At 39.9% G+C, this 135,052-nt stretch overlaps 11 protein-coding genes and 1 pseudogene across 12 annotated transcripts; 3 read left to right on the top strand and 9 right to left on the bottom strand.

Annotated features, from left to right (window-relative positions):
* The first annotated feature begins 1,913 nt into the window (after nucleotides 1-1,913).
* Nucleotides 1,914-5,302, top strand: LOC102715826. The gene is made up of 3 exons (XM_006648727.1): nucleotides 1,914-1,922; nucleotides 4,825-4,927; nucleotides 5,070-5,302. Exons 1-3 carry the CDS (start codon nucleotides 1,914-1,916, stop codon nucleotides 5,300-5,302), a joined length of 345 nt encoding a protein of 114 aa, XP_006648790.1.
* A 2,603-nt stretch (nucleotides 5,303-7,905) lies between these two features.
* On the bottom strand, nucleotides 7,906-12,955 carry LOC102708309 (dentin sialophosphoprotein-like). Its single transcript, XM_006647364.3, has 4 exons — nucleotides 12,681-12,955; nucleotides 9,461-10,170; nucleotides 8,541-9,256; nucleotides 7,906-8,435 (listed from the first exon to the last, which is right to left on the bottom strand). Exons 2-4 carry the CDS (start codon nucleotides 10,049-10,051, stop codon nucleotides 8,321-8,323), a joined length of 1,422 nt encoding a protein of 473 aa, XP_006647427.1. The 5' UTR covers nucleotides 10,052-10,170; nucleotides 12,681-12,955; the 3' UTR covers nucleotides 7,906-8,320.
* Nucleotides 12,956-16,169: 3,214 nt separating this feature from the next.
* Nucleotides 16,170-19,407, bottom strand: LOC102708588. 2 transcript variants are annotated; one of them, XM_006647365.3, is made up of 4 exons: nucleotides 19,069-19,407; nucleotides 18,006-18,243; nucleotides 17,841-17,924; nucleotides 16,170-17,282 (listed from the first exon to the last, which is right to left on the bottom strand). In XM_006647365.3, exons 2-4 carry the CDS (start codon nucleotides 18,184-18,186, stop codon nucleotides 16,528-16,530), a joined length of 1,020 nt encoding a protein of 339 aa, XP_006647428.1. In that variant the 5' UTR covers nucleotides 18,187-18,243; nucleotides 19,069-19,407; the 3' UTR covers nucleotides 16,170-16,527. The 2 variants fall into 2 exon arrangements, with proteins under 2 accessions (XP_006647428.1, XP_015689620.1); XM_015834134.2 differs by having other exon boundaries at nucleotides 16,170-17,291; nucleotides 19,069-19,406.
* A 3,655-nt stretch (nucleotides 19,408-23,062) lies between these two features.
* Nucleotides 23,063-28,514, bottom strand: LOC107303534 (annotated as a pseudogene).
* A 1,399-nt stretch (nucleotides 28,515-29,913) lies between these two features.
* Nucleotides 29,914-31,132, top strand: LOC102708204 (putative nuclease HARBI1). The gene is made up of 2 exons (XM_006664296.3): nucleotides 29,914-30,173; nucleotides 30,270-31,132. Exons 1-2 carry the CDS (start codon nucleotides 29,952-29,954, stop codon nucleotides 31,005-31,007), a joined length of 960 nt encoding a protein of 319 aa, XP_006664359.3. The 5' UTR covers nucleotides 29,914-29,951; the 3' UTR covers nucleotides 31,008-31,132.
* A 2,857-nt stretch (nucleotides 31,133-33,989) lies between these two features.
* Nucleotides 33,990-36,919, bottom strand: LOC102716101. The gene is made up of 4 exons (XM_006648728.3): nucleotides 36,678-36,919; nucleotides 36,491-36,593; nucleotides 34,864-35,244; nucleotides 33,990-34,260 (listed from the first exon to the last, which is right to left on the bottom strand). Exons 1-4 carry the CDS (start codon nucleotides 36,773-36,775, stop codon nucleotides 34,132-34,134), a joined length of 711 nt encoding a protein of 236 aa, XP_006648791.1. The 5' UTR covers nucleotides 36,776-36,919; the 3' UTR covers nucleotides 33,990-34,131.
* Nucleotides 36,920-39,443: 2,524 nt separating this feature from the next.
* Nucleotides 39,444-41,003, bottom strand: LOC102716382. Its single transcript, XM_040521205.1, has 3 exons — nucleotides 40,842-41,003; nucleotides 40,471-40,549; nucleotides 39,444-40,359 (listed from the first exon to the last, which is right to left on the bottom strand). The coding sequence occupies exons 1-3, from the start codon at nucleotides 40,845-40,847 to the stop codon at nucleotides 39,722-39,724; spliced, it is 723 nt and encodes a 240-aa protein (XP_040377139.1). The 5' UTR covers nucleotides 40,848-41,003; the 3' UTR covers nucleotides 39,444-39,721.
* Nucleotides 41,004-50,168: 9,165 nt separating this feature from the next.
* Nucleotides 50,169-51,328, bottom strand: LOC102716659. The gene is made up of 3 exons (XM_040521307.1): nucleotides 51,182-51,328; nucleotides 50,990-51,068; nucleotides 50,169-50,895 (listed from the first exon to the last, which is right to left on the bottom strand). The coding sequence occupies exons 1-3, from the start codon at nucleotides 51,185-51,187 to the stop codon at nucleotides 50,486-50,488; spliced, it is 495 nt and encodes a 164-aa protein (XP_040377241.1). The 5' UTR covers nucleotides 51,188-51,328; the 3' UTR covers nucleotides 50,169-50,485.
* Nucleotides 51,329-54,507: 3,179 nt separating this feature from the next.
* LOC102708868 lies at nucleotides 54,508-55,707 on the bottom strand. Its single transcript, XM_040521236.1, has 2 exons — nucleotides 55,503-55,707; nucleotides 54,508-55,099 (listed from the first exon to the last, which is right to left on the bottom strand). The coding sequence occupies exons 1-2, from the start codon at nucleotides 55,588-55,590 to the stop codon at nucleotides 54,879-54,881; spliced, it is 309 nt and encodes a 102-aa protein (XP_040377170.1). The 5' UTR covers nucleotides 55,591-55,707; the 3' UTR covers nucleotides 54,508-54,878.
* A 23,631-nt stretch (nucleotides 55,708-79,338) lies between these two features.
* Nucleotides 79,339-80,279, top strand: LOC102709146 (heavy metal-associated isoprenylated plant protein 47-like). The gene is made up of 2 exons (XM_006647366.3): nucleotides 79,339-79,598; nucleotides 79,693-80,279. Exons 1-2 carry the CDS (start codon nucleotides 79,590-79,592, stop codon nucleotides 80,038-80,040), a joined length of 357 nt encoding a protein of 118 aa, XP_006647429.1. The 5' UTR covers nucleotides 79,339-79,589; the 3' UTR covers nucleotides 80,041-80,279.
* Nucleotides 80,280-84,244: 3,965 nt separating this feature from the next.
* LOC102716938 (heavy metal-associated isoprenylated plant protein 47-like) lies at nucleotides 84,245-85,093 on the bottom strand. The gene is made up of 2 exons (XM_040521234.1): nucleotides 84,917-85,093; nucleotides 84,245-84,829 (listed from the first exon to the last, which is right to left on the bottom strand). Exons 1-2 carry the CDS (start codon nucleotides 84,923-84,925, stop codon nucleotides 84,488-84,490), a joined length of 351 nt encoding a protein of 116 aa, XP_040377168.1. The 5' UTR covers nucleotides 84,926-85,093; the 3' UTR covers nucleotides 84,245-84,487.
* A 4,580-nt stretch (nucleotides 85,094-89,673) lies between these two features.
* LOC102717220 (heavy metal-associated isoprenylated plant protein 47-like) lies at nucleotides 89,674-90,569 on the bottom strand. The gene is made up of 2 exons (XM_015833627.2): nucleotides 90,354-90,569; nucleotides 89,674-90,235 (listed from the first exon to the last, which is right to left on the bottom strand). Exons 1-2 carry the CDS (start codon nucleotides 90,522-90,524, stop codon nucleotides 89,846-89,848), a joined length of 561 nt encoding a protein of 186 aa, XP_015689113.1. The 5' UTR covers nucleotides 90,525-90,569; the 3' UTR covers nucleotides 89,674-89,845.
* Nucleotides 90,570-135,052: the final 44,483 nt, after the last annotated feature.

Consider the following 135,052-nt stretch of genomic DNA (forward strand, 5'->3'; position numbering starts at 1 on the left):
ACGCCGGTCGTCGCCAGGCAGCACGCCGCGCCTCCTCCCGCTGCCATCCACATCGGCCGACGCCGGTGCTCGCCAGGGACGTCGCTGCGTCGAGACATTCTTTTGTGCAGATGAGTTCTTTTGCAGGAACGAGTTCAAAGTTCACTCTTTCTTGTACCATGAATACAGAAATCTCATGTATCATCAATGCAGAATTCAGGTATATCGAGCGATAGACTGAATTTCATCCTGATAGATGTTCAGTGTATATCAAGGGATCAACTGAATTTTTATCATTGTTCTGGATACTTCCTGTTCAATGTATATCAATTGATCGACTGAATTTTTTAACCTTTCGTTCTGGAAGCTTGCTGAAGGTTAAAATTCGTTCTGGGTATTTGTTGAATTCAAGTGTTACCTGAATCTTGTTGGCAATGTAGAGTTCATTAGGTAATGCATGTTCTTGCGCAATTTTGAACTATGATCCGCAGAAATTTTACTTGATGTAGATACAATTTGCACTGCACTGCATAAATTATGTTATGGTCCTGTGTACACTCTTTCACATCACAGTACGTTTCATCATAGGCTTGTCAAACGTTGATGCAAAATATGATTTACAGTTCAGTGTTAAAACAGATTCCAAAGGAAATAAAATCAACATTGCCTAAAAAAAAGGAAATTAAATCAACATATGTATTTCCTTCAAATTTTAAGAAGTGTCTAAGTGTATAAAGCCTACTGATAAATCTCCTGTAATAGGAAAATACACTGCAAAATATTGGTCAAGTAGAGGACAGAAAGAGCCAATATAGGTTGTTCAAATTTTAAATTATATAAAGACTTTCTTCAAATTAAAATTGATTTGACAATTCATTCACTTCACATCAGTAAACATTGTTCACAATATATCTTGTTGTAATGAAAAATATAGTAACCTTCCCATTCAACCATCACATGACTGAACTCGGGTTGAAATCATCCAACCAAACACCATCTTCTACATACAACATTTAGAGATACAACCAACCAAACAGTATCTCAGGTCATCCAGGACAAACTCATACAGATAACCAAACACAACCAATTGCATGACTCTATCTCCAGGCTGAGAGCAGCCATGCTAGAGGATACGGACCAGGCTGCGATTATACAGATAACTAAACACACCCATATATGCTGGCCAGCTGCTGCTTCTCATCCGAGCTGAGCTCCTGGGCCTTCTAAACGATGGCAAGAGGACACAGGTTAAGCTATACAAGGGGTGAATGAAGGCCTACGTTTGCCATGGCTGTTAACTCCTGGAACCTTTTCCTTATTAATGTTACGTTTCCAATGTAGGAATCCTGAAGAAAGTGGTTAGGAAACACAGTTCACTTAGTTTTAAGAAAAATCAGGAAACATTTCCAACAAGACATAATTCTCTCCCATCTTAAGCGGCTGTACCGGTTTTGGTTTGCAACATTGGGAAGAAAGGCAGCATTATTGCTGCAATCTTGGCCAATTATTTTAAGAATCATCCTCTTCGTCGTTCCAGGCTTGCAGCCATTCAGGGTTATCTTTAGGATGTTTAGAAGAAAAGGCCAACCGGTATATTTGAAAACGAAAAAAAATATGAATAGAACTTTTATATACGTGTTCATAGCGATCTAAAAGTTAAAGTCTGAAAATAAATTTTTGTGAAAAAACCTCAAAATTAAGTTTAAATTTTAGATTAAAAAATTTAAATTTTAGGTATAACCCAAAGCCAAAAGATGGCCCCGCATTTTTTTTTCAAAAACACGCATATGCAGGCATGTGCATACTCACCTATGAACACACGTATTTACATTCTACAATTACGAACATTTCTGATTGATAAAATAACTATGAATGCCTTGTTATTGATGGGTATATTGTTTATCACTTAAAGATAATTAAGACATGTTTGGTTCATGGGGAAGGTTAGATGGGATACAACTATTCAATTTTGTTGGATCTAATAATTTCATGGACAAGAATCGATAGGATGAAAATAGTAAATTATTAATCCATATCAAAATATATTATTTGTTACCAATCTTACCATAATTAATATATACTAACTATACAAAATCAAACTGATCTTAAAATGATAATCACTAATTAACAATAAAGCACACTTCATCCTCTATCATATTAGAGGAAAGTAAGGATATTCACACTCGTATGCGAACCAGACACCGAGAAAACCCTAACGGACTTACAAACCCATATCCATCCAACAAAATGCGCACTGTAAATGTCTTTTTGAAACACATGATTACAAAATCATAGGAACAGTGGGTACGTACGAATGAAATGTCATACACATTGAATTCTACATGATTTTAAAAGACATGAAAATTTCAAAACTATTGTTTGATTAGTATACAGGAATTTTGGATATAAGAAAGCTAAAACATGAGGTGAGACCTCGTACTTATTTTTCTCTAAAACCCTGTAGAATAACTCATTCCATAGGAGTTTCAAAGGAATTGGTAGGAGGGCTTCGTAGGATTATTTCCTATAAGAACCAAATCCTTTATAATTACTATGGTTTACGTTTGTTTTAAAGGGAGCCTGGCTGTATAGGTTGATCTTAGTTTTCGTGATCACCTGATGGGGTCAGATTAGCCAAGGCAAATAAATCCTGCATTTGTAACCTAGAAATGAAAGTTGCTTGATTTGTGCAATCAAATTCTGCTCTCACCACTTTGATGTCTGCAAACAGCACGGTTGCTACCAAAGCTGCCCATTTCCAGGCTGAAACCGTGTTGGAATTCGTTACCCAGCCGACTGCATGTTGTGCGATGCCTGGACGATGGATTTTTTTTCTAAAAATTTTCTGGGGCCGCGGGCCTTTGAACTCCCAGATCGATCTCGTCCCTGCCTGCCTTGGATCCTGGGTCCTTTTAACTGTGTCAGTGGCTACCGCAGAATCAATCGCTCTTCTACAACTTCCCTCTTGTTTATACACAAGCGGAGGAGAAAACCCCGTCTCCCTGTGCCGCGTCACGTGAGGACTCGCGCAAACGCCGCGCGGGCGCGTGGTTGCACCAGTCGCGCGCTCACACCGTCCCGTTTACTATCGCGGCTCGGCAGTGTATACGGTATACGTCGGGTTTTTTAATCATCCTTAAAAAATACCTTAAAGTACCACACATTTTACACTAAAAGGTATGGTATATAAAATACTTTTTCATTCAAGGAGAGTAAAAAAGTTCATATAATCCGTTCAATTTGACGGTTGGCTTAAGCTTTTTCTTTTGGCATGTAAAACGACAAACATTTGCTTATTCAAAGATTGACTGTTAATGACTTTTGTATTAAAATTGTTAAATAAAATATATCATTTAAGAGTTTGATAAATATATACTTAGAATATAAGCTGATTAGAATCAGAGCCGACTGAAGGCCTAGTCGAGAGGGTGACCACCTAGAGCCCCAGTCGAGAGGGGACTAGTAAATTTTATTTTTTTTTAAAAAAGTAGGCGATTAATCAACTTACAAAATTAATATATGATAATTATCTATTGGTTAAGATTTGTAGTCTATCATCTACTTGTTGGTTTCTTTGACGTAGCCAAATTTTAAATTTTAGATTTGATTTTAAGGTATTTTTATTGTAGTTTATTTTTGTAGTGTTGTCTTTTAAATTACTAAGAACACAAATAAAAATTTCAATCATATTTTTCTATTTGTTCATTTTTTCACATTTTCTTTGTTTTAGTTTTAGTTTAGTGTCAATATTATTTATCAAAGTTTAGAACTGATATTATATTTTAAGCTAACTCTTAAGAGTAAATACTTGGTCTATCATGTTAGTGATCTTTATTTGTATCATTTAGATGATATATAATTATACAATATACATTACAAGTAAAATATATTTAGTCTAAGAAGCATATCACCCATCTTTTTGCTTTTGATTATGCTTATAAGTCAAAATTTAAATTCTTAATCTTAAATTTAAAATTAATTTTGAATTTTTTTATCAAAGTTTATTTTTTATCATTGACTTTTAGATCACTAACAAATACATATATATTATTCATAAACTATTTTTTCTTGTAAATATGCTGTTTGGTTTTTCATTTAAAAACGAAAAGATGGGCCCTATGACACCACATTCGTCTATGCTCGAAACTATAGATTGATTAGGTCTCAGTGCAAAGTTTTATGGTATAATTACTAAGACTGTAAACTAGGTAATCGAGCCAGATGAGTTTTATAGGGATGAAACTTCTCTCTCATCTAATAAAACTCTCTCATTTAATGATCATGTCAAGTCAGTAATTTTACTGATATTACATCATATTTAATGTGAACGACACCTATAATCATGCGTTTAGAATGACTGGCTCGCTTCAAACAGCAAGAGGGAGCTCAACTCCCAAAGCCCGGCCACTACTGGATGGATCGGGGGCAGAAGGCACGCACAGTTGCAGAGACACACACGTGGTGCATCAGTGCGTGCCTACCAGTAGAACGTACAACTAGGACCGAGGCTGTGAAAAAACAAACCGCCTAGGGCTTGTTAAACAAGGGTAGAACACAGGAGTACGGCAGATCAGATGTTTTATACTATTAGTTGGATATAATAACAGCGTGTGTAAGAAATCTGAGCTCAGTTTTTTGAGCTAGCTAAGCCTTTGACCACACCTTGCTCTTAGCTTGACTGCACTGCACTACTGCAAGCAGCACAAGCATTGCCTTTCCTATAAAGATATATCTTACTGCTCGGATCTAGTTAACCCCTCCTCCGATCCGTCCACTGCTGTTAGTCGTTTTCTCCCTGTCACTGGCTGATCGATCAAGCTAATTAAACCTAGCTATACTAGTTAGTTCATCATGAGTTGTCCAAAGGCAGCTTCTTGCAACCTTCTCGTCGTCGTCTTGGTCATCTCCTTGCTCGCGCTTGACCGCCCCATTGCTCACGCGCGCCATTGTAAGTTCATGTTTCATCCATCTTTGCGCCATTGCCAGCAAGCAGCAGCTTTTTTTTTTTTCCTTCTTCTTTCTTCCTCCTGTGTGTTCAACCATGGCTGATTTATAATTTACCATCTCTCTTCTTTATTTTCTTTTCGCAGTGAAGAGCACGTCCATGTCGAGCCCTGATTCTTCTCCAGCGAAAGGATTGGAGGGAGATCCGAAGAAGAAGCTCGACGAGGAGAAGAACACCAAGAAGGTTCAGACCGTGCAAGCTGGGTCGTCGAGCTCCGTCGACCTAGCATCAGGAAGCCCTGGCGTCGATGAGCTCGCCAAGATAGTCGTGGTTGATCTCCGGGGGCCAACGCCTCACCCAAAGAAGCACAACTTATAAGTATAGATCATAGATGGATGGATATAATATAGCTGCTGCCTGCACTGCAGGTTTCTTTCTCGTTGTATCTATTTTTGATTTAGAGTAGCCTGCCTTTTTTGGAAGATAGGAGATCAGGAGTGACAAGACTCCTCCATAGATCATCGTAGCTTAGCTTAGCGTACTATCCAGCAGCACGTCGTTGAGAAATTGACCTCAATAAAGATGTCGTGTAGATCATCTTAATCTAGTTTTTTGTAGCCTGTATTTGACACTAGTGCGTGGTGTTTCAAATATCCATGGTTTAGGAAATTTTGACGGATTGAAGGGCATCCGACCCATGACGATCTCTTCAGTCCACATGTTAGACAGAGAGAGACGAGAGAGAGAGAGAGAGCTGGTAAGAGGGATCGAGCGAGCGGTAGCGCTGGCTGCCATTTTTGCCATCAACACAAAACTGGGTCCGCGGGGCATCAATGGGCTCACGTCAAAAAGCCCATGTAATGTGTCATATCCTCCAACTTTGCAAGTCTCGCATGAAGGAATAAGTCTACTTTAAGTCCCTCATCTTATCATCGAGTTCTAAAAGCATTCTTAAACCGCCAACCCAAAACCAGATATACCATATCCCTGATCTTGCAAAACCCATTTATATATGGTCTTTCAACAATATTGATGTATGGTTTCGTTGACATAGCGTCCTAGTCAGCAAAATAAAATTTTACATGTAAGTGGGTCCCACTTCCTACCCCTCCCCCTCTCTCTCCTCTCCTCCCAATGCACACATTTGGTTCAAGTATAGAACAAGGACCTAGGGATGGAGACTGCTCCACCTCCCTCCAAGCTTGGTCATGGCAGCTGCCACACCGCTCAAGTCGAGAGACCAGCAGGACGTCTTCTCTCATCTCTCTCTTTTGGAGTACTAAGGGGCTCAAGCGACAAAGATGGGGATGACAACACTTGTGAGGTCATCGGAGAGCTCCATCGATCGCTGCCTTGCTCCTCCTTCCGCGAGCTCCTCCACTGATCCACCTTCTTGACCTCGCCATGCCAATAACGGCTAGCGGTGGCCTCCCCAGTTCCTCATCACCGTTGTAGTCCTACCATGGAAGATCCGATGGTGGCTTTGAGCCCCATGGTAGTGCACTGCACTAGAAATTGTTTTTGCAGGTGGCCTAGAAAGTGGGTCACAAGCGGTTTACTTTTGGGCCGCCTGCAAAGTTCCTGCCCATTTTCGTAGGTTGCGTATCGTGTGCGCCACTTGTGAAGAAGATCTTTATAGATGGTGGATGGGGTGCGCCCCATGTGAAGATGTGTTTTCACAATCGACGATCCAACCGTTTGCGAAAATTCTCCATCTTTGTAGGCAATATGTCGCTATCGACTACCATTCCCATCTATAAAAATATGTTCTGACTGGCTGCGAAAACCTTTCCCTATATAGTGGTGGTGAAGCAAGGCGAGGTTAGGCAGGGGCCAACAACGTCCTAGGGAGGGAGTAGGTGACTTGGGGACTTGCCATCCCTTGGCAACCCGAGCCCCTCCATCTCACTACTGACCGCCACCTCTCTACCACCAACGAGACGAGAGGAATCAAAGGAGAGAGAGGGGGGGACTTGCTATCCCTTGCTGACTCGAGCCTCTCATCTCACCACTAACCACCACCACTCTACCACTGGGGAGATGAGAGAAATCAAAGGAAAGAGAGGGGACGTCTCCCACCTTGATGTTATTGTGGGTCTCCCATCCTGACAACACCACTTGCCCCTACCTCAAAGAGGAGTTGCCTCCTCCCAAGGGGCTTCGTCGGTTGCCTCCCTACTCCGGTGCCTTCTTAGCGTTAGGTTGTCGATTTGGGGCAGCATGGAGACTAAAGGGAGAGAGTGTAGAGAGAGGGAGGAGGATGGCATATGGGTCCAAGTGGTTTCTATATTTTAGGAGATATATTTGTGGGTCGCCTATCCATGGTGTTTGATTTATGTTTTTGTGGTTTAAGGATATTTTTAAACTTGATTACAAGATGAGTTTTGCAGACGAATCAGGATGGCAATGGTTAGGTTAAACCTATTTATCCATCGATCTAATCCAAAAATGTGCTCTAATAGATCTCTCTCGGGTCGTCAAAAAATAAATGGACCAAGCAAAGACCAAACAAACCATTAGAACCTATGCCTAAAGAGATCTTTTAATATCCTTAAAAAAATATCTCAAGTTACCATATTTTTTTATGTAAAAATTTAGTACTTCGAGGTACAATGTATATTGAGCTACCAGAATTTTACAGTAACATTTTTGGTACACTTTTTAAGAATGGTAAAAAACCCAGTTCGATCCACCAATAGACAGAAGTACAGAACATGACCACCCGGTCCACCCCGCACCTTGCCCCGGCGTTGTTTCTGTATGCGTTAGTGCAGTACCATGTCCATTTGGATACCCATGGATAACCTATCAATGCAATGTTGGTGGATTTTCACTTTTAAAGCATAGATGCATATGCTTAACCATTCCCATCCTGACAGATGAGAGATCGATCTAAAGTAGACTTTTTCCTCACGTGAGGAACATGCCAGCTCAAGTCAAAGCCCCATAGGGTAATTTCTCAGATTTCAAATAGACAAACAAGCCAAAAAACCAAGGTCAGTTCAGAGTTCAGCTGTGTGAAAGAAAAAAAAACATTCTCGAGATCAAACCATAAAGGTTAACATAAACTAATTTTTTTTTTACAGATAGCAATTCAATCCAATGATCCATCACCCGCTAGGCTACACACTATCTATACACCTCTTCGGCTCTTCACCTCTCTCCTCGCTCACAGTACAAGTTACAACTTACAAGCCATTGACAAATCCGACAAACCATCTTACCTGCTACAGTACCAACAAACGAAAAACAGAAGCAGGATATACATATACGGTGGGCAAATGACAGGGTTACAAATAGATTTCGGCCAATTTCAGCATCACACCAGAATTACAGATTCTTCAGGAGGGGGGGAAGGAGAAAGAAGGAATGTGTGGGGGCGAAGCGCAAGCAAGCTCAGAATTTCCAGCAGAGGAAGCTCTTGCCCTTCTTCCAGCCACGGTGTCGCATTGCTCGCCTCCGCTCGGCTTTCGCCATCCTCACCGGGCTGCTGCTCCAGTCCCACTGCAACCTGTCCATGTTCATCCACCACAGCAGAAGATTCCACCGGTCGTTCAGTTTTGAAACAAATGTTTTTCATGAACACAGGGAAAGTGGATTGAGTATGGATGCCTACACTGGAAATGCGAAGGACCGGGTGCTTGTGGTGCTACTATCTGATCGGATGGAGACGTTGCCAATATAACCAGAGGTAGATACTGGATTGCACATGATGCTAGGTCCAAAAGAACATTGCTCAAGAGGATACCCATTTCCAATCAGACATTTTCCCTTTGCATTATTATCAGGCACATCTAGTTCACCTGCATTCGCAGACTCCTTTTGCGCATCGGTAGAACTCTTGCTAATTTTGCGTTCATTTGTTGAGTCTGTGCAGTTCTCTTCATCTATCTTGTTGAAATCACAAGCATCAGTAGCGCCATCATTGTCAGAATTGTTATCGTTGTTCTGACTGTTTGCATCACTAGACTCTGCAACATGAGGTGATGAGGATGAGGCCACTGCATTTTCATCCTGTGCATCGGCTATCGGCTCGCTGGTGATGCTTTCGCAGTGATTGTTAGTCTTTTCAGATGGTTGGACTTCTGAAGAACTACTTGATGTGAGAGGATCAGGCCTGGCTTCTGCTGTTCCAACTTGGTTAAATTCTTTGGAGCCACTTAAACTCTGAGTAACCTCAACAGTGGAGATGGGTTTATCTAATTCTGTAGTTGCATCATGTCTGTCAGATATTGTTGCTGATGAACCATTGGTGTTACCATTACTCGATGCGTCGCTAGCAATAAATTCATCGGATGCAGTTGCAACATCATGAGAGTCATTTACGGAAACCTGCAATGAGTTAGCAAAACTTGTTTTCTCAGTCTAAAATCATTATATTAAACATCATAAACATATAATTCAAGTTTATTACCCAATATAGTAAGGCCAGGTAATATAAAAATAATGAAAATTTATCTATGCCTGGTGATAGTGGCAATGAGCAAAATATTTTGATGTATGTACAATCCCAGCAACTATGGGTTTGTGGTTTACCTGTTCAATAGCTTCTCCATGAACAGGGGGCATATGGTTTTCATCGATCGTAGCGATGGTTGTGCTTTGATGCTCGGTCTTCGATTCTTTTGCACTTTGAAGTTTAAGCCTTTCCTGCGATTCTTCTGCGCTTTCAAGCTTAAGTAACTCTTGCAAACTTATCTTCTTCTCACTGATATCACTAGCAAAGCTTGCATTACTCTTCTTGCCTTCAAGATCACATTGTTTCTCCGTGTCATCGTCAGCAGCTAACCCAACAGGTAGGAGAGCAGTTTCCTGTTTTAATTCATGTGCATATTTTCTACCATCACCTTTTCCCTCGTATCTTAGATCACAATTTGCGTCTATCATTAGGAAATCAAAATTTGGAGGTGACTTCTCATCTAACTTTTTTTCTTCTGGTTTCTTCCGATGAGGAAGTACTCCTTCATCGATGCAGACATCCTTGACAAAGTTGCCACCATAATCAGAAGTGACAACAGTATCTGGCAATTTTATCTCCAAAACATCCTTGTCATAAGAAACATCATCATGTACTACATGTCCGGTTATTTCTATCATATCTTGTGTTGGTTTTGAGGCTTCTACCATTTTCCTATCAAATTCCAGCCAATCACTTCTCGCGTGTACTTTCGTTTCTAGTTTCAGAGCAAAAGTAGCTTTCCAGCTAAATCAATCCGAAATATCACTCTCGTTAAATTATTCATCATCTGCATGTCAACACAAAAATATCAAAACTTACACAAGGCAAAGAAAAAAAAATCAGCATTTTCAAATAAATGTCATGCTAGCATACTGGGTCTATTTGGGGGAGCTTAAGATTTTAAGAAGCAGCCGGTAATGAAGCCAGATTCTTAGAATCTAGAAAAGTTGGATTCCCAGCTTCTGTCTTCTAGTTCATTTCCTAGATTATATAAATCTAGATTATCAGAAGTTGGGTGTTATTTGAGAGAGCTTTCGACTTTTGAAGATTCTGTTAGTAGCTGTAGCTATCAGAAGCTTCCTTAAACAGGTCCATGACAGAAGATCATTTGGCAATCCCTATAGAATGGAATGTTAATTCAACCTAATGAAGATCTCTAGCATCTTCCTTCTTCGTTTTGGTTGGCACATCACTTTAATCAGTTATAAGCATTAAATTTTCCTGTTGTGACTGCAAACTGCTATCTTCCTAAAATATATGATGGCCATGATAGGGACAATTCTCTCCATAGTCTGAACAAAGAAGCTGGTGGTAGTCTTGGTGGAACCAACATAAGCATAAGACCACGTCAAGACATTGATTTTTTTTCATTATGAGAATCATGCCTTCCCACTTAAACAAATCAATTTGGACAGGTAGAGCTGCAAACCTGATCCTTTTCTCACTATTAAGAAGGGCATGTCCCCTTCAGTGTCCACAAATTGCTGAAATTTTTTTTGACATTTCATTTGATTCGGATCAAGTTGAATTTCTGCATTACTACTAAAAGTAGTTTTAAGTTTTGTAAACAGGCTCCATCTATGGGGTCAACAGAGTAGGTTTTAGGTAGTGAATCATCAGCATTCACAACTACCGATGAAAATGCACTTGCTGGATATTAAATTTTCAAGTAGCAGCTGACTGCACAAATAGCTACTCAGCTCAGCAGTTGACTGCACCATTTCTTACAGTTTACAAGAACAAAGAGTATTCGAATCCTTACTAACCAAGCAAAGTTAACTAGTAGAAAGTAAAAAATTATCCTAAATTTTATCCCAGGCACAGTGATGCATTGACCGTGATAGAATATTAGTTGTTCTTACCGCTACTATTAAATTGCCACACGAGCAAAAGAATCAGGTATAAAGTAGGCAAGAGGTGCAACTGAAATATCGGTCACCTAGTTTCACGAAAGGAGTTATGTGTGGCCTGCGAAAGAGGCAATAAGATGGAAACAAAAACGATGACGAAACATGCAGTGACATAGGTTTTAATTACAGTACAACCAGAATGGATATTGTCAATATTACTAGCTACCAGAAATGCTGATTTTTTCTGTAAATTGCATGCCCTCTCTGTCATAACGTTAAGTCGTTAACAAACCCGATCAAAACAAAAAAAAAAGGGAAAAAAAGTTAACACGAAGTCTGGCAAACTGTCCTGACGACAAAACCAAAGCATCTCACGTCCTTTGCATGAGCTAGTACAAACCGCAAACATCAAGTCATCAACAGAAACACATACAAAACGCCTCGCAAAAAGACATACAAAATGAAGAAACGTACAGTTTAAGCATGTAGATTCAGAACCTGTTTTTTTTTTTTAGCCACCGACCTAATATTAGATTTTGTTTCCCTCGATCGAAATAGGTGTTTATGATTATAATTAATTATCCTATTCTCTCTCAAAATTAACATACATCCTCTATCATCTGTTTCAGACTTCAGAGGGACAAAACACAGACACTGCAATCTATAACCAAAAGAATTTCAAAAATATATATATATATTTTTTGTTAAGCATAAATCTGCCTATCTATTTTGCGTGATACGGAGTACGGAGATGCACCAAATCAACGGGTGCTGCTTGTGCTTCTCGTCCTACGCATACGGTACAGCAATACAGCACTGTCTCCTCCTCGTCAAGATCACTTAGAACAACTGAACAAGCCAGCAAGAACACATCGCATTACGCGGGAAATCAAAAACAAGAAGAGCTTGGAGAGATTTTGCTGTGTGCAGCAGGTCTACGGCCACAGATTCAAGAAGCTGGCAGAAAATTTAATGGGCTTTAACTACATGCAGCAGGCGTTGTCTGCAGCTAGGTGGCTCCCCCCACCCACGCACAGGCAGTAACTACGCCACAGGAAAGGGGAAAGCGTAACTAGCAAGCAGAGAAGATGCAGAAAAAAATAATAATTGTTGTTGTTTCAATCTTTGAGCAAAATTCAGATGAGATGCTCATGATCAAAAAGAGAGAAATTTTATTGAACCGTGTTTGCTTTGCTTCTTACTCTGTCCAAGCTCATATCAGTTTTTCTTTTCTTTTTCTATAAGAGTGAGAGTGAAAGAAGCATGGCCAAAGAAATCACAATGGGTGGTGAGAAAGAAGAAGAGAGTTCGTTCTTGCAAATCAACAACACCAAGAACTCACATAGGGTATTAAGTATTAACTTTGTTTATGGATAAAAAATAAAACAAGGAACTAAAACGAGGAGGGAAACGGACAGAAAGATCAGAGCAAGAGCCAAGAACTCACCTTTTGTTTGGATGAACTCGGCAAATTAACTCTCTTCTCCTCACTCCTCTTCCAGAATCGAAAGAAACGCCGAGAGGACAGAGTTTGCAAGAACCAGGAGGAAGGCAAGGTATATGAGAGAAGCAGGGGATCACAGACAGACAGAGAGGAAGCCCCAACGAACAAGGAATTCGGAACTGAAAGAGAGAAAAAAAATCTGAAGGGAAGCATGGACACTTAAATAAAAGGTATGTATGAGGGGGGCAGAGCTGTGCTGTGCAATAAATTCGATCGATGCTCGCCTCGCTCTCCCCCTCCCTGCGTCTGTGTGAGGAGGTGTTGTGTGTATTTACAGGCAGGTCCTTGGATTGCTTAGAACACAAGTTGCTGGGACAGATTTGTTACAGGTGTTTCAATTTCTGGTTTGGTCCTAGTGTGTATTATTTCTCATGAGTTCAGATCCCTTGTTGTTTGTTTTCACGACTTTTTATCACCCTTGAAAAAAATCTCTCAAGATACGAATTTTAATACAAATTTTTGGTACCTTAGGGTACGAAGTACCTCAAGATACCACGCTATTTTTTCAAGAAATGATAAAAAAAAACTCTTCTTTTCAGACTAAGTGTCCAATTTAGTTGGCTGAATATTTGGCACTACGAAGAAATCAAGAAAATTCTTCAGGTGTCAAAACCTTGTGACCTGAAATGCTTTTGGAATGAGATTCTGCAGTGCTATTGAAAATATAAACAAGAAGTTTCTGAACTTATTTGCTAATTTCTAAATTAAAAAAATGGTACTAAGACACCCGGAAACACTGGTTCAAGGTTGCAAATTGGACAATGTTCATAGTTTAGGCTGAATTTGGAGCACTTAAATATGGGAGCGTTTTCTCTTAGAAATATGTGTCAGGCTGTAGATTACATGATTGATGTTTATTTCTAGATTGTTCTTGAATGGCATATAATCCAATTAGTTTTGCCTTATTCATGGATTTTCATCTTGCAGTAGGCAGAAAATAAGATGATGTGACATACTACAATACATCATGAATGTATACTGGTAAAAATTTCATAGCACAGTAACTTTCTTGGGACTTTCAAGTGTATTACAATATGCAGAAACCAACTGACAAATATGTAATTCAGAGTTCACAAAATTAATGTTTCCGATAACATTTATTTTTGAATCAGAGGACGTATATTTAGAGGATGTCGCGTATATCGAATGAATATTCCATATTAAGTAAATGAAATTGCAGTATATCCAGTGAATGTCTGGTAATAACATATTATGAGCAGGGCATTATTGAGAAATGAAGAGAAGTCAAAGGTGAGAAGCATTAAATTGGGGAGGAAATGGCGAAATCAAACCAGCAGTAGAGGACAGCTCTCCCACATTTAAGTGCTACAAATTCCAAACCACCTCTACGGACCCAAAATTTATTGGACATACTGGTACCAACGAAGCTTTTCTGGAAGGGAAAAGAACGTTTAAAATTAAACAAAAAAAGGCACCAATTTGATTTATCTTCAATTTCCATAGTAAAATCTATAACCTTTTTTACCGTAAAGTTACCTCTTTTTTCCCTTTGAGATAAACTAATGACCTTTTTGACATGAAAATAACCCTTTTCTCCTTGGAACTAAACTAATGTGAATTGTGATGTCCTTTTCATCCTAGTTAAGAACGGCAAACAACAGATTGGGGCAGATGTACTGACCGTACTAAAATGAATGAGAAGTTTGTGTCACTTGATAAGATGTTTGCGTGCGAAATAATATACTGTTTACTACTACCTCCGTCCCATAATAATATTATTTTTTGATTTTTTTCCCTAATGCTTTGATCATTCGTCTTATTTAAAAAATTTATACAAAAACTTAAAAAGTTAGTCACATATAAAGTACTATTCATATTTTATCATCTAGTAATAATAAAAATATTAATCGCAAAAAATTCAAATAAGATGAATAGTCAAAACATTATATGTAAAAACTGAAAAATAATCTTATTTCGGGACGGAGGTAGTACAAAACAACATATCATACTACTGCTAAATAAATGAGATGTTTTTTCATCATGGTACAATGCAGTAAATGTGGTACTAGAAAAGTACATTTATTAGTTTCTCCAACAATCTGTTTTTGGATACATGTTTCTTTTTCAGTCTCCAAAATGTCTTGTTTTCTGTAACTTTATGTCGCTAAAACCTATCAAAATTGTAATACTTTGCTTTGAAAAAAGTATAACATAATAATATAGTAGTCTTTTATAGGTAATAATGATGTATACTAGATTTAGTATATTGTCCGAAATTTGGAATTTTTAACCACATGATGACTCACTGCAGTAGATGGAGGTAAATTGTAAATTATCTGAAATTTTATTGGAAGCAGTATTTATTTAAGGTGGGGAAAATAGAAATTCAACTTTACAAGTCCATTTCCAGTATTTAATTCAGTATGCACCTTAGCTTATTATTCTTTTCAAGGATTTTTCACACCCCAAATTCATGCGTACATCTAATTGACACCTATAATCTTCAGAGAAAAAGATTGGTCTTGGATTGATTCATCATATATGTGAACTTTTGTTTGATGAAAGTGCTAGATATAATCTCTGCAAAAGAAAAGAAAATCCGGTTTAATTAGTGAAATAGATACATCATTTAGCCATCCAACCAGTCTGTCTTCCGGTAGGCTTCATCCGATGCTGACCAACACTTGATGGCTCATAAGTTTCACGAATAGACTTCCCAACTAATCGAGACACTGAACCGAAATATGCACTGACGACCTGACAGGGATGGAGTCAATTCAGCAAAAATATGTTTAATTCAAATCAGCCAGGTCATATGATCCTTGTGTTTTCTTATATAACACAAATATATAATTATATAGTGCACGAATTTTTAAAATATTCTCATGGGACAAACACTAGAAAGATGGCCTGAGCTCACTAGATTTTGGTTCATGAGATAGTTCTCTCAGTGCCAGCATATTATTGTATTGCTAACTAGGTTCGATTTCCTCCCATAGATCTATTTTTTTAAAAAAATAGGTACATCTGAATTCTGCAACACGGCCGAATCTTCGTTTTGAAAGCAAACAAAAGAGGAGATAATCTTAAAGAATAGTTGGTTCCATGTGCGAGAGCCATTTGGCCAAACTTTGGTCAAGTAGAGTGCATGTTCTCATGTGCAAACAATTAATTCTTGCATTGATTGTGGAATGGCCAGAGAAAACTCTTGTATAGGGCTATGTCCATTTCAAAGGTGTAGTACTCTCCCTCCAGACGTAATTATATGTCGTTTAGGACAATCAAATTAGAAAGGGAACAAGCCAAATCATTTATCTGAAACGATAAATAAAATTGACTGAAGGTAGTAATATGTAGTTTCCATGGTACGAAGAAAAGAAATTTGGTGTTCAGTTTTTGCAAACCACAGGCAAAAGGCAAATGCCACATGACATTGGTTGAGCAGATGATCTAAATGTGGAGATGCCATCGTTGCATTCTGAATGAACCCTCAATAAGCCATGCGTAGTTTTGAAGAAAGAATAGCATTACAGAGCCGTGTCTGCAAACCGAAAACCTGTACAACACCTTGAGTATCAAAGATCTCCATTAATTGATCTACCCTAGGTCTAGCAACTCGGGAAAAAATGTTATCAGAAACCGAAAAGGAAGCAAATCAACCTAACATTACGATGACTGGAAAGAAAGACGCCAATCAACCTAACATTCTGAAAATTTTCCTAGGAGAATATTCAGCATTTGCTCACAGCTTTTTGCCTGCAACTTCCTGGTCAGTGGAGCAGGGATCCACCTTCTGATCCTTGCAGCAACGTAACATCATGTTTAGATCCTACAGGATGTTCGGCACTTGGGTTGAGAACTTCTCCTGCAATTCCTTTATCTTCGAAGAGAGCTCCACCTTCTGCTCCTTGTAGCTCTGAAGCAGGAAATCCTTTCCTTCGATAACTTCCTTTAGCTCACCGACTTCCCGCTTGAGCATCTCCACCCTTTCTACCTCTCCTTTCCTCTTCTCGAGACCAATAAAATGAAGCTCGGGGTCATCAATACTGCTGCTATCAGCATAGCCATTGGCATGCCCATTGGTGCCACCTGACTGCCAACGTCCAGCCAGCAAAGGTTTATCGTGAGAGAGTGCTTCTGCAACACAATGGTCTGCAATGATCTTCCTCAGATGCTGAATTTCTCGTTCAGATTCGAACAGATCCCGATTAGCAGCATCCAGCTGAGACTGTAAATTGGTGGAATGCGTCTCCTGGATGTTAAGAGAATTCTTAAGATCAGCAATCTGAGATTGCATCTCCATGATCATCTCATCACGTTTCTTGAGATGCTGCCTCAGTTTCTGTATCACCTCTCTCTTGCTATAGATATCAGATCCTGATTCTGAAACACAAGGAGAGCCAGAACTGTTCGAGTACTGAAATGGTTTTCGAGGATCCTCAAGTCGGTCAGGTGATGATATCCACATGACGCCATTATTCTCTTTGCTTGATTCTGGTCCTGGTATCTTCACAAGTGGAAGTGAGGGTTCAATTGGTTTTGATGCAGGACTTGCAGGTGTCTGCTTTACTCCTACTCCATTGCCTGAAAACCCTGAAATAATAATTAGGAATAAATACTTCCCATACTCAATAGAATAATGATCAAGTATGCTTTCATTTCATGGAACTAATGGCACCATGAGCTGTAATGCGAGGCAAGCCTGACGGTAGTCTGGGTCTCTACGGTGTAGAAGGTAGTGTGGTTAATACATGGGTGACACTGTTTAACTGTTTTTATGGCTTGATTTTTGGAAGTGTTGAAGTATGGAGCTTTTTTCCAACATTTAGTAAAACACGACACTGTTTAACTGTTTTTAAGCATTTGGATCATGCATTGATATTACAGGGAAGAAGGATACTCAACAAGTTCAAAGGGACAAAACCCAGTGTTACGAGTGATGCAGAAAGTATTATGCATACGCCTCTGTTCAGTGCAAAGGCCTAACATTTTTTTCCATGGAAGCTATACAGTTACAATGCTGCAAATTATTCTACATTATCATGTGATACTGGTGACAACCAATATAGACTGGCAAGTACAGCAGTACAGCACACAGTAATATAAAGGCAGTAGATCAGATTCAAGTTACAGAAGAAGCACCTGAATTGCAATGGTAGCAGCTCATGTGATCGCTAAATCGGTAGAGGCTTGAGTGTAACTCACATGTTCCTGGCCTTCTCTGGCCTGCAACTTTGCAAAGTCAGCAGCCAGTAAACAATACAGACAAGGACACCAAGTTTACAACTGCAAATGAAGGCATCAGACCTTTGGAAGTATTACTATTTCGCTGCTTCGCATCAAATAGTTGTTTCAGTTTGCACCCAAGTTTAACTGAGAGGGTGCTCAGCAAAACTCCTCCTGCAACAAGAACCCAGTTTGGTCCTCCTCCTTGGACATTATCTGTTTTTCTCGCCTTCTGTATGCTCCTGTTAGTCTTCGACTTCATCCCAACTTGACGAAACTAACAATTCTTCAACCAACTGTACAACGGTAGTAGCTTGACCTAGAAGACATGAATGAAAACTTGATAAGCACAACTCCCATATCAGCACACAATTTTCGGCTATAAAGACATGAAGTAAGAGTTCTACAAGATTTATGTTCCATAAAAAAGCACTGTTAAAATCAAAGCAGAACCAGATGACCTCAATATCCATGCGAAATGATGAAAAAAAAAAAACAGAACGAATCAGTAGATAACATAAAAAGAACTGGCTTCGGAAGATAACACTAACACAAGATAACACTAACACCTTCAAAATCAAAATACACAGGAATTAGCTTTATAAAAAGTGTACCAGGGAAATGGACAAAGTAACGATACGACACTTCCCCTAAAATGGCTTCACATTGACCCTAGGGGATTTATGGTGCAGTTTAGATTGCCTTCTCAACATCTACACCATCATACTATCTAGTAACAAAGTTTCAACTCTGACAAAGTGAAAAAAATATGGGTTCTCCTTTCTTCAGGAAACACGAGAACATATCAATATGGACTAGAGATTCGGTAGATGCAAACCATTCTTCGTGGTAGGACAGTTCATAGAATGCCCAAACTCCCAAGTCTGCGAATCTACAGGGTTTTTTCCTCCCGCGGCCACCAGCTGATTGGATTCAGCCGGCGCGGCGGCGTCCTGCTACTGCGACCGAAAAGGGATGGACAACGGGAGACACCGGAAATGCCCCGATGCCCCCCCTGGCCCCTCGGCCTCGGGGAGGGAGGGCGAGCTCGCCTCTCCAGCCCGACGAGGCAGTTACACCGATGAGCCGACGTCGAGGAACAATCGAAACAGGAGGGGCCCAAATCGAGGACACCGCATCATACCAGCGACGTAGTAGGAGGCCGTAGCCGGAGCCGTCGACGGTGGCGGCGCCGAGGGGACGTCAGGACGCCGCCTGCCTCCGCCTCACCTCGTGCTCCCCTCCCCTCCCCGCCCCGGCCGGCTCCTAGAAGGTGAATTCACGACCGTCGGGGATCGGAGGCGGCGAGCAGGGGGGGCATTGCCATCCCTAACCACGCTCCCGACGGCGGGGGGCTCCTCCTCCGGCGCCGCCGCGGCGAGAGATGCGAAGGAAGGGGGCAACGATAGTGTGTGTGTGGGAAGGCAGCAGATGCGTTTGGGGGAGTCGGAAAAAAAGGTAAATCCGTTTTTATCCACCACTCCTCCTCCTCCTCCTCCTCCTCTTCTTCTTCTTCACTTGTGCTTTTCTCTCTTTTTTTCACCTTTGGTTATTTTTCACTTTTACCTTTTCCTTTTTTGAGGCCCCTTCTTTTTTTTTGCCTTTGTTTACATTTTGCGAAATTCGTTTTAGGTTTTTTATATAGGGGTAAAGAATGTTCTGAGATAAATTTACTGTCACTATTGCTATGAATACGACGTTGGCGCCGGGAAGTGACGCTGACAGATAGTACGAATATAAGTATTTCTAGGCTTGATAGTAGGTTTTCTTTCAATCATTTAATGGTTAAATTTTTAATAGATTACATCGTTAACTTTTTTATATATGCTAGACAAATTATCTTATTAAAAATGATTACACGGTTTTTATTTGTTTTGTTGTGAATTGATTTATTATTAAATGTACTTTAAGCCTAACTTATATTTTTACATGTTAGCACAAAAATTTTATTTTGACAAATATCAATTATGGGCCAAAAAACCAATAGTGTTCTATGTTAAAAACCAGAGGAAGTATTTTATTTCCAGCAACCTAGTTTGTTGTAGAATCATTGGATTGGAAAAACCATGACAATCAACACAGGAAGGTTTATACGGTCATATCACGAATATTACGTACACGTAATTATGTTTTTAACAAAAAGAATAGTGAGACTAGGAATGTGCCACCGGTTTTCGTCTGTTTGATCGTGTGTTAGGGGGCGTATTCATGGATCTGTGAGTGTAATGTCGTGTGTAGTGATGCGGGCACTAATGCATGGACCATACTAATGCTTATATCTTAGAACATAGGGTTGTTTATTTTTGCTCTCGCAATGATATCTGGTCACAAATCCCAAGTTATATGATTATATCATGCGTCATTTTGGTGGTGTTTAGATAGAGAAAATTTTTAGAAGAAGTGTCACGTCAAATGTTTGACCGGACGTCGGAAGGGATTTTCAGACACGAATGAAAAATGAATTTCACGGCTAGTCTAGAAACCGCGAGACGAATCTTTTGAGACTAATTAATCCGTCATTAGCATGTGTTGGTTACTGTAGCACTTATGGCTAATCATGGACTAATTAGGCTTAAAAGATTCGTCTCAAGATTTCTTTTATAACTGTGCAATTAGTTTTTTGGGTCATCTATGTTTAATGCTTTATTTAGATGTCCAAAAATTTGATGTGATGTTTTTGGAGAAAAATTTTGGGAACTAAACAAGGCCTTTGTTTCCTTATCCTCTAAGCAGCACGTGATCAAGGAAAAGAAATTAGGGCCCTTTGAATCACAAGAATAAAAAAATGAAGTAATAGTAGAAACATATAATTCTGACAGAAATGCAAAATGTAAAACATAGAATTGCAAAACACAGGAAAAACGTAGGAATGACCGTTTGATTGGATCACATGAAAACATAGGAATTTGAGAGGGGATAAAGACTCAAAGGATTTTTCATGGGGTTCTACCTCCTATTAAATTTCCTCCAAAACTTATATAGGAAGAGACATTACATAGGAATTACATAAAATTTCATAGGGATCATTTCTTTGATTCAAAGGCGGATCATTTCTTTGATTCAAAGGCTTTGTAGAAAAATTTCTTATAGGAATAAAACCCTCTAAAATTCCTATAAATTACCTTTGAATCAAATGGGGCCTTAAAGTAATTTCATGCTAGGAAACATATCACTCATAACGTTCGTAAAGCCAAATGTAAGTGGCATTACTAAAATACTTTAAATAATTTAAGGTGTATATATAGAACTTATTTACTAGGCACTGGTTTTGCACTTTTCTTCCGATGCAAGATTATATGCATATATCTATATTCTTGCGGTGGGTATTCTCTAGTAGTATACCATTGTGTATGCAGTGACCATCATTAACCATATTATCTCTCTGTATACAAGACTTATTTTGCTTTGTTAGGAGATAATGATTTGATCAATTATTGTTTTACTAATATATCATTTCTGTGAGATAAAGTTCTAATCATAACATATACATTTGAATATGAATTTAGTAACATCAAATTTATGTTTTTAAAGTTGTATTCTAAAGTAATCTTTAGTGAAAGCCTTATTATAACAAAGCAAAATACATTTGAGGGAGTAGATCTGGATCCAGGTCAACCTTTTAGAAGAGCCCTCGACACAACCTTTTAAAACACGCGCAATCGGGTAGTATTATTTAGAAACAAACTTCTATAACTTTAACTATAAATAAATAAACGAGTGCAAATTCTATGTAATATAATGGTACAAGCGACTTTGACTAGAACACTATCATCATTAAGATTCCGTTGCCAACCCACCATTAGGTGTGATAAAATGAGCAATATATTTAATCTTACGAGATGGACAGAACACTAATACCGATACCATTTCAGGGAATACATACTCGTCGGTGATATTTCCTAAGTTTACATACTTCTAAAATATTTTTGTTTAAAACATGGAGACAATATTTATATATTAATATTAAAAGTACTATAATAAAATCATATATCTATTGACATTTCTCTATATATTATAATAGAAAATAATGCCCCAAATTTTTTTTGAGCGACGTGTTCTTGTCTAAAACAATAGAAAATTTCAAACCGGAGATAGTGTGGTGTAAAACTGTCATCTTTACCAGTGACAAAGTAAAACTCCACATTTGATCACTAATTAGGGTTATTCGTTTTGAAGAAAAAACAAATAATTAAATTACTATAGATTGGATTCCTTTAAAAGACATTCAGTTCGTAGAAATGAAGTAGAAGAAAACCAAAGGATTTTTTCCTATTTCTACCAGTTATGTAAATAAAACAGAAATTTTTTCATCCACTCAAACATCTTAGAAAAAATTCATATAAATTAATGCTACCATATATTCATACTTTTTAATTTTTCTATTATTATGAGTTAAAATTCCTTTAAATCCAATAGGCCCTCTACATCGAGCCAACAAATACTCCAGAGCCATTTATCTCCAAGTCAGTCGTACAGGATTTCAACAGTGGAGTTGGGGAGGTCCACATTTAACCATGGAGGATTGGAGGCAGGGAACCAAAGGCATTTACTACTGGTAGGAGCAGGTACGGTATCATGCTATAAGCCAGCTATAAACATATTTAAAGAGAGAAAAGAGAAGAACAGTGAGCTATTAATTTATAATCAGTTATAGTACGGACTCCAAGACACGATGTGTATATGATACGTGGGGTCATGTATTAATGCTTTATAGATAACTGTTATATGAATTGACTATTAAATTGACTATATATGAATTGGAGCTAGTAGTTGGCTATATTAGGGGTGTTTGGTTGGTAGGATATGCCTGCATGGGAGATGACCGTCGAGGTTTTTGATGCGTTTGGTTCGTGGGCGAAACTAGATATGGTGGCCCAGAAAGGGAATATTCCACGAAGATGCTGGATAGGTGTATCCGGCCAAATTGACCGGATTAGCTCATCCACCTTCGCGAACCATGATCATTAGTGATTGTTTAATGATAATTAGCTTGTTTTAACATTAATTAGTAATTACCAAGTTTAAATTAGTGTTAATTAATGATGATAGATATATTTAATTGATAATTTATATTAATTATGATAAAATCTATTATGATTAATTTATATTATTATTTATTAGTAATTCAGTATGTCCATCTCATACATCCTCGGCCATCCAACCAAACAAAAAATTGGATCATCCCATCGATCTAACCAAACATAAAACTAGATCACCATATCACTAAAAATATGAATGACCCTGTTCCATCCCACCTTGACCACCATCCAAACACACCCTTATTAAACTTGCTCCTACTGTACTGTATACAGTACGTGTACCTTGCTTCCGGATTGGTAGCCCGTGCCGACGGCCGATTTGCTCGACCCCCACGTGGGCCCGCGCTGACAGCGACCGTTGTTTGTTCTCCTTGGGAGCTTGGGCCGACGACGACCGGCCGCTTTGGCCGGCCCTGCTGGCGGCCTGACGTGACGTGGACAGGCAAAGTCTCCAGGAGGCTGCCACGTGGGCAGGCGGATCCTGGGGCCCAGCTGCCAGAGACGTGTAGTAGGCTCTGGCCATACATAAAAAGCCCATGCCCGTGACAGCCTGTCGGACGGCGACGGTGAGAGGCGCCTGCCTGCCTTGGAGCCTTTCGAATCTTGGCCGTCCGTTGATAGATTCCATCCTTTTCTTTTCCAAGATGGTGACCTGGCACCATCCAGTTGGACCATTCGGCACATGAATGCATCCAGATGGAATGCACAGTGGAGCTTGAGCATATGACAGAATAACATATACCAATGCTACATACTAAGATAGTGTTTAGATTGAGAAAATTTTTAGAAAAAGTGTCACGTCAAAAGTTTGACCGATGTCGGATACGGATGAAAAAACAAATTTCACGGCTAGCCTAAAAACCACGAGACAAATCTTTTGAGCCTAATTAATCCATCATTAGCACATGTTGGTTACTGTAGCACTTATGACTAATTATGGACTAATTAAGCTTAAAAGATTCGTCTCAATATTTCTTCCATAACTGTGCAATTAGTTTTTTGGTTCATTTATGTTTAATGTTTTATTTAGGTGTCTAAAAATTCGATGTGATGTTTTTGGAAAAAATTTTGAAAACTAAACAAGGCCTAACTCCGTCACATAATAATATCATTTTTCGATTTCTGTGCCTAATGATTTGACCATTTGTCTTATTTGAAAAATTTATAAAAAACTTAAAAAAATTAGTCACGTATAAAGTACTATTTATATTTTATCATCTAGTAACAATAAAAATATTAATCGCAAAAAAATTTCAAATAAGACAAAGAGTCAAAACACTGTATCTAAGAACTGAAAAATAAACAGTACCATATATGCTTTTGATTTGTGGGTCTTTAACCCAAGAAATTGAGAGTTTACGTCGAGAGTTATTGTTTGGTATTTTCAGAGGAGGGGGAAATCAAATGGTTTATTTATAATTTGTAAATAAAAAATCATAAATAAACTATATATACGTGTTCTTGACGATTTAAAAACAAAGTTTGAAAAATAAACTACGATGAAAAAACCCTAAAATAACTCTCAATTTAAAGTCAGAAATTTAAAGACATCAAATCAAGAGATGAAACAATTATATTAGTATACCATCATTAGCATCCGGTTGTTAACTTCTGATATTGCTCGCTGTGAAGTATTTGAGTGAAATACTATAACATGCCTCTTCCAAAAGAACAGAAAATCTCTCGAGGCCAACTGATACCGTGTCATCAAGTCACCTACAAATTGTGCACGCAGTACAAAACTGAGTTAAATTCATAATATCTTATTATACTGCCGGAGTAAACAAGTTAGCGGCAGACCAGATTAGTCCATTCTCCTGCAACATTTGTTCAGCCAGTTACAGACAAATCTACCTATGTTGCACTTGGAATTAGAACAAAAGAATCATAATGCAAAAGTTGAATGAGGCTTACCTTCCTATGTTGATGATTTATCTAAACTGTTTGCTGCGGGTAAAGTGAATTTCCAAGTCTTTCGGCCCTTCCGCATACATACTTCACTAGGCAGCAAAACTTGCCACTCGAAAAAAAATAAAATCACTCGTTGGCTCAACTACCAACATCAGAAGTGCCAAACGGAAACTCAGAAGATCAGCAACAAAAATATGGAATCAAACTTGGCCACCTCTTGGAGCCTGACATAGCGCCATAGCGGCATGAGACTTTTGGCTCCTAGAAATCTGTACACACTGTCAATATCAACCATGTTGGAACTTGTCAATATGTCAGCCAATTATAGTAGATTTTTTAAAAGATAATATAATTTAAATGAAAAAATAGTAAAAAACAAGGATATCAAGAATTGCAAAAAATAGGCCCTATCGAACTGGGCCAGGTCGACAAAGGTCCTGTCAGCATATGTCTATTCGACAAACGGGACAGCCTAGTTCAATATATACCTCTTGAGGTGAAGAAACAACTCGTTGATCCACCAACGTAGCCTATCAAAACTAGGGGTGTTTGACAGGGTCTACAATCATATCAGTTTGATAGGATCTTGTTGTTCGTCCTGTGTTCGATAGGGGCACTGTTGACCACGTAAAGTTCAACAGTGTCTTTCTCATGTCCTCACCTAATATATATCTTTGCAAATTTTCATTAAATAGTATGTTTTTATAAAAAAGTTATAGTTAAGGCACACACAATCTGGATTCAAATGTTTTATGCTCTTGTAAATCTTAAGAAATATGACAATCGCTGTTGTAAAAAGAAAAGGAACACACTACTCTACGATCTTGGTGATATCCTTTCACTGTTAAGCTTCAAACTCAAGTTATCTTTCGAGTACACCACTATGCCACTACAGCTTTATCAAAAGGGATGTTTCTGCTCAGAAAATCTATACACTAGACATGAAAGTAAGTCGGAAGAATGGCCTAGAGAACTCAACACAAACACATATATATAAAAACAAAGGATCTTTTTCTAGGAATTACAGAATTCATAAATTCCTCATCCATTTTTCACAGTTCTGTGCAGCTAATGTCCTGCCAATTTAATGATAAATTTATTAATGCTTTCTCTAAACACCTCATATATAAGTCATTGTTTGGTTCCCTTGATAGCCCAAGCAACTGACCATTTAATCTTGTCAGTTACAGCAAGTTGTTTGGTATAGCTCAAGAATCTTGCTTTGCCAGGAAAATAGTTCACATGGGTAAAGTCACACTCTATGGACTTGTGCATATCCAGGTACAATTTAACAAAAATGAATTTTCAACACATTGGATCAAACCATTAGATATGTGTCCACCATCGTCCAGATTTCTTCTATTTTCTTAGTTCAAGAGCTACAAATCCTCAGGGGGTGCCATACATTATTAGGTGAACACATTGAAGACTAGAGAACTTAGTATTAATTTAGTATGTAAAAGTTAAGGTTAGGAGCAATTTTATAGTCCTTGAGTAGGTAGCGAGAGGTACCAAATTTTATACTAAAATTTGGTACCTTCTAGTACCTTCTCAAAAACTGTAAAATTACTCTAAGGTTAGTATTGATTAGGTGGTATTAGAAATTTTATAATTGTGCACTTTGGTCAAAGCTTTATGGAAAGGACCACATGTCTATGATAAGAGTAACACAGAAGCAATAATACCAAGAACCAGTGTTGTACCTTCAAGAGAGCAAATGGAGTATGGACTCATTTTGTGTGCGAGAGTATGCTGGATGATCTATATATACACCTTGTGCTTGAACAAGCACCTAATGAGATGACAGTTTGCACAGCTGATTAGACTTTGCTTCGAGTGATGAATGAGATTGGTACAGCATATTATTCCTTGGCAGGTAATTCCTCAGTCAGCATTGCATAGGTTTGATGACTTGGTCTGCAGTGCAGTTCATATGTTCTAACGTGATAATCATGTCACGGCATATATCTGAGTGACCTTTTTTAATTAGGACATCAATAATCACTTTCCAAACAATTTCATCCGGATTATAATCTTTTCATCTAGAATCCATGAATATTTCTTTAGCCTTGTCTGTTTGTCCTTCACAAATAAGACCAGAAAGCAGATGCTGATATGTCATCAAGTGCGGCATAAAACCATGCCGAATCATAGAGCAAAGCAACATCCATGCATCTGAATACCTTTTGGATTTGCAAAAAACAAGTAATGAGAGCAGTGTATTCGTTTTCGTTCAGATATTAGCCATCTTCTTTCATACGAGAAACCAATGGTGTCACCTCTTCCGCTCTACCACCTTCAGAAAACCCCTCCAGAATGGCAGAATAAACTCCTGAATTAGGATCAAACAACCCAAAGACATCAGTAAGCTCTATGGCATCCCATACACCAACTGGGGCCAAATGCTGCACATCCTCCGCTAATCTCCTCCGTAGAAGATGTCTAAGCAAGATAAAATAATTAAACTGGTTTGGCACAGAAGCAACACCTGTCATCTGTTTCAAGATTTGAGACTGCATTATCTGTCTGTCCAATACTTGCATATCCATCCAGCAAAGTATAACATGCCATTGCATCTATAGTGAGCCCCTCTTTGCTCATCTCGATCAAGACATTTTCTGCTTCATTTAGTCTTCCTTCAATGCAGTAAGCACGCATAGACGTAGTATAAGTGACTACATCAGGATTGCAACCCAATGAAACCATCCGGCCCCATATTCTTGTGGCCAGTCCGTAGTTTCTCTCCTTGAAAAGCTTGTCAATCACAATTGTATAGTTAACTGTTGAGGGCTTCACATCCTTTTGTAGCATCTAGTCTATAAAGGACAGACCTTCCTGTGACCCCTTCATCTTGCATAGGTGTTCAATAAATGAACTGTATGTGTAAGTATCAGGTGTGCAACCTGCAGAGACCATATTTTCCAAAAATTTCCATGCAATATCAACTTTACCAGCCTTGCATAACCCCATCTATCAACGGATTGAATGGCACGGTATTAGGTTTTATTATACCTCTAGTTTCTATACCATCAAAAAGGGAGCAAGCCTGACCAGTTGTTCATCCATCCTTGCAGAGAGCATCAATCAACGGATTATGTGCACTGATCAGCAACTAAGCCCCTCCTCCCCCTTGCCCAGACTTACACAACTCCTCCATGAAAATTGCATACATGTGCGTGTCTGGCTGCTTCGTCTCCCTGAAGAACTCCAGTACTGCCTCGTCAATCCTTCCTCGTGCCACGAAGCCCCTCAATTAGCGCCGTGTAAGAGAGACCACGTCCTGGCGTGAACCCTCTCGCCGGCATTTCGTCGAACAGGTGGCGGGGGACGTCGACCGGGCTGGAGTGACAGTACCCAACGATCAGGGAGTTGAATGTGTAGGCGTCAGGGGGGGCGCCAGCCGGAGCGGACCATGACATGAGGCTGAGACACCGCAGGGCGCGGGCGAGGTCGGCGCGGCGGCAGAGGGCGCGAATGACGGCATTGTAGGGGTCGGACCAGACGGGGCGTCCGGTGCATGTGGGCGAAGAGGCGCAGGATGAGCGGCGAGGCGGACGGGGGAGCCCATGGGAGATGCTCCTGCGTACGCCCGAGTCGGGGGACGCCGTGGCGGCGGCGGCGGCGTGCTCACTTCTCGGCTTGCTCGTTTCCCAGGCGCCGCGCTGGCCGGGTTGACGCTGCCCCTGCTTTGAGATTCGTGCTCGTGGTCAGCACCAGCGCCAAGCGGGCAGCGATTTTCAGTTTGGAATTTTGACAGAAATAGTTATCTTTGCTGTTCTCGCCGTAGATATACCTTTTTTTTTTGAATTTTGAATTGCTTAGATTCTCTTTTCAAATCAGATGGCCTTGAAATCATTAGGCAAATGAAAATCATCGCAAAAATAGGGCCTGCTTGGAAGCCTCGTTTTTGGCCCAATCCGGGTGTAAAATACAGGCCCGCGAAAACTTTCCGAGGTAGATTTAAAGTGGTGCTTGGATGGGCCGTATCCTTTTTATTTTTCGGTGGTATTGAGTCCAATCCGTCGGAATAATTGTGTGGTCTAGGGAGGCCATGTTTTTTTTTCCGGTATTTGTCGGGCTCACCCTCTCGTGCGTGCGTGCTCCAGCCTCCAGGCAGAACGATCGATTCCTCCAGCCTCCAGCGTCGCCGCCGCCGGTGCCTGCTCCGCTCCCTGCCGACGTCGCCTGCTCCGCTCGCCGTTGAAGCCATCGTCCACAACCTGCACTGGTAAGCCCCCCTCCCCCTCTCCCTCTCCCTCTCCCTCCTTCTTCAATCACCGCCAGCTAACCCTAGCTCGATTTGGCAGAGTTGATTTGTGTGCACAACCTAGCTTGATCTGTAGTACCAACGAGTTGTGGATCTGCATCTAGGTAGCTCGATTTTAATGCCACCATCACATTAGTCTAGGTGAGCCATTGTGCTGCCCCCTCCTCTCTCTGTGTTTATCTCTCTCTTTGTATGTGTGTCTGATGATTTGTTCATCTTTGGCTGAGATGATAATTTTCTAAGTTCATAAGTTAATTTTCTGGTATAATACTTAAAATTGAGGCAATTTAATTTTCTTTTGATTGAACTACTGTTTAGTAGTAATTTGCTTATATTTACTACTTGCTCAATTCACTTTGAGTGCAAAATTTGTGTTTATAATCTTGTAATTTGTCATGCAATTATAGTGAAAAAAATTGTTGTTACATTCTACAAGGTGTGAAAGTATATGTTGTGATTGAACTGTATGGTTTAAACCATAATAGCACTGCATGATACAATTATTGTACCAACATATTGCAGTTCTGTCCTAGACCTACACTAGATTGGTTCTTACTGATGGACATGGAGCTTGAAGAAGAAGATGACGGGATGATGTTGCTCATCTTTCCAGCACTTTATTTAGCATCTACTAAACCAAACAAAATCCCATGCCATACATCCAAACTTAGCGGTGCAGAGTATATTTCAAAGCTTCTAAATGGCCACCCAAGACGCTGCTGCAATAACCTTAGGATGGAATCTCATATTTTTCAATCGCTTTCAGACCATCTTAGGTCAAAAAACCTTCTCCAAAGTACAAGAGGTGTTATGGTAGAAGAGCAACTAGGCATGTTTATGTATATGCTATCAAGGAATGCTAGTTTTGGAGCCTTAACAGATAGATTCCAGCATAGTCCTAAGACTGTACACAGGCATCTTACATCTTGTTTTTCTGCAATGAGATCATTGACCTATGATATTATCAAGCCCCCATCAACTCAATGCCATTGGAAGATATCATCAAATCCAAAATTTTGGCCTTACTTTGAGGTATATCTAATATACGATAGTATATTATAATTTAACACTTCTCTACCCTATCCTTACATACCTCACTAGGTAATGGCGTATGTTGTTTCATTGCAGAACTGTATAGGAGTAATAGATGGAACACATGTTCCTATCACAATTTCTAGCTGTGAGGCTGCACCATATCGGAATAGGAAAGGTTCACTTTCTCAAAATGTGATGCTAGCTTGTGACTTTGATCTGAATTTTGTCTATATCTCTACTGGTTGGGAAGGGTCTGCATCTGATGCCGGGGTATTGCATTCTGCCATTAAATATGGATTTAAGGTACCGGAAGGAAAGTTTTATCTGGTTGATGGTGGCTATGCAAATACACCATATTTTGTCGCGCCGTATCGAGGAGTTCGGTATCATCTTAAAGAACAAGGGCGAAAAAACTGTCGGCCAAAGGATTACAAGGAATTATTTAATCTTCGTCATGCCCTATTACGCAACCACATAGAGCGTGCTATTGGAGTCCTGAAGATGCGATTTCCAATCCTAAAAGTGGCAACATTTTATCCAATCGAGACCCAAGTAATTATTCCAGCTGCTGCAGCGGTCCTCCACAACATAATCAGGAGCCATAAAGGTGATGAGGAGTGGTTAAGTCATCAAAAAAAGTATATCCCTCCGAAGAAATATGTCCCGTTACCTGAAGGAGATGATACATATAGAGATGATGTTGCACCAATGAATAGCCAAAGAAACTTAGGAAATGAGTTGAGGGACAATATTGCAAAGAAGATGTGGGCTGACTACCAAAGAATTAGAGAGCGTAGGGTGCAAAGAAGGGTGCATAGAAGATCTTCTTGATTTGTGGTAACACTTTTATATGTCAAAGTGTAATTTATTTTTTCTCTCATGTTGAACCCACTATTATTGTAATGAACTATTTGAATATTCTGAATTGTTTGAATGTTTTGGTGCTGAATCATTTAAGGCCATGATATCTTGAACAAAATTGCTCTTGCTTCAACATTTCTTGTGATTTGTTTTAGATTAGATGGCTCTAAGGGCAAAGTGGACATCAAAATATGAGAAGGCATTAGTGGATATACTTATGGAGTATAACGTCTCCCACTATCGAGGTCAAAATGGATGGTGTACAGAGGGGTGGAATAAAATAGTGAGAGAGTTCAACAAGTTATTTCCAGAAGCTAAGTTTACCAAGTCTCAAATTCAGGATAAAGAGACCCAATTGAAAAAAGACTTCAAAGCAATTAAATCAATTAAAAGTCGTAGTGGCTTTTCTTGGGACCATAATGCATTGATGATTAAAACCACACCTGAAAAATGGGAGGAGGTCATTGAGGTAAGGTTGTACTTATTTGAATTCAGATTTATATTGCACATCAGAATCCTGACCCATTCAATGAATTTTGTAGGAAGATCCAAAGTTGAAGAGGTATGAGAACAAAAGTTTCCCATTGTTCGAGTCATTGGATCACTTGTATGAAGGTAAGGTATCTTCTAATTATTAAAATCTGTTTGTATACTATATATAAGCTAAATTAGTAATAGTTGAATGCTTGAATTATATGCTAATATTTTGGTTTTAAGTTAATTCTGTCGTAATATTACTAATTTGGTGTCCTAATAGGTCAATGTGCTGAAGGAAAGCATTGCTTTACCTCAAGTAATCCCAGCCATGGTGACCTTAGGGGCAAAGGCAAAACACCGGCAAACACCATAGCTAGGAAGCGCTCATGGGATGGATGTGTTAGTGAGGAAGCTCAGGGAACTGGATGGCGTAGCTTAGAGGTTACTCGTGAACAAGATGAAGAGGAATACACTGTCCACTCAGTCCAAAGGCAAGAGGACATTGGTCGTAGTTTTGGGAATATGGCTAGACAAAGTGGAGATGACGACCTGTCAGATGAAGGCGAACCTGATATAGAACATCAGCAAGAACGTGGTGAACAAGCAAAGGCAAGACGTGATGCTCTTGGATCGCACAAAAGGAAATCCAATAAACAAGGGGCTCCTATACCACGTGTTGAAGAGACAATGTCAGCTTTTCTTGATCTGAAAAGAGAACAAGTTAGATCCCAGAAACAAGCATCAAAGGAAGGAAAGGAATTCTCGATTGCATGTTGCTTTGAAGTGTTGCATTCTATGGAAGATTTATCTGATGATATCAAGGTCATGGCATCCGATGTTTTCAAAGATCCATTGAACCGAGAAATGTTCATCCGTTATGAGCCTAGACTGCGTAGCTTATGGTTGAAGAAAGAGGTGAACAAACTTGGGTCTTTGGGCACTTCAATGTCGAGTTCCCATATTTGAGCTCACAAGATTTTATTTCAGGTATGAAACTTAAAATCTAGGCAATTAAGTTCTTTTTGTTCAACTGCTATTTAGGGTAATATTGTTTATGTTTTAGGACTCGTTCAATTCACTTTTAGTGCTAGTTACTGATTTGGAATGGTTTGATGTCTCCCTGATCTTAGTGTAGCAATTTATGTCTAAAATGTTATTGTGTGTGCTGATTACATTTGGTTCAGATATGCCTTTGTGATTGTGACATTGCTTGGTAATTAGTTCCTGTTAGATTAACTTCCGTTATGAATGCATCTTTTGATTCAAAATACTATTTTAACTTTGGAGTTGATCATAGCCTGCAAGTTGATCAGTTAGTATCCTTTGAATGTACATTAATTTTAGTACTATTATATGTTATACAGAATTGCTGACTTCTTTTATCTTCTCATATATAGATGGATGATGAGTCGGCAGCAGCAGTAGTTGTATTCAAAATCATGTTTGCCAGCAATCACTACTCAAGCATATGACACTGAATGCAAGCATTTGGGACTTTAGGACATTCAAAGTGTTAGGAGTATTTCACAATGTTGGTGTGGTACTGTAGTGTGTTAGGAGTATTTCACAAAGTTGGTGTCTTTTCTGAAATAGACGTTGATGCCTTGTGTAATCTGTAATCAAGTTGATGTATTCTTCTTTTTCTTGAAATGGAGTTTTTGGTGCTGTTTTGGTCATGTTAGATGTGGATGAGGGGTCAAATATTTTTGTTAAAACTTGTTTTGAAATTTCTAAATCACTTGTGTACTGCATATGCTTGGTATGCATAAGCAGCTATGGGTTGGAGTCTCGTCTTGTTTTTTACTTCAGAATTCTTCTTCTTTAGAGCTCTGAAGTAACTGTCACTGTAAATATAGTCTCCAATTGTGTATATAGTCTCCAATTGTGTTTTGGTGTGTTGCCATATAATGAAAATGACAGCCGACTTGTTTAATACTGAAAAACTGAATTTTTGTTTCAGGCTATAATGTTGCCCTCTAATATGCTTCAATGAGTACAGCAACGTCACTCCTTGCTTGGGGAAGAAAGAAATTCCAGTCATTTACCCAAACAACATGTTTCTCCCCCTTGTATTATTATACAACCGGAAAATATTTTCAAGGGTATTCTTGGTGACCTAAAAATTACAAGGGCAAGGTGTTTACAAGGGTAAAGATATACAATGCTCCCAAGCAGGCCCATACTTGCATTACGTTATGGTATGAAAATCAGCGCAAGAACACATAAACCTCGTTCTCTCTTGCATTCTAGCATCACCTTTTCAAAATTGTCACCAAACAATATAAATATGAAAACATTCAGTCCAGAATGTCCAAACGTAATGATAACAGTGATATCTGCAGTAGATCATCAACCAAGCAAGACAAAGAACAAACCTTTGGAAAATGACCTAGGATTGCCAGAGGTGATTGGTTAGCGGTTTCTTTTGATAAAAATTATAGGATCTTTGCTAGAGTGACGGAAGTAATTAATCTGGAAGTAAACAGAAGCAAACTGAGCATCATATCCCCACACCCTTTGAAAGACCAGATCTAACGTTCCGGTACACTGCACTAATCCAACATGGAAGGGCTACAGTGAAAAAGTCAACGGGTGCTGCCGGCGTGCCAGAATTTTGTCAACGGTACAGTTCACGCCATGGTTCCTGAAAGACCGGTGATTTTTCGATCCCTTTCTCAAGAACAGTTTCTTTGCTGAACTCCAAGTTGATGTGCCTAGCCAAGTGATCTCCGACACACTGCAGCACCTGAAGCACAGAATGGACTGGGTGAGCCAACAAATGCAAGTGGAAAAACTGCAGATATTTTCCTAAGATAGTGGCAACTTGTATGGAAGCCCCACAGAATTACCAAAAGACTAGTTCCTTGCCTCCTTCATAGTTGCTCAAAACTAAAACTGTGTTTTTTTTTCTATATAGTTTTTACCGTTCGCTATAGCTTGCTGAACATTGCAGACTTACAACATGAAACTACTGAAAGTTTGTATTTTCTCCAACGTCATATTGGTACACATACAATTATTTGGAAACATCTGGTATGTGGATTTCCGTTTGGGAAGAGGAGAGCATAGAATAACTTTCCCTATTATTGGATACATCTTTTATAGTTCAATCTCGGATCCAACTTAATAGTTTCAAATACCAAGTCTATAGGCTAACCTTTTCTCAATTGCTATTTACCATTAAACTGGCTTCAAGTTTAGCATTAAAACTGTAGTAGTTTCCTATTCTGCATCACATATCTTTCATTTAAAACAAGGAAGAGAAACAAGAAAATCAGGACATTGTCCATACTCGAAGAACTATAAAGCACAAAATTCAAGCGGAACTTATCAGTTAGCGAATATGTACCTCAAGGTCCGAATCTGTAGAGCTTTTGCCTTGGTGCTGCTCACCAGACGCACCAACAAGAACTGTTGGTATATTCAACACACGAACCATTTCCAGCAAGCATAGTATTGGTTCACTTCGTATTTGTAAAGATTGAGGAGGTTTAGTAGTTCCATCAACTAACATCTCAGTAAACTCAGTTGTTGCCCCTATTTCAGTACAATGGAGTGTAGCTAACTGTCCTGTTTTTGCTCCATGGTAATAGTTTGATGATCTTGTGATAGACGGAACAATGAGAACTGGCTGAGTGGATGGAGTTTCTGAAGAAATCAATGCTAAAATTTCATTCATAGCACATGCTGCAACGGGAGGCTTATAGTCCGGCAGAATGAAAAAGGACACCTGAACAAAAGTTAACAGAACTTAAATCCAGCTTCGATTGGTATAGGGAAAAAATATATATAGCCAGTCCTTTGGTATAAATTGGCCATCAAAGTATTGTAAAACTGTATTGAGACTCAAAGAGAGAATGCATGTGACAACAGTTCCATGATTCATGGGCTACAACCTCACAAATGTTTAATCTGTAGACTGCAAAAGCTTCCTATCAGGTGGCAGCTGATCAGAAGTTAAGCACTAAGGCATGAAAAACTAACATTTGCTAGCAGAAGTAAGAAACATGAAATCAATAGATATAGAGCATAAATCAAACCATCTAAAATTAGTATGACAAATAGTCAACCACGAGCACTGGATTGCCTCAGGTTGTTCCATCATAATGAGGTATTTTAATCATCTATAGAATATGAAATTTAAATGCTGGACAAATGCAACAAGATAATCTAATGTGTTACATTCATGAAAACAGAAGTCTACTCTATGTTTGCTAAACTATACAATATCACATATGCATCAGAACAGGAAGTAAAGAGATCTTCAGGGACAAAAAAAAATAAGACCAGTACACATGAATGCCATGCCTATATTTATAGAAGCCAGGGAAAGATGCAAAGGTAATAAGTTCACAGCATTGCAGCAACCCAAATAGAGACAAACACAACTTAGACTTACGATATAAAATGAGATCACAAGTGTTCAAACTGAACCATGGTGAATTGATGCTAATCAGTTCCAAACACTCAGATACAAATCAACGTTCATACTAAAACCATAATTTCTCTCTTTCTCAACAACATAATTTCTGTGCCTCCAAAACAAAATCACCAGTTTGGTTTATTGGCATACTCTTATCAAACACCAAGACAAGATTTACTAAGTGTATAAACCAGACTGCTAGAGTAAGTTCTAGTGTTCATGCGTTGCAGAGAAAAACGTGATAGAAATTTATTTTTCCATTTGCACGCAAATGTTTTCATTGCCTGCCCTGACATTGCTCCAAATTTTCTAACTAGTACAATTATAGGGCACAATGTTAAAGTACAGTGCAAAATCCTAGCATGACAGCCCCTAAATTACTTTGTAGTTATTCCAGGAATCGTGTGGTTCTTCAACCAGAAAGAAAAGAAAAGGGCTTCCCGTTTAATAGTTCAAGCAGCTAATCGTTGATTCACACCACGCGAATCGGATCTATCAGATGGCCTAAAAGCCACACAGAGAAAGAAAAAAGGAAAAAAAAAAAGATGCTTACCTGAGGAGTGCCACTGGAATCGGAGAAGTTCACGAGCTCACCGGACGCCTTCTCCCCGTCGAGGCCGTATTTGGCGAGGGGGAGCTCCAGGGTCGCGGACTCCCTGCAGCAACAAACATCCAGTGACCAGCGTGAGGAGCTGGGTTTCGGTCCTTTTGGGGAGAAAAGGTTAGGGTTTTAGGGGTACCTCGTGAGCCCCGGCGTTGGCCGGAGAGCGTCGGCGAGGGCGGCGCCGTAGCCGGCGGCGTCGCGGACGATGACGAGGACCTTGGGTGCCACCCGCATGGCCGCTGGTCGCCGCCGCCGCCGCGGATGATCGGAGAGAGAAGGGGAAAGAGAGGATTTTTAGCGCTTTGAGCACGCGACGGGTCGAGCCAACGATGGTACAAGTTCAACTCCCTGCAAAGAGGATTGAGATCATGTATTGCAACTGCACAATAAGAACCGCAAGCAAACTGACTCCTCCATATTTTGATCCAACGGTTCGTATACACGATCATAATATATAAAAAATTATTTGTTGCAACAGTAAAATTTGATGCTACAGTGAATCATTAATCTGAACCGTTGATTTTTTATCTGATGGTACTAGTACAACTGCTTAAGTTGCAGCAACTGCACCGAACCTTGATCCCTGCAAAGAAGTTCACTACACAAGGACTTGTTTAGTTTACAAAAGTTTTTAAAAAACATCACGTCAAATCCTTGGACACACATTTGAAATATTAAACGTAGTCTAATTACAAAATAAATTTCAGATTCCGCATGAAAACCGCGAGACGAATCTTTTGAGTCTAATTAATCCGTCATTAGCACATGTTGGTTACTGTAGCACTTATGGCTAATCACGTCCTAATTAGGCTCAAAAGATTCGTCTCACGATTTCCCCCATAATTATGTAATTAGTTTTAATATTCATGTATATTTAGTGCTTTATTAGATATCCAAAAATTCAATGTGATGTTTTTGGGAAAAAAAATTTAGGAACTAAATAGGGTCCAAGTTTAGAACTTACAAATAAAATAATATTTGAATTCATATTTGTGTTTTATTTGTATCCGTGCGTGATAAAATTTGGATTCTTAATTGTTTTTTCATTCGTACTGTTGTGTCGTACTCAGTCTTCTACTTCCAATCTATATTTAACTACGATAAATAAAATAACAAAAACTCAAATAAAAAGATAGGCGTAATTGGTTATGTAGCGTCTTTGAATGATGAATTTTTATATATAATATTTTTTTAAAAAATGCACCGTTTAGCTGTTTGGAAAACATACATACAAAAGCCAAGGAAACATGCAAATATGAGAATAATTTGGGTAAAATAAAACATCATATTATTTTTCTCATACACCCCAAGACATTTATCGCTTGTTTTATAAACTCTAATATAATAATCGCTTTTTTAAAGTTGAGGTCTTCGTGAGACATAAAAAATTAAGATCTAATAGCTTTATATTGATCGTACATGTGATAGTTTTTAGAGTTGTAGTTAGCTATGCTATTTATCTCGCTACGGATGGCTATAAATAGCTTAGTCTCTAATGCTCTCCGTTGCTCTCATCATTTTGCCTCTGCTTATACTTATAAGTTATAAGTCAAAATTGTAATGTTTAACCTTAAATTTGGAGTAGATTTTTAAGATTTTCTCATCATAGTTTATTTTTTAGCCTTGGATTTTAGATCACTAAGATCATGTATATAAAGTTTCATTCATAACATATTTTTCATTTGCAAATATGTCACTTGTTTTTTCCCAAACAATTCCCTAAATCTTCGTCATGTGTTTAATTCTCTTCCACCTCAGCGTTTGTGCATGCCCTTACAAAAACAGATCCAATTAAAAGTGGCATGAATCCCAGCAAACATGCTGTCCAAGTTTGATCTAGAGAGAATATATCAAGGAGATTCGAGTGTGTGGTCTCTCACTAATAATCGCTACTGTTTTTCATCCGGTGACATGAGCATGAATGATCGATACAGCTATCCTGTTTGTCAACAAAACAGCCCAATTTCCCCGGTGGTCCATCTCACTGTGTTGAAAAAATAATGAACGTTTGAAACCGCCCTAATAACATTTTTGCGTTTAATTGACTCCTGGAGCAAACAGACAACAGTCCTTGACTTGACTTCGTTCATGGACCAGCAGTTGGCACTTAGCCGCTGACCGCTGTGCCTAATAAGGATTTATTTAGAGTTCTATCTTTTTTTAAAAAAACCAAGATGCATGCATGGTAGTGTAAAAGTTCAGAGAAATCCATTACTGGATGGTTTGTGCTAGATTTGACATGGAGCCTAATTGTCACCCAATTATTTATCTAGGGTGGTTTTTGTTTTGTACCTCACTACTGGCAATTAACATTTGAAAAATCCCCATTAGGAAATTAGTAATGGGGCCTGAAGTGATCGAGACTCAAAATCTCAAAAGTTTGCAAGTGCAGAAAGTGCATAAAAACATTTGAAGTCCAGGCAAAGAAACAATTAACTATCCCTTTTGCGTCTGGCATCATCAGCTCTAGGGGTTGAAATATTCAGAAATGGAGGCGTGACGATGACGATCGAACGATCGATTGTTATGTTTAATCGAGGTTTTCTTAAAAGCAAAATGTTTAATCAGGTCGAGTGAGTGAGGATTGCCTTGCCGTGATACTTCAATATCTATCTTCTCTGTACTGACGGCGACTCGCTACAAGAAATTTGTTGTTTAATTAAGCTTATGAAACTGCAATTTGGCTAGCTTCCATCAACTAATCCAAACAATTAACAGTGTGCGTATCCAGTTTACTGTCCTTTTACAGTTCCCATGCTCCTTTGATCGGTTAATAGTGTTTTACTTTCTAACCAAGATAAAAATAGCTCTCCATTTCAATCTTTAAAAGTTATCAAATGCTACCAATATTCTTTAAAAGTATATTTTTAGACCACTCGAAAAGAAAGAGGAAAATGCTGGGCTAATTAACCTCTCTGACAAAATGTATCCAAGCAGTAACAGAGTTTTACATATACAATTTTACAATATACAGACACATGGTTATGATTAGTGCCTGCAGCAACAGTGAAAAATGTTAACAAACCTTCAAAAATGGGGGAAAAAGGAACAAGAGGGGGAAAAAAGTAGAAAATAAAGCACAAGCAAAGCTACATAATGTATATACATACACATGTGTACTTAGCAGCAGTAATTAAGTTACTTTATGATAAGAGCAGGAGTGCAGCTGGGTGCTAGAGATTAGAGAATGCAGCAGAAGTTTCTGCCGCTGCCATGGCGGCGGGAGCGGGGCACCGCCTTGAGGCTGGCGACGTTGCCGTTGCCGTTGCCGTTGCCGGCGCCGGCACCGGTGGTGGTGGTGGTGGTGGTTGTGCCGGTGGTGGTGGTCTTCTTCTTGGAGGAGGAGTGGTTCATGGGGTGGTAGTCGTGCTTCTCCACCAGCGGCGAGTAGTTGGCCGGGTGGCTGAGCGCCACCGCGCGGGAGTAGGAGCTCCCGCCGTAGCCGCCGTGCGCGGCCGCCATCATCGGCGACGGGTGGAACTGGAACGCGTACGGGCTGGGCGGCGGCGCCCCGCCGTACTGGTGGTACTGCCACTGCTGGTGGTGGTGGTACGGCGACGGCGGCTGGTGGTGGTGCAGGTACGGGGACGACCGCGCCGCCGCCATCGCCCTGGCGGCCGCCTCCTTGGTCGCCGGGATGAACCCGCCGGGGAACGCCGCCGCCGCCGCCTCGAACGAGTCGACGGTCCTCAGCTCCACGATCTCCGCCAAGCCCACCTTCTTCTTGATGTTCTTGGTCAGCTTGCTGGTGTCCACCCCCTCGCCAATCACCAGCAGCAGGTTCTTCTCGCCGCCGGCCAGCGTCACCGACTGCACCCCTGCTCGCCCCCGAATCAGCCATGAATAATTAAACACCATGGATACAAAAGAAACGATTTTTGTGTTCGAGATGAAATTGAGCATAATCGCGTAGTTAATTTGGTGATTACCGGTGACAGTGGCTGCCACTTTCATGGCCTTCTTCTGGCATTTGTCGCTTTTCACAGAAATCCTGATAATGATCTCCTTCTGAAATTTTTTTCAGAACACATGGATTAGAATCATCTCTCATATTCAAACAGTACTGTAAAGCAAGCCCAAAGCAAATATATACGTAGAAAAGTACGTCAAATTCAGACGAAACTTGCAGAGAACACATCAATCAATCAAACTTTGCAATTTACGTACAGATCAACACAGCGATTCAAGTGCAACTTGTAGAAAATTAAGCACACCAAATTCGGATTCAAGCTAGCTCGTAGAACAAACATGCAAGTACGACAGATAATCATGAGAGAAAAGAAGAAGCAAGCGTGTTTACCTTCATGGTTTAACTTGCTAGCTGAGCTCCAATGGAGTGCTCTCTCTATGGGGGATTAACAACCGTGTTTGCGTGCTTCACTCTCTTATTAAGTACTGTGGTCTTCTTCAGTGGTTTGTACCTGCCAATCCGTGACACAATATCTTGTTTAAGTTGGTGTACTGCTTGCATTGGTAGCCAAGCAAACAACACACACACACGATAAATAAAACCTTGGGAATAATGTATTTAAGTGTTGACTTTGACCCAAAAGACTTTGGCACTTTGCTCGGTTAGCTTGGATGTACTTATCTCGAGGAGAGGATTATTATTTTATTATACTGGGTAAGTTTCATTGTGTTGGCCCTAAGACAATCCATAAACAAATTAAAGGGCCCATCTAATCAAAAATATCGTACTGATATCAGCCAAACATGCTAGTATTTGGTTGCTGGCAGGACAGGAGCATACGCCATCCACTCTACGAGTTCACGTGCCTTTACTTCTTGATTTTTTTTTTGAAACCAACCTTCTTGATTTTTTTTTTTGAAACCAACCTTTACTTCTTGATTTTTTTTTTGAAACCAACCTTTACTTCTTGATTTTTTTTTGAAACCAACCTTTACTTCTTGATTTTCGTAGTATTGTTTTGTCACTTGTAATTATTTTAGCAAAGAGCTCTTTTAGAGTGCTACATCTTACTTCTCGAGAGGTAAAAGCTAAGAATCAATCTTATCCATTGAATTATAATTTATTTATATATTTTCAGGTCTTAATAAATAAATCATAGGAGAAAAAGGACCATAATTACTCTTTCCAAATTCCAATCATGCATGGAATGTGCAAATAAATATTACACTTTTAAAAATAAATAAATGGTTTTCTAATTACATATTTGATATATAAGAAATAACATTAAATTTTGTTTTGAATTCCAAAATATTTGAATTTGACATAATCAAATAAGTGAATATAGTATAAACATTGGTATTATATGGTAAATCTAAATTATACAAATTTGAACACATTTTAAATTCTCATTCATGATTTATAGATAGATATGATTTTCAATATTTAATATGTTTCCTCATAGTCATCCTAATTTGAGAAAATGACAAGAAAATTTTCCTAAACTATATATAATTCAAAATTTCAAAGTAGACATTGATTACAAACATAATAAAGTTTAAATTATAATTTGGATGCTGAATTTTTAATTCAGAATGAAACATTTTTTTTGTATTTAGGTATTTTGAATTTATTACTTAAATAAAGAAACTATTGTTGCATTCCATATTATAATACCCAAACCTTCCTATGATAGATTTTAAATAACCATAAGTGATATCTTACGACCTATGTGGTAACAGCACAATGAGCCATTGGATCAAGAGGCAATGGATGGTGGACAATAACTTTGGTATAGTCCTTTAGAAAAAAAAAAAGGTTTGCCAATAATTTTTTTTCATGTAGGCGAACTAAGCGTAGCTTAACTATATAGGTCATTTATGGTGTGGAACTTGCTAGAGGTGTGCTGAAAAAACCGAACTAAAAAGACCAGAGTCAAAAGTTCGGTCTCAGTAAATTTTATTCGTCAATCTAGTTTGCCTTTGTTAACAAGATGGATCGAAATTTGGCACAATGGGCCCGATAAGCCCAATATATAACAATATAAAGCAGTAAACCCTAAAGGTACTATATGAGAAATTCACACCTACAGCACACATTCGTTGACTCCACCTCTAGCCCAGTGCACACCACTTGTGCCTTGAGCCCATCTTACCACCATCTTTCTTCTAGCCCAACACAGCTACCTCCACCTCTATTCCTTCATGGTCGCTATCCACACTGGTAGCTCATCGATATGCATCCTCTCCTCCAATCCACCCGGTTGTCGTCTCCTCCCATCCAGGGGCGGAACCAGGCGTGGGACAGGCATGGGACAGCTTAGGCTGGAGCCCTACGGCTGACAAAAATGTATTGGAAAATTACTATATTTTAGTTAAAATTTATCTAAAAGAGTTATATTTTATTGTTAAGCCCTATGTTTCATAAATTTTTGATTCTGCTCCTGCTCCCACCCATCACTGCTTTCCATCGGAGATGCTGGTGGCGGGGGCCATTAGATCTCAAGCAGTGGTAGAGGTGGGTGTGACCATGTAGATCCATCAGTGGTAGAGAAAGAAGCCATACTCCATATCCACTGGAGACATGGAGGACGTGAGCTTCCAAGCTCTAGATAAGTCGCTAGCTTTAAACCAGTTACGACTGTCGACTCTGACACACCTCTCACGTGTGTCATTGGACTCGATCAATGGTTCATTGTGTGGTTCTATATTATATTATTTTTGTTTTTGTGTGTTCATAAGGCCATATATAAGGGGGAATTTATTCGAGCATGTTTTCATGGGATGAATTTGTATATGTATATATGCGCTCATAGGTTGGTACTATATTTTTTAAAAAATATTTTTATCTTGTACCATAGAAACTGTGCTCTGATTAGTTGAGGAAGGGTTGATAAGCCAAAAAAAATAAAGTAAAAAATAATTTTATGCTTAAAACTATTATTATATTTGTATTGTTATTGTTTTAAAGTTTTAGCCTGCAAAATAGACTATAATTAAAAGAACCATAATATCAACCCAGAGAATGAAGTATCGAATTTTAATTTTGGGTTGCGGTTAGTAATTAATATGCCTACAAACAACTTGAGAGGCTAGACAATTAACTATAACATCTCTTACTTCCAAATGCATCTCAAAATCTTGCGCATGGTTTCCATGGTCACGCTAGGATCTCAATTTCCTTATGCGAATATGCCACACCGTAAACTAGCCTTAAAGATCGATAGTCCGTGTGACATAAATTAGTACTGTTCCCTCTGTTTTATATTATAAATTTTTTGATTTTACCTAAATTTATTTATGTGCTAATAAATCTAGACACATATATAAAACATCTATATTGATACATGGATAAATCTAGACAAACCAAAAGTTCTATAATATAAAACAGGGGAACAATAAACAATAACAAATGTAAGGGATTATTTGCCTACCGGCTTTAAAGTATATACAGGTTTACTAGCTCAATACCTGTGCTTTGCAAAGGATAAAACATACTGTGTTATTCCTAGAATAAATAGAAAAATATTTTTTATAAAATATATGACCATCATTTTTATATAGAAAATATCCATATCAATTTGATTTTACGTGGATATTCATCTAGATTTGATTGTTTTTAATATTACGAAATTAAGGGAGTAAATTGTAAAAATATATTGAAAGTATGTCACTATCACCATGATAGAGGCTTTTATAGTAGTAAAGAAAATGGACCAAACTTGGGCCATTGGCCCATTTGCTAGCTACCACTATCGCAAGTTGTGTAGCAAATTCTGAGTGTTGCACGCACGCATGACCATATGACATACACGATTAATCGATCCCTGGGATGGCAAATGTATAAACCGTAAAAAAAAACGATGCGATAATTTTATACCGATGAATACGTATAGCTTTATATAATTATTGACTACTTTATTATGATTTAGATTATTATAAAATAAATTTAAGTATAATTTATAATTTTTATATTTAAATAAAATTTTTAATAAGACAAATGATTAAATATAAATAAAAAATTAATGACGTCAGAAAAAACAGATGGAGGGAGGGAGTAGGTATCCTCTTCCGTAGCTTAATTGCTAGTACACTTGTGCTTGCATTACCTATGTTTTCTCTCCCGGTACAAATCCTTCCTAGGTAGTTTTATGTGATTACTAATAAATAACACATATATAAAATATATCTACCAGTCTGACTACGATACGACATTCCATGCTAACGGGACGCATTATAACACATAACTAGGCCATAAGTTCAAAAGCTGGTTTGAAAAAAATAATAACAAAAAAAACAAAGGCTCCGCTCGTCACCGTGCTGTGCTCCACCGCGTGTGGCCGCCGTGGGCGTTCCGTGCTTCACTTGATACCTCGCCGCGCCACCGAAGACACCGCCTGGTCTCGCGCGCCTCCAAGAGCGAGCGACCATTCTCGACGAGTAGAAAACCACTTGCTCCTCCGTTTTATAGCGTAAGATGTTTGATTTTTTATAATGTTTGATCATTTATATTATTTAAAAAATTATAAAAATTATCATTTATTTTGTTTGTGACTTACTTTATTATCAAAAGAACTTTAAGCATCACTTATCGTTTTTTATATTTGTACTAAATTTTTAAATAAGACGAATAGTTAAGTGTTGCAATAAAAAAAGTCAAATATCTTACATTATGAAACAGAGGCAGTAGTAATCAACCTCACCATCGCTATATGGGAAACACACAACTTAGTTTCGTGCGCGCTCAACCTCACCAGCGGAGTTGTCATGCAATACGCCGATGTACACACTGCATACTAAAAACACACTAGGTGATATGCAGTACCATATGATAACAAGTGCATCTAAGGGTTGCCGATCGGTCCATCAATCAACTTTGTCCGTAGAAAAAGGGAAGAAGGGCAAGCGCTCGCCGACGCGGATGCCTAGGCGTGGGTGAGAGGGCCTGTTGTGGAGGGCAGCGTCGGTGGCAGGTCCCACTGGTAGGGCCCCCGGGACCAAATGGTGGTGTGCGGAAGCCTGAGCACTAATAGGTTGAGCTCGACCACGAGGGAGAGCATGCCGGTAGTGCACGAGAGGTAACATCGGGAGAGTGGACGGTGGTGGGGAGGTACGAGTGGGAGGAGGGAGAAGGGTGGCGATGGTGGCGGGGAAGGATGGCAGTGGTAAGAGAGATGTCTTATAGACAACAGTTCTTTTTTATGCGTATGTCAAAAGCATCCACATAATGACTCGAAATAAATGTTATCTCACACAGAATATATGTACCAAAATATCTTAAGTGGTCATTATTTCATTTTTTATAAAAAAGGGCAAAACAAAGTATTTGTAAACAAAAATAATTTATAAACAAATTTTTATATAGGTGCTCTTAGCGATCTATTAGTAAAAATTGAAAAAAATAAAATACGATAAAAGAAACCCCATAATCAACTTTAAATTTAAAGTGAAAAGTTTAAATTTTACTCCACCCGTTTTACGATGTAAGACTTTCTAGCCTAGCAACAAAAGAAGACACGGTTATTAGTATTTTTTTTTGCAAGCAGACGGTTAAATATATGGATCAGGGGGACGGCACACGCGTTCGTACGTACGTGCTCCGCCTGCCATCGATCGGCGCCACCGGCCACCACGGCTTCAATTCCCGACAACCATCGATCGGTGGCGATCTGCCAAGCGACGTCGGAGAGGGTGATCGATCGACCGGCTAGAGAGATCGATATATACTCTATGATTAAAAAGGAAAAACCTACAAGAGAAAACTAACAAATCACGTGGCAATCGACAACTGAAGCAGCTGGGTGCAAATTCCCTGCAATTCGTGCCACGCGCGCGTGTGACTAACTAGCTAACGTGTCGTAGTTACGCTACTCCATGTCTCCATCGATCCCTCCGACTCAAAATGTTGCTATCTAGAACGATTATTTTGGGAGATAGTGTTGTTGTTCGACGAGATATGATCTTCAGTTTTATGATTTTGTCGTTTCGATAAGGGTATGAACAAACATTTAAACTTTAATATTAATAAAATTTAAACATTTACTTTCGAAACACTACGATAATACATATAAATGAGTGATGAGGATTAAATGGTTAATTCGCTCCATGCCACTGTAAATATGACTATTCAGAAAAATACCCTTACAATTTAAGTATTTGGATGGGTGTCACCACTATTTTTTCAAATTAGATTCACGTCACTGCCGTGACTTTTTCCATCCATTTACCTTTTTCCTTCCGTTTTCTTCCCTCTCCTCCTTATCCGTCGGACGTGGAGATGAAGACGACGATGAAGCTAGGAGGACAACGACAGCGAGCGACAGGGAGGGCAGCGACAGCGAGCAGCGGGGCGGGGCGGGGTGGGAGGTTGGCGGTGGAGGTCAGCGGCGAGTGTGCAGGATGAGCGAAGGCTGTTGGCGGGCCGGACTGGGCATGCGAGGCGGGGCTGAGGTCGGCGACAACGATGTACTCCCGGATGGTGACTCTCGAATGGTGGCGACGACCGACTTCCGGCCAGATCTGGATGGTGGAAGCAGCGACAGTGGTGGCCTGGCCAGGCGGCGGCCAGACGACGACTTCGATGGCGGTCGGAAGTAGGGGAGATGACGGAGTGGATAAAAAAAGTCACAGCAGCGATATGGATCTAATTTGAGAAAATAGGAATTGTAATGACATTTCTCTGAATAGTCATATTTACAGTGGCATGAGACTAATTAACTCTTAATAAAAAGTATTTATTAATTGTTTCATATATTTTAATAGAAAATTATGGCTAAAGATAGATTCGTAAAACCGTGTTGTTGTCTATTTGGGTATCCTTACGTTCCGCACTATGATCGTGCTGGTCAGCTGGTGACATGCTTCATGTGTCGTCGATGTTGAGTGATTCGATGATCTAATGTTTTCTTTGTTTCTAAATTATTTATATTTATATTTATGAGTATGACGTGTAGGCTATTACCCTCTGCGCGTTACTAAAAATCTCAATTTACAGAGAGTGTGGTGGACATTAGGGGGGGTTTGACGCGCACGCGTTGCAAACTTGCAATTGGTGCCGGTGGGCGCTCCACACTGCTCGACACCTGTAGTCTTCGTAGTCGTCGTCGCCGGCGTGGCGCGCGCGTCACGGAAACACACGTCGTACCGACGCAACCGGCCGGCAAACACGCACGTACGTGCTATATCTCGATCCACTAGTTTATCATCTGAAAATTTTAAATTTGTTTATATAGCGCGCGGCCGGGCAGAGAAAAGGATCACCCAAAAATTGATTAAACTGTAACGCGTGTTGGTTAACCCCTCTCGTCACGTTGCTTGGCGTTGCCAATGCGCCATCGTCGTCCTCGGTGAAGAGATTGGTGGAGGTCAACTTTTTTGCTTTTCCAGAAAAAAAAAGAGTCAAACACGATATTTACAAACATAATTTAATTTATGAATATATATATTTATATATATATATATAACTAAGGCTGAAAAATAAACTATATAAAAATAGCCTGAAATTAACTCTAAATTTAAAGTTAAAAATTTAAATTTTGGTTTATAAATATAAGCAAAAGTGAAATTATTGGGTGTAGCTAGCACACAAACCTGCTCGAGTATTAATCGCTCTGGATGTGAGATGTGGTAACTATGCAGATTAAGGCGTAAGAAATTTAATCAATATCCAAGATATTGATTATATATTGATTTCAAAGTAGAGATACTAGAGAGTTAACTATAGAGAACATTTACTGTGCTTGTATTAAAAAATAAAAGATGTGACGGTCCTAAATAAAACGTGAGTATTATAATCAGTACAATTAGTTAATGTACGGCCGGCAATAAGGTTTTTAAAATCAGATAACATATAAATATTCCAATAAAGAAAAGGACAAAAATATTCCTAAATTATACTACTCAGTACCACGTCGATATTAGTGACTCACCAAAAGTCATTTGTGTGATACTGATATTATTTACGAGGTTTTCTGTATATTTACATTTTTCCCCAATGACACAGTAAAACTTCTTCATAAATTCTCTTTTGCATCATTTTCAAGTTCATTTGAAATTTATATTTTATTTGCAAGAACATGAACTGTTAAAATATCAGCCAATGTTTGCATCAACTTGTCATTTACATATATCCCAAAAATTCGTGAACTCTAGATAAATTTCTAGTAGTATTTCTTCACATAAGACATGTAGCTAGAATACTTTGTTTAATACTTTAGAGGGTAAAGTAAATACATAAGCTACGTTACTCATATAACGTTTTACATTTTAGCCTTTTTTAATAACTTATTTTAAATATAAGCCTTTAAAAAATTTAATTTCAGAAACAATTTTGTCTTAAACCTAGAGTTAACATCTCAGCGCCAACAACATCTGCTTCGACACCATCATCCCTTGACCATTGATATGAAGGGGGTCAGCGCAAAAGAGATTAGTGACAAGAAGCTATTTATAAATAACTTATTTTATAAATATGATAATTACTTTTTAATCCTTCTACGGGTCTATTCATAAAATAATTTATTTAAAATTAGGTCCTTCGGCATCAATATCTTTTGGCACTGATCCCTCCACGTCAGCAGCCAATGTGAATTGGCTAGAAAGGGCAGCACGATGTCAGCGCTAGAGTTGCTGGCGCCAAGATGTTGATCTTTGGCACCAATTACCATGATACCGAGAAGAGGATCTATTTCTCTACTATGTTTTTGAAAGGATCTATTTCTAAATTTCTTGCAAATGGTCAAAATGTGAAAAAAAAAGTCGTCTATTTGTGGACAAGATGTACTAGTAGGTGACAGGGTATCCCTTTTCATTTTAGTCTTGTTTAGTTTACAAATTTTTTTTACAAAAACATCATATCAAATATTTAGACACATATTTAGAGTATTAAATGTAGTCTAATTATAAAACAAATTTCAGATTCCGCCTAGAAATCGGCGAGACGAATATTTTGAGTCTAATTAATCTATCATTAGCACATGTTATTTACTGTAGCATTAATGGCTAATCATGTCCTCATAGGCTCAAAAGATTCATTTCACTATTTCCTCCAAAACTGTATAATTAGTTTTATTGTTCATGTATATTTAATGTTTTATTTAGATATTTAAAGATTCGATACGATGTTTTTATCCATTAAGTGTCAAATTTCTCTCCCTGGATTTTGCACGCCTGCTCTGCCCTCTGCCGTTGTCCATTTGTGGAGCTGGAGCCTAGGCGAAAAGAGGCAATTTCCCTCTACTCTCCGTCGATGTCTTCGTCTAACTAACCCATCAAATTATGAAACTTGTCGTTTTGTGTGACTACGAAAAGCTCTAGAATGAACTGAATTAGCCAAGACGACAAAGGTGCAAACACCTGTACCATTAATTCTCTATTTTTGCCATTGGTCAAACGTTTGATTTTTTACTATAAAACACGCGCGCAATGTATAAGAAGGCTGGAGGGAGGATGTGTATAGACATTTTAACTTGCGTACACATTTTTAGATTATCGTCTAATAGCAGCGACTGGATTCGATCAATGGAATTAAAATTTTCAAACATCTCTACGCGGACCCTTAATTCTCGTCTCATGATTGTGATGCTAATTTACCGATCACACGACTTGTTCTGTCGCGTGAAAGCATCTACCTTGCCTTCACTTTACGTTATGCAAATTAAGGAGATTCATATTCCATAGTGGAGTAATTTCCAAAAGAAAAAAGGAAAGATGATCCAGTCAATCATACCCAATTTAAGAAATCTGAAAAGAACCCATCAGCTGCAATGCAAACTGAAATCAAATCAATCAAACGAAGGGGCTGACAAAAACTATAGCCCCCCTGTCGATCATAGTCTCGTAGATAGCTTCACACAATATTGGAGCACACTGTGGAGTGTGTTTACATGCAAGGACGATGAACAAACTAACAAATCGAAGTGGAAGCACAAATTCCCCAGTTATTAGCAGCTCGATCACGAACGAACTGCTCAAACCTCGCCGAATTAATGAGAAGAAGAAGAAAAATCACAAATCAAACCACTAAATAGTCACTAATTGCTACATGATGGAGCAGCCGCTGGGGTCGTCGCTGCTGGTCGGGTAGTACTCGTGCTGCACCACCGTGGTGGCGTACGGCGACGGGTAGTAGCCGTCGTACGGATGCTGCGCCGCCGCCGGCTGCTGCTGGTGGTAGTACGGCGAGTAGCTGCCGCTGTAGTAGTGGCCGCCGCCGCTGCGGCCACCGGAGGAGGAGAGCTGAGAGTAGCAGTATCCGGTGCCGGCGCGGCCGCTGGTGGTGGCGCCGGCGCCGGCGGAGCCACGGTAGTCGTGCAGCGTGCGGAGCTCGACGATGTCGGCGTGGCCAACCTTCCGCCGGAGCCGGCTGGTGAGGTGGTTGGAGTCGACGCCGGAGCCGACCACCCGCAGCAGGTTCCGGCCCTCCCCGGCCAGCGTCACCGACTCCACACCTGCTCGATCCATACACATCTCAGAATCCACCATTGTGACGATGCTCAAGTAATTGCTCTGAGAAGAAAGGCGAGCGCTTTTCGCAGTACTTACCGTCGATCGCCGCCGCGACCTTCATGGCCTTGCTGTGCCCCTTCTCCGAGCTCGCCTGCATTCTGATCAACATCTCCGTCTGCAAATCAAATCAAATCAACTCATCTCCATCATCGATCACCAAGAACTCGTACCCGATTAACCATATCCATCCTGCAGAATTAACGCACGCGTGCGTGCACATATACTCACTCTCATGGCGCCGCGGTTTCTCTCGTGCCGATCGAATCAACAGCAAGCTGGAGCAAAGCGTTCGAAGCCGATCGAAGAGGCGATCGAATTGGTTTCTTTGTCAGACTGTCAGAGCATCACAGCTCGATCGCCGGCTTTTATACCGAAAATCATGCGTGCGCGCAGATGCTAGCTCGCTCCGGCCGACCACTTTCATGGCAATTTACCGGGGCATCGTTTTCGACAGATTCTTTGCCACGAAGCAGCGGGAATACGAACCAATAATCGATGAACACGGCGGGGCCGAAATTTTTATGGCTCCTATGGATGGATGGGGTTGACTGTGAGAGGAAGACTCCACGTAATTTGATGCATACAGGTGAGTGAGTGATTGATTGATCGGGGCATCTGAGATTGATCTCGGCCGTTGGATGCTGGAGAAGTCGGTGTATCGCGGTATGAAGAAAAAAAAAAGAGGATTTAGGAGATTCGAGTTTTAATAATTTGGTGAGCTGAAAGTGAGCTCGAGTGCAGGTGAAAAAAAAATTGGTTAAGAAATGGAGATCGATCGGCTCGAATAATACAGTGGAGGTTGGAGTTGGTTGACGTACGATGCAATAATTTGTTTCTGTAGTCAATCCAACTTCATCAGCTAAGCTAAGCTCTTGCATTTCGGCATTTAATTTTGTTTCTCTTATTAATTTCAGGAACAAATTTATATTGATCTCCATGTGTTTTTTTTTCTCTTACAAACGAGGAGAGTTTTATAACGCGCAAGTGATGCAGGATATGATATCGGATGTTTCCGCGATGCATGCAGCGCCTCAAATTGAGACGCAAACCGTTTACTTTTTTTTTTTGTCTGAATCCGTTCCTGGTTTTGCATATTCAGTTTACTAATAAACTCGTGCTACCAATTAATTAATTTGCTGTAATTTCAGTGAATGCTGCTTTCGTATCTTTCATTCACTGAATTGAACAAGGAAACATCCTACCGAATAAAACCAAAATTCCTCGAGAATAATCAACCGACATTCGTGACCGATGCTCCTACCTTAACGTGGATCAAGGTTTGTTGGGACCTTTTCTCTTTCTTGAGGGAGGAAAAAAAAGGGAATATAGAATCCTCTAAGATTTCCACATGCTTTGCCTCTCGGATCTTTCTTAAGAAAACTATGTGTCGTTCGGTATGGAACAAACAAACTTCAGGAAGAAAGAATAAATCAACAGGTTTGGAAGATACAGTTGCAGTTTGCTTTACTATTTTTAATAGTAAAGCAGGCCTCTCTTGAGTCTTCTTATCAAAAAAGAAAAAAAAAACGATATAGTTGTCTTAGGCCACGTTCTTTTGAGGGATGATAAGTTAACTTACTCAGCGCGAAAAACATAATAATAGATTAGTATATAATTAGTTTATTATTAAAAATATATAATAGATTAATATAATTTTTTAAAACAATTTTTTTATATTTTTTTACAAAATATATACAATTTAGTAGTTCGGAAAACGTACACACGAAAAACGAGAGATTAGTTAACTTACCATATGAGTCGAACGCGGCCTTAGTGCAATGGGTTACAGAAGTGCCTAGGGATTTGATTTGGCCCATTAATTGGTGAATTTTTGAGAGAACGGCCTTTACAACAATCATGGTCCAATAGCCTGTGCAGAACTGTGGACCGAAGCGAGCAACATGTATGAGAACGTTGCTATTATTTTTATTTTACCTCTTTTTAAAAAGGGAAGGCCTTATAGTTACTCACATTGACTAGTTTTGCAGAGCACTTTACCTAATTTGTTTCCAGGTCAACCCTTGAAGATCTTTTTAAAACTAGCGCCCTTGTCTTTTCGGTTCCGCTCATACATGTAAGCTAAAATTTGAATTTTTGACCTTACATAATTTAGAGCTAATTTTGGATTTTTTATCGAAGTTTATTTTTTATATTGGCTTTTAGACCACTTAGAACACATATATAAAAAAATTATTCATATATTATTTTTCGTTTGTAAATATACGTTTGATTTTTTGCATGTAAAACCAAACAATCATCCTGGGACACTTTTCTCGTGTCAATACTACTGCTATATTGCTTTAGCTCTAATTAGTGTCATGCATATGCAATGTTTTGCTTCTTTCTAATACTCTATATCGACGCACAAGCCTTCTGAATGATCGACTGAGGCCGTGTTCGGTAGGAGCGTAACTTATTCATATTCTCATCTTTTTTCATAGGCACGCTTTCTAAACTGCTAAATAGCATATGTTTTTTTGAAAATTTTCTATAGAAAAGTTGCTTTAAAAATCATATTAATCTATTTTATAATTTTCATAACAAATAATTAGTTAATCATATACTAATCTATTACTATGTTTTTTTATGCTGAATAACTAACCCTCATATTGCTTATGGCGAACGTGGCCTGAATATATAAAACCAAGAACAATTTGTTGCCACAGTAATTTGGCCTAATCAAATGAAAATATATATTAGCCAAATTATAACACAAAAACAGTTCAGCCAAGAGTACACAGTTTCGGGCTAGGAGGCAAACGCAACTGCAAGAGTGCCAGGCAACATTGGAAAAAATTGTCGTGGTTGTTAGTATACATTTTATTTCTTGACAAAAAACAAATTTATAACTGATGGCGCAAACATGCATGATACAAGCCCGTTGGTAAGATCTCAACCATCGGGTCACTTTCTTTCTGACGTCTTTGAAGGAGACCATTTAGTTGAGTCTCATAGTGGTGGACGCCTATTGGCAGCCACCCTAAAATGGGGAGATTGCGCCACCGAGGGGTGGTCGTCATTGCCCAGGGAAGGTGGATGCTAAGGGAGATGTGAGATGACCTATGAAGATGGTGAGCGCGCTCGGAGAGGCCGCTACAGAACGGAGGCCGCCCACTGTCGAGGGCATGCCGTGGATGGGAGGTTGTCACCGTTGAGGAAAGTAGACGCCGAGGGAGACACGAGACACCCAGTGGAGATGACGAGCGCCCTCGGCGAGGTCGCCTCCTAGGAGAGGATATACTCTCTCACGTACAGTAGAAATATACGTGAGAAATGATATACTGTATTCGTACCTAAATATTTAACGCCGTTGACTTTTTTATACATGTTTAACTATTTATCTTATTTAAAAAATTTACATAAGTATTTATTATTTTTATATCATTTCATTTATTGTTAATTGTACTTTTATGTATATATATATGTATATATATATATCTTTACATATTTTTTTAAAAAATGAATAAAACAAACGGTCAAACATGTGTCTAAAAATCAACGACGTCAACTATTCAGGACGAACAGAGTACCGTAGAAATGATACACGTAGATTCTTTTTTGAAAATTATGCGGAGACCACTCTCTCATCACACATATTCAAGTTACAACTTACATGATACATGTAGCTTTGGAAGAGCTCACAGACGTACGGACCGTACTAACGATCCGTACACACATGCCTTCCTTTATTTAATTTATTGAACAATACTGTAACACCTAGCTTCGTGCACGTATTTTCGTAGGATCGAAGTATTAATCTCGCAGATTAATACTTTCATCATGGTACAGTATACGTACGTATGTACAAAAGTACATACGTCTATATATTTAATTAATTAGCTAGGTGCATGAGTTTATTCTGACATATATATGTATGCTGCACACCTGCAGACGGAGCGAGCTCTCGATCGAACGGCCGGCCGGCTTACATGGAGCAGCACTTGTGGCAGTCGCCGGACCAGTCGTCGCAGCACGACGAGCCGTCGTGGCCGTCGCAGTAGTGCTTGCACTCGCCGCCGGACCAGTCGCAGCACCCCTTGCCTTTGCACACGTCGTACCCGCCACCGCCGTAGTGGTCCGGAGACGGCGGAGGGTCTTCGTGGTCCGGCGACGGCGGCGGGTCGTCACCGCCGCCGTGATCGTCGTCTGCACGGAAGATCGATGACGAATTTGATACACTCCCATTACATATATAGTATTTGCATACCGGAAGGTTGTGCAATTAATCAATTAATTAATAGTAACATACTACCTCCATCCCATAATAATTCTATTTTTCGTTTTTCCGTGTCCAACGTTTGATCATTCATCTTACTTAAAAAATTTGTAAAAAAACTTAAAAAAATTAGCCACGTATAAAGTACTACTCATATTTTATTATCTAGTAACAATAAAAATATTAACCGTAAAATTTTTTTAAATAAAACGAATGGTCAAACGTTAGACACGGAAACACGAAAAATAAGGTTATTATGGGACATTAGTAGTAGTAATTGTGTATAATATATATATGCGCGAGAAAAATTAACCAAAAGTTACATATACTCACGAGTTTCTTCAGCGGAGGCGACGTGGACGAAAGCAGCAGCGAGAAGGAGAGCGAACACCAGTAAAGAAGCCTTGGACGCCGACGCCATGGATGAATGCTAGAGCTCGAGTGCGTTGTGATGAGGAGAGCTACGCGTGCAGACGAAGCGTATTTATAGGCAGGATGCAGCAGCATACGAGATCTTAGGGTTCTAGCAAGTTGACGAGAGATCTCACTACGCCAGTATTATGTTAAGAGACCGATTCAAGGTGAAAGAAGATATATATGTTTAAGCTGACGAGAGACGACTAATTAGTCTCCGGACTTGTTGCTAGTTGATTACTTAAAGCATTATGCAAATTGAGCTTTACGGTGGCTGGCCAGGCCACCAATGTCAACAACAAACCCATCATGACATAATGCCATATGTAGCAAGTATATGTCATTTTGAAAGCAAAGTTGGAGGAAGAGCCAAAGCCCCATATGCGGCTGTTTTTGATCTAGGGATTTTCTTTGTAGTGCCTTATCGTATCGGATGTTTGACGTTAATTAAGAGTATTAAATATAGACTGATAACAAAACTAATTATATAAATAAATGCTATTCTAGTAGACAAATTTTTTAAGCATAAGTAAGCCACGATTAACAAATGTTTACCGTAGCATCACATTCGCTAATCATGGACTAATTAGGCTCAATAGATTCGTCTCGTAAAATAGTCCAGAGTATGAGATGAATTTTATTAATAATCTATATTTAATACTTCTAATTATAGTCAACCATTCGATATGATAGAGACTTAAAAAAATCCTAATGGAAACAAGCAGGCTCTATGTCTATTCTCGAAGCAAGCATGCAAACGTCAGTGGTAGATGAGTTTGCCAACTTGTCATCACGGCGAGCTAGGATCGATCTCGCCCGATCCCGTTAGGTGAGCTCGGGAAAATAGCTCGCTCGCTCGCCAGAGCTGGTCGCCGGCGACGGCGAGGATACGACCGGGTCGTCTGCGACGGGGTCCGGCCGGCACATTAGTTTTGGGGGCGACGGGCTTGTGGCCCAACAGTCTGGGGTCCGGCCCGTCCAGCCAGCCCATGACCGAAACAGGTCCAGCCCATTGGACTTGTCTCGGCCCATTTGGGATCGTATTAATTACGAATAAGTCCACTTGAGGTTCGTCCAGTCTGTTTTTTGTCCTTGGACCGTAAAACCGGATACAACCGGTCTCTGAACTATCAAAACCGGCGCAAAAAGATTCCTCGAGGGTTTTGTAGGTGGTTTTAGCTGACTTGGCGTCTATATGGCTAGTTTGACTAGTCTCTATCCCATATAGCATTGACATGGCACTTACGTGCCAATTATATATCAGAAAAACATTGAATTCACTTGTCAGCTACACAAATATGATTTAAAAATAGCAGACCCACATGGACCCACAATCAGCCACCCAAAAGAAATAAATATGGTGGGACCCACGTGGACTCCGCATGTCATTCCTACTAGCCATATAATTGCCACGTAAGCGTCATATCAATGCTACATGGGACGGAGACCTAGTCAAAAGCGTCAAATCAGCCAAAACCGCCGAGGAACCTCTTGTGCGCCAGTTTTGATAGTTCAGTGACCAGTTACATCCGGTTTTGCGGTCCAAGGGCAAAAAGCACATTGGACGATAATTTAAGGGACCTCAAGTAGACTTATTCCTATTAATTATGTGATTCTGCCTTGTGAAAATCTTCTCTATGGGCTTGCCTCCCCGTTGCACCATCAAATAAAATTAAGAATGTATTCATTGTCACAGCACAAATAAAGCTTTACCACTAAATTATTACACCCCCTCCAAAATAAGTGATTATTTTGACTAAAAATTTTATATCAAAATAAATGATTACTTTGAAACTGATATATTATAAGAAAATAAACTGAGTACATGCATAACACATATTTCTATCACCAGAAAGATAATTAAATAAACTAAAACAAAGAGATCATTTATGTGAGTACCAATTTATCTAAAATCGGTCGAAATAGTCACTTATTTTGGGACAAAAGAAACTAATATGAATATGTGCAGATAAAAGCACCGGTCTATAATTCAGTAATTAAGGCTGTAAGAGCTAGCCATTATTTAATTTGTAATACACCATATATTAATACGTATCGACCAGCCGGCCTCGATAGATCGACCTACGCATGGCGACAGCAGCAGAGGCCGGACCAGTCGCGGAGCAACCCTCGCCGTACAGTAGACTGCTACGGTCAGTACGGCGGGGGCGGCGGCCAGCCGTGTCCGCCTCCGTAGCCCGGCGAGGGCGGCGGGTCGTAGTGGTCCGGCGACGGCGGAGGGTCGTAGTGGCCTCCGCCGTCGTCCGGTGGATCGTCGTCACCGTCGTCGTCTGCAAGCATATGGGAAGCAACGGGTAGCTTTTACACAGATGCATGTGCGTGCCTAAAGTTCACCAAACCTACTTGCACAATTCATCAAATATATATGCGTGCGTGTGCGAGAAAAATGAACTACTCATAATTAACAATGAAGTATAATTGTGTTCTTACCCTTTACTTCTATATTTACGATCAAAACGATATAAAAACATATTCCAAATAAATACAAAAAACACAAGCAAGCAGGGTAAATATGTAGTACTCGGTTCGTTTTTTTTCTATTCAATGCCATTGACTTCTAAAACTATGTTGCCTTTCAAAAAAAATTATATAATTATTAATGGTTTTGTTTACATTTGATTTGTTACTGAAAGAACTTTAAGAGTAACTTATAATTTTACATACTTATTACTAAACAAACGGCCAAGCATAAATATAAAAATCAAATATAGATTCACTGCAACCAGCCAATTAAAACTGGAATGTTTGGGGCACATGAGTAAAAACACATTCACACGTCATGCATTTGTCCATGGCCACTAATTGAACATCGCCAAACCGGCGATCAAGCATACAACACATGGTTTTAAAAAAAAAACTAGGCCAAAGTCGCAATCCCTTAATTAAAAACAGCGTAAAATCATAAACGAAATTGTCTCTTAAGAATACATTGTAAATTATTTCTTGGACACAAATTAATGAAATTAAACTAGATTAATTGTACGCATAAGCTAGCCGATGCAGTATATGTGTGCTTACGAGTTTCTCCGGCGGAGGCGATGTGGATGAAAGCAGCAGCGAGCAGGAGAACGAAAACAAAGCAACGCCTTGGACGACGACGACGACGCCATATGTGTTTATGTATGCTAGCTCAGCCTAAATAAGTAGTAATAATCTTTTGTTGTCACGACATATATAATTAGGTTCTGTCTATTGGACAGGTGACTGATTTTTTAGAATGTGTCAGTCGATTCATTATGGACTATGATATGCATCTAACGTCATCCACCATGCGTGTGTTGATCGCTGGTCAAACTGTGAACACGACCCGCACGCCCCATATTTTGGATATTTGAGCTTTAGTGTTTTGGACTACAACTATCCTATTTAGGCTTTCCAATATAGACCAAAGGTATGGGTATTAAATTTCAATACAGACTAATGACTGCGTTAACATATTTGGATCTGTTACTGGGTTGGTTTTCTGTTAGGCTTGGTACTGGATTTTTTTTCTCAAATTTAGATCTATTTTCGGCCAGTCTGTATGTGTGCTATAAAATTCTTTTGTATTTTTTATACCTTTGGGATTAATGTGTCAGGTCATGTTTATACGAGAAGTTGCACTTCATATGTACTGAAGTTGCACTTAATTTATAGTAAAAGTTGTACTTTTCCATATTATGCAACTTTAGTGTAAACTCTTTGCAAATTTAGTATATGAATTGTGCAAGGTCAAACAAAATACTTCTAAAACCAATTATTGCACTTAGTTTATATCAAAGTCGTTTATACTAAAGTTGCTTATTTCCATATCTTACGACTTATGCTAGCTAAACTATGTGCAAGTTTAGTATAGATATTAAACAAGTTTAGGTAACCCATGGCTAAGAATGAAAGCCAATAAATAGCAAAATTTAGATCAAATTTTGAGAGAGCAAACAAATCTTAGATCAAATTTTGAGGGATAAAAAAAAAAAGACAATGCAACATCATCAAAAAACAGGGGAAAAAAGAGATCGAATAAGATAGTTTTGTTAAAGTTTTTGCTAAAAGAAGAAACAACATATTTCTGATTTACTCTTAGTTTAATTATGCTAGTATTTTGAAAACAAAAATTATCATTTTTTTCACTGTATGACGATGATGATTTCTTTACCAACGAGGCAACAAACCCACGTACAACCACGTACAGTCGCGTACAGCCGCGTGTACGCCCAACTAGCCCGACTTACAGCCACGTATACGCTCCTGCCGACCAAATACAAAAAACAAACGCACCAATCATCTTATAGTTTTCATCCTGCGGCTGCAAAATCGACTGATGCATAACAAAAATGTCAGGCGACTGCAAAATAGCAAAATTAAGATATATTGCTTCTATCTCGAGTTAATGGTCCTCGAGGGTGATGAGCTACAATGGATCGATATATGCCTGGATATATAGGCAGGATGCAGGAGGGCATACACATGATCAGATTCTAGTGTAGTACTTTGAGCTGGTGACGCACCGGATGCTTAATTTTGTGAGCATCTTGACGCCATACCATATGTATATATATTGATCGACTGACCGATTCAAGGTAAAGAAATACTCCCTCCGCTTATTTGATTGGACGACATAGACTTTTATATATATATATATATATATATATATATATATATATATGACTATTCGTCTTATTTATTTAATTTTTTGTGTAAATACATAATATTATAGGCCATCCTTGAAATTATGAGTAATAAATCAAATCATAATAAATTAATTAATAATCATATAATTTTTTTAAATAAGACGAGTGATCAAACATATATAAAAAAATCAACGGCCTGAAATAAATAAAAAAATGGACACACTAACCGCTCATAACTACATGTAACCTTCATACAAGTACGCACGGCGTCGATAGCTCAGTCGATTGCATAAGAAGAACGCACGCATATCATTGGCCATGTGTACGTACATATATTTGGCCGGTGGCCAGTGTCGTTTACCCATGATCACAACAAGTACGTACATCTGTCCTGTGTATGTGTGACACTACGAAAGCAAGGCTCTCGATCTTTTCGATTATAGTTATGATTATAAGCTAAAATTTAAATTTGATTTTGAGATTCTTTTACATTAAAGTTTATTTTCCGCACTTTGTGTTTAGACGCTAAGAACACGCATATAAAAAAATTAACCAAAAGTTATTATTTATAGTTAATAAGCCATTTTTCTTATATTTAATTTCAGCAAAACATGGAGGAGGCTGAAAGCTGATTGAAATTAAAGCACCGTTTTTTCTGCCTCTTTTAAAATAACACATAACATATTTGTCACCCGCTATCTATGATACGTGCGTCCTTATGTGTCTATAACATGTGGGTCCAATAATAAATACGTTAGTGCCAGTGGTAAAAAGTTAATTCCTGTGACCTTGGAGAAAAGAGACTTGGACCGAGTTGTCCCTCCTCGCTCCTGGGTACGGGTACGACGGGGCCCGCTTAGGCCCTCCCATTTTGGGTGCATGGGCCGCGAAGGTCTAATGGGCTGGGCGGTGACCCAAGAGGAGGCGTCTCTCGCGACGTGATGGGCCTCGTAAGGCCTCATTTCCGGCCGATTGCTCGTGGGTTGTGATGGCCGAGGGAACTTTCAAGACAGCGAGTAGTAGTGTTGTTGGCAAATTGGGGACTACGCAACAGGGGCTTGTATCATGGACGAGTCTTTCTCTGCTCGCTCTAACGCCGCTCTTCGGCGTGTACGGTCGCTGCTGCTCCATGCTCCTTTGTGTAGGAATGGTAATTGGATTCATGGGTCCGGGGTTCTAACGGGTTTTGTACCTAATGGAGATGGGTATGGCTAAAAATTTACACCCATAGGTTTACGGATATAGGGACCCATGAAGCTATGGGTTGGGTATGGATTTTAGATTTAATCTATGGGTGTTCATTGGGCCCCAAAAATTTAGCGACACCTTCAAATATTCAGCATGGACCATGCTTATTATCTAATATTATAAGCCGAGAGCACGAGACTATCGTTGATGTATGATTGGTTGTTTGTATCGATATGATTGGATGACTGAACGATATAGAATGTGATGAGCTTAGTTTTACTTGCTGTTGTACTTTTTTCATTTTCTTGTTGCTATATTAATCAATCGACTATGTTTATTTGTTTGTTGCTTGCAATTAAATATTAAAAAACCTTAATATACTCATTGAGATGTTTTGATTAAGATATTTTTTGTTTGACATGGTTTCACCTAGTGGGTATCCACTAGGTTTCGGGTACTCAATGGGTACGGATACGTGTTTAGCTTTGTACCATAAATATTTATAGATACGAATTTAGCTTATAGTCACAGGTTTTGTAACGAGTAGATTTTTACAAAACCCGTCCCAAGCCCAACTCATTGCCATCCCTACTCTCCTTTGATACCAGTGCTCTCCCCAACGAGAGTTCTGCAGCCAGACCGCATACTTTTTGAAAGAAAACAAGGAGAAACACATATAATGGTCACTGTGCAGTGCTCACCAAAAAATGAAAGAAATATTCTCCTTCCTCCTGCCAATTTTTCTTGGAGATTAATACAATAATATTAAACGATTGATGGTTGAAGGGTTCAGTTGAAAATTAGATGAAAAAATAAAATAAGATAGCGTTATGAGAAAAACATATTTCAATGCTACAAGTAGATATAATATATTCCATCCATTTCATACTTTGAATTTGTCGTAAGTCAAACTTTTTCGAGTTTAACTAATTTTATAGAAAAAAATATTAATGTATCTCTAATACTGTATTAGTTTCAATCCACCATTGAAATGTATTTTATAGTATACTTAGGCCGCGTTCGCCGGTGGGGGTTGTAAGTTAACTTACCTAGTGCTGAAAGCGTAGCAATAAATTAGTACATGATTAATTAATTATTAATTATTAAAAAAATATAAAATAGATTTATATGATTTTTAAACAACAGCTTTTCTATAGAAAATTTTGCAAAAATACACCGTTTAGTAGTTCGGGAAGCTTGTGCACGGAAAATGAGGTGGTTAAGTTAAAAGACGGTCTTATTTTATATTGGAAATATTGCTATATTTTTTGTAAAGTTGGTCCACTTGGAGATATTTAATTTTGAATAAATCAAAAGTGGCCTATAATATAAAACGGAGGGCATCGGAAGAATGTATCAATATGTCTTGGCTGGTTTTTTTAATAGGGTTAATTAGATCAATGTCATTGTAAATTTGTCGAAATGAAAACATATCACTACTATTCATGATATCAGTTGTGTGTCACTGAAATTTTACAAAATTAGAATTGCTCTACTTTTGTCTACGTTAGGATGTCCTTCCATTTCCATCCCTTGCCCTCCGTCTAAGGATAAAAACGGATCGAATATGGTCGAAAATCATCTCTATCATATTCGTTTTCATATTTTTTCGAAATCGAAATCAGAATCGGAAACTCGGATATAAAAACGGAATCGAATATTATCGAATACAAATACGGAGTGAATACGGATCGAAACGAATACGGTGACGAATATTAATCGGAACATAAAAACCTCTTAAACTAAGCTTCACGTATCATTAAAGAAATATAACTTGTTATTTTTTAATATATGTATATAACTTATCAATATTTTTAAATATAAGTAATTACTAATACCATAAAAAGAAATATCTGTTGCGGTTGTATGGTTGTGGATGCCTAGACTACTTGAAGCCAGTTAATCAGAACTAGTTAAGGTCAACACTAGTTTGACCGTTGGGATGGGCTTCTTTAGGTCGAGCTGATTTAGGTCGAGCTGATTTGATTGAATGGTTAATGCATAGGTCCGGATATCCGGGAAAAAAATCCGGATACTATTCGACGGATATCCGAATCCGACGGATATCACCCGTACCGTATTCGTTTCCGTATCCGAAAAAAAATATCCGAATCCGAAAATTTCCGTAACTATCCGACCGAAGTTATCTGAATCCGAAAAACGATCAGGTCGGGTGAAAATTATCCGAATCACTTCCAACCCTACCTCCGTCTCATCAGTTGCACAAGCGCATTCATGGATTTGGATTTTCGCCAGGCACTCATGGTCGAGCCGTTGTCTTTCACTTGTAAGTTAAGCTCGAGGGAAAATTAAAGATGGAAGAGAGGAGGAAGAATATTGAAAGGATAGAGATGGATGGAAAAAGTGCCCGTTCAAACTCAAATTAATTGGAGTTAATTACTACGTAGAAGTAATCAGTATACGTATACACTAATACACCCTATATTCCTATTGGGTGGACTTTCATACACCACAGGAGTTTGACTTCATCTCGAGCGTGACACATCGACTCTCGGTCATTTTCGTTGACATATATACTACGATGGATATGTCCGCGGATATAATTTTATCAAGCAATTTTATGGTCTTTGAGTAGGTATTGACAGGTACCAAGATACTACAAGATACCAAATTTTACATTAAATCTCATGGTACCTTGTTAAAGATTGTAATTGCTTAATTTTATTACTTAACATCGTTAACTTTTAGATTTATGTTTGATAATTCGTCTTATTAATTTATGTACAAATATATATATATATATATATATATATATGAAATAATAAGGCATGCTTAATTTCATTTGGTAGTAAATTAAATATTAACAAAATTAATAATTACGTATATTATTTGAATAAAACGAAATGTAAAATATAACACCGTGAAAGAAAAAAAAGACGAGGGAGTAATAAGTAATCTAATGTCAGGTCCTTGCGAGTTGCGACGACCAGCTCAACTGCTCAATCGTATCCAGGCAAGATCGAAATGACGCGATCTGTCTCAGTCAGTCAGGGTAAATGTTAATCCATTAGAAGTAATTAATTGGTTAAACATGTGGATCAGTATATTTACGATATCTCAAGTTTGCCTTTGCTCTATAGAAGTTTCATTTGACAACTTCGTCTGGCCATGTTAGTTTGTGGTAGTTTGTGACTTAGTTAACCGTTGCGAAAAACGTAGTAACGAATTAACATAAGATTAATTAATTATTAGCTATAAAAACTTGAAAAATGGATTAATATAATTTTTTAAATCAACTTTTCTATATAATTTTTTTTGCAAAGAATACACTGTTTAACAGTTTAGAAAGCGTGCTTGCAAAAAAAATGTGTTATTTAGTTGGACAAACAAATGGGGCCTCTATATTCTGACTATGTCGCTATAAGTCGGGAAGAGCGTTAAACTACTTTAAAAATAATAATCTTTCTAGGTGAAGGGGATTTTGCAATGTAAGCGGGTTAAATTTTGGGCCACCAATAATAAGTTTGGTTCAAATAGAGCTTTTCTTACCAGCAATGCTTTTAAAGTTGTATGTAAAAATATTTTTCAAAATTTAGAGCTGAGTAAAGACGGGAAAATAATAGAAGATTAGGAGAATGACAGGGAGGACAAGGCGACACAAGAAGACAATGCTGGAGATAGCTAACAATATGGCTAGCAATGGTGAGGAGAGGAGGCTCTCCCATGAGACTGTTGCTAGCAATGATGGTTGGACTTTTGTTGTCGATGGCATGGTTGAAGATGGTCGGTTACTACTAGAGTTTGCTCAATATTCACCCTCACATTCTAGTCGTCACCCATAACATCAGCGTCCTTCAGCAAGCTACTACGCCACAGATTGATAGGGGTGAGGGAATTGAGATCGTTTGCCTTTAAAGGTACAATGTCTTTGCCACCGACCATGTGGGTCTAGGAGTTCATCAGCCATATATTAGTGACAATGTCACATGCCATTGAAGGTAAAGGATCATAATCCAATTTGGAGATGAGATAGAGTTGATGAGGAAGTTCAGTGTGATCTATCGCCATTTGTGCAGCGATGAAGCTAGCTCAAGGCTCAAAAGCCCTAGATCAAACTACGTACAACGTACACCACCCTACCACTAGGTGACCATCATGAACGCCTCGCACCCACCGTCGTGGTTGCAACTGCCACTATGGATGCTAGCCCCATGTCGTCGCTGAGGTTATGATCCGGCCATGGGGAGGGTTAATCTAGATGGACGTGAGCTGCATCCCGTTAGCTGGCTCGACCAGATGGGATGGTGTTTCCACTATCCTTGCATGTTGTTGGCCTCTTGGCAGAATCCTCAGGTGTCAACTGAGGGAATGAACAATGGAGACGGCTCAAAATGAGTAGTCAAAAATGCCATCTAGGATGAAGCCATTCATCTAAAAACTATCCGTCACACAATGCAAACATTTTCAATGGTGGCTTCAAGTTTCTTTTCAGCCCTTGCCATTTTTTTATTTTAGTCATCATACTTATCAATTTATACATAGATCCAAAATTTTACAGTAAACCCTCCTAAATCCACAAGTTAATATAAAATCTCTCCAAAAATCACTCTATCTCCCCTTTGCCCTCCCTCTCTCCCCAGAATTTATCTCCTCAAAAGTTTTCACCCTTTCTTCACTGATAACCTCTGGCGGGACTGACGAGGCCAGCATGCCCTAAGGGCAAGTATAACGCCTGTCTTTAAACCGTCTGCATGCTACGAAATTTGCAAAAAATAAACCCGCCCCATCTTACAGACAACCATAGCGTCTCTTCGCGAAGAGACAGCAGGGGTGCGTGCTCCAATGTCAAACAAAAACCACTAGCACTGTTGTACATCGCGTCTCGTCTATTCGCTAGTACCATTGATTAACTTGATTTATGTGTTAAAGGATAAATTAAATGTTTTGCAGATAAACAAATAGACAAGTCATTATACAAGCTGTCTATTTAGTTGTCTGTGTGTGTCAAATAGACAACAACCGTCTACACTGTTGTACTTGTCCTAAGGCGGATTGAGGCAAGCTCCCTTCTTTCCCCTCTCTTCCACCGCCATCGTCTCTTTGGTACTCCCCTACGATGAGGAGTCGATCCAGTGGCGGGACTAACGAGGAGCAGCTGTAGTCGGTGAGGCCGGTGACCTCCCTCCTTTCCCCTCCCCCACCAAGCTCTCGCTAGGTCCAGCCTTGGGCTTGCGGGATCTAGCTAGGGCGGCTCAATTGGAAGCTTCACCGGCGAGGACATCATATATTGATTGCCGCAACTCCTCCAACGTGGATCAGGATTGAGCGACGATGGGTTGACAGGGCTCTGGGCTTCGAGGATCAGGGAGGCAAGCTCGGCGGAGCTCCCAGGTGGTGCTGCTCGTGGCAGCGGGGACCGGTAAGGCTTCGGGTGGTGCATCGAGAGCTTCTTTCCAAGGCTTGCTAGGGATGAGCCACACATATTTTCCATTTCTATCACGAGGCAATCGAGTCTTGCAGAAGGTATGTGAAACCTACAGAAGCCACTCGATTATTTCCTTTCTTCTCTACCTCTGCTAGAATCCGATGCGTGACATTGTGACCACTTGCCAGAATGGAGCATTGTTCATGCCCTGAGACAGTGGTAGTATTAGAGCGATGGCAGAGTTCTTTGCTGCCGGAGTCGCTCCTCTCGAGTGACACTGCGTGATAGAGTCATAGAGATATGACTATTGAAACATCTTAATTAGTACTCTCCTTTTCCGAAAAATATATGTATTGAAAATATATTGGAACGGACGGTGTATAACCTTTGGCGCAGTTCAACATCCAATCTGAAAATAATACGATACTCCTCCATTAATGGACGACATCGCACACAGTATACAATACCACCTGGCATCCATGTGTACACACGCGGTACACACACATGAAAATCCTTTTATTGATCAACCAAACAACTCGATCGGGACTAATTAATCTACACAAACCAATAAGATTTATCTTACGCGTATGTATGTACGCATATATCAACGTAAATGGCTATATATTATACGTACGTACGTTTGCATATATATGTGATATCCATTAATTCCATCGTCTTTTTGTGAGTACATGCAGTTTTGTGCGTGCAGGGGCTAGCTAGGAGCAGCACTGCTTGCACTCGCCGCGCCAGTGGCAGCACGCGCCGTCGGAGCCGTCGCCGCAGTAACGCTTGCACTCGCCGCGCCAGTGGCAGCAGCCGTGACAGTTGCAGGGCCCACACCGCTGGCCGCCGCCGTCGTGCTTGTCGGACTCTTGCAGAGATGCACGCACGGCGATCGATCAGACCGGGCAATTCATCAAGCGTGCGTGGGCCAGCTATATATTAATTAATGAAACTATTAACGCATGCATGCATATGCTCACGAGGATGTTCATCGGCGGAGGCGAGGTCGATGAAACTGGCGGCGAGAAGGAGAAAGACCATAGCAAGTAAAGCCTTGGACGACGCCATGGATACTTCTCCGATCAACCAGCTAATTACTGGTACTATATCTTTGGTAGATTTAATTAGCCTTCGCTGTAAAACTTGGGAGTGTTTAATGCAGGGACTAAACCGGCCGGCCGGACTATTTATAGGTAGAACGACAGGGGCTTAATTATCAGCCGGGTAGGTCGAGTCAGGGGGAGCTTTTAATTAATTACGATTTAATTAGATGAGTTTCACCGAGTACATCCTGAACAAATATTATGCTGACTACTTAGCATTCCTATGTAATATCATCCGTCAGCTGCAAGCATATGATTCGTGAGCTTACTGTATTCAAATGTATAACACAAATCGACCTGCAAAAAGTCGACTTGACTGTGTCAACCAATAGTGTTAATTCATTATAATATATTTAGTTATAATTACAAATGTTTTTCATATGCACATTTTCAAAATTATATCTGTATCTAACCCAACCTAATATGTTTTCCATATTTCTTTCTATTTCTACAATTTAATAGTTCTGGATTTTTACACCGATAACTAAAAATCACTTGCATGATTCGATCTTTTCTATAATATTACGCACACACCACTGCACACCCATGCCACACTCACGCAATCGTGAAATGTGCCTTCATTGAATAATGATTGCAAATATGAAAGACTGAAAGTAATAAATATGGTACTCGATTTAAGGTTTCCTGCTGGGCCCTCACATTTGGCCCGTGAACAAAAGAGACGCCTATGTGTTATATATGGGTTCTTTTTGGCCAATTGTGATAATTTGTCTGCGAGTATGACCCATTAGTTACGTCGATATATATTCATAGAGAAATTTTATAGTTATTGAGCTATACCAGGAGGTGCCAAAATTTCAGTGTAAAATTTTGGTACCTCTCAGTACTTACCAAATTTTACACCGTAGTACTTGTCAGTACCTACTCAAGTACCGTAAAATTGCTTATATTTATGTACATCCTACTGTCAATTGTCATGTGGCTATATCCGATCGTATACATCTCAGCAATGGACTCGATCGATCTGCAGCATGCATCTCCTCTCTCGATGTCATCGATATCTCATTGATCAACACGCTATGTGTGTGTATGTATATCTCGTGTAAGAAAACGCGATCATCTGATGTTGATCTGGTCATTTGCGACCAGCTCAACTGTATCTAGGTTAAAGATCGATCTGACGCGATCTCTCGACCTCTGCGGCCATCGGTCGGGACAAAACATTCAGACGAGAGCGAGAGATCGAGTAGATAATTAATCATTCAGAATAATACTCATCTATAGATGTTGCAACGACGGGTAGAGTTTTAATTTCTGTCTTTTAGGGATGGAAGAAACAGTCCTAGATTGAGTGGATCGGTAGAAGACAAATCGTAAACGCATGTACTTTTTTTGCTCCGATCAAGAAGTTTAGACAACTTAGTTAAGCAGAAACTTTTCTAGGTTGAGGGGGTGAAGCTATATATATATATATATACTATCGTTTAGAAGGAAAGAAATAGTCCTACGTGGTGGCCGGCGTAGAGTCTAAACTGTAAAGTATATATGTACATTTGTCTTGCTCTTGAGATATTCAGACAAATTAATTAACTTGCTCCATATTACTTGACTATGTCAATTATCATGCTTGTTTATTCTTTCTTTTACTTGGGACGCATCATTATTTCATACTTCATAACATTCAAATTATTTGCCAAATACATGCGAACGTAGCAGATTTTGATGGTTGAAATTTACTCCCAGGCACAAATCATAAATATTTGACGTTAAGAAAACTATCTTATTAAAATTTTAAAAAATGGATCATCAACTTTTATATTAGAAAATTGGATTTTCCCACGCATTTGCGTGGAGCTAATATTTGAAAGTAGAATGGATCCAATATATAACTTTTAGATTCTATTTCAATATATCCAAATTCTACTTTATATAGAATAGATTTTAAATGTCTTTGCCTATATCAAGCTAAGTGTCTTTGCCTATATCAAATTTTACATTTTTTTTCTCAAAATCACATTGCTTTTATGCATTTGAATGTTTACATTAGTGATACTCAAAGATATAACAATGGCACCTACGTATTGGATGATGTCTGTCCAACACTTAGTTTGGCACCTATAAAACCGATATACCTAGGTATTAGGTCGGTACCTATGTAAGGGCTGATACCCGTCTGTGTCAAATGTGACATCTATATGTATCATATATGGCGCATATAGATTTTAGCCCCGATACTCAAATACCAGGTCCGAAGCCTAAATACTAGGTCTAGGATTTAGGATCTAGTGATACCTCTGTACCAGGCCTGATACCCAAATAAATGATATTGGTACCAAGTTTGACACACCGATAATGAATCATATATAGAGGATGCAACATCCATGCGATATCGAGGATGTATTGTGATGAAGTCACGAAGAATTAATTGCTAGCATGGATTTTATGGCCATATAGAAAAACATCATCTATATTAAATGTAGCATTTGTTTTGCTATTACTATTTTTTTTGTAGATGATGCTTATGGCCATCTATAGCTTAGACTAATACGTGTATCAAAGAGAGAATAAGTGGATGTATATTGTCCATTGGCTATTGTGGAGTGTGGACCAACAGAGTTGTTCCATATATACAACTCTGACGACAATGGTTGCATGTGGAGCGTTGGCAGTAGGTAGCTAGCGAGTGGTACATATATATCTCAGTGATAAAATTGCCATATGTAGTTAATTATAACCTTTATTATAGGCACCAGCACACATTACAAGACATATTACGTGTGATACAATACTAAGAACACTGAGGCACAGGCTGTGGCATATACGTAGCCCTTAGATAGAGCATACATAGGCCTATCTAGCCATACGTGTGTACATGCACGCGTGTACACAGTACACACAGACGCAATCCTTTATTGACCAAGCAAGTAACAAACATTAATATAGACACACACTACAGGGATGTGGTAGTTGTCATAGGTGCATTTGTCATCCATCCAACGTGTTGATCAGCAGCACCTGTGGCAGTCGCCGTGCCACTCGCAGCACGAGCCCTCATGACCGTGGCAGTAACGCCTGCACTGGCCGGAGTAGCGGCAGCAGCCGCCACCGCCGCAGTGCCCGCCGCCGCCGCCACCGCCGCCGCCGTGCCCGCCGCCGCCACCGCCGCCGTTGTCTGCATGCGCATGGGATCGGATATTTAAGTTGATTTACACGTAAAATTCAATTAACGAATAATGCATGAATTCGATGCAGATTTATACACATCCATTTATATATGCAAGCTCGTGCCAAAAAAAAATAGAGAATGAAAACGCCTTAACATATGCATGCTTCAGATATAGCATTAATTAATTAGCAGATGAACTGATCAGCAATGCATGCAGGTAGGTAGAAGCTTAAACTATCGAACACAACCGTACTGGAGATCGATTAATTCGACGTTCCAATACACACATATAACAGTTCGTTGATCGATGTAAAAACTAAATTATGATAATATGCAGTAGAGTAGTGTGCAGTGCTCACGGCCGCCGTCGGCAGAGGCGACGTCGGCGAAGGCAGCAGCCACCAGCAGGAGGGTGAGCACGACGAAAGCCTTGGACGCCATTAGCTTGTGCAAACTAAGCAAGCAAGCTAGTATAAGTTAGCTGATCACTCGAGCTCACTTCGATCACTTGCTGTATGCTTAATTCTGTAGTGTGCAGAAAAGCATGCGAGAGCTAGAGCTATTTATAGGCAGAAATTGGCTTATGATCCAAGGCATGTTTGAGTAATTTTGGACGCATCGATATATCCCGTTGACGTTATCGTACATACCGGTTCATAGGTGAAGAAAGTATTAAGTTGACTGCACGTAGCATTCACGCGACATTATTTATTTACTGTGATTAATCTCAGTCAGCTTCTATAGATAAGAACGCGCGCACGCCGTATATATCTACGTGATCACTGTATCTATATTGTAATTAAAACTTGATATGCAGCAAAATAGATATGTCATTATGTGTGTTATAAAAGACAAGTTGACATGTGATGAACAGGCCAGGCACACGCATATGAGCACACACTATGTGAACCAAGTCAGCAGAGATATCCTGTTAATTGGAAGATTTTGCTATGCACTACTATATACCACTACTAACCGCCACTATTGTTGTATTTTTTTTACTTTTTTAATTAAAAGTTTCCATACTAAATGGGAATAGTTTTATAGGTTGTGTTTGTGGTTGATTGTTCAACTTTGTCATGCCAAAAAAAAATATCACGCCACAAGTTCTTAAACGAATGTTTGGTTCGTCCATGTGTAACCGTGGCATTTCATATTTTAGCTTTTGTTTATACTTGCAAGCCAAAATTTAAATTTTTAACGTTAAATTTAGAGTAGATTTTAAGGTTTTTTATTATAGTTTATTTTTCAACTTTAGTTTTTAAATTGCTAATAACACATGTATATAAGTTTTATTTATAAATTATTTTTTATACAATATATAGTTGAAAAAAAGCCAAACATTCACCCATTGACTTTTGCCCCATCTATCATAGTTTTTATTTTATATATTCTTTTACCAACCCCAGCTAGCATAGCGTATCTGGCAAGTAAATTGTTAGCGACACCTTGCTGTCTAGAAACGTCGATGATATTAGGCACATTATTAAATTGCGGCGTCGAAGCCAAATTAAAACAGTGATGTTTCCACACGTTTGTCTTGCTCTCGCGAGAAATTTGGACAAATTACATTGTTGCTTGTTATGTATTAGTGATTACTCCGTATTTGACTACGTCAATCATGCTTCTTTATGTCGTACTTGGCATACGTCATTGTTTTCCGGTGTTCATCTGTACCTAGAGAAAAACTGGATAGTCGTTATTAGTTACTCAAACGGTAAAACGTTTTGGCTATACTAGATCACTTATTGATCAATACATATTTAATACATATTGTTATTTATATATATATATATATATATAATTTATTAGTATTTATACGAACGTAGCTAATAACAGAAAATCTTATATCGTAAAAAACAGAGGCTTTATCCCAGCCAGTTGACATTATCATATTTCGTTTCAACCGATTCAATGGTGAAGAAATGTTAATTAAGGTTTGACTACAGAATGTTAACTGGTGCAATATGAGCCGTAAGGTTTAAGCTAACTTACGGCATATATATATATATATATATATATATATATATATATATATATATATATATATATATATATATATATATATATATATATATATATATATATATATATATATATATATTTGTATATAGATATATATATATACATATATATGTATATATGTATATGTATATATACATATATGTATATACATATGTGTACATATATATATATAGATATGTGTATATATATATATATATATATATATATATATATATATATATATATATATATATATATATATATATGTATATGTATGTATGTGTGTGTATATATATATACACAGAGAGAGAGACAGACATGACTGATCTACGAAGTAAACGACACAAATGGACTGCACAAATGCTAATGAATTACAACATATTCGGTAAAAATAGTACCCATTGCATATGTTATAAAAGAAAAATTCTTGTAGGAATAGGCCAGACAGCGTATACACACGCCACACGGGTGCGCAATGCAACCGAGTCACCGAAGCTAGGTTTCCAATAGGCAGTAGGAATCCTACCACAACCTGGCACCATGCACCTATATATGTCATCACGTTCGTTCTTGCTTTTAGATGAAAGATAAAATATTTTCTAATTTTTGTGATGGTTATTTAACACTATAAATGATAAAATGACCTAACGTAACGTTGAAATTCTACTTAAAAAAGTAAAATGATAAACTTATATATTTTTTTAAAAACAAGAAACCGTGGATGTAAAGCTGAGAAAAAGCTGAAAAAACAAACACAAACTTAGTAAAACCCAAAGAAATCCTATGTAAAAGTTCGATGAAATTCAGGAGTTGACATTAGGTTTGATCATGTCGTAGTTAATTTGAGAATTCTTTTTAATTTGAAGTTTCTTATCTTGAACGGGAAGAGTTTCACCTCAGTTGAAAGTTTCCACTCCTGAATAGGAGGACTTGTACTCTTAGATAAAAAAATTTGCAATATCCAATAGAAAGTTTGCAGACAGTTGGCTAGCCCACCTCCCCCAAACAATTGTGAAGATAGGTTTCTTCGCAAGTGAACCGTCAACTGCCTACTTAGTGGAATAGTGGTTGTTCATGAGAATCAAATGTGAGACATCATATTCGTACACACACTTACTTATCACCATACTATCATGCACTTGTTGTTTGAAAGCAAGATGCTATTCTTTTAACTTCACATACTCTAATTTTGTAATGCTTATTTGTTTCTCGAAATCTATATTTTCAGATATATGGAAAGATAGGCAATTACAAAGTTGTAGATTAGTTGAGCACAGTAACTTTTGTATAGAGCACATCTTTGTTGCAATTCGTTTCAAATATAAATATGAGATTTTATAAAAATAAATTTGATATGTTACAATGAAAATTTTGGCCTCTAAATAATCTCATGGAGTGACCACACGTAGTCAGGCTCTCATGCCTGCCTAGCATCTCTGGCTGCAAAGATCATTTTTATGCTAATGAATGCTTCTAATATATAGTCAAATCAAAAAATTTGTCCATTTGAGTTGAAAGTTTTAAGTTACAAATCAAAAGCCTAGAGTCCCAATTTGAAATATTTTCAAAGCACCTTGGAAGTTTATAATCCACAATTAAAATTTATTTAATTTTAACTGTATCGAACGGTTTTTAATACAGCGCGATCACATTGTCTATGTGGCATGTGAACACTGTATTCAACTATATATAACGCAAACCGATCTGCAAAGTAAACTTGAACATAGCCATTATAATGTTATAATTCACTACTCCATGGTATTTAGTAAAAATACCATATTATATACAACAGATTCACGGGAACAATCAAGAAACATGAACGCGTGCGCGATGTGAACTGTCACAGCAACCATTTCTTGTTGAAGTTTCATGCCACAAGTTAACCATACTATTGGTAAACTGGTAAGGCTTGGATTGACACAGGCCACATACATACGTGCGTACGTATGATACACTTATAATTAATAAAGATATTCCATGTTTCAATAAATCCAGAATTTGAAATCATAAAAAGTGAGAAGCACTTAGTTTGGAATATATTTATAATACAAGCAATTTTATAGTCCTTGAGAATGTACCAAGAGGTACTAAAATTTTAATGTAAAATTTAGTACCTACACTAAAATTTTGTTATCTCATAGTACCTACTTAAGTACCGTAAAATTGCTAGTTGTACTCGCTTTAGATTCTCAGAATTTGTAGGGGCTCAAAATTTCTGGAGGAATTAATCAACCGGTATTCGAGGTCGCAATTTGTTAGGCCCATTTTTAGTCCATTCTCTGACAAACGCAACGCTCCAATTAGGCCCAGTCGGTATTGGATCACACAAGCAGTAGCATCCGTCCAGCTTGCAAATTGGGCGAATCAAAGTTTTGGGTCGCTACCGCCGGCAGGGTAGAATTCATCTCGGCCCATTAATATGGATCTTTCAATTAAAAAATTGGCTTACACTAATGTGGCCGAACTTTTCTCACCACCTGTGCGTCCTCCTCTCGTGCTCCTCCATCCAAGCCATCAGACAGTTTAAACAGATATTTGGACTGTGTACTTTTGCTCTTCCTAAATTCGACCCAAAATCGCCTTCCTTTCTCCCAGAAGCCGGTTCCCGCCCCTAGTCTGTTTCGCTCAACAATTAACTAAACTTTGACCTTTGAATAAAAAAACACAAACTTTAGCGGTTCGAGACGGAGAAAAAAAACAACCGGAACCCATAAAAGCGTACGTGAAGCCGATAGGTAGGTCGTGGTGACCGGCATCAGCGAAGCCCGCCGTGTCGTCGTAAATTTCCAAGCTAGTACGTACTCTCGACTAGGCCTACCAATGGATTTGGATCTAATCAAAATTTACTCTAATCCATCTTTTTACTATCTAGTCTATCAAACCAATCCATCTCATTATATTTCATTAGGATCCAATCTAAACCAACTCAACTTTAATTTTAGTCCAACCCGCACCAAACCATTTAGTTAAAATGGATCCAACCCACTCTACTCTACTGGAATGGATGCGTCCATTTGGTATGTATAAACTCGGACCTAAAATTTTAAAACTCGTGTTCACACTATAAAAATTTATCAAATTTGACTAAAATTTGGTGGGATGATTTATTATGTGTAAGAGCAACTTTGTGTAAATTTTGATCAATTTCTACATGTGTGTCCCACGTATGTCTATTCTCTTATCCATTAGCTACCCAATTAAATGCTCCATTTGTCCTCCACGGGTTAAATCCATTTAAAACCTAAAATCACCTAACCAAAACCAGTCCATACACATCCATCTGTCTCTGTAACTTAATCCAATCGAATCCATTTGAAATAACGATCCATTTACACCCAACCAAAGACAATCCAAATTAAAATCTAACTCATTTAATCTATTTCCATCTAAACCATTAGCAGGCCTACTCTTGATTGATTCGTACTTGGATGGGACGATGCATTAGTGGTGGGTTGGTTGACATGGAAACCCCGCGGGTCGTCGCGCTCGTTCGTGTCGTGAGGATCCGCTCCTGATCGAACTCATCATCTCCCCGGCCGCGCCGCGCCCGCTGGATCTACGGCCGGCCGCGGGTTCTACGTGACCACGCGCACACTTCTCGGTCCATCTACGGCCGGCCGCCGATATTTTTGGAGAGATGGCCCGAACGCGGTCTAACTAGCCGAAGATAAGTTTTGATTAACTTGTGACCACGCGCACTCCTCGACCCTCCTTCCTCCCGAAGACTTTGATTTCAAGGACCTAAATCCCTGCGAGCACCAACATACCGAGTAGAGGTTGTCAGCTCTCTCTCTTTCTCGTTGATTCAGAAGAGCAAGTTTAACAGTATAGACAAGTACTAACCCCAATTCATCTATAATCAATCTAATAGTCAATTCATACAATAGATACCTATCAAACATTAATATATGGTCTCATATGTCATACATTGCTTTAGATGCCGTGTATAGCTGGCTATAAATTAGTAGCACACATCTCTTTTTTTCTCCTTGTAGCCTGCTATTGTACTTGCTCGAAACGCATCAGGCCGAGTGGTTAACAGTGTCTTGTTTACTTTAATCCGTCGATGTGCGCCATAAGATCTGCGATAATCAGTTACTTATTACGAGGCCCTGTTTAGTTCACAAAACTTTTCCCCCAAAAACATCTCGTGGATTCAGAAACGCATCCGGCCGCATGTATCGGATCCACAGTTAACAGTGTCTTGTTTACTTTAATCCGTTAATGTGCACCATGATATCTGTGATAATCAATTACTTATTATGAGACCCTGTTTAGTTCATAAAACCTTTCCTCCCAAAACATCTCGTGGATTCAGAAACACATCCGGTCGCGTGTATCGGATCTACAGTTAACAGTGTCTTGTTTACTTTAATCTGTTAATGTGCGCCATGAGATCTGCGATAATCAATTACTTATTACGAGACCCTGGTTAGTTCATAAAACCTTTCCTCCAAAAATATCTTGTGGATTCAGAAACACATCCGGCCGCGTGTATCGGATTCACAGTTAACAGTGTCTTGTTCACTTTAATCCGTCGATGTGCGCCGTGATATATGTGATAATCAGTTCCTTTATTATGAGAGCAGTGCGAACGTGACATCTCAGCATTCCTATCATTGACCACCAAGTCGTCACGCGATTGGCTTTATGTGCAGAAGGGAAAAAAAAAAGGTGTCCGTGTTTGTGTTTGTTTTTACTAATTAATCATCCCAGGACCATGTGCACTGAGACAAAAACAAAAACAAAAACAAAAAAGTAAAAACAACTTGATCGGCATCGTCCGTTGGCGGCGAGGAACCTTCAGGTGAGCCAGATAATCGCCACCAACCTCAGATAATCGTCAGATAATTGTGATCCAAGGAAGATAGAGGAGAAAGACATCACAATCAGACGAACAAACGTTAGCACCTACGGAGTAGTAGTATTTATTTTCTCCAAGGTGACATCAGCGAAGAAGACGTCATAAGCGCACACACTGACACACATATGGTCAGCCCAATTACGTGAAATCAATGTCTAGTTAACTAGAGCAAGTACAATCAGTGAGATAAAACGGCTCATAAAAATTATCCAATCATATTTATGCAGCAAATACTAATGATATAATATATGCTTATGTATATCTATTATATTAGTTTTTTTTGTTAACTCGTGCTAATACGAAAAGATTTTGAACCTGCTAGGTTGGTAGCTCTTCTGTTGATCCTGCTCTGGAAGCAGTACTAGGGTGTTTAGGGGTTGTTTAGATGAGGCTAAACTTTTTAGCCCAATGTCACATTGGATGTTTGGACACTAATTTAAAGTATTAAATATAGACTAATAAAAAAACTAATTTCATAAATGAGAGCTAATCCCCGAGACGAATTTTTTGAGCCTAATTAATCCATAATTAGAGCATGTTTACTATAGCATTACATAGGCTAATCATGGATTAGTTAGGCTCAATAGATTCGTCTCGCGAATTAGTCCAAGATTATGGATGGGTTTTTTTAATAGTCTATGTTTACTCTTTATAATATGTGTCCAAACATTTGATGGGACAATAGGCTAAAGTTTAGCTTTTTTCCCAAACACCCCCTTAGTTTCCAAATATTTTTTAAGGGAGTGTCATGTCAGACGTTTGACTGGATGTCGAAAGGGGTTTTCGGACACGAATAAAAAAAATTCATAGCTCGTCTGGAAAATCTTTTGAGCCTAATTAATTTATCGTTAGTACATGTGAGTTACTGTAGCATGTATGGCTAATCATGTGCTAATTAGGCTTAAAATATTCGTCTCACGATTTTCCCTCTAACTATGCAATTATTTTTTATTTTTATTTGTATTTAATGCTTCACTTAAATATTTAAAAATTTGAGGTGATGTTTTTTAGAAAAGGATTTTGGGAACTAAACATGAAAGCAAGGAGGCAAGATATATCGTAATTCAAGTAGAAGGGGGATTACTTGCCTGAGGTGGTTTTTCATCCTCTGTAGCCAGTTTCAATTCCAAATCATTTGCCGACATGCGGACTCACTTCTGTTTTATGGGATGAAAGCCCTTATCCATTTACGTGCGTGATTGAATCAAAAGTACAAGTCACGTCAGAGCTTGTGGTAGTGGTAGAAGATTGGGCCATTCCAAACCTTCGAGGAGAAGGGAGTAAAGGAGAATAAGCTTGGTCGCCAAGCTGGTCACGGATTAATTAATCTACTGATTTCTAGCTAAAATAATCCATCAACCACATGCATACCATTAGCTGACTTCAGTATCAGTCAGCTGCACTGCGCTCAAAACACACACGGTTTCTTCCCGCGTCTGCACCACTCAGGCAAGCGACCAGATGGGATTAGTCCCAGGACCAGAGCCAAGAAGAAGTCGTAAACAAAAATAAACACATCGATCGATACAAAACGTCTCTGAATTTTTCAGCACCCCAGCTCCTATATAAAGTGTTAGCTCTGGTCTCTCTTCTCCCTCATCCACAGCACTCGAGCCTGCCTCCCAAGTGAAGAACAAGTGCCTGATTAGTCGTACGTAGTAGCCTCGCATTCCAATCCTCCCAAATTAAAGGAAGCAGCCATGGCGAAGGTACATGATTCCTATCACTGTTGATATGTTCTGATCGCTGTGAGGTTTCGACGTACGATGACTGAATTTGCTTTGGTTTTGGTTTGGATTGCAGCAAAAGATCGTGATCAATGTGCCGATGGCCAGCGACAAGTGCCGGTCGAAGGCGATGGCGCTGGTGGCGTCGACGGGCGGGGTGGACTCGGTGGCGCTGGCCGGCGACGGCAAGGACCAGGTGGTGGTGGTCGGCGACGTGGACTCCATCAAGCTCATCACCGCGCTGCGCAAGAAGGTCGGCCACGCCACGCTGGTCACCGTCGGCGAGGCCAAGAAGGAGGAGAAGAAGCCGGAGCCCGCCGCCGCCGCCGCCGTCGTCGAGTACCCGTACCCGTGGAGCTGCTACACCTACGCGCCGCCGCCGCCCGTCGTCTACTCCGGCACGTCCTCGCCGTGGTGGTGCTGAATTATGCAGTAGTATAGATAAACCAATCTGGTCCGTTGGATCGAACCGATCAAACGAAATGGACGGTCTGTATTCATTTTTGTGGGCTTCCGTACAGTATGTGTCGTTCATGTGGCGGTTTTGGGCTGCTCTGTTCGATCACCTCGCTGAGATCATCATGTTCTGTTTTTCTGTTTTCCCTTGCTGCTGATTTAATTAATTAATGCATGGAAGATTTTTGGCTTGCGAATCTCAAACTTTTCATGACTTCCATTGATTCAGTGATTAGGGGGTGTGATTTTGCTTTTTTTTATTTAAACAACGTATTTATAAACAAAAAATAATAATTTATGAACATACTTGCCTGATCATATATGCCCTATGACAATTACTGTCAGCTTGGAATGTTTTATTCGACTAACCGTGACGTCTCTGCGCTACTGTGTTTGTGTGCTCTGCTTTCGTGAAGACATGTTTTTCCGTCCTTTGGAAAAACAAATTTCTAGAAATAATTCTGAACATAGTTTATGTCCAGACCAAACCCAGAAATTGATATTTCCTGGGATAGAAGTTTCGCTCTAGGAAGGTTTACTTTAGCGCCGGATATGTTACAGTTACTGAATTAAAATTATTGTATGATTTCATCCAATTTTCATACAGTACTGTTTACCAATGCAACGACAATTATCAGCCTTACTATTGGGGTATACTAAGAGCAAGTATAGTAACACACGGTCAACTAGCGAAATAAACAGCCACGTCATCAGAAACCAACGTGGAGGAGGGAGAGATCAGGAGAGAAGGAAACGGGCTACTCACGAGTCGCTAGCTCACAGTGGCGTAACCGAGGCAAAACGCCCATTCTCAACCGATTGAGTCAATGGCCTTCTCCACCCGTGAATCCCCTGCTCCCTTCCTTCCATGCTCCAATCTCTCTTCTCATTGATATGCAGCCACAAATATATCCTTTCCACATGCAGACATTAATTGTTTAGATATTTTAATTAGACAATCTATTAGCCAGCCAGCTTACAGCCAACCCATTATTTGGGTAAGCTTTTAGAATATGGCTGAGTGACATGGCAGTAGCTTCTAGCCTACGCTATTATCCTTGCTCTAAGGCCACGTTCGGTTGATGGGATAAAAGTTAATTTATTCAGCGCGAAAAACGTAGTAATAGATTAGTACATAATTAATTAATAATTATTATTAAAAAGTAAAATAGATTAATATGATTTTTTAAAACAACTTTTCTACAGAAATTTTTTTGCAAAAAATAACCGTTTAGCGGTTCAGGAAGCGTGCGCGCGGAAAACGAGGGGTTAAGTTAACTTGTGGGTGCTACCAAACGCAACCTAAGTTAGCAACACATCTCTTGCAATAAGGTAAACCCTACTTATAAACATAAATATAGGTATCGGCGAAAAGGGACCTAGGTCGTCCCTGTCTTAGGAGAAGTCGAATTATGGCCCACCCTATCGGTTGAAAGAGCACGGGCCTTGGACGAGTCAAGTTCCTAGTGCCTTGACATCTTCCCAGTTCCACATGCTCCTCCAAATAAGGAGAATGTAGAGACCTACAAGATCTACATCTTCCAGGTACTGAAATAGGTGTACCCTGACATTGGCATTTCCTCCACACGAGATGCCGATGTCGGGGCTCCATCACATTAGCCTGCCTCTAGGAGGTGGCAGCCTCTGCGGGTGTTTGCATGACCATGTCTGCCCCCAGGATGAGGGTCGCATGACAAGTCTTCCCTAGTTACCTGACGTCCGTCACTTTGCCAAGCTGTAAGGCAATGGATAAGACTCTCTAATAGGACGTGGGTTCATCAAGACATGTGTCAACCACCCCAGAGCTTACCTATCTCGGGACTCTGCTCCACCACCACACGGGGACCATGAGTTGACAAAGCGGTGGTAGATACCGGTGTTATTGTCCTCCTTGGCTGGAGGGACAACGACAAGACTAGATCTAGCTTTTTCCGATGAGATAACTGGGACTGTAGGGTCTCGTTGGACTATAAAAAGTCACCATGCAAAAGGGAGGAAGAGACCGAAGAGAAAAAAGATACACTAATATTCTGTATTCACAATAGTTCTATAGTCAAAACACTAGAGTAGGGTATTATACCTCCAGAAGACCTAAACTGTATAATTTCTGGAAGAGCATTCTCTCTAGACTGAATGCATCAAAGTTTAGTCATCCGACAGCATCTGAACCCACTTTTGAGAAAAACTTTAGGCCTTTGCTAAGAATGCACTCAGGCAACCTTCAGTCACACCTGCGCTCACCTGCTCCCTGCTTAAACCTCAAAATGGGGGGGGGGGGGAGAGGCCTATGCTTCCCCGTTGCGAGAGTTTATATCCTCCACAGTCAGGCTAAATGAACGATACTATGTTGTGCTACAATTAATGGTGCATTTGTTTGCGGACGAATGCAATGAAAACTCACTTATTTCCTAGGGTGTTTCCGTGAGCATGTGAAATAGTGTGTTTTTTATAAAAAAATGTATAGAAAAAATTTCTTAAAAATCATATTAACATATTCTGCAAGCTTAAAATAATTAATGCTTTATTAAGTCTAAGTTAATGGCTTATATTGTTTTGCGTATCATTATTGTTTTCCTTTTTCTTTTTCTTTTTCCTTTCTTTATGTCCCGAACTCATCCTAAACCATGACTAGGCTATCACGAGCTTCATGGGCTAACTTACCAGGTAATTTTGGGATCCATCTGATATTCATACTTTGGCACTTCAAATATTGCAGAAGCTGATATAGAAGCGGTGTGAAGCCCCATAGTCTAGTAGTGCTGTCTGAAAGAGATGATGTGGCTGAGCTGGAGAGAGAGACAGAAAGACGCAGATGGAGTGGCCGGAGTACCGAAAGTTCAGCTTGCAGGTACCAATCTAATTATCTAAATGTACAGTGTAACCATAATAACCTTATTTTTAATTTTTAATAGAGTATTTTTTCTATTATTAAGGAGATACCTTAAGGAATGGGAAAATGCTCTTTTTATTATGTTTGTAAGGCAAAATTTGAATTTACAAATTTTTAAGGGCCTTTTGTTTTAGTTTATTTTTTAGCGTTTACGTTTAGATCACTAAAAATACATATATAAACGTTTTATTTATAAATTATTTTTTATTGAAAATATATCATTTTTTTTCAAGAAAATGACAAACCATCGCAAAACGGCTTGAGAAGCAGAGCATCGGGCCTTGCTCTTCTCCTACCTATGATGGTGTCCGCCGTCCAATCTTGAGGAGGGGTCATCAGAAAAAACCAGATACAGTGCAGTGCATCAGACAGAAACGGTTCGCGCGACTAGTCTTAGCTCCTAGTCACCTCACCTCGACTTTTCTTGTTCGATCGTGAGCTCGAAGAATAAGGCCACGTTCAGATGGGAATTTTTTTTTAAGTAAGTCACGTATTAAAGGTTTGACTCAATATCGGTTCGAGTTTTTGGAAGCTCAGCTGAAAACCGTGAGACGAATTTTTTAGCCTAATCAAGTCGTCATTAGCATATTTTGGTTATTGTAGCACTTATAGCTAATTATGGACTAATTAGGCTCAAAAGATTCGTCTCAAGATTTCTACCATAACTGTGCAATTAGATTTTTGATTCATCTATGTTTAATGCTCCATTTAAATGTAAAAATTCGATGCGATGTTTTTAGAAAATTTTTTTAAAACTAAATAAGACATAATTATGGCGTAAGCAATCCGGTCAGAGACGGTGCTGGTCCGGCGAGACAGCGACGTATCTGTCCAATCACTCCATGGAGAAGATCGCAACACCAACGACGACGAAGACCCGTGATCGATCTCCGCCGTGCACGCCGGTGAACCGGTCGTCTCGGATTAATCCGACTGGGTCAGTCTCACCATGGTTAAAACCGTTTCTTTGAACCTTTTTTTTTCTTTCTGTTTTGGCCATGTTCTGTTTGAACAACTGAACTTGATGCAGGAGAACATGATTTTACGATCTCTATCTTTCGCTTTTGCTTATACTTATAGGCTAAATTTTAAACTTTTAAACTTAAATATGAAATTGATTTTGAGGTTTTTTCATCGGAATTTATTTTCCAGCATTGAATTTTAGATCGCTAACAGTACGTATAAAAATTTTATTCACAACTTATTTTTCTTTTGCTAATAGGTCGGTTGCATAAAAAAGCGAAACAATCACGCCCCCTAATCACTGAATCAATGGAACAGTCACGAAAAGTTTGAGATTTGCAAATCAAAAATCTTCCATGAATTAATTAATTAAATCGCCAGAAAGTGTAAAAAGGGACAAAACACGCTGATCTCAGCGAGGTGATCGGACAGAACAGCCGAAAACCACCACACGGACGACACATACTGTACGGTAGCCCACAAAAATGAATACGGACCGTCCATTTCGTTTGATCGGTTCGATCCAACGGACCAGATTGGTTTATCTACCCTACTACATAATTCAGAACCACCACGACGAGGACGTGCCGGAGTAGACGACGGGCGGCGGCGGCGCGTAGGTGTAGCAGCTCCACGGGTACGGGTACTCGACGACGGTGGCGGCGGGCTCCGGCTTCTTCTCCTCCTTCTTGGCCTCGCCGACGGTGACCAGCGTGGCGTGGCCGACCTTCTTGCGCAGCGCGGTGATGAGCTTGATGGAGTCCACCTCGCCGACCACCACCACCTGGTCCTTGCCGTCGCCGGCCAGCGCCACCGAGTCCACCCCTCCCGTCGACGCCACCAGCGCCATCGCCTTCGACCGGCACTTGTCGCACGACATCGGCACATTGATCACGATCTTTTGCTGCAATCCAAACCAAATTCAGTCATCGTACGTCGAAACCTCACAGCGATCAAAACATATCAACAAAACAATAGGAAAATCTTGTACCTTGGCCATGGCTGCTTCCTTAATTTGGGAGGACTGAAATGCGAGACTAATCAGACACTTGTTCTTCACTTGGGAGGCTACCTCGAGACTCGAGTGTTGTGGATGAGGGAGAAGAGAGTCCAGAGATGACACTTTATATAGAAGCTGGGGTGCTGAAAAATTCAGAGATGTGTTGTATCGATCGATGTGTTTCATTACGTGGAGCAATTGGGATTTCACATTTTTGTTTATGACTTCTTCTTGGCTCGTCCTGGGACTGGTCGCTTGCCTGAATGATGCGGACGCGGCAAGAAACCGTGTGTGTTTTGATCGCAGTGCAGCTGACTGATACTGAAGTCAGCTGCCGGTATGCATGTGGTTGATGGATTATTTTAGCTAGAAATCAGTAGATTAATCCGTGACCAGCTTGGTGGCCAAGCTTATTCTCCTTCCTCCCTTCTCCTCGAAGGTTTGGTGTGATGAGCACTAGTACTGCTTTCCTAGCAGGATCAGAAGAGCTATCTACTATATTTAAGATCTTTTTATGTTATTAAGCGGTATATACACATACACGTATGTGAAATCAATATATGTTCTATCTGTCCATCTTAAAGTATTTGTCGCACAAATATAACATAATAATTTTACAAGTTGTTTACCTGTACTTGCTCTAATTAATTAGACATTGATTTCACGTAATTGGGATAACCATATGTATGTCAGTGTGTGCGCTTATGACGTCTTCTTCGCTGATGTCACCTTGGAGAAGTAGAGATTAAATACTAGAGGTGTCAAAGTTTGTTCGTCTGATTGTGATATTTTTCTCCCGTATGTTGGCTCAGAATTATCTGTATGCAGTTAATGGTAAACACTCTGTTCAATGACAGCGATTTAAAAACATATGTTGGAAAAATAAACTATGATAAGATAAAACTTAAAATCAATTCCAAATCTAAAGTTTAATATTTAAATTTTAACTTATAAATATAGATAGAAGCGAAAAAATAATGCCGCTAAGCGCTAATCGAATGGATCCACCACGTTCAGTGACAGCGATTTGTAGCACCACAACGACGACGTCGTCCAGTCGTCTCCGGCGTGCACGCCGGCGAAGGGACTGCTCGGCTAGCTCGGCGAGATTAAGCCGACCGGGCATGAGCGCGTGAATATAACACACTTTTGGACTTATTTTTGATAACGCGTCACAGAACCGTTTGTCTGAACTTCTTTTTTGTTTGAACGTCGATGAAAGATTATATATGAATCTGTTGAACTTTCATCAGCTCACCTGAAGGTTCGTCGCCGCCAACGGACGATGCCGATCAAGTTGTTTCTTTTTTTGTTTTTGTTTTTGTCTCGGTGCACATGGCCCTGGGACGATTATAATTACACAGACCGCTTTTTTTTTTCCCTTCTGCACGTAAAGCCAATCGCGTGACGACTTGGTGGTCAATGATAGGAATGCTGAGATGTGACGTTCGTTACGTTAAATGTTTGATCAGATGTTGGAAGAGTTTTTTGGACACGAATGATAAAACGAATTTCACGGCTAGCTTAGAAACCGCGAGACGAATTTTTTGAGCCTAATTAATTCGTTATTAGCACATGTTAGTTACTGTAGCACTTATGGTTAATCGTGGACTAATTAGGCTCAAAAGATCCGTCTCAATATTTCTTACATAACTATGCAATTAGTTTTTTGGTTCATCTATATTTAATGCTTTATTTAGATGATGTTTCTCAATCCACGAGAGAGAGCTGACAACCTCTACTCGGTATATATGTTGGTGGTCGCAGGGATTTAGGTCCCATTCGATTCATCCGTTATGTTATGGATTTTCGCCAGTGTCGTGAAAGACGGTATACGGATATATCGTTAAACGATTAGTCGGAATATAGATGGTTAACGGATTTTATAGGTTTACATATGTTTTTTATTTAATGGTTATAGTTGATGGATATTATATAATTTTAACCAATTATATTTGTATTTTTCTATAAGTATGTCATAAAAACATCATTATTTGCTTAAAGAATACAAATAACGACGGATTAAAACAACAATGGCTTATCCATAGAAGCGAGCTTTACTGTGCTATATAATAGTTTAATAAACACACTTTAAGGTTAATTAGACCGATTAGACTAAATATAACCAATTAATTGTGTCATTTAGTTGTATAGTTGTACTGAAATTTACTAGTACTTCGACTCGGCGATACGATACGGAAGGTCACCGTTTCCGTATAGACGGCCGACTAAACGGTTGATATGGCTAACTTTCACAACACTAATTTTTGTGTGCTCGAATTTTTGAACTGCTAGAGGATATGTTTTGTTTCAAAATATTTTATATAAAAGTTTTTTTTATTATCGTTCGAAGTCAAATTTTAACCTTTTTAAATAATAAATTCAGTCGTTCGTATCTCAAAATGCGAGACAATTCAAAAAAAATCATAATATTCTTCGGAACAAAAGAACACCGCATTAACAAGAGATCGATTGAACCAAGGAATAGAAATAAAAAAGAGTTGAATTAATTCTAATATTTAAATTTAAATTCAGGATAGGATACAGAATACGAGAGACAAAACTTAAAAGGTGCGTATCTATACTCTATACTACTCTAAAAGAAGGTATTAGTGTTGATAGGCAATATGCCATCCACCAACTACCAACTACTATTTTATTTATATATATATTTCAAAATAGTATTATATGTTGGTTCTGCGTTTCATTTCCAAAATATAAGTTGCGAACAATACTAACATACGTATAATTCGTATAATTCTCTCGTCACGACTAACGCGGCAGAGGAACCCATTTGTCTGAACTCTGAAGTAGTCTGAACCTGTTGAGCGATCTTTTGTCTGAAGTCGATGCAATGTTGCATCTGATTAGCAACTTGTATGTCGTCGCCTCGCCTGAAGGAGCTGCAGATTCCAATACTACAGTCAGTGCACATGGGAGGATCAATATACAACACAAATTAATCTTCACTTCAACTGCAGCACTTTCAGGGCAAGGATTTGGAATGCTGGGATGTGACGTTGGGAGGAATGTACCAAAAACGAATGGGCTCCAAATTGATGGCTAATCGAAATGTAGATGCAGATCATCGTCTCGCACCGCACAACGATCGTAGAAACGGTAAAATCAATTCAGTGGTCATTAAGTGCAGCCATGAGATCGATTCAAGGAATCAATACTCCATTATCCGTTGAAAGATCAAAGAAGATCGGAGATGTGATGTGATGTATGTGAATTGATTTGCTCTTCGTCGTTACTGCAGAAATCGGAGGAAAATCAAAGAAGAATGCAGGTGGGGGCGTTGCTGCTAACACAGGTGGCAAATGAAGTATTTGGAGTAAGCAAAGGATGGAGGTTCAATATACCAAGAATACAATGAAAAAGGAAAAGACATAGGTGATGACAGATAATGTTTTGGGATGGTTATGTGAGGTCTTACCATAACAGCTTTTGCATTGTAAGAAAGATCCAAGAGACCTTTAGTTTTTAGGGCATTTAACTTTTTGCCACTCTTAAGTTTATGACATATGGGCTCTCATATGTCTATTATATCTAGATCCAGTGACAAATTTATTATGACCAAATGTAAGAGTTGCAAAAATTTAATTATTCCTTAGTTTTTTTTCCTCCTTTGCAATGCCAGTTGGTAGGATGGCACCAAATGGTTTGCAGGAGTTGTTAAACGCTGTTTATTTTCGTTGTGGCTTTTATGTAAAGTACTGTTACAATTCCAGTAATGGAAAAGGGAGAGGGCCTCAACCATTTCTAGTTTCAAAAAAAAAATCCTTTGAGAGAAAGAAGGTATTAAATGGTGACAGGGAATCTATCATTAGGCCCATTATATTGTACATTTTGTAAATTACTGTGAAAATCTTATATTAAGAAATCTAAATAGATAGCCACATATGGAATCAAGTTAAGGTGAATATTTTTTCCGTAGGAAAAATGCGGGTAACACATTTAATGTGCAAACTATTTTATTTATTTTAATCAATATTGTGTTATTTTTTTAATCCGTAATAAAGCACAATCATTGAGCTGGTATAGAGAAAAAGTCTAAGTGGAAAATGAGTTTTTTTCTTTAAAAAATACATGGAAGGCATACACATATGACCATTTTGTACAACAACTGCATGTTAAAAGAAAAACAGAGACGAAAACTCTGTATTTATATTAGAATTTGCTTGTGTACAAAATTTGTAAAACACCAGAATTCAAACCATGCTAGCAGACTACACACAAAAATTTGCAAGACGACCTAGCTCCACAAATCATATCATCTATTCAAAAAAAATCATAATCACCATGATAAAAAAAAAGCTTCTTTTCGTGTTTTATGGCACTAATCTGCAGTACATAAAACTGTTGGAAGGATCCTCAATCCCACTTTATATCGAAATTTTTTTATTAAATAAACTTTTTTATCAAGTAATTTTATTTAAACCACCAGACATTTTTTTTCAAAACTGAAACTTTTGGCCACGCCAGTGTTGGTGGCGTGGCAAGATAACGCTACCATGCAACCTGGTCAGCATGGCATGGCGTGGCAAGATAGTCAGCATGGCATGGCGTGGCAATCTTGCCACGCCAATGTCAGTAGGTGGCATGGCGTGGCAAGCCGTTTCGTTACGCCAATGTTGATGGCGTGACCAAGGTTTATACGGTGAAAGTATTTTCCCCGAAAGTTTAGTAATAATATTATTTATTAAAAAGGTTTAAAAATAAAAAAAATACGGAACGTTGTATCGTACACAAAACTCAATGCTATTACTATACACCATAGCAACTACCGATTTCTCTGCACCTCCGTTCCAAAATACAAGCATTCTCGTATATCCTTCAAATATATCAAGACAGAAGAATATCTAGACAAAATTTGAAAAGCGTGCAGAGATGGTGCCATCCATGGCCGGCGGTGCTCTACATGATGGTGCAGGTGCTGTCCGGGCTCCGGTTGCAGCCGCAGGGGCAGCCGTACACCGGTTGGTGGTGGTGGTGGTACATGTTGGGGTAGTAGTAGTACACCGGCGGCGGCGCCGGCGGCTCGTCCTTCTTCTTCTCCTCCTCCTTCTTCTTCTCCTCCTTCTTCTCCTCCTTCTTCTCGGCGACCTCCACCAGCTCCGCCGACCCCACCTTCTTCCGCAGCGCGCTCGTCAGCTTCACGGAGTCCACGTCGCCCACCACCACCACCTGGCTCTTGTCGTCGCCGGCCAGCTCCACCGACACCACGCCCACCGTCGCCGCCACCAGCGCCATCACCTTGCTCCGGCACTTGCCGCTCGCCATCGGCACCTTGATCACGATCTTCTTCTGCAAAACAACAACAATTCATCGATGGTTCAGTCCAAAGAACTGCTGCAACGATCGATGGCGATATGATACGACGACAAGTACTACAAAAAAAGAGGAATAGCTGCAGGCCGCATACCGCCATTGCTGCTGCTGCTGCTTCTTGGAGAACACTATCGAATGAGCTTGGAACGACGAGGAGTTTAGGCCACTGATTTGTGTTTGGACAGAGCAAGAAAGAGAAGCTGGGGAAGCAGCTAAGCTTGATCTGGAGCAGAGTGGCCTCCCCTGAGATGATATATATATACATACAGCTTAACCACTCATCAACCCTTGCCCATGATTTGTTAAAGACTTGGTTTTCTCCGGTCTCCAGGAAGGGACGACTTGGCTTCGTGTCTTGACTACTAAATACTAGTCAGCTTGTGCATAATTTGCTCCTGGTTAGAGTTGGGTATCCGGCTTGGCAACCAAGCAGCTGCCAATTTATACGGGATTACGGTGATTGTTTAGCTTTATAGGGTATTTACAAATGAAAAATAAAAAAATAATTATGAAAAAAACATTTATATACGTATTTCTAGCTATCTAAAAGTCAAAACTGGAAAATAAATTTTAGTCAAAATAACATAAAATCAACTCAAAATTTAAGATTAAAAATTTAAATTTTAGGTTATAGTATAACCATAAGAAATAAGAAAAAGATGAGGTTGACAAATTGTTCCAAAAGGGTCGGGAAAAATATATCGTCAGCAAGACTACTGTGTGTGTTCTGGATAAATAATTTCCGCCGCAGTTAATTCTCTTTCAACGTACTACTACTAACTGTGCTTAGTTCTGTACCTTAATTCGTATTCTGAATTGACCTTGATTAGTTTTACTAGTTGTATGTCAGCTTCGATGAAGCACTTAGCAAGGTCGTGCATGTGGTTCATGCTATTTTAGATAAGGTTAAGATCAAAATTTTAAAACTTTAACTTAGGTAAATTTTAAAGTATTTAGTGTGAAAGTTATAGGACAATACATATATATTAGTTTTAAAAAGACATTAATAAAATCAAATATTTTTTTATTTTTTTTTGTACTATAACTAGGCTTTGGAGACTACTAGGTCGTTGTCCAAAATATCAAACTGAAAGGATTAGTTACTGATCAGAATGAAAATACTAATACTACTGCTGACACCTTTCGATGACCAACACAGTACACTTAGCCTTCGGTAGTGATAAAGATGTTGAGGTAGACGTCTTGGCTCTGAGAAGTTTCTGGCCTTACCAATGATAGAGATCAAAGACCAATTTGAAGACTGACCTAAATAAATTTTGGGGCAAACAGATGTTTCATGATCGATACAAAAGGTTTATATGGCAAACCTACAAAGGGATTTTGCACTCTTACAGTGAACGGGACTACAAAACAACGAAGATGAACAAACTAAAGTTAGAAGAAAGTGTAAATATATATATAATAAATTGTGTGTTAGATTTTAGGGGTTTAATTGAGTCGACCATGTTAGGAAAACAGCCAGGCTCTAATACCACATATTATTAAGAAATAGCAGTATAACGTAGGCATGAATTTTTTATATGAAAATCTTTGCGGGAAAATCCACGAACGCCAACCGGCAACGACTATTATGAGGAGATGATTAACACACATAAGAATAACAATAATTGTCACATCCTTCGTATAAAAAAATCTAAGAGTCATAATAAGAAAAGACTATATGTCTTATTAGAAAACTAGTCCTAATAAAACAGACTGAAAACATATTATAAAACCAATAATATAATCCGAATCCGAATCCATTGCGTATTAAATTTCGGAACATATATCTAACATACCATAACCCTTATAGAGTGTTGATCTTGTGTAACTAGCGTCTCCCCACTTTTTATTAGGTTTAGAGATCAATTAGTGCTTAAACATCGTGCCACCAAGAAAAAAGGACACAAGGAAAAAAAACTAAATTGGACTCGGAGTTAGATTCGTCGATCATCAGACCGCAATAGGTCCGTCGTCGGTCCGGTCAAAGCTAGCGCCGCATACACTACAGTTGGTCTAATTGGCCTTGCGCTCAAAGGCTCCAAATTTAGCAACCTCGAACCAAATTCAAACCAGCACCGATCGAATTTGGTCATAAATATATCTTGTACTATCTTGGTAACACGAATTTCAAATGATGGTCCAACGATGTCGACCTGGCCAGGCCATCAGTTTGGACTGAAGAGGGAACTGAAGGAACAGCCGTGATGACTAATCGTCGAACGAAACCATCCACACTCAGCAGAATACTGACAAGATTAATTAACAGCCTCAGACGTTAGCTGATCACGCAAGAGAACCGCAGGAGGTACGTAGATTTATATGATGCTAATAAATATATATATATATATTATAGTCGATGAATAAAGCTAAGAAAGGTTTATAATATGCTACAGAATTCCCCGGCCAAGCGAAAGTGATATGTGTTAGAAAAACATGGCCTTGCAGAGATCGATCAAATCGATCGACGATGAGTGAGTGAGTACGGTGGTGAAAGCGAGTGGCGCATGTTCAGCGAGGTTGGGCGGAGACGAGGACGAAGACTTGACCTGATCACTGCGTCTGCGCTGACCGAGTGATGAGTGGTTCTTGCCGTTTCTGCCGTCTTTCCTGCATGCGTGCCAAACTGCCACCCGATCCCCACGGCTCCTACGACCCGATCCCCTGAGGCTGGCCAAGTATCTTGCGTGTAGAGATATGGGTACAGCCACGACGAAAATATATCTATAGTGAACTTAATACTATTAAGCCCGTGCTCTCGGTCTGTCTATAAGTTAACTTATGTCCCTTATTTTCCACGCACACTTTCCGAACTGCTAAACGGTTTATTTTTTACAAAAAATTTCTGTACGAAAGTTGTTTTAAAAAACATATTAATCTATTTTGTATTTTTAATAATTAACAATTAATTAATCATGTCTAATCTATTATTACGTTTTTCGTATTACATAAGTTAACTTATCCCCCGTACCTCGTACACGGCCTAAGTTCTAATTTGGATATAAGAACCACATATATAAAATAAAATAAAGCTATAATGCACTAACTTATAAATCATCATGCGAATGGCACTCCATATAAATCACAATACTTATAAATCATCTTTTACGTGGCGTACAACGCAAAGTATGGTGAGGGTCTGTCGGTGGCCAGGTCCATACCTCGTCATATTGGTGGCTCTGCCACTGGGTACAGATTGACCTGCTAGTAATGTGTAGATGGCTCTAGTTCAATTAAATAAGGATTTTTTAAGTAACTCTAATGCCGCGTTCATTAGTTGGTGGGAGGTGGGTTAGTTATCCGGCGCAAAAAACGTAGTAATAGATTAGTACATGATTAATTAATTATAAATTATTTAAAAATATATAATAGATTAATCTAATTTTTTAAAAAACAACTTTCCTATAAAAAATTTTCGTAAAAAATACATCGTGTAGCAGTTCGGGAAGCGTGCGCGCGGAAAAAGAGAGGAGTTAGATACTCCCTCCGTCCAAAAAAACGAATTCTCCGGTTTCCGTGTCCAACGTTTGACCATCCGTCTTATTTGAAAAAATTTTAGAAAATTAGAAAAAAATAGTCACACATAAAGTACTATTCATGATTTATCATCTAATAAAAACAAAAATATCAATAAAAAAAGGACGAAGCGAGTATCTTATTGCATGTGTCGGCCTTGGTAGAATTGAGTCATTAAAGTTGATCGGAACGACTAGATATATTATACTATCCCTGTTAGACGATGTATCCGAACGGTGTTTTTGAAAAAAAAAACTTACATGGTAAGCAGTTGATTTTTTTCGAAATGGGTCAAGCCTTCTTATATTTTGTTCAATTTTTTTTCGAAATAAATTTACAGGGAGCTGATTTCAAGGCCGTTGGCTATTTTCTGATCGCCATGAATTGCAATATGAAGTTAGAAGAGTTAAAAGGTTACATAGCAAAATCCTGGCTTGCTGAAAACGATAGTGCTGGCTACCGGAGTGTTTGCCTGTTGGAGGCTATGGAGTCATCACCCGAATTTGCTGCATCCAAGTGACAGGGTAGAATTAGCTGCAAAATGGTTTTCGTAGTGGTCGAGCCAGCTGAACTTTGTGGATCTACTTTTGCCCCAAGTTTGTTCCATGTCTGAATACAACATGAGTGTGCCGTATTGATTTCAACTGCTGTCATTTCATTTGATTTTTAATCAGTGATAAAAGGTTGCATAATTTTCCACCATTAGCATTAATCACCTTGTTGTCTTTCTCATTCTACTAAGGGAATGTTTGTCTCTATGGGGCTAAAGTTTAGCCTCCAGTCACATCGAATGTTTAGACACTTGATTTTTAATCAGTGATAAAAGGTTGCATAATTTTCCACCATTAGCATTAATCACCTTATTGTCTTTCTCATTCTACTAAGGGAATGTTTGTCTCTATGGGGCTAAAGTTTAGCCTCCAGTCACATCGAATGTTTGGACACTTATTATAAATAGTAAACGTGGTCTATTAATGAAACCCGTCCATAATCTTGGACTAATTCGCGAGACGAATCTAATGAGCCTAATTAATCTATAATTAGCCTATGTGATGCTACAGTAAACATTTGCTAATTATAGATTAATTAGACTTAAAAAATTCGTTTCGTGAATTAGCACTCATTTATAAAATTGGTTTTTTATTAGTCTAGTGTTTAATACTTTTTTAAACTAGTTTCTAAACATTCACGTGACATGCACCCTCTGAGACGAGACAAGTGCTAGTTGCGTTTTTCTTCCCCTGTTCTACCGAGACAAGACAAGACAGGACAAGCGCTCTGCCTGAAGTATAACTTCTTTTTTCTTTTTCTGAAGACGCAAAGTACGTATAACTTTTTTTTCACTTCATAACCAAAAAAAAACAGGATTTTGTCGGTGAGAATGAAGACGTATTATACACGCAAGATACATAGCTATGTTAGAGCATCCCAACAGCTCATCTATCACATCCTCTATTCTGAAAATAGAGGATAAAGACTATAAATTGAGCTTCAACAGAACGGTTATCCTATCATCTATTTTTAGAGATCATCCATATTAGGAGAGAATCTTCATATTTAAATGATCTCTCTTCATCCTCTGAAGAGATATAGAGGATGTCATATATAGATGATTTAGTGGAGTACAAAGAGATATGAAGGATGAAACTAGTTTAGATGATCATCCAAATGAAGATATAAATGACCAAATTTAGATAAGTTACTGGGATGCTCTTACAACGTTAATAAATAGCTGCTCACTATTTCTCCCACAGAAATTCACAGCAGGGGGGATGTTGTCAGCAATAATGGTGTAGATTGATCCGATCTTCTCATCACTGATTTTAATGCTGGAGGAACATGGGACAGCAGTGAAGGCTGCATGATCAAATTTATCCCCATGTATTACAGAGCATTTTTATGTACAAACAAATTCAAAAAACCTGTCTGAAACATCAAATACTCGGCACAAAGAATATTATCAAATTTCAATGTGCAGAGACTTACAATCATACAGAACAAAGCATCTGTCTTAAAGGGGAACGGTAGACAAATGGTAGGTTTGTGGAAAATATTGGACGAGAGAAATACTATATCTGTTATGATCTGTTGTGTATTGCACTCACCCTTGTGGGTATATTTATAGAGTACATAGGAGATAGAAACTTGGAGTACAAGATAAATATTATATCGTATCTTTCTATGATTTTATCATTATATCTAGAGTTTCTGTTGGACTCTGTTATCTCTAACCGTATCCCTCCTGCAGTCATAGCGAGAGTGTTATGGACGATCGTGATGACACGGACGCTTTGACTGTAGTTGTCGAGAATGATTTATTGTAATGTATATCGAGATAGTCGATCATGTGGTAGCCGTGATCGTTGTTGACATGGTAGTTGATGTAGCCGCATATAGCCGAAGGCGAAAAAAAATTGAAGACGGAGTTGTGATCATAGATGAGGCACCTTGCAGATGTTAGAGGATACCATTGGAAGCGTCTTGCATATGTCAGAGGATGCCTTGGGTCATCTTGCAGATGTCAGAGAACGCTATTGACGTCAAGTCACCCGTTTTTGGTTGAACTCTGTACGCCGTGTAAGAGGTCACCACCATAGTGATGCCAGGTTGATGCAGTCTTTGCCCGTTATAGATGACGCGGTTGATACCGTCGTCAATGAAGCGTCTTGCAGAGATTTCTGTCAGAGGACACGAGATGAATGTCCATCGTTGTGGACGAAGCGGCGTCGTGTTGTTCCCATGTTGATGTAGACGATCGGCGGTGTTACTTCAATACATGTTGATGACGGACGTGGAGACTCGATAAAGACGTCGGTTGCTTGATGCAGTGCTTGCTTGTTGGTTGATCGATGTCGTCGCTCTTCTGCTTCTGCCGCTAGAATTTGGAGGGTCTCGTAGCTAGAAAAAAACTTATTTAATCTAATCATAGATGATATATGATGGCTAAAAAGAATTAATCTAATACTAATCATTGGGGAAAATCTAATCTAGAAATAATACGTAGATGCTAGGTAGCTAATTGAAAGAAAATAGATACATGCACTCTGATATGCAGTACAATTGATTGTCGATGGTGCTTGGCTGCCACCGAGATGGATAGCTGGCGCATGGCGATGTATGCCTTGCTGCCATGAAGAGGTGATCGATGGTGAGTGCAGATTGACAGGTTGACGATCGATGGCGGGCGACGTCGTCTTCGATTTGATCGGCCAGCGGTTGGATGGCTCGCCGGCGGCGGCTCGCTGCCGGCGTGCCGGTATGGAATCAAATTCGACAACTAGTTTTTTTTATCTAGACTCTGATACATATAGAAAATATTGGATGGAAGAAATACTATAATCTGTTATGATTTATTATGTATTTTACTGATCTTCGTGAGTATATTTATAGGATACATAGAAGATAGAAACTTGGAGTACAAGATAAATATTTTATCGTATCTCTCTAGGATTTTATCTTTATCTTTAGAGTTTCTGTTGGACTCTGTTATGTCTGAGTCTGAGAGTATATATCTCTCTAACAAGGTTATCTGGGAAACCGACTAACCCAGGATAATAAGATGCACAATTCTTCTCACTTCATAAAAATCGAGCAAAGGAATATCAGACAAAGCACCGCAAAGATCGGATCAGAAGATATTCACAACAATTTAGCCATAGATGTGCAACGTAACTAATTTAACATAAATAATCCCAATTATCTGAAGCTTGATGCATAGGGAAGCAAGCGGGTGTTGTTAGGTCCAGGAGTGGCGGCGTTCTGTGGCGCGTCAGACGGCCAAGGGGCATCGGCTGTCAACTCGCCGTTGGCGGTTGGCAGCACAGCGGGCGGAGGTGCGGCGCCGCCTTTCCTGAGTTCCTGCGAGGACAGGGAGCTCGACGAAGATGACGATAGCCAGGAGTACTAGCAAAGGGCAGCAGCCGTCGGTTTCAGAAGTTTTTGGCTGAAAGGAACTCAAGATGGAAAGAAATACGAGATTGGGCCTGCAATGCAAACTCAGGCCGCGTTCTTGCCCCTTATAAGTTAACTTATCCGCTTCGTTTTTCGCGCGCACGTTTTTCAAACTGCTAAGCGGTATATATTTTACAAAAAAATTTTATAGAAAAGTTATTTTAAAAAATCATATTAATCTATTTTATATTTTTTAATATTTTATAATTAATTAATTATGTACTAATCTATTACTATGTTTTTCGTGCCATACGTAAGTTAACTTAGACCCTCTTGCCAATCCCGGCCTTAGCCATTTCAGTCCATGGGAACATGGTTACTATAATGCCCTTCCATATCAATTAAGAAAATGGATTAAATGATCATGAAAATCAATAGTGTGATATAATAGTGCTACGCTACTACCAACCCTAGTGGGAGGTACCTAGAAGCCCTACTTACCTTTCTTTTGATAGGGGCCAGAAGTCGTGAACGATGATGGTGGACAGCCCACCCTTAAGGACCGGGCCGCTGGTAAGAAGGAAGAGGAGGGCTGCGCCTAGCTAGAGAGCTAGAGGCAAGAGTTAGAGTGACGATGGATCTTGCGGTACTCCTTGTTTTATTTAGGCCTTAGGTGTCCTAGATTTTCCGTCAAAAGACTCCAAACAATTTTCGCTGCCAGTATATAACTATCTTGTTCAATTAGAAATGTTTTCTTTGACTTTTCAAATACTGTTCGAGTGTGTGTCTATATATATATGTGTGTGGAAACCACATGTCAATCGAATTAAGAGAATAAAAGAATGTAGGATCCATATATCAGTGGGTCTCGCTTTCTCCACTGCACTTCTCCTTCCTCTCCTTCCACCTCACTTCTAGATAAATCACACGGGCACGGTGGATGACATTTGGGGCCCACAGTGCAACAAGACAGAAAACTCTATTTTTTAAGTAGTATAGAGAAAAAGAATCATCCAAAATAATTGATTTAGTTGGAAGCAACTTACAATTACTTCAACATTGTGGCTTATAACCCAAGCATTGTAACAGCAAAAAAATTGAATGGAAGAAATAATTTTATGAGTGATCAAATATAATTTGATTAACTTTTAGCAAATTAAAACGATCAAGAAAGAATATACACAAAATTATGTGGATTGAAATGATTTAAAACATATTTTTTTATTAAAAATTAATCGGCCTAAGGATTTGTTGGGCTAGCCCTATTTTGAGGTTTTTCCATTGTATACTATTTTCCAGCCTGGTTTTCTTATTATAAATTATTTTTTATTGCTGGTTTATTTTTCTAGGGTTTATCAGCTATAGGCATATAGTTCTATCAACCAGGATCATTACACATTGCATTGCTATGTACATTACCATTATAAATCAACATGCTTAAGAAAATTCCAAATAAATTTTAGTGTGTGGATAAATTTAGAATTTCAGCTGGCTCTCACCACATATAGCCCGTCTTTTGTATCGAGTATTGACATCAATTCAGACTACGTCAATTTGTAAATCTACACAGTTCAATCAGGAATTCCAGGAAAAAAGAGTCTCGTGTTTGAAGTTTTCTTCGTATATCAGATTTGGAGTGAAGTGATACATGCTAAGCAACTGCCTTCCCCTGAAGGAAAAAGGAGGAATCGTCCCACCTTTAATCCTTTATGCTCCCGGGAGGACAGTAGATGTCGACGTGGTTAAGAGCAACTCCAAAATCCTAGGTATAATCCTAGTTAAATTTAAAGTTTTACAATCACGGTAAAAAAATAGAAAACTTCTTAAACCATGGGCTAACCAACAGACTCTACAAATTTGACTATCCATATTTAAATCACCTCCACGTCAGATTGTTTTCCTTGGCAAGGTGATCTCTTTTCTGCTTGTTCAGTCCGACGAGACGATCTGGGATGTTGCCGCCGTGACTGACAAGTACTACTGAAACCTGATGCGATTAAACCTTAACAGCTTTGGTGTTTGCTTAATTAGTTGTGATTTTCGATAAATAATCATATCCAAATGCGCATCGAGTTAGCACTATCTAATATGTTTGTTACATTTAACTATCTGTGGCATCCTATCTGTCTGATCTGAAGCACAAATCCCATATCTGATATATTTTGCAAATTCTCAGAATTCCAGCAGAGCTGATGTTTGAAGATCTTTCTTCTGATGTGCAAATTAATCAAAGAAGAGAGAACTGACAGAAATATTCAGTGACAGCTTATAAAAGAAAATCATATTGTCAAGACAGTAACACCTTCAGCTCTTGATAATGATAAAATACCAGTTCCCTTGCAGGGCCGGCGAGGTCGCGGCAAGGCAGGAGCAGGGCGAGGGCGCGGCAAGGTGAGGGCGGGCGGGTGACGGCGCGGCATGGCGGGAGAGAGCGCGGCAGGGCAAGGGCGTGACGACGGGGGCGCGCAATGACGTGTGGGCGGCGACCTGGGCGGGAGTCGCGCGCGGGAGGGGAAAATCGCATGAAAGAAAGCGTATGGCGAGCTGGCAGCCTCGCGAAACTTAACGAGTGAAGCTGATGCTTTTGCTAGCTTGATAGCGATCACAACAAATGAAGAGGCTGTTAGATTTAGATTTCACGGAAGTTTTTCTATTTTAACATAACCAACTCAGTTTACATCCCCTATTGGAGTTGCTCCAACCTTGATATTGCAGGAGCTAGCGCCGGTGCTGAAGCTAGAGCTGGTGTCACGCTGGATAACTAACCCATCCCTCGCTCTTGCCGAACAGAGCCTAAGACCATGCGGCCGCCCATGGCCAGAGCGAGGCCGACCACGCCAAGCCCCGCAGCGGGAGCATGCTTGGATATCGAACCTCTCTCGCTCGGCGAGACTCCCAACTAGCTGTGGTTAACCGGCGTCAGCAACGATAACCTCAGCTTAAACCCGAGTTAGTGGCAGTAGGCGTCGTGTACATGTAGCTGTGGCATCGTCGGCCCAGGAAGTCACAGGGCACAGCCAGAGGGAAGCTCGCGGGCCAAATGACGACGATGATGCAGCCGGCCCAAGAAGGAAGCGTGCGGCCCAGACGACCACATGAAGCAGCGATGCGAACTGGGCTATGGGCCCATGACGTAGCAGGACAGAAATATTCTTGTTTTTTAGTAGTAAAGATAAAGATAAAATAAAAATATGTGTCTAGATCCATTAGCACGCATATGAATCTAGACAAGACTAAAAAATCTTGTAATATGGAACGGAGGGAATAATTAGCTATCTCAGACCAAGATAATCACTATTAGAATTTAAAAAAAGTGTCGGACCAAGATAATCACTATTAGAATTAAGAAAAGGGTCGGACCAAGATAATCACTATTAGAATTAAAAAAAAGGGGGCTGGCAGGAGGGGAATTACACCCTTCCGGCGCATATATATATTGCTATGTTGGCCATTGTGTGATCCGTTAACCCACCACCACCCTGTTAATCGAGATATGCGTATCTCTGCCTGGATGCAGTGTGCGCTACCTGCTTAGCCAGCCCCTTCCCCCCACGAGCTAGGGATACAAGCCCGCGCTACCGGGCTCGGCATTAGATGGATGTATTGAAATATAGAATTAAGTCCAGATCATATTAGTATCCAGACGAAGACTAAAACATCTTCTAACATAAAATGATACAAGCCCGCGCATTGTGCTCTTTATTTCATGCGCATCATTTTTATTTGAAATTCAATCATTGATAAAGGTTGCATCATTTTCGAACATTAGCATTAATCACCTTATTGTCTTTCTAAGTTCTACTAAGACAAGACAAGTGCTAGGTACATTTCCTTCCCCTGTTCTACCAAGACAAGACAAAGCGCTCTGTCTGAAGTATAAGTACTTTTTTCACTTCATAACAAAAAAAATAAAGGAATTTTGTCAATGCAGAATGAAGACGTATTTGTACACCCAAGATACCAGAGCTATGTTGCAACATTAAATAGCTGCTCACTTTTGCTGCTAGTGAAAAAATCACAGCAGCGGGAGATGTTATCACCATTAATGTTTTAGGTTGATCCGGTGTTTTCATCACTGACCTTAATGCTGGACAAACCTGGGATAACAGAGAAGGCAATATGATCAAATTTGTCCCCGTTTATTACGGAATATTTTTATCTACTAACTAAGGGCCTGCTTGGGAGCATTGTATTTCTTTACCCTTGTAATTTCTAGGTCACCAAAAATACCCTTGAAAATATTTTCCGTTGTATAATAATACAAGGGTGAGAAACATGTTGTTTGGGTAAATGACTGGTATCTTTCTTCCCCGAGCAAGGAGTGGCGTTGCTGTACTAATTGAAGCACATTAGAGGGCAATATTATAGCCTGAAACGAAAATTCAGTTTTCCGATAGTATTAAACAAGTCACCTGTCATTTTCATTATATGGCAAACACACCAAAACACAATTGGAGACTATGTTTGCAGTGACAGTTACTTTGGAGCTCTGAAGAAGAAGAATTCTAAGTATGGATGTATGGCATGGGATTTTGTTTGGTCTAGTAGATGCTAAATAAAGCGATGGAAAGATGAGCAACATCATCTCGTCATCTTCTTCTTCGAGCTCCATGTCTATCACTAAGAACCAATCTAGTGTAAGTTTAGAACAGAACTGCAATATGTGGGTACAATAATTGTATCATGCAGTGCTATTATGGTTTAAACCATGCAGTTCAATCACAACATATTCTTTCACGCCTTGTAGAATTTAACAACAATTTTTTCACTAATTGCATGGCAAATTACAAGATTATGAACATAAATTTTGCACTCAAAGTGAATAAGGAAAACGTAAATATAAACAAATTACTACTGAACAACAATTCAATCAGAAGAAAATTGAATTGCCTCGATTTTAAGTTCTATACCAGAAAATTAACTTGTGAACTCAGAAAATTACCATATCATCTAAAGATGAACAAATCATCAGACACATGTACAAACAGAGAGATAAGGAGAGAAGAGGGGGCAGCACAGTGGCTCACCTAGGCCTTGTTTAGTTTGCAAATCTTTTTTGCAAAAACATCACATCAAGTTTTTGGACACACATTTGAAGTATTAAACGTAATCTAATTACAAAACAAATTTCAGATTCCGCCTAGAAACCGCGAGACGAATCAAGTTTCAAATTTCAAAAACAAATTTCAAATTGCACATCAAGTTTTTGGAGCAGGCACCGGCGGCGGCGACGCTGGAGGCTGGAGGCACCGATCGTTCTGCCTAGAGGCTGGAGCACGCACGCACGCGCGAGAGGGTGAGCCCGATAAATACCGAAAAAAAATATGGCCTCCCTAGACCACACAATTATTCCGACGGATTGGGCTGAATACCACCGAAAAATTAAAAGGATACAGCCCATCAAAACACCACTTTAAATTTACCTCAAAAAGTTTTTGCGGGCATGTATTTTACACCTGGATTGGGCCAAAAACGGGGCTTCCAAGCATGTCTGAAACATCAAGTACAGGACCAAAGAATATTATCAAATTTCAACGTGCGGAAACTTACAACCATACCGAAGAAAGCATTTGTTTTGAAGTGGAACGGTAGACAAATGGTAGATTAACTGGGAAACCCAATAACCAGGACAAGAAGATGCACAATACTTATTACTTGATAAAAATCGAAAAAAGAAATATCAGACAAAGCAGTGCAAAAATTGGATTAAAAGATAATCACAACAATTTAGCCAATAGCGATAGATGTACAACATAACTAATTTTATCATACATAATCCCTATTATCTTAAGCTTGACGCATAGGGAAGTAGGTCCAGGAGTGGCGGCGCTATGTAAGATGTCGAACGGCTAAGTGACCTTGCTGCAAGTTTATGGGCCTCATGCGAATATGCGCTGTTGGCCTTTGCGTAATTCCGTTATTTGTGCCTAGTTGTAGTGTGTGCTAGCCAGCCCCTGCCCCCCATAAGCTAGGGATACAAGCCCGCGCTACCGGGCTCGGCAGGACAGTTGCTTCCACGCGATCTTTTATCTGGGTTTTCTTCATGGCAAATTTTCCGTATGGGACTAAAAAAAACCTTTCTCGCTGGGCGCCCGTAAGACATACGTACGTTGCATAGCTTGTAATGGGCCTTCGAGGCAGGAGGGACTCGGACAGCGGCCGGCCTGCTGGTCCTACGGCCTGAGACTCCGCTTAGATGTGGCCCAATATATGTGCGTGATGTGTTATCAAGTCAAGCTCTTTGTACGGCTTTTGCAAAGATTAATTTTTTGTTCTTTTCCAGAAAAGACTACTTGTTAATACATCCATTTATGTTAGAAGATATTTTAGTTTTCGTATGTACTTGACTCTCTCTCTCTATCTATCTATCTATCTACTGACCAATTCAAAAAACATGTCTGAAACATCAAGTACCTGGCACAAAGAATATTATCAAATTTCAGAAGAAAGCATTTGTTTTGAAGGGGAACGGTAGACAAAAGGTAGATTAACTGGGAAACCCAATAACCTAGGATAAGAAGATGCACAATTCTTCTTAGTTGATAAAAATCGAAAAAAGAAATATCAGACAAAGCACCAAAGGTTGGATCAAAAGATAATCACAACAATTTAATGATAGATGGGCAACATAACTACTTTAACATAAATAATCCTTCTTATCTCAAGCTTGATGCATAGGGAAGTGGGTGTCGTTAGGTCCAAAAACGGCGGTGCAACGTCGAACAGCTAAGAGCATGCACCGTGCTCCTACGTGGCGAGGAGCTCTAGCTCACCACGTAGGAGCTGGTCCGCCAGCTTGGCATGGACCATGCCCCAACCGAGGCGAGCGTTCCTTCGCGAGGGAGCGAGGCTTCGTCAGAGAGGGCAGAGAAACCAGAGAAAAAGGAAGAGAGAAGCCGATGTCGTCCAGCCCCGTCGACGCCGACGCCCACGCCGCCCCGTCGATGCCGACGCCGGCCATCGCAACCGTCCAAGACCTGTCGCCGGCATCCCTGATGCGCCGCCACGTAGATCCGGCGTCCGCCGATCACCGACGCCCGGATCCGGTGTCCCCAACACGTCGTCACGTGGATCCGGCGTCCGCCGACAGCTGACGCCTGGATCCGGCGTCTCCCACGCACCGTCGCGCGGATCCGGCGTCCGCCGCCCGCCGACGCCCGGATCCGGAGTCCGTCGCCCGGATCCGGCCTCCCCGACAAGCCACCACGCGGATCAGGCGTCCTCCGCCCGCCCGACGCCTGGATCCGTTGCCGTCGGCCGCCGCGGTCGTCGTCGCCGCCGCCCGGTCCGCGGCCGCCGCCATCACCAGCCAAGTCGCCGCCGCTGTCGTCGCCCGTCCAGATCCGCCGCCCGGCCCATCGCCCGCCCCGGTCTGTGGCCGCCGCCGACGCGCCGGCGTGCTCCATCGCCGTCCCCGACGCGCCGCCATCATTCGCCGTCGACCACGGCCGCCGCCGAGCTTCTCCGACCGGAAGAGAGGGGAGAGAGCTCAGGATGGGGAGGGGATAGAGGGAGAGGGGAGAGAGTTGCCATGGAAGAGAGTTGCAAAAAAAAAAGTTTTGTGAGGCCACCTAAAGCACCTTTGCATTTACATTGTAGAGTAGGTATTCTTATCCTACGTGACAGGTTAGGGCTCCTCACATGAGGAGCCTGCATATTCTATGTCCTAAGTGCCGTCACCATCGGCTCCCGAAAGGAGATGTGTTGGCAGTTGGCAGCACATCGGGCGGAGGGATGGCACTGCCATTCCCAAGCTCGACACAGACGACATATGAGTGCCAAAAGGGGCGGCAGCTGTCAGTTGCAGAAGAAGGTTTCGGCTGAAAGGAACTCAGGACGGAAAGAGATACGAGATTTGGCCTGCAGTGCAAAATTGGCCCATTTTGTCTATGGGAGCATGATAGCTAAATTGCCCTTACACATCGATTAAGTAAATGGCATCATCTTTTCACCTTTTGTTTTGCTAATAAGTCAAAATTTTGAGTATTAAACCTTAACTTTAAAGTTGATTTTAGAGGTTTATCATAGTTTATTTTTTTAGCATTTGCTTTTAGATCGCTAAAAACATATATATGAAAGTTTTATTTATAAATTATTTTTTATTTACAAATATATCATAAAAATAAGCCTATTTACTTTATTCAGTTGAACTACAGTAACTTAATGGTTATCCGTACGCTGATTCACGCTCATCCATAAATGCCCATTGAAATTTCCGGAGTAAGAGTGTCAAGAGGTCATCTTTTTGTTTTTTTTCTAAAAAAACAAACGACATATTTAAAAATAAAAAATATTTTATGAATAAAATTTTTATATATGTGTTCTTAGGGTTCTGAATGCCAAGGTTAAAAATAAATTATGATGAAAACACCAAAATAAACTCTAAATATAAGGTTGAAAAATCAAATTGTCTCATAAGTATAAAAAATCGAAATGATCGAGTATCTATGCCTAAATGGTTAGTGCATTATTTATATGCTCTTCGTCATCACTCTCCTGCAGATAGCCCTATCTAATTAGTTTTTCTACCCCTCTTCCCTTTTTCTTTATATCAACTAAACCGTTGGGTTGTCTTCGATTAGATTAGATGGAGGAATCCAATTAATAGCCTCGACTTGTATCCTAGCTCGTCTGACAGCTAGCTTTGCTCGTCAATTTTTTGCTTCTGCAAAGACATAACACAAATCCTACAAAAGTTACAAATAAACATAAGGGATTATTATATTAGCTGGTTAGATCGTCGTGCCTACAACTGGGAATGTCGCATGTTCGAGACCTATGGGTCAAGTTTTTGTTTTAAAAAATAAAAAATAAATTATAAATAAAAATTTATATTTGTTTTCATGGCAGACCAAGTTTTTTAATAAAATAAACGTCATTAATTTGTTTTTAAAGTTAAAAGGGGTGAAAAAAGTCAAACGATATATTTATAAATAAAACTTTTATATATGTTTTTATGGCAGACCAAGTTTTTAATAAACTAAACATCATTAATTTTTTTTAAAGTTAGAGGGATAAAAAAAAAGTCAAATGACATGTAGATAGGTGAGGGAGACGGACATACAACCACCCGTTTTAGGTCCACATTCAGTTACCGCTAAAAACATAGAAACTCTAGATATCCATGCGTTGTTAATTAGCTTATCTCGGACCAAGATAATCAACATGCGTTGTTAATTGGCTTATCTCGGACCAAGATAATCAACTATCGGAATTAAAAAAAAAAAAAGGGGCGTTGTTAATTAGCTTATCTCGGACCAAGATAATGAACTATCGGAATTATAAAAAAAAAAGGGGCCCTTCATCAGGATTTTTCCCAGTCATGTCGGATAATGCCGAAGTGGGCTCGATGAGGAGGACCTTTGCAGCAAGTTTATGGCCTCACGCGAATATGCGTTGTTGGCCTTTGTGCGATCCAATCCGAGATATGCGTTATTGTGCCTGGTTGCAATGTATGCTAGCCAGCCACTGCCCACCATGAGCTGGGGATACAAGCCCGCGCTACCGGGCTCGGCAGGCGGGTTGCTTCCACGCGCTCCTTTATCTCGGTTTCCTGCGTGGCAAATTTTCCGTGTGGGACTAAAAAAACCTTTCTCGCTGGGCTCCCGTGAGACGTACGGTACGTTCTATAGCCTGTAATGGGCCTTCGAGGCAGCAGGGACTCGGACAGCTGCCGGCCTGCTGGTCCAACGGCCTAGGACTGCTTAGATGCGGCCCATTATATGTGCATGATGCGTTATCAACCTCTTTGTATAGCTTTTCAAAGATTAATTTTTTCATTATTTGCCAGAAAAGATTAGTTGTTAGTACTTCCATTTATGTTGTAAGATGTTTACTATTCATATGGATACTAATATGATCTGGTTTTAATTCTATATGTCTATATATATCGAGCGTTCTGCTCTTTATTTCATTTATATAGCTATGCATTTATAACATGGTACATATTTTTGAACTTGCGAACCAGACGACACTTAATAATTCAGAAAAAGAAGGGGAAAAAAAATCCAAGACAAACAGGCTGACAAACACACGCAAGCACATATACACAGGCTAGCTCGAAGCTGTTCGCTGTTCAAGCGGTGGAGGGGACGAGCTGGACAGCCGAAGAGAGGTCGCCGTGTTCTTGTTGCCATCTTCAATGGTTCAAGCCTTCTTACTTTTGGTTTAAATTTGTTCGAAATGAGTTTGCTGGAAGCCAACTTCGAGGCCGTTGGCTATATATTTTCTGATCTCCATGAATTGCAAGATGAAGTTAGAAGAGTTAAAAGATTTACATAGCAAAAATCCTAGTTTGCTGAAAATGATAGTGCTGGCTGCCGGAGTGTTTGCCTGTTGGATGCTGAAGATGTTAACTTCAGCTGTGGCCCCAATGTGATCAAGCCGGAAGCAGTTGCAACGGATGGAAGAATAAGTCTGCAGGCAGGTAGTTGCAGATGCTGAAGATGCGGGAGCTAGGAGTTCAAGCAGACCGCGTCAATAGCAAGTGTGTGCGCGAGTTGTTGAATTCAGAGAAAAGGGGATCTTGGGATGGCACGATTTTAGCCTCGGATTCTTTTCTTTCGTGTTGAGTATAAATATGAGTTTAGCACAGGTTTTAGTTGTTTTCACCACTGATCTTAACGATCAAATATGGCCTGCAATCAGTGGCGGACTCAGGATCTCTCGATGAGTAGGGCTCAAAACTAAAGACAAACTACCTATGAAAATTTGAACTAAAATTTTATTAGCATACGTGGGACGTATCTTCATGATTTTCACTCTAACTTGAACCTAATCCTAGAAGATGATATTATATACGCAAGTGATGAAAATGGTAAGAGCTTAATTATTTATAAATTATAAAGAAAAACATGACAAACCTCTAGATCACTAGATGTACATAATTTATATTATATACGTAAGTTATTATACATACTTTTCTAATATAATTCCAACGGATAAAAAGAAACATAACACCTTAGTTGATATAGTTATTTTTCTTGCAAACTATACACAAAAAACAAGGAACAGAATCTGGAACAGCAGCAAGCCAGCAACAAAACTCAAAACCACATCCATTTTCTGTTTGATAGGCACATTCCGTGTTGAACAATTAATATCGCAAAATTCCTATCCCCAATACAAGACTTCATGATATTTAGGATTACCTGCACACAACATTCTCTAATTGACTAACGGTTAAGAAAGGGAGAATTAAAACAAATGAGGAAGGAAGAACTTGACTTGCATTTTAGGTCTTTGACTCTTGAAGCTTGGGGAATAAAAATCAAACTACAGGGTCACTACCTCACTGGTTAGGCCGCCAGATGGGCGCCGGTTGACCGCCGCCGCCCGCCGCAAGTGGGTGCTGCCTCCGCTGTCTGCCACGGTGCCACCCAAACACCGCAACCTGCCGCCCCACTGCCGCGTCCTTCCGCGGTTCCGCCTTGCCAGCTCGCCCGTCGCTGCCTCGCGGGCTCCCCCAGCCGGGCTGCCGCCGGCTGGCGCTGCCCCACCGCCGCACTGCGACATCGCCTCCGTGCACCGAAGGCCACCGCGTCACCGCGGACCCCGCCCCGGCGTCCCCACTGCCACCGTGCGTCCGTGCTCTCCTCCGGCGCAATGCAGCTGCAGCGCTAACTGTACGCCGCCTGCCCACTACGCTGCCGCACACCCCGCTTCCATCGTTTGCGCCGCTGCCCGCTGCCACCGAGGCGCCGCTAACTGTACACCGCCTGCCCACTACGCTGCTGCGCACCCCGCTTCCATCGTTCGCGCCGCTGCCCGCTGCCACCGAGGCGCCGAGCCGCCCGCCGCCAGAATAGAGCACGAGAGAGAGAGAGGGGGAGAGGAGTGAGGACTAGGGTTTGGCTTCGAAATATGGTGAGTCACTGAGTAATCACTAATGGGATGCTGCCTGCTGGACTTCAAAAAGGCCGAGGACTGATGTGGGGCTGGCCCAAACCGAACTAGTAGGGCTGAATCTACTGGGCCTTTGTCTTTTTCAGAAAATGTATAGGTGCTAGTTAACTAAAAATTTTTCCAAGAGTGGGGCTTGGGCCCAAGCTGTCCCAGGCCCAATTCCACCCCTCAATGCAAAACCATGTCCTACGAACGAAAAAAAGGGGCTGGCAGGAGGGGGAATTAACACTCTCCTCAGGCGCATATTTTTTCCCAGTAATGTCGGATCATGCCGAAGTGGGCTCGATGTCGGACCTTTGCAGCAAGTTTATGGCCTCACGCGAATATGCGTTATTGGCCTTTTGCACGATCCCTCTAATCAAAATATGCCGTATGCGTGCCTGGTTGCTGTGTGTGCTAGCCAGCCCCTGCCCCCCATGAGCTGGGGATATAAGCCCGCGCTACCGGGCTCGGCGTGAGGGTTGTTTCCACGCGCTCCTTTATCTGGGTTTCCTGCGTGGCAAATTTTCCGTGTGGGACTAAAACCTTTCTCGCTGGGGGCCCGTAAGACGTACGGTACGTTGTATAGCTTGTAATAGGCCTTCGAGGCAGCAGGGACTCGGACAGCTGCCGGCTTGCTGGTCCTACGGCCTGAGACTGCTTAGATGCGGCCCATGTATGTGCATGATGTGTTATCAAGCTCTTTGTATAGCCTTTTGAAAGATTAATTTTTTTCATTATTTTCCAGAAAAGATTAGTTGTTAATACATCCATTTATGTTATAAGATGTTTTAGTTTTCGTATGGATACTAATATGATCTGAACTTAATTCTATATGACTATATAAGTAATCTCCAGTGTTGTGCTCTTATTTTTCATGTATATAGCTGTACATTTATAACATGGTATATATTTTGAACACATACAGCCAGACGGCACTTAATAATTCAGAAAAAAAAGGGGAAAAAAATCCAAGACACACAGGCTGACAAACACACGCACGCACGTATACACAGGCTAGCTCGAAGCTGTTGGCTGTTCAAGCGGTGGTGGGACGAGCTGGACAGCCGGAGAGAGGTCGCCGTGTTCTTGTTGCCTGTTCCTGATGCCATCTTCAATGGTTCAAGCCTTCTTACTAATTTTGGTTTAAATTTGTTCGAATGAATTTACAGGAAGCCAACTTCGAGGCTGTTGGCTATATATTTTCTGTTCTCCAATTCATGAATTGCAAGATGAAGTTAGAAGAGTTAAAAGATTACATAGCAAAAATCCTAGTTTGCTGAAAATGATAGTGCTGGCTGCCGGAGTGTTTGCCTGTTGGATGTTGAAGATGTTAACTTCAGCTGTGGCCCCAATGTGATCAAGCCGGTAGCAGTTGCAACGGGTGGAAGAATAAGTCTGCAAGTGCAGATGCTGAAGATGCGTGAGTTGTTGAATTCAGAGAAAAGCGTGAGCTAGGGATGGCACGATTTTAGCCTCGGATTCTTTTCTTTCGTGTTGAGTATAAATATGAGTTTAGCACAGGTTTTAGATTGTAAGTTATCCAATTCAGTCGAATGAAAAACTACAGAAAATTGGCCCCACAAAATTTCCTCTTTGCTATGAAGTTCTGAACTTGCTGCTTTCACTTCTCTGGATTCCCTCTCCTGACCCCCCCCCCCCCCTGTCTTTGTCTGTTGCCGTGCCGGAATTGCTGCAGTGTGCACGCAAGGTGTCCCATAGAAGGTTGTCCCCAACATTGGAGGCTGAGTCATCTCCGGAATTTTGTGCATCCAAGTGACATGGTACAATTTAGTTGCAAAATGGCTTTCGTAGTGGTCGAGGCTGCTGAACTTTGTGGATCTACTTTTGCCCCCAAGTTTGTTCCATGTCTGAATACAGCACGAGTGTGCCATATCGATTTGAACTGCTGTCAGCAAGTGTTCACTCGCATCATTTCATTTGAATTTCAATCATTGATAAAAGGTTGCATCATTTTCCACCATTAGCATTAATCACCTTGTTGTCTTTCTCAGTTCTACTAAGACGAGAGAAGTGCCAGGTGCATTTTCTTCCTGCAGAATGAAGACGTATTGTACATTCAAGATACCAGAGCTATATTGCAACATTATAGAGCTGCTCACTGTCGCTGCTAGTGAAAAAAACCACAGCAGTGGAGATATTATCACCATTAATGATGTAGGTTGATCATATGTTTTCATCACTGATCTTAACGATCAAATATGGCCTGCAATGCAAAATCATGTCGTACGAACGAAAAAAAAAAGGGGCTGGCAGGAGGGGGAATTTAAACACCCTCCTCAGGCGCATATTTTTCCCAGTAATGTCGGAGATCATGCCGAAGTGGGCTTCGATGAGGAGGACCTTTGCAGCAAGTTCATGGGCCTCACGCGAAAATGCATTTGTTGGCCTTTGCGCGATCCGTTAAATTCCTCTAATCGAGATATGCGTATATATGTGTGCCTGGTTGCAGTGTGTGCTAGCCATCCCCTGCCCCTCATGAGCTGGGGATACAAGCCCGAGCTACCGGGCTCGGCATGAGGGTTGTTTCCACGCGTTCTTTTATCTGGGTTTCTCGCGTGGCAAATTTTCCGTGTGGGACTAAAACCTTTTTCGCTGGGGGCCCGTAAGACTACGTACGGTACGTTGTAGATTGTAGTGGGCCTTCGAGGCAGCTGCGAGTCGGACAGCGGCCGGCCTGGTACTGCTTAGGTCAGGCCCAATATATCATGGGCTGGGCTGGCCCGGCCTGGCCTTCGTCCAAAGATGGATAATTTGTCTCGTGTTAGGATATAGGTTGGTATGTATGATGTGTTGTCGAACTCTTTGTTCGTTTTCCAAAGATTAATTGTTCATTATTTGCCAGGAAATATTAGACTTTAATACCTTCATTTTATATTATAAAATACTTTGGTCTTTGTATGGATACTACTATGAATCTGGGTTTATATAAAAACATATTAATTAATTCATAAATAAATAAATATAGATATCACAAAAATAATATCATAATATAGAACGGGAAGAATAACAAGTAAGCTGTATGCCTGTATCTGATGATCTGATCTATATGACTATATATATATATTCAGCGTTATGCTCTTTATTTCATGTATATATCCTATACATTTATAACATGGTATATATGTTGAACACATACGGTCCAGACGACATAGTCTTGCAAGGAGCATACAGATGGATGAATACACGCGTACGTATATACGTACATGGTGGTGGTGGCCGCAGCACCCCCAACGGCAGTGGTGGTGACGGCCATAGTACTCCTCGTCGTCGCGGCCGCCGCCGTGGCCGTAGCCAACCGGTGGTCCGCCGCCCTGCTTGCCGTTGGCCTCTGCATGTGCATGAGCGCGCGTAAATGACATAATTAAATTAACATACGACGTACGTATATATACTGATAGCATCAGAGATTAATTCGATCATATCGTTTTTAAACAAACGTAAACATATATACAGTAGTTAACGTTTGTTGTACTCCCTATGTCCCGTAATATATGAGATTGTGACTATTTACTTATAATTTTTGATCATTTGTCTTATTCAAAATTTAGTGTAAATATAAATAAATTATAAGTAATACTTAAACTACTTCTAATAATAAAATAAATAATATTTTTAAATTTTTTAATAAGACGAGTAGTTAAACATTATAAATAGAAAGCTAAAGTAGCTAGCTAGGGTGTGTGCTCACGTACGAGGGACTTGGGCGGACGCGACTGCGACGGAGCAGAAGGCAGCAGCGAGCAGAAGACCGAACACCAGGAGAGCCTTGCTACGGGCCATGCATGATATTAATATGCAATACTTAGCTAGATCTCTTTTCGATCGATCTCTCCTCACTGATTGTGTATTAATTACCAGCTTGATCAGATCAGACTAGGTGCGTGTGATATGGCGGATGAGAAGAAGTTGGTGCAAACCAAAGCGTATTTATGGGCAGAGAATTAAGGAGGGTGCTCGCCCATCTATCTTTCGCTCGTGGATTCGATCATTTGATCCAGTAGTTGATGACAATAGAGCTCGGTGGATCTGAGCCCGTTGACGTTATCTCAATCCAGCTAGTATATTGTACTGTATTATATAAAGTTTGTGAGTAGAAAAAAGACACATATATGCCATCAACTTTGACTACGTAGCTTAATTGGACGCGAAATTAACCAGCTGATCTGTTAGTACCAACTACAAGTACTAGCTAGTGATAACACGTATACAATTACTATGATATATTGATATAGTATACTACCGATGGTTGATGCCTTTAACTTTTTAATATACATTTAACTATTCGTCTTATTCAAAAAATTTACATAATTACTAATTATTTTCATATCATTTTATTTATTGCTAAGTATATTTTTATGCATATATATATATAACTTTACATATTTTTAAAAAAATGAATAAAATAAACGGTCAAATATTCATTAAAAAATTAACGACGTCAAATATTTAAGAACGGAGGGAGGGAGTATACGGTAAGTATGTGCTGGCTTACCTCTCACCCCGTAAAAGAACAAGTACGTCCACTCGACCACACAAAAGCATGCATGCCATTTTAGACATGATACTCTTGTCTTAGGATTAGCAGCTGTAATTTATTTTTGGAGGCATGCGTGTCACATATATACTTAGAACTTCTAAATATTGTGATGAGACATTAATTATGCACGGCAGGCATGTGGTTTAATTTCGTGACGAAACTAGCTAATTAATTATGTGTACCTGTCGAACATAAACTGTTAATTAAATCTGTGAGAAACACTTGATATATATTGATCACCAACTTTTTACGTAGCAAAAGATGCATTATATACATGTAGTGTGCATTATTATATTATGAATGAGATGCTCATTTTCAATCTAAAAAAAATACATGGATTATTATTACCAGATTTACTCGTGCCACCCATATTTGAAAATGTCAAAATATATATGACTATATGATCGAGCAAACGAGATATAAACCCAAGTCTCGAAAGTCAAAAAAAGAGAAACCTGAATGTACGTTGCTTACTGTACAAATATTATTAATTTACTCCAGATATGATACCTCATGATTTCTTCTTTTTGAAAACGTTCTAATTAATATTGATGAGTTGTTACCGGTAGAAACGATTGACTTTGCTTTCGACCAGGAACCGATTTAACATGGGACGGTGAGCGGCGAGGGCTCAAGCCCCGCTGCCTCTGTTAAATCTCTTCAGCTAGATCTGCCGCTGCTTCTAACTACCGATGTGGTTTGGTTTACTCCTGTTGGTCGTTCCGTTTGTTTTGTATGCCAATGTGATACTACCGTATGTTTCGTACGATATCGATCATGTCCATTTACTTTCTGGTGTTCAGTACAAAGTTTAGCTTGGTAATAGTGTAAGGAAGATCTATTGGTTGATCACTTCAGTTGGCATTATCTCTGTAAACCATGAGATTGTTTCCTAAAAAGAACACCCACCAGCTATTTTTACGGACATCTTTTTTTTTTAAAAAAAAAAGATGAGGTAAAAGAAAAACCGTTTATGATACACGGGACTAACCTGGTTAAGTGAAATAATTTTTTTTTCACATGCAACCCTCTTTAATATCCACCTATGAAGATCAATTTTCACACGTGGTCAATAAAATGGATAGCCTGCAAAGACTGAGTGCAGTATTAAATTCTTGCTAAAATCAGTTAATTAAGGTTGTGTTCGTTCGGCTAGATTTTTTCATAGTTGGCTTTTGTATACATGCTTCTTGAATTGATAAACGATGTAGTTTTTAAAAAAGTTTCTATATAGAAATTTATTATCTTACATTTTTAAGTAGATTTTTAACTTTATAGGAATTAATTTATTATTTATATCATTAAATAGATACGAAAGAAATCAGCATATAGCCTAGTGATTATAAGGAACTTAGTAACACATAAGGTCCTGGGTACGCTGATCAGGTTCCTTTTCTCCCAACTGCCCTCTGCTCCGAGATCCTCCCACTCTGCACATCCCCTCCCCTCTTCTGTTGCCCGCTTCTCCCAGGCCAGAGAAGGGTAGCAGCGGAGCTCCATACAGGAGAAGGGAGGCAGGTGGAGGCATAGATCCGCAATTTTTATATATGTATTTATTGGGGTCTAAAAACTAAAGCTGAAAATAAACTACAATGAGAAACCTCAAAGTCAACTTCAATTTAAGGTTAAATATTTAAATTTTGGTTTATAAACATAGACAAAAGCCAAAACATAGGGGTGGCATGCAATGTTTGATGTTGAAAATATAAGCACATAATGATTTAATCTATCACTTAAATAAATCATGACATTGTAGAACGAAAGTATGATAACGTATGGATCAACCAACATGATGAGATTAATGAGACTTAATCTAAACATGTATGTAAAAGAGCTACACACGAATAGATTAAACTGATACAATACTATATTAAACATAATTAACTTGTACCGAAAGTTGTTCTAAGAAGTATTGGATGTAGCACGGACGACTCGCAGCGTAAGATGTCGACGGCGACGAGCCGCAACCGATCGACGAGGAAGACGAGCTGTCGTGGACAAACAGCAAGCCACCGCACGTAGCGCTTCCCAAAAACCTTATTCGCACTCTCCCGGTGTAGAACTTCACGAGGACGATGGTTCCGGAGACCTGCTCTCCTGATCGCCGGTGCACGCCGACGGAGGCGATGGAGTAGACTACAGAGGCGAGGCAATACAGAGAAAAAGCAAACTCTAGATTGTATTTGACACGTTGCGAAGAGATAATGGCTCGGTATTTATAGGACGTGTGATTAGTACGCCTACCGCGTGTAACTTATCCGAGCTCTACGTCATCTCACGCATAAAAGATTCGATAAGTTTTCAAAACTAACACTGGAATTTTCATTTCGTGCAGCGAAACAAAACTACAAAAGGAGCAAAAGGAATCTGCATCTCCGCAAGCACGAGGAGGTGGACCATTCACGCGCATAGCGTCACCCAGCCTGTGCCACCAAGGCGAGCGAGCGCGGGTTCCTTTACTTCTTTCCTGCTCAAGTGACTAAAGAGCACTCTCCTATTTAAGAAGGTCTGATCACTTTTATAGAATTAGCAATATGGTACTAAATGTTCACATGTGTACTTACCATGAGGTGGACTTCTGTGATTTTCCTAGAAATTAATCTACGTATGGGCCTTAGCCCATCCATCAATTTCAACATTTGGGTCATTAAATCTGGTCTAGTGTTTGAAATCATTAGGGTGGTCTAATACGAAACAAAGGCAAATATATATATATATATATATATATATATATATATATATATATATATATATAATGGCCCAGATTTAGCACTAGCAGGGAAACGTACTTTCACTGCCCTTTATTGTATTGCATACATAACATTATTTATAACGCTTCACAATATTGCATCAGAAGCCACACACACGCACACACACGGAGCACTGGCACACGCACGTACGTATGCACAGCCTTGCAAGAGCGCATCACACAGTTACCAGAGTGTACCCAGCAGCATGTTTTAATTCTCTCTCCAAGATCAGCTAGCCGTACGTGCATGCATCAGTACACGTACACTTATTACACTGTTAAGTGTTATACACGCGTACGTACGTACTCATACGTGTATTCTTTATTGGCAAAACGTATACATACATATATATAGATATATAGTTAATTTGTCGGCGATCGATCGATCTTGTATGCTGTGTTGGAGTGGAGCTCCGGCTAACAGCACCGGAGGCACTGCCCCCAGTGGTTGCGGTGGCAGCATCCCCAGCGGCAGTGCGGCGGCCAGCCGCCGTGGCGTGGAGGGTAGCCGCCGTGGCCAGGAGGGTAGTAGCCGCCGTGGCCCGGGGGATTGTAGCCACCATGGCCGTAGCCCGGTGGTCCGCCGCCGCCGCCGCCGCCGCCCTCCTTGTTGTTGGCCTCTGCATGGATGCGTACGATTTAATGGAAGCATATACATACATACAAACATGCGCAATTTAACCATCCTGATCGATAAAGTATATCGTATTTTTTAATAAAATTTTGGTATCTCCGGCCGGTTACTTCATAACTCGATGTATCAAAGCTCACGCGAAATTTTAAGCATAAATTTTGATAATTTCTCGAGCATAGTAAAATTCGCATATATGATATTCTAGAGAAATTGCGTATGTAGTTTGTGTGCGCTCACGAGGGTCCTGGGCAGAAGCGACGAAGCAGAGAGCAGCGACGAGGAGGAGAGCGAACACGACGACAGCCTTACGCCCCATGTATGTATATCTATGTATTTTTGATCGATGATCCTTCACTGATCGTCTCGTATTATACGTCCTACGAGTGTGATCGATGACTGGCTGGTGAGGAGCTCGCATTGCAAATCCAAGCTTTATTTATAGGCTGGACGCATGAAAGAAAGCTAGCTGGCCGGTGCTGAAATGATCCTGGCCGTGGTTTTCTAGTAGTTGAAGACAGCTGAGCTCTAGCTCGTTGACACTAAATTTCAATATCTTGTTAGTGGAAGAAACATGCCATCAACTTGACAATATATGCTGTTTCAAAAAAAAAAACTGACAATATATGCAGGCAACTTTGGGCCGATTTTGATAATCTTCACTACTAGATATGAAGGTGGCGAAGTAATACGTACTCCCATCGTCCCTAAAATATTATTTTATCCGTTTTATATTATAACACTTTATGGGTTTATATAGATTTATCTATATATTAATATATATGTTTTGTATATGTATCTATATTCATTAACACATAAATATATAAATCTAGTTAAAACCAAAAAATCTTATAATATGAAATGGTGAATATAACATAGTATTGTAATTAGATAACACCGATTACTAGTATATATTTTGAGACAGGATATCTACTAGGATACTCGCGAGTTCACTCGGTAAATTGAATTGTACGTGGATTTTCATAAGATTTAGATGGCCCATTAAATCTTTATAAATATGTTATTAGCGGAGCACGAAAGCATATAAGTTGAAGCAAAAGGTGATGCAGTTAATTGTGCTACCCTGCGTGTATTCGTCGTCAAGCATGGAAGAATTAAAAGTGTTTGACAACCGGCCCTTTCTACGTACAAACATTCCCAATTTTCTAAGAATGTAGAGATATAAAGCAAGTCTAAAAAGTCAAAATAAGAATGCGGAATGTAGAGTAAAATAATTATTAATTGACTCCATAAACATAGATCGAGTTATCATATCTTCTTTTGAAATCGTTCTATTGAGAGATATAGTTGATAGGGATGATTGACTTTGCTTCCAAACTACCGATCGATGTGGTTTTAGTTTAGCCCTAGTTGGTCTTTACGGTTTAGTCTACTTTCCGGTGTTTTGTTTCACAAACTTTTGCTTACTTTGGATGCATTTTTTAATGATGACAAAAAGAAATATAAGATTATATGATTTTGTGATAACTATTTTATAGTATAAATAATGTAATTAATTACTATAAAAGTGAAAAATCTTCATGTTAGTTAAGGTTGAAGCTATCTATGTCAAATTAAAAAGTATATTTAAACTAAAACTTTTAACAGTGGGCCGTGATATGATAATTTCTCTGACGATATTTGTCGTCAAATCTAAAACTTCCATTCATGCATGCGAGATTAGGGCTCATGTTTTGTCAAAGATCGACAAAAGGAGTCGATCGACTATATATAATCTTTAGCCAGAGTATTAATTTGCTAATGATACCGGCCGGACTTGGGATTAATTCTCAGGCGGTTGGACTCGATCGTACTGCAATGCATCATACATGCAGGGTCAATATGGAATTCAATCCAGATGAACACACGACCAACTTTTGTTGCGTACGGCTCGCACGAAAGCCTGACGTGAGTATTCAAATTCCATATGCGTGGGCACACAGTCTCGAAAAGAAAGTGTGAACTTGCTCGAGCTCACAGCACGGGGTTACATTATTATTATTTTCATATACGAATAAAAGAACACATTTTATAGCTCGCCTAAAAATCATGAGATGAATCTTTTGAATCTAATTAATATGTTATTAGCATATGTGGGTTACTGTAGCACTTATGGCTAATTATAGACTAATTAGAGTTAAAAGATTCATTTTATGATTTCTCCCCTAACCGTGCAATTAGTTTTATTTTCATCTATGTCTAGCGCTCTATTTAATAGTCCAAAGATTCGACGTGATGTTTTAGGAAAAAAATTTAGGAACCAAACATTTTTCTCAAAACACAAGTAAACACATACACATAGTACATGTACATATGAATGCACACACACTATATCCGTGGCAAACCCAGAACCAAAAAATCAGGATCCTACACATGTTATAACATATAAAATCTTCTTATTTTCGACTAATAATATATATAGTATAAAACAGATAAGTATTAGAATTCTACCTCAACCATGGTCTATGCCGCCACTTTTCTGTAGGCTAGCTTATGTCACGGCACCACCTCTCCAAGTATAGTGATTATTATACGCCAAGTAACATTGAAAATGAAGAAAGCATGTCTAATGTTGGTTTCCCTGGTAAATTAATTGGACTATTGCAAATGGAGTGGGCTTTGGATGAATCAATGTATATTGGATAATCTTATTGGGAATAACAAAGGTTTTCCTTAATACCCAAAAGTTTCATATGTGATGGAAGTTTTGAAGAAACCGCTCGAGTTTAGCAAAAGTTGCCTTACTCCGTATGGGAAAAAAAAACGGAGTTGGGGGTTTATAGTTGCCTTACTCCGGTATGGGAAAAAAAAAGAAGTTGGGGGTTTATATAGGTGGCAATGCAAGAGGAGATATACGATTTCGATCGCAAGCTTAATCGCAGCTGTCAAGGGGATTTTCCTTGCAGACTATTGCAAATGGAGTGGGCTTTGGATGAATCAATGTATATTGGATAATCTTATTGGGAATAACAAAGGTTTTCCTTAATACCCAAAAGTTTCATATGTGATGGAAGTTTTGAAGAAACCGCTCGAGTTTAGCAAAAGTTGCCTTACTCCGTATGGGAAAAAAAAACGGAGTTGGGGGTTTATAGTTGCCTTACTCCGGTATGGAAAAAAAAAAGAAGTTGGGGGTTTATATAGGTGGCAATGCAAGAGGAGATATACGATTTCGATCGCAAGCTTAATCGCAGCTGTCAAGGGGATTTTCCTTGCAGTTTCTCGTTTAAGTTTCCCTTCTGCCCCGAGAGAGCTATCACCACAACACAACCAAACCCCTGAGAAACCCTACACAACTCCTCTGCCCCTCCAAGCTGAGGTTACAAGCCCGTGCTACCAGGCTCGGCAAGAACAATACGAGCGCGCCCTGTTTTATAAAGGTCTGCAGCGACGTGAATTTTCCGTATGGGACTAAAAACCCTTTTTCTAGGCGCGCGCTGAAGTAGAGACCGAGTAAATTAAACCCGATCGAGGGCGGCCCACCCGGCCTCTCCGATATCTCTATGCGTATACTGCATACGCATGCAGCTTGTCACGCGGCAACGTATCATGCACGAGTAGACCCTACAGGACGCGTGTACGCTTTCATGTACGTATATATATACATGCATGCAACAAGGAGAGAAATATTTATTTATTTTGTTTGCACTAGAGATCCATGTATGTCTGATCGATGATCGATGACTGCTGGTGAGGAACTCGCATTGTAAATCCAAGCTTATTTATAGGTTCGCATCCGATTTTTTTTATTTGACGTCGTTAATTTTTTTATCTACGTTTGATCATTCGTCTTATTTAAAATATTTATATAATTATTGACTATTTTATTATGATTTGGTTTATTACTAACGTAACTTTAAGTATGATTTATAATTTTATATATTTGGACATAATTTTTGAATAAGTTAAAGGATAAAACGTAAATAAAAAAATCAATGACGTAAAAAAAGGAGAGAGTAATATGCTAGGTGCTGTGATGATCCTGGCCGTGGTTTTCTAGTAGCTGAGGACAGCTGAGCTCTAGCTCGCTGACACTAAATTTTAATATCTTGTTAGTGGAAGACACATGCCATCAGCTTGACTATATATGCAGGCAACTTTGGGCGATCTTGACAATCTTCACTAGCTAGCGAAGTAAAACGTACTCCCACCGTCTGTAAATTATTATAGCATAGTATTGTAATTGGATAACATATAGTACTATAAATTTTGGATATTCAAATTTATATTGGTCGATGTTATCCGATCGTACTACTAGGATATATTTTGAGATGGAGTATCTACTGTAATGTGTGGGAGTTTACTCGGTAAATCAAACTATACGTGGATTTACATAAGATTTAGGTGGTCTTCTTTTGGCTGTTTGCAGGAGAATACGAAACAACATATTTATTACAAATAAAAATATAATTTATAAATAAAAATTTTAAAATATGTTTTTAGTGATTTAGAAGTAAAGACTGGAAATAAATTAAAATGAAAAAATAACCTTAAAATTAATTATAAATTTAAGGTTGAGAATTATAATTTTGGCTTATAATCTATAAGTGAAACAGAAAAGATAAGGCAGTTTAATTGTGCTACCTGCATGTGTTCGTCGTCAAGCATGGAAGAAACTAAACGTGTACTTTGGCAACCGGCCCTATCTATTCCCAATTTTCTAAGAATGTAGAGATATAAAGCAAATCCCAAAAGTCAAAATAAGAAGAGCTTGTTTCTGTAAAAAAAATTATTGACTCCAGAAACATCGATCTAGCTATCATATTGATCCTTTTGAAAACGTTCTATGGCTCTATTTAGGGAAGTTTTAGATTCTAAGAAGCAGCTACTTGGTAGCTAGTTTTTGAAAATCTAAAAGAACTTCTAAACCCAGCTTTTCAAGCTTCTGTAACTATAGATTCTCAGAAGGTATGGATCGTTTGAGATAACTTCTGATAGAAGCAGTTTTTTCCAAAAGCTGTAGCTGGGAAAAACTTTCCAAACAGGCCCCGTATATTGAGAGATGAAACTGATAGGCATGATTGACTTTGCTTCCAAACTACCAATCGATTTGGTTTGGGTTTAGCTTTAGTTGGTATTTTCTGTTAATTAGTCCACTCTCCGGCGTTTTCTTTCACAAACTTTTGCTTACTTAGGATGCCATTTTTTTAATGACGATGAAAAGATAAGATTATTTGATTTATGATAACTACTTTATAGTATGAATAATTCAATTAATTACTATAAAAGTGAAAAATCTTCATAGTTAAGGTTTAAGCTATCTATGTCAAATTAAGAAGTATATTTAAACTAAAACTTTTAACACTGGGCCGTGGTAATTTCTCTGACGACATTTGTCGTCAAATCTAAAACTTCCATGCATGGGTGATTAGGGTGCATGTTTTGTCAAAGATTGATTTGATAAAGCCTTGATTCTCCGGCGGCTGGACTCGATCGTACTGCAAATCTGCAATGCGTCATGCATGGTCAGTACTGAATTCAATCCAGATGAACACGATCAACTTTTCGTGCGTACGGCTCGTACCCCTTTTCCACGAAAACCTGACGACGTACGTACGTGATATTCAAATTCCATATGCGTGGGCACACCGTCACGAAAGGAAAGTGTGAACTTGCTCGAGCTCACCGGGTTACGTTATTATTTTTCTTTTCAAAACACAACATAAACACGTACTCTCATAATAGCCATATGAATGCACACTCGCACACTGTATCCCTGCGAGTACTTTTGAAGATTGGATTAATTATATTTTCATCACTGCTGCATAAACTCAGGTAAACTGATTCCACGATAAGGAACATAACTACTCGAGCTAAGCTCACTTCATATGTTCCTATTATTACTATAGATCACATGCTTTTTTTAACAATGACTTTATCTCTTTCTTATTATTATATACTTCCTCATATTTTTTATATAATGTCATTGACTTTTGAATCTATGTTTGACATTTTATCTTGTTTAAAAAATTATTTAAATATACAAAATTACAAGTCATACTTAAAATTCTTATAATAATAAATTAAATTATAACAAAATAATAAATAATTCTATATTTTTTAATAGGATGAGTAATCAAATGTCAACATAAAAATCAATGGTATCATATAAAAAATATAGAGATTACTACATCTATCTCATAAAGAGCGTATTTTGTATGGTTTATAAAAAATATTGAGATTACTACATCTATCTCATAAAGAGTGTATTTTGTACGGTTTATGTTCAATATTTACAGTCCGTCTTATTTAAAAAATTTTATTAGTAGAAATTTATGCCTGATTATTTAAAAAAATTTCATAAATTTTTCAAATAATACGTTGGATGAAAAATCCACAAATATAGTTAAATTGGATGGAGGTAGTATAGTTTATCCGTAAATATAGAAATTGGATGGAGGTAGAATTCGTGGGGGTAAGTATATCAGTCTTTTGTATTTGTATTAACACACGTGAGATGAGCGAGAAATAAATTAAATTATTTTAAAATGGAGTGGGTATATATCTTCTTCTTCCTACTTTTGAGTAGTACAACTGATGATAAGAATGATTCGACTTTGCCTCCAACGACCGATCGATCGATGCGAGTTGGTTATAACCTGCTTGTTGGCCTTCTCCGTTTGTTTTTATGCAAAATTTGGCCGTCCTGAATGTTCCATGTGATGTGTCAACCAGTGTTCAGACTTTTGCTTAATTAGTGCAAAGAAAACTTTATATAGCTTAATCGATCGGTGAAGTCTGCGTTATCTGTGTGGAATTAAAAACTTCGACGTGTCGACGGAATAACATTTTTAACACTGGGTATAATTGCTCTGACATCTGTTATCAAACTAACGTAAAAAAAAATCATGATATGGTTAGGGAGTTGGCTTTACCAGAGATGAAGGGGTCTCAACTAGCCATAGACTATACTCTGCTGCCTCCGTTTCAGATTATAAGGGATTTTGACTTTTTATTTGTAATGTTTGACCACTCATCTTATTTAAAAAATTAAAAGTATTATTTATTTTTTTATTAAAAATAGTTTAAATATTATTTATAAATTTTTATATTTACACTAAATTTTTAAATATGATGAATGGTCAAAAAATATAAATGAATAATTAGAATCTCATATATTAGGGTGTGAGTATTTGACAATGGTATTTTGAGCATGATAAATTGGACAGCAACATCAGCTTTTGGTACGTACGGGTTTTTGTATCTTTTTCATGAAAATCCTGACGCTGACGTGTAGGTGGTAGCATACACACTGACGCAGGCCGGCTCGGAAAAGAAGATGTGAAAACTCGATATCATCGAGCTCGTGGGTGCATGAGAATTAACGTTTCAGATTCTGTGGGTACGTGACAGGTTAAACAGCCCAGCCCACGAGTGGTGCCGTGCGGCCTGCAGGTATGCTAGCCCATGCAAATTAGAGCATTAACCGTGCATCATAGCCTGAGTGAGTGCTCTCAAAGTAAAAGTAGTTCCAGCTTGAATGAATAAGTGTGGAGATAATAACTCTTACAGTGCATAAGTATCCCGTAGCCAGACAAGGGTTTTTTTTTATGTCTTTCCTATCTTTTAAGTTATAAATAAATCCTTAATTATATGAAAATAACCTTGAAAGCTATGAAGTAATATAAAATAGATACGCTGCTATGCTCATAGCCTCCTACGCTGAAAACTTCTCCCACTCTTTTTCCATCGTTGAACTACTCCCGCCCTACTCCTACGTCTCCTTCGCAGACGACCGTTGTCGTGCTTCCTCTCCTCTAGTGCTCGGCGGTGGCAAGAAGATGCGGGGAGATGGGTGTGGCGGTGGCTGGCCTTCCAGATCCAGACAGCAACGATAGCGCGGATCTGAGATCGCCTGCCGATGGCACGCATGTTAGATCCTGGCGGACGACAACTCTGATGCTTCTTCGTCGTCGGTGGTGACAAGGTGGGTGGCGGCAATAGTGGGTCACAGATGGAGCTTCTCCACCGGCATCGCGACGAGCTCCTCCACCGCCGCCGGGACAAGCTCCTCCACCGGCGTCGTGACGAGCACCTCCACCTGCACGAAGATGAGCTCATCCATCGGTGTCGAGATGAGCCCTTCTCCAGCACAGCGACGAGCCTCCACTGACGACGTATCAAGGGTGCTAGCAGGTACGCCTCCATGGCTTCTTGCTCTAGATCTTTGTCTCTATGTGATCCCCTATTTTCTCCCCTCCATAGTTGTGCCTTTATCCTAAAGTCTAATGAGACATGCGCATTGTTCGTAGGTAACGAGTAGCTCTGCATAGGTACGAGGAATTCTAATGTGGCACTACAAAATCGATGTGGAGGCCTAGAACCACTTGCCACGTCAATGCACTACGAATGGCCTTATAAATGGGGCAATTAAAAGCCAAATTATATATTTATAAATAGAAAATAATTTATAAAAAAATTATATAAGTATTCTTAGCGATCTAAAAGATAAGAAGACAAAATAAGTATGATAAAAAATTTCAAATTTGATGTTAAAAATTTAAATTTTGGCTTTAAGCATAGATAGAAGCAAAAAGATGGAGATGAAAATTACGGAATCAAGAGGTACCAAGGGAAGGCGACCGCATGGATAGATTTCTGCGACGGTGGAGGTAGGGCTGGATAACGAGACAGCTCGGCTCGGCTCGGTCCAACTCGTTAAGATAACGAGCTAGCTCGGCTCGGCTCGTTATCGTAACGAGCTAAAAACCAAGCTCGGCTTGTTATAAAGCTTGAGCTGGCTCGTTAGGCTTGTGAGCCATGTATAAAAAGTTAACCTAAATAATTTTTTAATAGGTTATACAAGCAAATTTTATTTCAAACATACAAATCATATAAAATTGTATTTAAATATTAAAGTTTGAACCAACAAATCACATGGTGAATCTATAAAGTACGAAACACATGCATTTCAGGGTAAAATCAATGAACACCGGTGAATCTTATGTCTTTGGTCTAGCTCGTTAGGCTCGCGAGCAGCTCACGAGCCAGCTCAAGCTGGCTCGTTATCTCTAACGAGCTAAAATACTAGCTCGGCTCGTTAGAAAAATGAAACGAGCCGAGCCGAATTTGTCACGAGTCGAACGAGCTAACGAGTCACAAGCTTTCTGTCCACCTCTAGGTGGAGGCTACGCGGCTTGGCCAAAGAGGTCTTGCTCAGATCTTGCGGCGGTGGGAGCGCAGCACACGAACAACATCGGTCGGGACAGCATAACGACGATACATGTCAGGAAGGTGCTGCTCTGCCCCCCAGTTCAGTTCACAGGCTCACTAGTCGAACCACAGGTTTTTATTTATAATATTATTTTTAGTATATAACCATTAAAAATATTAAAATATATAAATAAACAAATATAACTATTATTACATGACCACGACATCAAAAATATAATTGTAGTATAATTACCCAATAAATTCATAATGAAATACTGCCAGAAGACAAATAAAAAAATTGGTTTGATTTTAAAAAAATTGGTTGGTTCACAAGGTTTTTACTGGTTCGATTGCATTCGGCTTGTCAATATGGGTTTGGTTGGCTTGGTCCTTGCTCGATTTAGTTCGATCAATCTAGTTGACTGGGTTTATGTTAGCATCAGATCGGGTACTCGTGCGATCTTATTGCTGGAGTTCTAGCCAGCATTATCTTAAGTAGTTCACCAGTTTGCCTGCTAAGTTTATAGATCTTCATGTTTTCTATAGTTATATTGAATTAGACTATATACTGTCTTAATTTGGTCTGATCTATGTAAGTTTGGTTCGATCTGCCTACAGAAGCTTGTCCGATCTACTAAGTTCAATAGACGAGTCGATGAATTACGCTGGTTTGATAGTTAATTCCCTGCATTTCACAATATTACTTTGACTTTGTGTGTAGTTATGTTTAAGTCTGAACTGTCTTGGTTTAGTCCAATCTTCTAGATTTGACATGAATATGCATGTAGTTATTTATTATTGTTTTGTATTGGTAATTAGTCCGGTGATCCAGTTTTACTTACTTTAATACGTTCAATGCCCTATAGGCTATTGACTGCATGTGCGATAAGCACTAAATTGGTCCAATCGGCTGATTAATCTTAAAACGGTCTCGGTTAAGTCTGATATTTTAAGATAAGTTAGTTGGTTGAACTGTTTAGTGGTTATCCTGCTCATAATTTAGCCGATAAGGTATATTTTCACATCGTATTATGAAATTTCTACAAAGTTGATTGTTTAACGCATCGGCTAGGGTCCTGAAGCGATATCGGCTGTCAGGCCAATAGAGTCTTTAGGTTTAATAGTTTCCTGTCTTTTCATATCTTGTCAGTTACAGGTTCAAACTCTGGCACGTCTAGTTTTTAAGATTTAGATTCTGCACTGGAGCGTTGTGAGAAGTGACTCCTAGGCCTACGTGCGTGACACGTCATCGTTCATATTTTGATGTCAACACATTTAAATTTGTTTTTTCATCTATTTCTTTCACCTCACATTTTTCAATTTTCTCAATTTTTTTTAAAATCTAACCTAAATTTATATGCTCCTACCATGGATTACTGTTACCGTGCCCCTGTGAAGGGTGTGGTTATCATGGCAGTAACCATGGTTTCATCGACCCTGATCCACGCTGCCACTTTTCCCGAGCTAGCTCATGTCACCACCTCTCCAAGTATAGAGATTATTATACTCCAAGTAACATTAAAAGTGTGGGTTTGTGAAGAAGCAATATCTAATGTTATGTTATCTAGGTAATTAATTGGACTATTGTGAACGGAGCGAGCAAAGTGGGCTTTGGATGAATCGATCTATTATTGGACAATCTATATATCTTACTTTGTAGATTAAAAAAAAGAGGAGTGTGGGGGGGGGGGGGGTTAAAGGTGGCTGCAGGTGGGGCTCAGGACCCTGCTGCTTGTTTGTGTCGGAACAAGCAAAGCTCTTCCCTCTCCTGGCATTGGAGAGAAGGATAAACTCGTTTGTCCGGGAACAAGGCAAAGTTCTCCCCTTCTCTTCCGAGTGTTGGAGAGAAGAAATAAATTGGACTATTGCGAACGGAGCGAGCAAAGTGGGCTTTGGATGAACTGATCTATTATCGGACAATCTATGGGCTCAAATCTCGTGTGTGGCAGAGGTTCAATCGCGCAATGCTAATCTGCAGGGACCCTGCTGCTTGTTTGTGTCGGAACAAGGAGAGGGGCGTTGAAGAGAAGGATAAGCAAAGTTCTCCCCTTCTCTTCCGAGTGTTGGAGAGAAGGAATAAATTGGACTATTGCGAACGGAGCGAGCAAAGTGGGCTTTGGATGAATCGATCTATTATCTGTAGATTAAAAAAAGTGTGTGGCAGAGGTTCAATCGCGCAATGCTAATCTGCGGGCGTTGAGGAGAAGGATAAGCAAAGTTATCCCCTTCTCTTCCGAGTGTTGGACGGGGGCGAGCACAGAAATCCCTGGAACTGTCGAAGGATCCCCGAAGGATCTTTTTTGCAGGCCCTGAACCCCGCCAACTCCTCTGCCCCTCCAACCTGAGGTTACAAGCCCGTACTACCAGCCTCGGCGAGATCAATACGAGTGCGTCCTCTTTTATACAGGTTTGGATCGGTGTGAATTTTCCGTATGGTACTAAAAACCTTTTTTTTTTCTGGGCATTCGCTTTAGTGGCCGAGTAAACCGATCGACGATCGAGAGCTAGATACGTATCCGGCCACCCGCCCGGCCTCTCCGATATCTCTCTATGCGTATACTGCATGCATGCACATGCAGCTTGTCACGCGGCAATTAACGTATCGTACGAGTAGACACTAGAGCACACATGTACGCTTTGGTGTACATATATATACGTGCATGCAACTAGGAGCGAACTATTTATTATTTATTTTTACCGAAGAGAATATTTTTGCTACCAGCCCCCTATATATGTATATATACACCACGATGTGCTGTCAATTCCCTCTCCCTCTCATGTAGCTCATGTTCTGGCTACTGCGGTGTACGTACGTATACGTGTATTCTTTATTGGCAAAACGTGTACATATATAGATATTTAATTTGTCGCCGATCGATCATGTGCTGTGTTAGAGTACGTGGAGCTAGCTCCGGTTAACAGCACCGGAGGCACTCCCCCCGGTGGTTGCGGTGGCAGCATCCCCAGCGGCAGTGTGGCGACCAGCCGCCGTGGCGAGGAGGGTATGGGTCGTAGCCGCCGTGGCCGTATCCCGGTGGTCCGCCGCCGCGCTGCTTGTTGGCCTCTGCATGCATGCGTAATGGAAGCCGTACGTCGATCACAAACATACATATACAAACATGCGCAGGCCGGTTGACCATTCTCGAGAAAGTATCGAGGAGAAAATCATACTCGATACTTTCTCCAGAATGGTCATGAAAATCGCCTTCCTAAGATACTTTCTACGCAACCGATACATAAAATCATGCTGAGAAAGTAGTTTTTATGTAATGGGAGGACATGGCAGCAACGATGGAGCTAGATCTTAGGAAGGCGATGCGGTACGTGGAGAGACGGTCCAACACAGCGAGTCGTGTGGTCCGTGTGAATATGGCGGTGGCGATGTCAGTCTCTGATGGCGCGATGAAGAGACGAGTTGGTGCGCGACATGGGCCGGGACTGCTTGCACGGGGAGATGGACGCCATTGTTCACGCCAACCTGTGATTGTTGTTTAGGGGTGCGCTTGGCGGTGTGAGGTTGACTTTTTCGGATCCAACCCTGCAATTCCACAAGGAAATCGGTTCTTAAATGCCACGCGAGAGACACACCTCTCATGTCGTGACCTCATTGACCAAGTTTTGATATTAACACATTTTCTCTTTTCAAAACCCTCGACCACTTGGGTCGGCTTTTCGAAACCATTCTATCCATTTCATAAAAATCACAATATTATTAGTGATACAAAGGGCACGATGTCGACACTTGCGCTCAAAGAGCATGAGAATCAAGATAATGGGGGGTGACAATGATATATGGGTCAATCAATAATCAACGACATGGTGTGATTCAAGTAATAGCTAGGTTGGGGCCTTGCAAGTCAACTCGCGCTTGTGGCCAAACTAATGTTTTCCTAAGTTCATGTATAGTTCTCAATAAAATGAATTTAAATTATATGTAGGTACAACATAGTCAAGTGTGACTTGCCTTCGTCTTAAGATAGCTCTTCCTCGGGGAAAACCTCGACCGACGGACCCTCGATACTAGCGTTTCACTTTACAAAAGAGAAAAAGCCAACGAAAACTATAATTAGTACTACATATAATAGTATTATTGTGTAGATCTCATTTTTGGAAAAAAAAAATGAGAGTTGAATGGACTGAATCGAAACTCCGGTTAGAAATATATGAATTTTCAAAGTTTAAATCATTTTCTAGAATGTTTTAAAGAATACTAAATCTTTTCTTAAAAAGAAAATAAATAAAAACAAAGGCTGATAGGTGGGGACTATGTGGAGGTGAAGTGGATTTGTATTTTTGGAAAAACTGGGTTGTTGGCTGAGGGAGAAGCATGTGGTTCCTAGGCCGCGGCTTGTTGACTAGGTAGCATAGCGGGCCAAGATGTGTGCGCATGGAAGCGGCGGCCCGCTCGGAAGCGATGTAACACGGGCTAACAGGCTAGCCATGTAGGCTTGGACTGGCCAGATTGACCCCCGACGCAATCGATGGCCACCAACACTGGCAACGCAAGAGGTGAGGGGTGATGCACGACTGCCATAGAAATGTTATGGAGACATGGCGAACACCTTGCACGGCCCGAGTGGGGCCTCCGGGCTATGGATGGCGCTGATGCGTAAAATACGTCGCCGTCGATGACCATTTCAATAGCGGAAGCCACTTGTATTGCGTTCAAAGTGACACAACAAAGTAGCTGTGAGAAGGAGGGCTACATATGACTAGAATGACGGAATTGGACATAGCGGCGACGACAACAAGGGAACGGGAGGCGATTGTGGTGGAGGTGGCGATTAGCTGTGAAGGTGGATGTGCTCGGGGCGGTGATGGAGTGGTGGGAGTATGACGATGGGGTTGCGAGTATCAGGGCGACTTTTATATCCGCTCAATGGCGGTCCGCTGATTGCAGTTGCGTGATTCCTGGCATGAGTTGACCGTGGTGTAGATGGGTGGCGTGAGGCATGATCAGTGTTGGCCGATGGAGGGGGCTGGGATAGCAAGGACAACGATGGAGACTGGTTGACCCTGAATTGAGGAGGGTGATGGGACAATGGCAAAGTAGGTTTAGCGACCATGCAACAGAGAAGGCGGCAGTAGCGGTTCCCGAGATAGAGAAGAGGGTGACAAGACAATGTCACGTCGGCAAGAACAGCGATAGAGCGCACACGCGGGCACGTTGTCCACACCGGCGAGGAGCGGGGATGTGGTGGGCACACGACAAAGAAAGGAAGAAGAGAGAGGGTGAGATGGCAAGGAAGAGAGGCTGACTGGTGGGGCCAAGAGGGCGACATCGCCCAGACGCCCCAGCTTGGCTAGTTGGCGATAGTGACTGCGTGAGTTGGTGCGTGCCTATCGATGGGTTGGGTTGTGATGGGCCTCTCTAGGGAGAGCAAGCAGAGGGTAAGGCACCCATGGGCGATTTGGCCGAGAGAAGGATTTTGGCCAAACGACAATGTAGGGATTTTGGAAGTATAAGTTTATTGGGAAAGATTGAAAGGGACAAAAAAATAATTTTTGAATTGGAGTTTGAAATTTGAAGCCAGGGATTGAGATCTGCACTAATACAAGTCCAAAAAGGCAAGAATTTTCAGAGTAGCTTTTTATTAATCTATTAGTTTTGTGGATGTTTAAGTTTTCAACACACTTCACAACACTTTGTGCAACCGTCACGGCTTAATTTCAACACATGAAGTTGAATCTAGGGAGATTTTGGGTATGTTTCTTTTGAACAGTTGGTATAGGGTAATCGCAAAGCCATATATGCAAATGCTTTCAATGCTCACCTACCGCCATCCATGATAAATTTAAGCATGCATTAAAATGTATGGTGATTTTTCCTACTCGTGTCATACAACTTCGCGATCATGATTTTTGCAGTGTGCAAGAAAGGTTGTTGTCGTGAAGGTTCTTACCACACTTTAACAACTGCATTTGAGTTATTGATGGTACACATATTTCGATGATTGTGTCTGTAGAGGATCGACTGGCACGAATACAACAATTAGAATGTGATGGTCGTATATATGGTCGTATATGATCTCAAATGCGATTCACATTTCTCGTCGCTAGGATGAAGAGTGGATGACATGCCATATTTATCTTTAGACGTGCTATGAGAGGTGAGAAATCTGATAGGTTCCCTCACTCAATTGCAAATACGTCAGTTTATATAAATGTCCATATTTGATATTGATGGATTTGTTTGGATGTGCAGATAAGTTTTATTTAATCCACATAGGATATGTGCTAGCACCAAGATATTTGGCTCCCTACATATGTGAAAGATACCATGCGCCTAATTTTCATGATCACATCATAAAAGGTATTACAGAGAATTTCAACTACGCGGATGCGTCTGTTCGGAATGCTATCAAATGTTCCCTTTGCGTTATGAAAAACAGTGGAGTATGCTATTGAAGGGCATACATTTGTACAAAGAGCCACATCAAATGTAGATAATTATACATTTTGTCCTCCATAATTTTGTGTTTGATACCTACACGATGATTCAGACATCATGTATATAGAGTTTGACAAGATGTATATTCACTCTAGGGGAGAGGATGATGTGCAAGCTAATCTGGACGGGATGGGATACTTTGAGATTATATGACGTACAGCCAACTTTTATCAACCTCAACTATTTATTATTAATGCTCCTATAAGGATGCTATGCATGTCTCGTACATTTAGAGCACCGATTATTTTTTTATACATACGGAGCACTGTCATTGACTAATACCGTGTTCAGCACCCCTCTAGTTTAATTTACCAGATTCCCTCTTCTTCGCGCGCACGCTTATTGAACTACTAAGTGATGTATTTTTGCCAAAATTTTCTACAGAAAAATTGCTTTAAAATATCATATTAATATATTTTTTATAATTAATAATTAATTAATCATATACTAATCTATTACTATATTTTTTACGCCGGGTAATATCCCAACCAAACGTGGCCTAACTATTTATTAGTTTTATTTGATTTAATGTTGCCGCAATATACATGTAACAAAGCAGTGACGCTGTTTATAGGATCCACAGGCTAAAAAAAATTACCATCCAATAAGAACATATCCAACAGTCTCTTTAACACACTATCCAAACTAAAATTTAGCCATTTTAAATAAAAATCAAACTTCAACGGCCTCACTGTCTACTCTCCAAGCCTCATTTCACCCACTGGCCAAACTCGGCCAGTCTGCTACCCTTGGCTATTCACTTGACAGACGTGGGCCCCACCATCTTCTTTTCTCTCAAGCCTCAGCATGCACAGGCACAGCAACAACAACGGCAAGCCGGCGGTCGGCGGAGGGCGCGTCCCGCGAGGCAGCCGGCAGGAGCGGCGGAGGCGGCCGGTGGAGGGCATGCCGAGCGCGAGCCAGCCGGCGGCAGAGACGGCCGGCGACGGGCGCGCGGCTGGAGCGGCGGAGGGCATGCCGAGCGCGAGCCAGCCAGCGGCGGGCGCGCGGCGGGAGCGGCGAACTGTCGGGGAGTCGCCGTCGTCGCCGCCGCGTGAGGCCGTGGTCGCCGTCCTCGTCGCCGCCCGAGGTCGCGGTCGTCGTCGCCGTGCCGCCCGCGGAGGTCGTTGCCGCCCGAGGTCGCGGTCGTCGTCGCGGTGCCGCCCGTGGAGGTCGTCGTCGCCACCATGCGAGGCCGCGGTCGACGTCCTCGTCGCCGCCTGAGTTCGCCGTCGTCGTTGCCATCGCAGCCCGCCGAGGTCATCGCCGTCGCCGCGCGAGTCCGCGGTCGCCGTCGCCTTCGCTGCCGCCGCGCGAGTTCGCGGTCGCCGTCGCCGTCTCCGCCCACGGAGGCCGTCCCGGCTCGGCCGCTGTCCCGACCGCCGCCGCGCGACGCCACCTCGAACGCTGCTCGGCCGCCGCCGCGCGACGCCTCGACCGACAACAGCCGCGCCACCTCCCTGCGACGAGCTGGTGGTTGGCTGGATGGAGAGAAAGAGAGAGGGGGAGAGAAAGAGTGGTTAGAGAGATTGACATGTAGGTACTGTTTGTCCAGAGACTTAAATTAGAGACAATGAATGGAAAGGCTGTTGGAATAAAAATAAATTTGACTTGACAAATAAAATTGAGAGTTGACCAAATAGACATTTGGAGAGTCAAAATTGGAGAGGCTGTTAGAGATGCTCTTAACTCGGGCTAAACCAATCACTTTGCCAGTGCTGACCAGTGACAACCGGCTACGCAACCAACCAACGGAGCTAAACCTTTTAAGTAATACTCCCTCCGTTTTATAATGTAAAACTTTGTAACCTTATCTGGATGCTAATGAATCTAGACTTACATATAAATTATATACATTCATCAATTGATGAATTTAGACAAAGGTTTTAAGTCTATTAATATGAAATGGAGGCAGTAATTTCTTAATAAAACTTCTTTATATGTTTTCTTAATTCTTTAAA

The sequence above is a fragment of the Oryza brachyantha genome, chromosome 2 (assembly GCF_000231095.2).
Source record: "Oryza brachyantha chromosome 2, ObraRS2, whole genome shotgun sequence".
Taxonomy (NCBI): Eukaryota; Viridiplantae; Streptophyta; class Magnoliopsida; order Poales; family Poaceae; genus Oryza; species Oryza brachyantha.

Excerpts from the sequence above, each read along its gene's own strand:
- LOC102715826 (XM_006648727.1), top strand. Across the intron at positions 4,928-5,069 it reads CATTGCTCACGCGCGCCATT|TGAAGAGCACGTCCATGTCG; the intron begins GTAAGTTCATGT and ends TTCTTTTCGCAG.
- LOC102708309 (XM_006647364.3), bottom strand. The coding sequence starts at position 10,051 with ATGGTAGAAGCCTCAAAACCAACACAAGATATGATAGAAATAACCGGA. Across the intron at positions 9,257-9,460 it reads ATGGAGAAGCTATTGAACAG|GTTTCCGTAAATGACTCTCA; the intron begins GTAAACCACAAA and ends AACTCATTGCAG. Across the intron at positions 8,436-8,540 it reads CGGTCCTTCGCATTTCCAGT|GTTGCAGTGGGACTGGAGCA; the intron begins GTAGGCATCCAT and ends GAACATGGACAG.
- LOC102708588 (XM_015834134.2), bottom strand. The coding sequence starts at position 18,186 with ATGAAGTCGAAGACTAACAGGAGCATACAGAAGGCGAGAAAAACAGAT. Across the intron at positions 17,925-18,005 it reads AAATAGTAATACTTCCAAAG|GCCAGAGAAGGCCAGGAACA; the intron begins GTCTGATGCCTT and ends GCAAAGTTGCAG. Across the intron at positions 17,292-17,840 it reads CTGCTACCATTGCAATTCAG|GGTTTTCAGGCAATGGAGTA; the intron begins GTGCTTCTTCTG and ends TTATTATTTCAG.
- LOC102708204 (XM_006664296.3), top strand. The coding sequence starts at position 29,952 with ATGGTAGAAGAGCAACTAGGCATGTTTATGTATATGCTATCAAGGAAT. Across the intron at positions 30,174-30,269 it reads AATTTTGGCCTTACTTTGAG|AACTGTATAGGAGTAATAGA; the intron begins GTATATCTAATA and ends GTTTCATTGCAG.
- LOC102716101 (XM_006648728.3), bottom strand. The coding sequence starts at position 36,775 with ATGCGGGTGGCACCCAAGGTCCTCGTCATCGTCCGCGACGCCGCCGGC. Across the intron at positions 36,594-36,677 it reads CCAACGCCGGGGCTCACGAG|GGAGTCCGCGACCCTGGAGC; the intron begins GTACCCCTAAAA and ends TTGTTGCTGCAG. Across the intron at positions 35,245-36,490 it reads ATTCCAGTGGCACTCCTCAG|GTGTCCTTTTTCATTCTGCC; the intron begins GTAAGCATCTTT and ends ACTTTTGTTCAG.
- LOC102716382 (XM_040521205.1), bottom strand. Across the intron at positions 40,360-40,470 it reads AGTGGCAGCCACTGTCACCG|GGGTGCAGTCGGTGACGCTG; the intron begins GTAATCACCAAA and ends GGGGGCGAGCAG.
- LOC102716659 (XM_040521307.1), bottom strand. Across the intron at positions 50,896-50,989 it reads GGTCGCGGCGGCGATCGACG|GTGTGGAGTCGGTGACGCTG; the intron begins GTAAGTACTGCG and ends TGGATCGAGCAG.
- LOC102708868 (XM_040521236.1), bottom strand. The coding sequence starts at position 55,590 with ATGGCGTCGGCGTCCAAGGCTTCTTTACTGGTGTTCGCTCTCCTTCTC. Across the intron at positions 55,100-55,502 it reads CGCCTCCGCTGAAGAAACTC|ACGACGATCACGGCGGCGGT; the intron begins GTGAGTATATGT and ends TCTTCCGTGCAG.
- LOC102717220 (XM_015833627.2), bottom strand. The coding sequence starts at position 90,524 with ATGTATATATATATCATCTCAGGGGAGGCCACTCTGCTCCAGATCAAG. Across the intron at positions 90,236-90,353 it reads CAGCAGCAGCAGCAATGGCG|AAGAAGATCGTGATCAAGGT; the intron begins GTATGCGGCCTG and ends GTTGTTTTGCAG.